The sequence below is a fragment of the Tauraco erythrolophus genome, chromosome 13, assembly GCF_009769465.1.
Source record: "Tauraco erythrolophus isolate bTauEry1 chromosome 13, bTauEry1.pri, whole genome shotgun sequence".
In the NCBI taxonomy this organism is placed as follows: Eukaryota; Metazoa; Chordata; class Aves; order Musophagiformes; family Musophagidae; genus Tauraco; species Tauraco erythrolophus.
The window spans coordinates 17,082,876-17,190,986 of NC_141477.1; the positions used below are offsets into that span (position 1 = coordinate 17,082,876).

Below are 108,111 nucleotides of genomic sequence, written 5' to 3' on the forward strand. Positions count from 1 at the left end.
AAGGGGCTGGCATGGCTCTTAGCTGCAAAACCACCTGGTGACTGTTCAGCCATGCTATGGATGTTTGAAGAGTCATGGATAAGAAAGGCCTTGGGATAAGCAGGACTGGGGGCTTTCAGGGCAGAGGAATTTGTCCTGTTTCCTAACAAAATTAAGGTACAAACTGCTGATGGCTGCAGCCGCCAACATGGGGCCTTGCTGGGAAGTGAAACACAGTGAGAGAGGAAGGCCACAATGTCACTGGGATGAAACATCAGGCGGTGAGGGACCCAAAGCACCACCCTGGGCTGGGTCTCTCTTACAGCACGGAGACCCGCCAGCCACTGGGAAAGCATCTCCTTGGGGCAGTAACCTTGGCTTTCCTGACCACAGCACCAAGGACAAGCATTGCAGTGGTGGGGGCAATTTTGGTGAGGGACCTGTAAGGCGAGTACCTCAGCAAGGCACCCGGAGCTTGGGGTGCTGCTGGGGCCAGAAGAAGTGTCTCTAGGACCAGTGTTACAGATCTATGCACACTGGCCACCATAACAAGGTCTGACCCTAGTATCCCGCTGAGAATGCCAAGTCCGAGTGAAGGTTTCCAACTAGTCTTTTATTAGTTCTTTGGTTACAGCTCGAGCTGGGTGCCTCCAGAGAGGGACCCCTACCCCAATTCACACCTCTCAATTATACCCGTTCCACCCATCACCCGAGTCCAACCCCAAGTCAAACCACTTGATTCTGGTCTCTTGATTTCTTACTGGTTTTCACTGTCGCTGGGCCGACCACCTTCTGAAGTTACTTCATTCTCTTGGAATAGTCTCCTTGGTCCTTCTTTCCTTCACCACGTTCGTATCTGCTCGTTCTTTGCCAGCAGCATCAGTTTCATCAAAAGTTTACGCTTGGTCAGATCAGGCTTCTTCAGCGCCTTCAGCTGCCAACGCTGAGCCACTGATGCTGAACGAGACTGTAATTGATCACATTTCTTCTACACCACCAGCACCGGACTGCCCAGGACCCCCCCGCCCCCGCCCGCCGCAGCGGTGCCGCGCGCCCCGCAGCCCCCGCCCGCGCTCCCGCTGTGACGCCGCAGCCGGAGCCGCGGAGGGACCAAAGGTCGCGCGCACCGCCCTGGCCGCGCGACAGCGCCGCGGAGCCGGGGCCGGAGCCGGCGCGTCCTCCCGCGGTGCGGAATCGGTTCCTCCTTCGCCGAGCGCCGAGGCAGGAAGCGGGAGGTGAGAACTGGGGAGCGGGAGCCGGGTGCTGAGCCCCGCCGGAGCGGGCGGCCCCGTGAGAGGCTCCGCCATGGCCCGGCGGGAGCGGGAGCAGTGTTCGGCGGCGCAGAAGGTAGCTGGCATCGGCCAGGCATTTACCTTCCTGGAAGCTGCCCAGCCCCAAGCGACGAGCCTAGCCCGTAGCTCCCATCTCTGGCCGGCTGCCGGGGGGAGCAGGGAGCGTTTCCACCCGCTGCAGAAAATGGACACCAACAGGAGCATTAGCCGGGGCAGCCAGGGCCGGGGAAGCTGGGGTAGGACTGCGGGCAGACTCTCCGTTGGCCCCAGCAGTACCCGGAGGAAGGAGCTGAAGGAAATCCTCCTGCAGAGCAACAGCCCTGGCAGCACCATGAGGTTTGCCACCGCTCAGAAGACGTCCAACGGTAACAGTCTCCGTGCAGCGCCGCACCAAGAGCAGAAGCCTGAGCAGAGCCCCGAGGTGCTGTCCCTTGCCCTAGATCCCCTGGAGCACGAGTGGCTGCTGACGGTGGCCCAGGGCGATGCGGACAACATCGTCAGGCTGCTGGACCTGGATCCCAGCCTGCTGACGAGGAAAGACTTTGTGACGGGCTTCACCGCTCTCCACTGGCTTGCCAAGCACGGCCACTATGAGAGCTTCATCCAGGTCATCTCTCATGCCCAGAAGAAGGGCTATCCCATTGACGTGAACATCCCCACGGCCAGCGGTGGGCTCACCCCCTTGCATCTGGCTGCCCTGCAGGGACACGAGATGCTCATCAAAGTGCTGGTGGGAGCTTACGGGGCAGACACCAGCCGCAGGGACCACAGCGGGCACAAAGCTTGGCAGTACCTGAGGGAAGACACCTGCAGGGAGCTGAAGGAGCTGGCGGGGGCCTTGGAGGAGGATTTGGTCCAGCTGCACTCTCACAACACCAACAACAACTGTAAGTCATCCAGAGAGGCCAGGGCAGGGTGGGACTGTGTGGACTCCAGGGCTGAGGGGAAAGCCCAGCGCTCCTGGAGCCTGTCGACCCTCCGCAATGTTGTCAGACACGCATTCACTTTCTTCTGGGAGCGCTGAAGCTCCCCTGGCCCGTTCGCCGGCAAACCTGCACTGAGTAGCAGCTGGAAGAACCTGCAGGGAGCTGGGAACTTGGCAAGGGCTGGTGCTCCAGATCCTGGCCAAGCAGAGATGAAACCCCTGCATGGGGGCACCGCAGCTACACTGGGTCTCGTGTGGGCCTTTGGGTCTGTGCCAGCGTGGGTGTGTGTGGGGCAACTGTGACCATCAGGAGCACTGCCTGGGGACAGCCTGTCCAAAAACCACCCGTCCCCAGGGGGAGTTTTGCCCCTTGCCCTTGCTGATGGGGACTCCTTGCCGCAGCCCAGCAGAGCCCCACGGTGGGGGCTCATGCACCGGCCCTGCTGTGGGAAGCTGCTTCTGCAGCATCCTGCGTGCCTGTGGGGTGATGCTGACCCACCGTGGGAGGTGGTGTCCTGTGCTGGGGGCTGGGGGTGGATGTTTGGTGGCAGACTTTGCATGTGACTGTAGGTGGGTCACACAGCAGCTCGGTGACTTGGTTCTCCCACCTGTACAACGAGGCTGTTGACACTGCCCCAGCTCCCAACAATGCAGTGAGGTTGGACTCGGGTGCCTGCAGAGAGACGCTGGCAGAATTTAATAAAATATTTCATAACTGTACTCTGGGCTGACGATGGAGAAGCTACTGTGGCTTCAGAAACACCACACTCCCCCAAACACTTTTTTATGTACGCTTACTCTGCCGGCAGGGAGAGCGGGTACAGACAAGCAGACTGTGCCACCAAGCTGCAAACTCTTTCCAGCTCCCTGTGAGATCCCCAGATCTCCGCCACATGTGCCTCCTCTGGGTTGCTGTTTGTTTATGACGGTTAAAGCTGTTTCTCAGTAAAGTACGAGCTGGAGTGCCCGGTTTGCCAGAGGCAGCTGGGCCCAGAGAAGCCTTTCAAAGTGCAAGACAAGTCCTCCTGGCAGCCCTTTCCTGGGGACCCCCATCCAGGGGAGCCTGAGACGCTCAGCCCCACTGGGCATGGAGGCTGGAGTGGAGGCGGCAGGAGGGACACTGAGTGGGGTGGCATGTGGTAGCTCCTGAGGGGACTGGAGTCTGGGAAAAGCTCTGGAAAGATAATTCATTGCTCAAAGCCATGGAAAAGGTATGAAGGCTGTGAGACTATCTTTGTTACTACTGAGTCATGCTCAAGAATGAAACTCCTGAGAAACATCCCTACAGCAGCATAACCCCACGTGTACGTATTGGTGACTGTATTAAAAGGGCAAAGCCTCTGCTGGCCTTTTGTGTTTCGTTCACCAAATGGAGCTCTGCCCAGCTGATTTCAACTTGCTTTTCACATTTTCGAGGGCCAGGGCTGCTTCAAAATATCTTCAGAAAAACAACTGTCCCTTCCTCTTTTTCATCAGCATGAGACCATTTCCACCTCCTTAAACAGCAGTCCCATTTGAGAAGTGACTCTCAGGCAGCGACCGGGGAGTTTCTGTTCCCCGTCGCGGAGCAGCAGTCCTTGTGCAGACACCTCTCTTCGGAGGGAAGTTGTGGTTTCTTTCCAGCTCCCTTTCTGGGGCCACCTTCTGCAGAGGTGGCCGAGGGACTCCAGATGATCTCTGCCCTGGCTGCCTGGCTGGATTGCACCTTCGTGCAGAAAGATACGCCGGTAACTCCCTCGGGGACACTGGAGCCTGTGGGTTTCACAGACCCTGAGCAAACCCTGTTTATATTCAGACTGTGCTCTGAACTGCTGCTTGGACACCAGAATAACCCAGTCTGCAGTGGATGATGCATGGAAGAACAGCCTCCAGATGAGTGGACAATGATCTAGAGACTGACTAGTACCCAGTCCAGGTGACTGGGTAGACACATAAATGGTCTGGACACCTTTTTAATCACTGAGGTCAGCAGTGGAGACATACAAAATGCATTGGGAATGGATTTAATGCCTGATCTACACTGGTTTTGTAGTGCTTTAACTGCAATAGATTAAAGTCTATGGCAACATAGCTCCTTCCAGAACTTCTCTGGCCACATCCATGCCGCGGGGTAGCAGGCTGGGCTTCTCATGAGTCTGGTCACACCAGCACAAACTCCATGAAAAACACAGATGTCAAAACATCTGTGATCTTTAGTTCTGGTAACCAAAGTGCTGCTGATAAGATATGTGGGTGCATGTCTGATAAAATATTTTTTGACCTGTTAGTCCGCCGTCACCTTTTTGCAGCAGCGTGCTGTCAGGGAGAGGGCACGGGTTCACTCTTATGTCCTCCTCTGAGTAAGGCACAGAGTAAACAGTGGAATTAATGAGAGTGCCCTTGAAGGAGTTATTTCCTTGGCATTTGCACCTGCAGCTTAGTCATGCTCCACCAGGAAACATGGACTTCAAAGTTCCATTCAAAAGTAAAATTTAACTGGCAAATGCTACACTTAAATACAACAAAATGATTTTTAGTACTTGCCTCCCCTTGACAGGTAACCAAAACCCCCTAAAGGCAGCTTTTCCCCCCATCTTTTGGTCGTGGGTTTGAAGCTATGTTCTGCTCTGAGGCAAATCAGGCAGGCACGTCAGAAGGAGCAAGACCAGAGCACTGCTTCTCTGGGTGGTTACCACGCTCATGGTTACACTGTGCTCACCAATGCCACCCCACTGCCTTGCCTGCCCTGCAAGGGTTCCTCTTCACAGAGCAAAAAAAAAGGATCTTCAAATCGCAGTACCATTTCTGCTGCTGTACGTTGTGTTCGCCACTTCCAGTGACCCACCTCTGTGTCTTACGCGGTTTATTTTCACACCTATAGAGGGGCAGCCGGTTTGGAAATACAGACACGTTTAAAAAATATTCCTCAAGAATACAATCAGCTCTAACTTTGCTTCTCTCTCAGAAAACAAAAGCATGTCTAGCAAAATTAATGGACTAAAACATCCAAATTATTTAGATTTTTTCTTTAAAGCTTCTGTTGATGTCTCAGTTATTGTGTGTTAGCCCAGTTCTGCAGAGATCCCTGATCCCCCCGTAGCTGTCACAGGGAAGGAGAGGGCAAAGAGCTGCCACAGGAACAACAGAAATCGTTCAAACCCAGAGCTATTTGTGTTGGTTAAGGTTCTGCAGAAGATTGATTTTAACCCAATTTCAATTTGTACTAAATTTCCTTCGTGCTATCCCTTAATGTCCAATTTGAAAAGCACATTCAGTCAAATGGGGAAAAATAACATGAGGACTTATTTTCCAAAGCAGCTCCTCAGTAGAAGCTGCTTCCATCTAACAAAAATAGCACAGTAACGATAGTAATAGGGAGACTATCTAATAAATAGCAAAAAATAGTTCAACCTATTGCTCAGGAAAGCTTTCCCACAAATGCCATGGAGAAAACTCTTTCCATTCTCAAGTCCATAAATCACTTTTTTCCTCCTCAGCCAGGTTCTCATAGACACAATTAAGAAGAAGCTCAGCGAGCAGCTTTGCTGGCCAGCAGTGGTGATGGGGAGAGGCAGAGGGGCGGCTTGCAGGGTTCCGAGGCTGATCTTCCATCCTTAGCAGTGCTGCTATTTCCTAAACACTTGCTCCAAAGAGGAGCACAGAACAGATTTCAAAAACACTGGGGTAAAAGTGCGCAGCACACGGGCATCTCTTGAAACACCTCGGGCAATGCTGTTTGCTGCTTTCCTGTTGCAGTGACTTACTCCTTCCCCCTGATAATGAAGTAGAAACTAGACAGGAAAAGCAGCTAGAAGACACCTCTGAAGTGTCCTGAAGTTGGCAGAAAATCCCATCCTCGCTCTCCTGTGCTCACAGAAACCTCCAGCACACCTCAGGAGGGACTGTCATGCGCTCTGAGCAAGGCACATACTTGTCGTGCATTTACGCGTGCCTGGCATATGCTGCTGCCCAGCACTACTTGTTATGAATTTTAACGTGGAGGACATAAATCTATTTATCTTCAACACGAAAAGCAGCAGCATAGAAGGTGTGGCAGCCTGAAGCTTCCTCCGGAAGCTGCCACCCAGGAACTGAGCCACTGCAGCAGGCTGAACCCAGTAAACAGCGTCTTCACAGCCCTTAGCATCAGGATGGGCTTTGCCACAGCCACATCCGAGAACAGGCTCGCACCTTCAGTTATTTCCTGCTCATCCGAGCATCCATCCCAGGTTGGCACTGCAGAAGGGAAAGGAGCAGCAGCCAGGCTGGGCTTAGTGCTGAGCCACAGCTGCCACCTCCACTTCCCTGCGGCAAACAGGTGATGTTTCACAGACTCCATGCTGGCATCGGGAAGCTGGAGTGCCAACTGCTCTGAGTGGTTTAATCCCTTTTTTCCCCTCTCCCCTTTTTAAAATAGCTGCTGTTCCTTTGAGCATCTTGAGTTACTACCCATCTGCTGAGAATGTTTTAAATTAAGCTGCAACCGTGGCTGGCATCAAAACCAACTTGATCAAGCCTCCACAGAGCTCCAAACAAAACTCAGCTTATTACACGTTTTAGGGAACGTGCAGACAGTATGTACTACAGTCTGTAGGAGAATTGCATCTTGTAGGAGATAAACCTATCTACTGCTGTGGCTGTATTTTTCCCTTTCCTCCTCCTTTCCTACCTCCTAAATGAAACTTACTCACATCTGATTATTCCACTGCACCCACTCCCCAGGCAGGGTCTCGACCCCAGACTCCAAGGGCTGTCCTGCGCCGTGTCCTACCTGAGAGCAGCTCCTGGTGCTGCAGGCGCGGGGGCCAGACCCACATGGGTTAAGATCCTTGGCTGAACAGCTAACTGCCAGTACGTTGCTCTGGGGCAGGACAGGTAGCCTTGGTATTGAAGTATCACTGATTATTTTCAGCTCTGTGTTCTCACGCCCCGGGCAAGTATTTTTATAGTACTCCTGGGCATGTAACATTTCAGCATTTGCCCAGTACCATAGTGCCATCATTCGCACTGTTCAACATCTGCAGTTCAGACATGCTCTTCCATTAATTAAAAAAAAAAAAGGTTATCTGACTGATAACCTACCAGGCCTAGACAGGCTTTACTACATGGTCTACCCTGGATGTTCAAAAGGGCCACTTGGCAGATAATAGTGGAGTCAGGAATCTACAGCTGTGACAGAAGCCAGCCACAGGGAACAGACGTGCATCCAACGTGTAAGCATAATGTAAGAGAGGGTGGTAACTGGAGGATGAATGGGTTTAGCAGAAGGTTTTGCTAGTTTGGATGCCCCTCGCCGACCACAGCACACCTCGAACAGGAAACCATCTTACTCCAGTGTATTTTCAGTGTGCTTTGCAATCCAGCCCCATAAAACGCATCCAGTGGCTACAGGCACATCTTTAGCACGTTCTGACACTGCTGCTTACTTTTCGTAGTGACATTTCGTAAATCTATCAGAAATGGAATCCAGAGTCTTCCCTGGGATTAAGTACTACAAGGCTGACACTCCAGAGTTACTGCAGCCATGGTGGTCTACGGATCATAAAGTGAAGTCTGCCTTTTTCAAACTTGTCTCTAAAAGACTTTTTTTTAAAACTATTTCAGTTTGTCTAATAAAATATTTTCTTCAAATTAACTCCTCTAAAATCAGTTTTGATTTTTATCCCTTTTCTTTAAAAAATTTTGCTTTGCTCTCAAAGGTTTACAGGAAGTGATAGGGACGACACAGCCTACTCTCTCTGAAAAGACTTGACAAGGTTTCTCACACTAAGTGAGATTATATTCATAGTAATGTTGTTTTTCATTGTTACCATCCCACCATATATATATGAAATAATTCCAAGTCATTCAGGTCCATTTTATTACTAAGCCTGTACACTGTCAATACTCATGATGATGCCTACAAGAAAGAACACTAATAGAACACAGTCTTCATGTTTCAGATGCAAATTACTTCAAGATTGTCCCAATTAACATCAGTATCCCAGACTAGCTTATAAAAAACCCCAACATTGAGGATTGCAGTCCCACACTACAGAAGGAATCACTTGGGGGTCGCTGAGCAGCGCACAGGGTGTATGAATCTGACGCAGAAAGACAAGTGTTATTAGAGCTCCCAGGAGATGGTCTCTCTTACAAGCCCAGTTTGGTCCTTCTCCAGTGCCTCCTTTTGGAGTTGTACCTAAGACAGAAACAGTGTAAATTAGCAGAGGGCACACAGACATTTGAGGGTCCAGGCGGACTGAAACCACCTTGAATTAGCTCAACAGTAAAGGACTGAAATCTTTCTTAACGTGCTATAGCGACAAGCTGCCAACAATAATCAGCTGTGTGCTTACTTTTTAAAATTTCCATCTCTTTTTACCTTCTTCATTCACTAACCAGTGAGCACATCGCTGCCACAGAATCTAAACCTCAAAGAGAGAAAGATGCCTGCAGATAGATGCATCAGCACTGGTGTGTGAATATCCTACCTCCTCTTTTCAAGATGAGACCTGTGGTCTGGTATTCATTGTCCAAGGATAATGAAAACTGCCTCTTGGATGTAGTTCATACTCTAACACAAAAGTATCATTTTTGTTCAAAATATGAAAGCAGAGCAGGGTATGGAAAAGGCCCTCTTCCAGGAAAGTACACTCATTCATGAAAGTGTGCTTGTACATGTTAAGAACAAACGGTTTCACCACCGTGTAGGTGAAGCCGAAGAACAGCGTTAACAAGAGTCACTCTTAGCAGGAAAATGGCAGTACTCCCACAGAAGGAAGCACTGCAATTGCAGCCTGCTTTAGCACAGTTTGGATACAACTGATGACCGAGGTGCCACAAGACAAAAATATCCATTTTGCCCCATGATAGAGTATTCCAAAGTACTGCAATTTAGCTAAACCAGAACCCTGTTGTAAGTTGGAAGACAAGTATACAGTTTGGGGCACACACCACCGATTTTTCCCAGAAGGAACGAGTTAGGACAAGTAATGAGAACAGAACCTGGCAGTTCTGTGCCACTTCACTGCCACCGTTGCTCTCCTCACTTCTTAGGACAAAAAAAAGACCTGGGATAAAGAATCCCGTTTCCTTTAAAAGTCTAGACAGGGGAGCATACGGGATAAAAAGCTACCTGCATAGCCTGAGTGACCAAACTATACTGGTTGAAGCTTTTAAACCAGAGGGCTCGAATACGCACCACCTTCTGCACACCTCACGTTCACCCGATACTCTACAGCGCTGCCTTATGCGCTTTCCTACACACAGTGCTTGAAAACAAACACTACAGGCAAACAAAAAGGGCCTTTTGCAAATGAATTCTGCAGTCACAGGCCAAGGATCTTGCACTATCAATTTTATCTCCTGTACACCCAACAAGCCCTTTGCTGCCTTACACACTATCTTCTGTATCTCAGAACACCCGTGCTCAATTAGGTACTGTTCCTTGAAAACGCAGGAATGCTGAAGGACCGCTATGAGAAAGGGGAAAGGTGTTGGGAAGCGGAATGTCAGAAGCAGAGCGATTACCAGCATACAAATTCTGGAATAAATTATCCACACGTCCAGTTCACACTTTCAGTTTCAATGTGCCACGACTGAATTTTGGAGAGGGACTTTTCACAAGGGCATGTAGTGATAAGACAAGGGGCAATGGATTTAAACTGAAAGAGTAAATTTAGATTGGATATAAGGAAGAAATTTTTCACTCAGAGGGTGGTGAGGCACTGAAACAGGTTGCCCAGAGAAGTTTTGGATGCCCCATCCCTGGAAGTGTTCAAGGCCAGGTTGGATGGGGCTTTGAGCAACCTGATCTAGGGGAAGGCGTCCCTGCCCATGGCAGGAGGGTGGGAACTAGATGATGTTTGAGGTCCCTTCCTACCCAAACCATTCTGAGATTCCATGAATACCTGTGGATACTTGCAGAGCACCAGAGCGAACTGAACCGCATAGAAGCCCCACGCTACCTCAAGAAAACCGGCCAGCAGCAGCCGGTGGAGGGACACACACCCGCACCAGCACCCTTCTTGCGGCATTCACGGGCACCGGATGGCACTTTCGCGTGCATAAACGCTTTTACACAACCGGCTTCTGCGGTCGGCCCGCCCCGCGCAGCCGGCCGGATGCAGAGCCGGCTCCCCAGGAAGCCCCAGCCGCTCTCCTTACCTGATCTTATTGCCCGTTTTCATGCGGATCCACTGCGGGATGGGCCGGTTCTGCTTCTGCTTCTTGGCAAGGAAGCGCTTGATCTTGAACGTCTTGTGAGACGACTGCAAAGAGAGCAGCCGTTAGCCCCCCGGCAGCCCCCGCGGTGAGGCGGCCGGCGGGCCGCAGGGCCCCGGCGGGCCGGGGACCGGGAAATCGCACCCGCTGCCCTCCCGCCCCGTCCCCCCGCGCGGCCGGCCTGCCGGGAACCCCGAGCCGGCGCACGGCGGCAAGAGGGCTCGGGATGGCGCGGCGCGGCGGCGGATGGCAGCCGATGGTCTCACCATGGCGCGGCGCTGCCTCCGGTCCCAGCGATGGCGGCGGCGGCGGGAGAGGCGGAAGGGGCGGGCAGCAGCGGCGCGGGGCCGCGGGCCCGGCCCGGCGCAGGCGCAGCGCAGTGAAGGACGGCGGCAGCGCGAGTTTGGGCGAGTTTATTGGGTTTAGTACAAAACAGCTATGGCTAAAATTCACGAGCTTAGCAGGAGCTGCTACTGCTGAAGTCTCTCTCCGGGCTGTAAAACAACACGCCAGGTTATGAGGGAAGAGGAAGCAACACCAAGAGGGCAGGAGTTCGGAAAGGTTTCAGACTCGAACGAAGGGAAAACGCTGGAAAAGAACAGGATGCTCAAACCAGCTACATTTGATTAAAAATAAGCATTTCAATGTAGACAGACTTTACATTAGAATTTGTCAAGAAGTATTCCAATATTAAGCCAGCTTATTCATACACTCCAACTTAGTTCCTTTATCCAGAGAACCACTGAGGAGGAAGGTCTCTCCCCTCCTGAACATTATTACGGCACTGCCAGATGTTCTCCTTACATGCCAGAGGGCTCCTGTTCACTGGTACCTCAACGACCCCAGCCTGCGTACCTGCCTCAGTGCTCGTTGAGCTGTCATTGCCTCAGGTGGGAGCACCACGCAATACAGCAACACCTGCGTTAACTCTGGGCACCTTCAAGCTCGCTCTGCTTAAGTGCATCAGACACTGGCTCCGATCGCTTTACAGGAAAGCTCTGGCTTTAGATCCAGCTGTCATCTCCTCCTGACCACATGACTCATTTATTATCATACTTAAGGCCATAAAGTCTTTCTACTTTGCAAAGATTCTCTTCTCTGTTGTAGTTAGATGCTGGGAAAATAAATTCAAATAACTGAAAATACAATGAGAACACATTTCAAATTCCGAATCTACAACTGAGGTTCTTTAACCAGAAACATCCAACAGCACAATGCCCCTTTTCTTCCTTTGTTCCTTCTTCGCTTCGAAGGCACTTCTGGATTGCGTAGTACATGCTCTTTGGCTGCACAGACAGTCAGAACACATAAGGCTTGCACGCTAGTCACTCCTCTTCCTTCACATTACTGGTCTCACTCTCTGGTTTCTTATCCGCTCCCTGATCTGTGAGCTTCGCAGCACTGTCTTCATACTGACACAATCTGCTTCGGCTTCGGGCTCCTGGCTGGTACAGCTGCATTGCTGGACGATCCTGAAATAAATCAAAACTATTTAGACTCTCTCACAGCCCCACGGAATCACGGCATCAGCGATACTAGAAATGGCTCAAATTCAAACTTTTCAAGGTGTTCTAAGTTAAATTATTCCACCATGGTAGCAACGTAACTTCAACTGTCTCAAATCAAGGTTGTCTCTGTTGTAAGGCAACATCCCCGTTCAAGCTACAAAGAACACTGCACCCAGTTATTTGTTAAGAGTTTCCTCTTGAGACAAGGTCAGCTCGTCCTCTCTCACAACAGAGGCCAACCTGGAAGCTTTGTCAAAACCCTGAGTTTCATTTGTACCCGATAATGCCTGAAGGGACATGGGAAACTTGCACACCGATGCTGCAAAAACAGACTGGCAGAGTATATACAACTAAACTCAAGACATTATTTCTTGAGTCTAGAGATGATCTGTCATATGCTGCGTGTAGCAGTCTTGTCCCTGTTTTGGATGAACCTGTTCAATCACGCTCCCACTTTAGGACGTATTTTCAGGCACGTACAACATCAGCAGAGATACAGGTAGATTACTGAGGCTCTGCCGACACCTTACAGATACAGCCCATGGCGTAAGCCAGCAAATGAAAAGGGATCAGTGTCTTTACAATTTAGCCCATGGTATCTTGACTTAACTCCTATACAGTGACAAGAAATGTCAGAGTTTAGCAAAGTTTAGTGGACAAATGGGCAAACTTTCTAGCAATGGCAGTTTGTTAGCAGAACAGGGAGAAGCTTCAACAGAGAAACCATGTGGTTCTTTCCTTTAAGTGCTTTTATGCTAAAACCCACAAACTGGTCCCTATGAACCAACACGGGAATTCAAAGAAATCCAGCACCTTGTTTCTGATACGATCCCTCTTAATTGTATCCTCTTTCTTATCGTCTTTGGTTACTTTCTCAGATTTGTCCGTGCTGCTGGTAAAGTCTGTAAGATCACTTTTCTTTCCCTTTTCTCTGAGTAAGTCTCTCTCTTTTTTCACTTCTTCCTCTTTTCTTCTAAAAACCTTCTCTTTCTCAAAGCGCTCTTTCTGCCTCCGACGCTCCTCTTCTTGGCGCCTCAGCTTCTCCCTCTGTGCTCTCTCATATTCTCTGTCTCTTTCAAAATCTCTATCTCGGTCCCTGTAGTCCTTTACACACTCATCTTCTGATCTGTATGAAAACAAAACTGAAAATTAAGCTCAAAAGATTCATCGAACAGAGCCGGGAGATCAACGTAATACTGGTGTAAATTTGCAACACGAAGATGACACACTGGTAGGTTCTAGGGAGCTTTTGGGAAGTGGTAATAATCTGAGTCATGCATGACAACCAGAGATGACGCTGACTGCTCACATTTCCTAGCCTTCTACCCACAGAGCTGGCTGAGTCTCCTCTGGCCTTGGAAAACACCTGCATTTCTGCGTCTCATCGCTATTTGTCACGTGGCAGAACTGAACCTTGAACAGAGCATGGAGCTGCTGAGAATTACACTCCCCACTTTGACCTTTTACAAGACTTAAAGGGACTGGTAACTGGAGTACATCTCTCCTCTTGCCATGGTTGTAATTCTCTCCTTGCAAAGACAGTGCTCACAGCCTGTTGCAGGTCACCTACACCTGGGCTTCTTTTGCAGAGTTCCTACAGTGAATGGCAAAAATATTAAAATTTGTCCACCAGTGAAGAACTATCATGTAACTCACACAGCTTTCTGTAATCACAGGGATGTGCACTGCCACAGAGAATACATCCCATGCCTTGTATCAGAAAAATAATCTGAAAGGAATTTCAAAACATGGACATGGCAGAGCAGCTCAAGCCTCGGTACGATCAGGAAACAAGTTATATATACATATATATATTTATAGCAAGTACTAGAATACTTTTTTGCCTTCTCTTCTTTTGTCTCCCCATCAGATCGTTTGGCAGATGCACTACTCGCATTTTTTTCCTCCCTCAGAGTCTCTTTTTCCAGTTTCTTGGATTTTTCTTTTTTCTCCAAGTCTTTTTCATCTTTTTCAGGCTTCTTAAGTAGCTACAAAGAAAACAGAAGTCTCAACTAAAAAGCTCACTCTAGCACATATTGTCTGGCACAACACCGAAATTGCATCAAAGGAACCATAGTCCAGTAAGAAATAAACATTAAAGTAATATTACTGCAAATCGTTTCTAAAAGCTGGAGTGTATGAGTAAGCATAATCCACACTAGGATTTTTCTCCTAAAACAGGCCATTTTGGAAAGCTTAAAAATGGTCTCCATTCCATAGTGAATTCACAATTCCGTTTACCACAGCATGTACAACAGTCACGTGACAAAAGCTTTAAATATTACTATGAAGCATTACAGCATGTAAACCTTTACAATGCCTAATATTGAATGTTACAAAAGAGTGGCAATTTACTAACACCAAACTCATATGATTCTTCACACAATACTCAAAGCACATTTTGAGAGACTGATATACAAATAATAGGGGAAAGGGAGTGTAACAGTTTATAATAAAGAACTGTTCTAGACCTTAATCTTTGGTTCTTCTTTTGATCTGTCTCTCTCTTTTTCTGGGCATCTGTCTACTTTCTTCAGTTTTTCAGCTTCTTTTCTCTTCCTTCTCTCCTCCTCTTTCCATTTTCTTCTCTCTTCTTCTCTTTGCCTTTTTCTTTCCAGTTCTCTCCTCCTCCTCTCCTCTCTTTTTTCTTCTCTCAGTCTCTGTGTGTGTAAAAGCAAAGAGAAATAGTGTATTTCCACACCAGAAAACATCCCTTTAAGCCTAACAACACACCCTGTCACAAAGTGATAAAGTATTTCATCACCAAATAACTCACCTCAAAACCACCTCCGTTATAAAAGTAAAAAGTCCTGTCGTGAACCTGAACGTGTCACAACAGCGTTTTATTTTTTTTTTCCCCCTAGCTCAAAGCCTTGATTTGTACTGTCTTAAAAAAACCCACAACACTAGCCTCAACCTTTTATCATTCTAGTTTTAACTAAATCTACCCCATCTGTGATTTTCTCCATTGCTAAAAGTTAAAATGAGATTATGTGCTAGGAGAAAGATCACCTACAAGGACCTCAGCCATAACTGCATTAAAAATGAAAGCAATGAAATGGAATTTGGTTGCGCAGTGCCACAGAGATGTTTAGCTGTGGCCAGAACACACACAAAGGACCACCATTCCTACAAAGGCCAGTGTCCTAGTAGTTTAAAATAAGTGAATCAGATGTTAACAAGGAAGCTGGGTCAAAAGCTTCTTCAAAAGAAAGAGCAGAAACATATCAATATAGACATTGCAATACACACACCCATGCTTTTAATGAGCAAATTGTACTTGCAAGCGACAACAAAATTCTGGAGATGTGTCTTACCTGTTTATTTTTCAAGAAGTTCAATAAAGGAGTAGTCTTTTTAGCTAGAAAATGTATAAAACCAAATGTAAACAATTTGTCTTATCCAATAATGCAGTATCTACAACAAAACCCTGTAAGAACTGAAGAAGCCTTATGGATTATCCAGCCTCTCTCCTCTCACGTACAGCAATACAGCAGTGAAACAAGTATTCCAATCCTATCCCGGAACAGTGGCAACTATTAGGATTCTGTAAACTTCTTTAGGACACCAATATGACATCCAGTACACCTATCTGTAAAGAGATATTCAGTCTGCATTAGGCTTTTCCCAGATTCTCTCGCTTCGGAAGGGAGACCTGTAGCATGCTTAAAAAGAGCATTCTGGTCATTTTTCTGGTATTTTACTCAACTACAATATCTTTTAACTTGTGCCCGCATGGAACATCACTGCTCACAGCATTTTGCATTGAGCATCACTGGATCTCAATGAAATACAGCCACTCCACAGCCTAGTCTGGCTAACAAACACCTGACTAGCAGTTTAAAACAGGAAGGAAGGTTGTGTAAAACTTCAACCTAGAGAAGAATTTAGAGCATGGGAGCAAAATAAAACACACTGAATAATACCAGGCTAGAGGTTTAACAAATACCAAGCAAGCACACAAAAGAATTCAGTCTCCTCAAGGCTGGGAAACCACAGCTTCAAACTATACCACGTATGTTTCTTTGTGCTCCAGGAAAATGTAACTAGAGTACACAGATTTCCATACCTATTAGCTCTTTGTTTCTTGCCTCTATTTCCTCCAACAAAGTTTCAGGAGTAGAGGTTAATTTTTCGTCATCTGCACTGTAACTTTCCAAAAACTTCTTGTACTCTGGATCTACGTGGGAGAGAAAAGGAGAAAAGGAAAAAAAAAAAAAAAAAAAGAAGAAAAAAGATATACTGTAGCATGAAAAGAATTTGCATTGCGCTCTGCTGGAAGTCTAGGTCAGATTTGCATAAATTGTATTGTTTATATATCACCTTTCATAAATTGGCAGCTCTCAAATGAGCTGCTGCATTATGTTTGCCTGGGACAATCATATTTAATAGATTTGCAGCTGACAAAGTAGTGCCAATAGGCTTCATACATAATTAAGCAGACATCCTATTGATGAACTACAGTGTCACAGTAAAAACATTACACTCAAATTACTGCTAGGGCCTTCAAGCCCACCCATGCAAAACGAATACAGAAAACAAAAAACAAAAGCTGTCATACCATCTTCGATAGTTCCAGTTTTGGCATCCTTTTTCTTACTCTTCTTTTTTGCAGCTTTTTGGAAAGGTGCAAACTCAACTATGGCAGCATATTCCTGACCTGTTAAGAGGAGAGGGGAAAAATACATTAAAACAGACATGAAGCAGATATAAAATAGATTATATCGTCCATGCCTAAAGCAGGAAGATAAGCCTCACAATAAATATGCAATACTAGAAAAGACTACTTGGACAGCATAAAAAGCCATTTAATAAAAACAAACATTTTAGAAACAGCAGAATTAATGAATTAAACACTCTCACTATGTCAGTAAAACAGCAAATTCACAGACTCATGACAAGAAGGAAATACTCTATTTCAGACTGCCTGTAACTGTCAGTTCAGGCACCTCAGCTACACTGCCCCACAGAATATCCTTATCCCACCGACTATGTATTCACTGGGCAAGCAGAAGAGAATTTTTTAAAGCTAATGCACCTGAGGCAAATCTCAATTTTTGGCAAAATACAATAGAATGCAACACATTACAAGTAGGCTTTAAAGTTTTACCTTCTGACAGGAAGGCTACATTTATGGCTGCATAAACCCAACATTGCTGCTGGGTATGGCAAACACAGCGTGCTGTTGCACTGCAAACTAGCTTATTGAAAATATCCAGGTGTTGTTAGAACCTTGCCATGAAACCTTCTAAATAAGGGAGAATCTTGTGGAGAGAGCTTTGTGCCACGTAAAGCACCTGGCTGGATGATATGTAAAACACACACTCAAAACAAAACTCAAGGTGAAATCCTGAGCCTACTGAAGCCAAAAGGAAGACTCGTTAAAGCTTTTGCTAAATACGTAAATTTAAGGTCTATCAATAAGACACTAATGACTTTTAGTGCTACTCAGTATAAGCAGTTCTGAAACACAACATTTAAAAATATGAGATGCACTGAATTCCTAACATGTATTTAGAAAAAGAGCTAAGTGGCAACTAAATATTTTGATGTTTAACCAATGAATTAAATGAAATGTTTGTTTCTACAGATTAACGTCTTCAGAGAGCAGTCACTTTCACAATCCACGACTGCATGGAATAAGTTGTTCCTTTTACTGAATCAAGATGACTCGCTCAGTTGTAAACTGGAAAAAGTAATAATCTGAACTAAAACCGACCAAAAAATAAGTCACATTGTTAGAAGCATACAGAACAGGTGAGGGGAGTAGCAGAGGGTGACATCATGAACCCCAGCTTCATTTAGTTCAGACAGCAACACCATCCACCCGCTTTCACTTTTCAGACTTTATGCTCGGGTGTGACAATGCAAGTACCAACGCTGCAACTGGTTCTCTGCTGGTACCACTACCGCCCTGACGTACGCTGGGTTTTACACGCAATACACAAAACCAATTTGGGTTAGTTTCCACGAAGCATAAGACATCGTCTTATTTGAAAGACGCGACCGCACAGCCGGGCGCCGCTCACTCGCCTTTATGATCGACAAAGACATAGCCGTCAAAGCGGTCCCTGAAGAGGACTATGTCTTCCTGGTTTCTGAAGTTGATGTAGGCTCTGGAGAACATGTGGGGGTACAAGCTGCGGGAAGACAAGAGCGAGACAGCGGGGCTGACCGGGCGGCAGCGCCTCGCGGGGGCCGGCGGGCAGCAGCGGCGGCTCCCGGGAGCCGCGCGGGCTGGGCCGGCGGCCGTACCTGGAGTCGTTGGCGAAGAACTCGAAGTAGTCGTGCTCGGGCAGCGGCTGGAGATGCTCCTCCAGCTGCTCCTTCGTCAGGCTGGGCGGCAGCCGGCGGATCACCACCTGCGGCACGGCGACGGCGGTCAGGGCGGCCCGCAGCGCCGGGGGACGAGCCGCCGCCGCCGCCCCCCGCGCTCCTTCCCGCGGCGGACCCGGCTCCACCCGCCGCGGCCGCCGCGCGAGGCCCGTTACCGCGGGCGGGACGCCCGCACCGAGCGGCGCGCAGGCCCCACCTTACTGAGCGTCTCCTTCTTGTCCTTGGGCCGCTCCAGGCGGTCGAGCTCGGCGACGCCGGCCCTGCCATCCGCGCCGGCGGCGGGCGCCGTCCCCAGCAGGGCCCCCGGCCCGGCGGCGGCCCCACGCCGCTCCTTGGGCCTGGCGTTCTCCTTGTCCTCCTTCATCCCGGGCCGCGGGACAGCGCCGCGCGCCCATGGGCCGCCGCGCCTCTCGCGCGACTGCGCCTTAAAGGGCCACGAGCCGCGCCCTCGGCCGAGGCCTCTCCGCCACGGCCCCGCCGGACTACGGCTCCCGGCACGCACCGCGCCCCGCCGGACTACGACTCCCGGCACGCACCGCGCCCCGCCGGACTACGGCTCCCGGCATGCCCCCACAGGGCCCGGCGATCCCGCACCCGGCGAGATCAGCCTTCGGGGCCGGGGCTGCCGCCAGGCGGGCTGAGGCGCGGCCGCGGCCTCATTCCCGGCCCCGGCACTAGCCAGGCGCGGCCGCCCCGCAGCGCCGCCGGTACTACCCGCTTCCGAGCCCGCCGCCGTAGTGGCGGCGGCGCGGGGCAGGCCGGGAAGGCGCGCGGGGCAGGCCGGGAGTGCCCGCTGCGAGCCCCGGTCGGCGGTGCGGGTAGCGCGGCACCGGCGGGATGTGGTACGAGATCCTGCCCGGCATGGCCGTCATGGGCATCTGCCTCAGCATCCCCGGGCTCTCCACCCTCTACATGCACCGCTGGTGCAACGGCGGCAAGGTCAGCACGGAGGGGGCGGGGCCACCGGGCCGCCTTTGCCCTCCCCGGCCCGGCGGCCCGGGATCGCGGGGCTCCCCTTCCCCCCAGCCCTCTCCTTCCCCCGGGATCCCTCCCTTCCCAGGGCCTCTCCTTCCCCCGGCCCCCCTCCCTCCGACACCCCCCGGGTCCCCCCTCCGCCGGGGGCCGTAACGGCAGCGCTGCGCGTGCTCGCAGGAGAAGAGGATCGCCCGCTATCCCTACCAGTGGACCCTGATGGAGAGAGACCGGCGGCTCTCGGGTGTCAACAAGTACTACGTGTCCAAGGCAGGTGCTGGGGGCGCCGGGAGGGAAGCGGGAGCCACTTCTGGGGCTGTCGGAGCTCGCTCTGCACGCGCAGCTGGGCCGTCTGGGGGGATGTGCACTTTAATTTTTTAATTAAACGTGGGTACTTAAGCACAGTTTGAAAAACTGCATTTTCAGCTATGCCCTCGTGCAAGTTAGTGACGAGAGTGACGCAGATACAGCTGTTGCTTGTTCTTTTTCAGGGTCTGGAAAACATAGACTGAGGTGGCAGCACTTTGAAGAATGCACGTATCTGTATGAAAGGATTTATTAAACTCTTTATTAAAGATATATTCAACCCTTGCGTCCGTGTTGCTGTGGTGGGTTGACCCTGACTGGACACCAGGTGCCCACCAAAGCTGCTCTATCGCTGTCTTCATCAGCTGGACAGGGGAGAGAAGAAGGTACAACTGTCTCGTGGGTCGAGATAAGGATAGGGAGAGATCACCCACCAATTACCATCATGGGCAAAACAGACTTGACTTGGGGAAATTAATTAAATTTATTGCCAATCAAATCAGTAGAGTAATGAGAAAATAAAACCAAATCTTAAAACGCCTTTCTCCTACCCCTCCCTTCTTCCTGGGCTTAACTTCACTCCCAGTTTCTCTTCCTGCTCTTCTGAGTGGCACAGGCAGGAAATGGGGGTTGTGGTCAGTTCATCACACATTGTCTCTGCCACTCCTTCCTCCTCAGGGGAAGGACTCCACACTCTTCCCCTGCCCAGCGTGGGGTCTCTGCCACGGGAGACAGTCCTCCAGGAACTTCTCCAACGTGAGTCCTTCCCACAGGCTGCAGTTCTTCAAAAATGGCTCCAGCGTGGAGTCTGGTTTCTTCAGGAACAGACTGCTCCAGTGTGGGTCCCCCATGGTGTCACAAGTCCTGCCAGCAAACCAGCTCCAACGTCGGGTCCGCCATGGGCTGCAGGGGCACAGCCTGCGTCACCATGGTCTTCACCACAGGCTGCAGGGGAATCTGTGCTCTGGCACCTGGAGCACTTCTTCCCGCGCCATCTTCACTGACCCTGGTGTCTGCAAAGTTGTTCTTCTCACATATTTTCAATCCTGTCTCCCAGAAGCTGCCACACAGTTGTCTTCCCCCCTCACTTAAGTATGTTATCCTTAGATTTAGATTGGATATAAGAAAGAAATTCTTCCCTCTGAGGGTGGTGAGGTACTGGAACAGGTTGCCGAGAAAAGTTGTAGATGCCCCATCCCTGGAAGTGTTCAAGGCCAGGTTGGATGAGGCTTTGGCCAACCTGGTGTAGTGGAGCGTTTCCCTGCCCATGGCAGGGGGGTTGGAACGAGATGATCTTTGAGGTCCCTTCCAACTCTAACCATTCTGTGATTCTATGATTAGGGCCATGGTTTAGTGGTGGACTTTGCAGTGTTAGGTTAATGGTTGGACTTGATGATCTTAAAGGTCCTTTCCAACCGAGACCATTCTGTGATTCTATTTTCGCACCCACTTCTGCTGACCTGCAGTTCCCTGTAGCAGCCCTGCTGACGGCAGCGGTGTGCCCGAATAGCCAGTGTCACCTCCTGCAGCGTGCGATTCTTCCCTCCCAGCACAGTATCATGAGGTCGCTCACTCACCGCTCTCCCTCAGTGAGGTGGAGAGGAGAAAAATGTAACAGAAGGACTGAGGGTCAAGGTAAGAACAAGGGTGAATCGCCCACCAACCACGGCCCTGGGCAAAGCAGACTCAATGTGGGGACAAATCGATTTAATTCGTATAATGGCTCATGCAGAGAGGATAACAAAAACCAAAGCCAGATCTGAGAAACACCTTCCCCCCACCCCTCCCTTCTTCCCAGCTCTACCTCCTCTCTGAGTGGCACAGAACAGGGAATGGGGGGCTGCAGGTCAGTTTGTCACATGTTTCTGCTGCTCCTTTCTTAAAGGAGGAGGACTCCTTATGCTCTTTTCCCCTGCCCAGTGGATTGCCTCCTCACAGGACAGTCCACAGACTTCTCCAATGTGAGTCCTTCCCACAGGATACAATCCTTACCCATCAAATTGCTCTGGCGTGGGCTTCTTCCCTGTAGAGTCACAGCTTCTTAGGGAGCTGCCACCTGCTCTGGCGTGGGGTTCTCCGCGGGCTTCAGATGCCTCTCTGTCTCATCGTCTCCAGCGGCTCATGGAGACCATTCTCCATGACTTCCTTCAGGCACAGGCATCTCTGCTCCAGCGTGAGGTTCTCCCAAGAGCTGTGGGTGGATCTCTGCTCCGCCATTAATCTCCACGGGTATCAGGGGGGCCGCTGCCATCTCACTGCAGGCTGCAGGGGAATCTTAGCTCCGGCACACCTCCTCCTGCTCCATCTTCACTGTCCCTGGTGTCTGCGTGGCCATTTCTCTCAGATCTCAGTCTTCTCCACGAACTTCAGCAGTCCCAGCAAGATGAGTTCCTCCCAGAGGGCGTCCTGGGAGCGGGGCACTTTGGAGCTCTCCAAACTGTGCTGCTGCAGCCATCTCCTGTTGGGTAGAGGCGGCCCAGTGTGGGCAGATATTCAGTGCAGATCCAGCCTCAGCTTGGGCTCCTTTGTCCCAGTCTTAAATAGGGCATTCACAGAGGTGCCAATTGGTTCAGTGCTGGCCTGAGGGGATGGGGACTGGCCAGAGGCCAGTCTGACTGTTTTTGGAGCAGGGGGGAAACTTTTCACAGCTACTTACAGGGGCCATTTCTGCAGCCCCTCCTGTAAACCCAGCACAAATGCAGCCAAAAGCTGCTTCGGCTACATCCTAAATCCCCTATAAACAATGATTCTTGCTTGTCTGCTTGTTAAAGTATGGCAAATGGGAGAGGGAAATGCAGATCTTGTGTCACTACCATTAACACTGATTCACTATGAGGCACGGGGTGGGGAACAGCTTGGGAATCCATGAAATACCAGCCCAAAGCACTTACCACCAGCTAGTCAGCTACAGAAGAACTAGCAGGAAGAGAAGATGAGGTCAAGAAATGAGAGGGAAAAGATGGGGAGATCACGGCAGAAAGCAGAGGAGGAGACAGGTTTCCAGAGCTCACACTAGTCTTGAGCACCTCTCCCAAACTACACAGACAGCTGAAAAGCAAACCAGGGCTACTTTAGGCCGGGTTTGCTGTAATCCTTCTGGATACCAAGGGGCCTTGAACAGCTCTCGTGAGACTCATCCTGCCTGGGTCAGCGTGTCTCTATAGAGAATTTTTCAGCTCAGAAGAGGCCTTTTCTGTTTGACATCACGCCTCTGGCTGTGCTGACCTTACAGCATGTCCTGAGCAGCAGCTGGAAGAAGCTTCCTTTGTTGCATGAGATGCAATAAATGAACAGGCCTCATCTGTCACACACACAGAGCTCTGCAGGTGTCTGTGTCCCCAGTCTTGCCTCCCCAGCAGTTGCAGTACAAGACCTTCCCATCAGCTGCTAGAGCCATTTTCCAGCCTGTTGACCAGTTTCCCCTCAGATGCTTCCCCATGTCTTGGCACAACTCCCGTGCCAGGGTCCTTGGGGTCCTTTTCTCCCATCTGTCTTTCAAAGCAGACACCTACGCTGCAGTTGTTCTTCCCAATTTTGTTCTTGAGAGGATGAAACCAAACGAGGAAAACTCCCGTAAGAAACACAGAACAAAGTGTGCCAATGAGCAAAGTTTCACAGCTGCCTCTCACTGCGTGGTATTCCCCGTATTCATTCTCTCGTCTCATACAAACCTAACTCAGCTACCCATCACTCTCACTACCTCCTTTCATCTTCAGGCAGTAAGCACCTCTACCAGACCACAAGGACTAGGACCTACACTTTGCTCATTTATTTCTGTAGTAGCTGAATCCTTATAACAGCCCTGTCATGCTGGAAGAGTGGTTGCTGTGCTCTGCTAAAACATCTCTGGCCTCTCTCATGTAGCATCTCATGTGGTCCTTTCCCTCCAAAGGGCTCTGCATCCCAAGCGCTGGTGTTCAGAGACTACGGCACCTCTGTGCGACAGGCTGGACAGAGACTGTGTTTGGCAGCGCACGGAGTGGGAGGCTGGTTTAGTTCCCAAATTGTCAAGACTGGCAGAAACTTGACAAACAGAGAATCTGGCAGGATCCCACATCTGCTTTACTGCTCATACCGTCTTCTCCTTCTGAGACACTATAGTTGCTGGGGAGGAATTTCCCCAGGGTCCCTGGTCCATAGCAGGCGCCCTGAATGCCGATGGGGATGCTGGGAGTCCAGCGCTGCAATTGGCTGGCATCCACCTTGCCATGGCAACACGGAGCAAACACTCCCTGCATTGCTGGGTACCGCAGCAGCCCTGGGAGCCGCTCTGAGGGTCTTGTACCCCCAGGGAGGAAAGGACAGACCCAGCGACACTGCCAGGGCCTGGGCACAGCTCCCCTGGTGGCAGCCACCCCTGTCTGGAACCACACTCCTCTGGGCCCACCTGCCTGGCAAGGGCCGTTGGGAAGCAACAGCAATCGATCTGGGCAATCGTAAGTAGGGGTAAGTGGAGGGGAGTTATGGAAGCAGGGATCAGTAGAGGGAGACTGGCCTGCTGCTCTTCGTGCTGTCTCAGAACCCCTTTCCAGACTCCTGAAGTTTGTCAGATGAGTCCTGCAGCTCTGAAGGAGCTCTCTTTCTCAGTGCGTTTGTGCATTTCTCTTTCTAAAGGTGAAGACAATGGACAAGGGAGAGGAAAACGCTGCCAGTAAGGAAAAAGCTCACGTTCTCATGGAAAATGGGAGAAGTGATACAGAGGAATATCTTCCAGAGCTGGAGAGAAAAGAGAAAGGTAGCGTGCTTGCTCTATTGGCATGTCAGGGTCTTCCCAGAAGGATTTGTGAGCATTTTATCTGTTTTAGAAACCGAAGATGTCATCAAAAATATCCAGTGGACCACAGGCAACAACTTCACAGTGGAGAGAGGATGGCAGCAGATTGAAGAATACATTTCTGTGAGTGACAATGCCACCCACTCAGGAAGGTCACACTTTCTCACTGTTGAGGAGTGTGAAAACTAAAGGAGAGCACCTCAGTTCCTCTTTAGCAGCTCCCTCAAATCACCTCGACTAGACAGAGGGAATCTGAGTGCGATGTGTTTGCTCAGCAGATGTGGGAGGTTCACAAAAGCTGGCTTCACTGGTCAGAATTTCTCCAGGAAGAAGAACTGAAGTACAGCAAGAGGTACCATTACAGGGTTTGCTGGAGCGTCCCAACACGCAGAAAACCCATCCCACGAGCAACAGCAAGTGTTTACTTTGTTATCGAGATCTCCAAAATCAAACCTGCTGTAAGTACTCAGAAATGGCACGTGCCAGTCCTTTAAGAAACAAGAGTACAGGGGGGTTTCTTGAGGCAGGGAAACGCCAGGGCAGCGGAGAGACCCACCAGGGGCTGGCAGCTCTCACGAGAGATGCTGACAAGGCCTGGGCACTGTCAGAGCAGTGGCAGGAGATTTAAACACGGTGTAATGGAAACTAGCAGCCAATTGTCGAGGGGAGCAAAGCACAGAGCAGGAGGCTGGTTGAGTTCCCAAATTGTTGAGGCTGGCAGAAACTTGATAAACAGAGAATCTGGCAGGATCCCACACCTGCTTTCCTGCTCATACCATCTTTCCCTTCCGAGCAACACCAATACCTCTCCACCTGTAAGTAGGGCTGAGCAGAGGCAACTTACAGAATGAGGGCTCAGTAGAGGGAGACCGGCCCGCTGTTCTTCATGCTGTCTCAGAACCCCTTTCCTGAAGGCCTGAAGTTTGTTACCTGTACAATAATATGCTGCAGCTCAAAAGGAAAAAAGAAAGAAACTGCTCTGAGTAGACTTTTAACCTCCAGAATCTAGGCTTAGTCATACTGAACTTTAGCTTTTCTCTTTACTGGCTATGGGTCCCCACGTAGCAGTCCACGGATGCTGTGGTTTAACTCCAGCTGCTAACTGAGCACCACACAGCTGCTCCCTCACTCACCTCCTCGCCTGCCCCCTGACCTATGGTGGGATGGAGGAGAGAATTGGAAGTGTAAAAGTGAGAAAACTTGTAGGTTGAGATAAAAACAGTTTAATATTTAAAAAAAAAATAATAATAACAAATTGTAAAGAAAAAAATAATCAGGAGAGAAAAATAAAACTAAGACAGACAAGTGATACAGATGAAAACAACCTCTGAACACCAACCCATCAATGCCCAGCCAGTCCCCGAGCAGCACTCTGCCCTTGCCAGCCTCCCCCCTAGTTTTAGTGCTGGACATGACGTCATACGGTGTGGAATAACCCTTTGGTCAGTTGGGGTCAGCTGTCCCAGCTGTGTCCCCTCCCAGCCTCCTCACTGGTGGGGTGATGTTAGAAGCAGAATGGACCTTGACACTGTGTAAGCACTGCTCAGCAGTAGCAAAACCATCTGTGTTATCAACACCTTTCCAGTACAAATCCAAACCATAGCTTCATACTAGCTTCTGTGAAGAAACTGAACTCCACCCCAGCCAAAACCTCTTAAGCCAAAAATTTGGCTCCTAATTAGCCAAAACCTCCTAAGCTTAAAATTGTAACATCTGAGTCTTTATCTTCGTGAGAGACTACTCATAGGGGCTTTAAACCAAACTATTCTAATCCATATCAGAAACGTACAAATACACAGGTTATTTTTGAAGAAGTGGGTAGCAGCTCCCACTTTTTGAGGTCCTGTATGTGAACTCCACCCTGTCTCTCCTCTCTTGCAGACCTTGCCCGTGGAGGTATTCTTCACTCTGGAGTCCAGCAGGCTGATTCACAGGTATGTTACTACTCTTCCATCACTGACACAACTCAGGAGGTTCTAGCAAGCTTTTCCACACCAAAAAGAAACAGGGAGCTTGATATAAGTAAGTTTGTAGTAATAGCAGAGAGGTGAAGGAAGCTGTTGGAATTTTGCTACGCAAAACCAAATGAGCTAGCTTATCGCTAGCTTCACTCCACCACAAGCACAGATAGCCACTCCATGAGCATCTGCCTTCTCCATAATGAATTTGTCCTGGGTTTACATAGGTCTAGGTGGTATTCTTTTTTTCAGAAAATGAAAATTTTGTCTGTGAATAAAGGCCAGCTCTCAGCTGGGCAAACTTGGATTCGATATTATTCTGACCATTTACCCTCTTATTATTCCATCCTCCAGGCCAGAACAGTGTCAGTTTAGAGAAGAGTGGCTTAAGGACATCATTGAAAATAAAATGATTCTCATGGAGAGACTTACTTTCTAATGAACAGCTGCAATTCACCATCACCAATGCTCTGTTGGCATTTTGTGGAGAATCGAATAAACACAATGAAGGAAAAACGACTCTTCCTTATCAGCAGTTCTACTTTGTGGATACCTAAAAAGCACTAAATCTGTGCAAAATCAGCTACGGCCTGACCTTGCAGCTGACTTTGCATGATGGTTCCTTGCAGGTATGGGTGGGTACAGCAGGATGGAACCGAGTTGCAGAGTGTAAACAGTAAGAGGCAGCTGGGCTGGACTTGCTGTTTGCGAATGCCAGGTTTGCAGAACTCCAGGGCAAACATTAAAGGACTTTTATTTTCTTTATACAAACATACAAGACATCTCTGCTGCCAAAACTACAACACAGAGATTTAGGGGAACAAAAAAACCCTCCAGAAAACACTTTGTTTTTAAAAGCATGGGAGAAAAAGGTGGCTAAGAGGAGTTACACTTGGAAATATGCAGTTGAATCAAAGATAACCACCACAGAAGCCTGGAGTAGGCCTCTGAGTACAGAATTTAAAGAAAGCCATGCTAATAGTGCTGAAACAGACCAAATTAAAATACCACCGGAGTTAAAATAAGGTTTTAATCTAGAACACTTCCATAGACAAAAAAATTTCAAATAAATTGAAGAATACATCCCTGTTACCACCTGTGTACATCCAGGGTTTCCAATCACTGCATCCCACTGCTCTGATACCTATGTATAACATAGGAGAAAGAGAAGCAAGCAACTTATTTCTTCATGACAGGCTTTGGTGGACTGAAGATCAGACCCTGCCATTACTGTCACTGCTACTTTATATCCCAATTGCGATTTGCTTGCTTTAAAGCACCTGAAGCCCATCTGTATTAAATTACAAACTCATTTCTATTTACAAGTCTAGTTTGAACCACAAACCAAACTCAACTGTTTTGAGAAGAAATAAAACTAAAAGACTTATGAAAAAACACCAAAGTGGACAGACTTAGATTTTAAACAGGAACTTAGGAGTTCCTTCATTTTTGCTGCTGTTACTAGTAGCTTGCTTCTGATGGCTAGTCTACTCTCATTAGCGAAAATAAATGGAAAATCACACTTATCAGCATCAGGGAACAAAGCCCTCCCACAGAATCCTCCTGCTTGTCCAATTCAAAGCAAGCACAGAACATCGCCACCTCTCATCTTCCCTGCCTGCTCCTGCCTTCCCTGCCTTGTAGCCTTTCACTTTACAGGGATTCCTTGCAGATGGTGAACAAATCATCCAAGAAAACCTGACAAAAGTCACTGTTTCCTTGATACAAGTAATCCACTCCTGAGGCTTGGCCCTGTTGGGTGAAAGGCACGGCAGCACTTGCAGCTTTTTCCAAATCGTGACTGGAACGGGTTAGCTGCTGCTTGGTAGAATCTATGGTATACTGTTCAAATATAGAATTATTTCTCCTCTTTGCCCTTAGTCTTTCTGTAGACCATCTCTCGAAAGCTTGCAAGGATCTTATTCTCTCGTTTCCTCCTCTCCTCCTGGTTGAAAGATGCCAGAGCTCTCTTTTCATCTGCACTGTAAATCTGGTTTTCTTTACGCAGACGCACAGCTTCCATTCGGCGATGTCTGTGGAGGAGGAGAACATTGTGCACATCAGCAGAGGAAGAGGGATGTAATGCCCTGTCATGGCTTCCATCCATCAACTGGCCTGAATGTTTTCAGGGACTTCTACATGCAGATACCTACACTACAGAATCCAAACTGCACACAAACCTCCCCAGGAAGGAGCATGGCAGAGCTAGAAACAGGACTCTAGGGCTGTCTGCTCTTGGGCAGTGAGAAGGAAGCCCCAGCTCCCCCCAGGGTGTCAGCTGCTGGCTCACCAAAATTTAAGTGGAATTCCTGTTGGACTCAGAGGAAAAAGTGCAGCCAACCTATCACACTTTGATTTGTCTTCCACTGAAGAGCCAGCACATCACCACTGCTGTCCAAACACACCACCTTTGAGCCACCTGACACAAGCATCTCCTCATTTGAAATACAAGATAATCAGAAGTACATTTACCTGGAAAGAATTTTTGCTCTTGAGGAGAAAGTGTGTTTAAAACACTCACCATCTACCTATAGCAATAGGGAGTTTAGTGTGGATTATTCCAAGCACACAGAGCACTTTCTCTTCTGGGTTTTCATCTAGAGCTTGGAAGCAGTCTTCCAATCAGCCATCAGAGGAAGTGGTTGTTGAAAATTTCACTGAACGATTACCATAACCAAAACCATACCTGCTGCCACTCATGACATAACCAGAGCTCTCAAACGATGCAATCTCTTCACTGGTCAAGCCAATTTCACCTCTCCGGGGTATACGTTTTCCTGCTTTTACGTACTCTGCCATTGCTGCACCTTCACCGGGCAAGAGAGCATGTCCATAGCTTAAAAAAAAAAAAAAAAGTGGTGATTTCAACCAGGCTTTAATAGAGACAGCCTGAGTTCACTATTTCCTACAGCCTCGTTTTTAAGCACTTTCCCACATATTGGCCTGTTTCTTCCCAACAGCTAACACTAGCAACAACATCTTAAATCACCAGTTGAATCCATTTCTGATTAAACAGTAATAAAGACTCTATAAAGCCACAATACTGCAAAGCATTAGAACAAAGGCATCTTACAATTGATTTTCTAAGAATCAAGGCTAAAAAGCATAAACCAGAATTTTCTACCTGAATTCAGGCCAGGGTAAAGGCTAGCACCAGTACCACCTCTGTTTCTGGCACAGGATTTCTCTGGCGCATTGCCATAACAGCCCTTTTGAACAGCAACCCTCAGGCTTAATTCAATTGATCTGATCAAAGTACCCTTAGAGCTGGCTACTCACTTCAAAGGCCTGTCATCCTGAGACGCATGAGTCTTGGGAGCTTCTGGCCCAATCAAGCTATCGGCTTCTGTGTTTTCTGCAACAACCAAATAACGAGGAAGATAAATATTGTGCCCATTGTTTTTTGTTGCCAGAACAGTTACACAAGGCAGTAACACCTAACAAAGAATTCACAAAAAGGACACCAAGAAGTTTCAATCCCAGTTTAAAGTTAGGTGAACCTACTCGATCTTTCGATCCAGAGATCCTCCCCTTGAAAAGTTTCGTCATCAGAATCTTCACTACTTGAATCACTGGATTCCTTCCTGCTCTTCTTACTTTTCTTTTTCTTATACTTCTTCCTATGATAAAGATAGACATGCTATTTACCAAAATTTAAGATGAAAGAAAATGCTTGGAAATCATACTCAAGCCATTAGTTTCCCAAGGCAACTTCCACCTACGGGAAGACTGGCTGTCTGTATACAGACTGTTGTCGTTCCATAGCAAACGCCGTACAGCAAAACAAAGACAATATATACACTGTTATGCTTTTCATATAGTGTGAGAAAGCGGCTCCCAACGTTTTCAGCAAGTCCTCTATGCAGTATGGTTCTGTAGATTTGAAGAAAATCCATCAAATTAAGGTTATTTGACAGAATTTACAGCCTTAATTACAAGAGAGCTCAGCCTTTCTCACCACCTGCTAAGAAAGTGGTGCTGCCCTCTACTCAAAAGCAGGTAGAATTACACACGACAACCTGGAAACTTACTTTCTGTTCTTCTTTTTCCTCTTCTTGCTTTTCTTTTTATCTTCATCTGAAAAAAAGAAAGTATATATATATACTATCAAAAAGAGACAGTAGTTTTCTGCACTGCGACGACTAACTGCCTCCACCAGCACGCCTCAGTACACCACGTCTCAGACGTGGTGTGTTTAGGTACCAATAATAGCGAGAAAGTATGAGCAGAAAGCTACCTGCAGTAGTGTTTGATACAAGAACATAGTAAATACATCTCTGGCATGAGACGCCCAATGGAGCTAAATTCAGAAATCCTATTTCCTGATGCCAGAAGACCACAAGCATTCAAGGAAAACACACTGCAAACCCCAAAAAAAGGGAGAAAGAAAACAGTATCTGATCGATGCTGCAGCTCTGTAATTCCAGAACACTGCAAGTGTGCAAGAAAAGCCAGAAGTGTTGCTTTGCCTTCAGAGGAGCAGAAGGAGAGTTTTCACACATTAGCCGAAACCCTCTTTTCTTACCACTGGAGCTCTCCTCAGACTCCGACTCACTGTCGCTGTCCTCAGAACGTTTCCTGCGTTTTCTTTTGGATGCCTTCCGCTTTTTCTTCTTTCTTTTCTTCTTCTTTTTCTTTTTTTCCTCTAGAATGTTTTTAAAAGAGAACATTAGAGAACAGGCAAAGATCACCTAGCTCCATATGTACTTCCTGATCTTCCCAAAGCAACGCTGCCCTTTGAGCTGGAGACCACCACATCTGCTTCCATCTACCAAAGCCAGCGAAACTCTTGCAAGCAACAACAGCAGATTCTAGACTTCCCGTTTTCAAAACAAGCTGTGTAAGCAAAACAAAATACCTTCTGAACTGGAATCTGAAGAACTACTCTTAGATTTTGCCTCTTCATCTTCTACTGGTGTATGCTCATCGGAACTGAATAAAAATAAAAGTTTGCTATTTAAAATAAGATGAAAGGTACCCGTATGACCAAACGCATGCTTGCAGATTTTGAGACAATACTTGGAATAAACTACTAAACAGCTGATTTGCAGCATGGGAACTGCTTTCAGAACCACAACACGAAGGTCACCCGATCAATAATAAATCACATCTTGCATAACTGGTATGTTGGAATTATTTGGCAGGGCAGGGGGAAGGAGAAAGAAGTGTAATCTCGTTATGTCGCTTTAGAAATGAACTGACACAACACGAACTGCGGCCAAGGGACTAGTGTGGGGATGCAACATTTTCGTAAATTAAACTGACAGAAAATCAACATCATAAAAACTGGAAAGAAAGAAGGAAGAATATGCCTTACTCAGGGTCAGGAACCTTTGGTGACAGCCCCCAGACTTCAGGTGCCCCCAGTTCTCCAATCCTCTCTCTCTCATTGAGCCTCCTACGATGGAAAACACCTTCACTGGAGCACTGTGCGCTGTGCACAGCACGTAAACATTTTTAAGTGTGACATCAGCTACCATTTCGCATCGCCTACAGCAGCTACGCTAAGGAAAAAGAAACGAGCAGCGACCCGGGAGGCCGCAAGCAAACCTCCGCCGCAGCGGAGCGGCGGGTAACGGAGTCAGCGCCCCCCCAGCTGAGCGCCGTCCCGTCCCGCCGCACCGGGCACGGCCGCGGGGATCGCCTCGCGCGATGCCCGCCGCAAGGAAAGGCCGAAGGGCCGGACAGAAGCGTCCGGCCGCCTCCCCCCGGGAGCCGCGGGCCCGGCGCCCTGCCCTGCCCGGGAGCGCCGGTTGCTCCAAGCAGATTCCAACAGGAATTCCCTGCGCGGGGCCGGCGCTCACCGCTGCCGCAGGATCTCCTCCTTCTCCTTCTCGTAGTACTCGGGCCAGGCCTTGCCGTGGTGGTGCCCGTGGTGCGCGGCGGCGCGGGGCCCGCCGGGGGTGCGCTCGCGGGAGCGGGACCAGCTGCGGCTCCGCCGGTGGCTCGGGCGCTTCAGGCCGTTGCGCTCGCGCTCGCGGGAGCGGGACCGGGAGCGCGACCTGCGGCCGCGGCGCTCGGGGCTGGCAGCCGGCGGGCTGCGGGAACGCGACGCCGGCGCCATAGCGGCGGGGCGGCCGCCGCGGATGAGCCGCTTCCGGGCGGCGCGCGGCTTCCGGCGCGCTCCCGCGCTGGCGGGGGCGGGCGGCGGCGGCGGGGCGGAAGCGGGGCGGCCCCGCCCGCGGGGCGCACCGCCCCACCCGCCCGTGCGGCAACACGGCGCCGCGGCGGCGGCGTTCCCGGCAGCGGCCCTCTTTGTGCTGCCGGCGGCGGGCCAGCCCCGCGGCGGCTCCCTGACGCCATGGACGTGCGGGCAGCGGCGGTGCCCGGTAAGGCGGTGCGGGCGGCGGCGGGGTGCCGCGCTTCGGGGGCGGGGGGCGGCGGCGGCGGCGGCGCAGGCCCGTACCCACCCCAGCGGCGGGGAGGCGGGCGCGGGACGGCGGCCGGGAGCTGTCCAGGGCGGCCCGGCAGCAGCACTGCCCGGCGGACAGCTCACGGCCCGGCCCGCCGCCACCGGGGGGGGCGCCGGGGCTTCCCCTTCCCCGGGGCCCAGCGCCGCCCGGCGCCTTCACGGCCGATTTTTGACGATGAAACAATCCGGCACCTCCCGGCCCGGCCCGTCGTGGTTCGGGCCGCCGGTCTCGGGGGCGGCACGTAGGGAGCACCCGGAGCAGCAGCGGTTTGGGGAGAAAATGGTACAAATTCTGTGTTAAGATAAGTCGCTCACTGTCCTTCTGTGCGCGCCCTTCCCCGGCAGGGTGCCCGGTTTGGAGACCTCGCAGCGGTGCTTTCTTACAAAAAAAAAAAAACAAAAAAAAAAAACAACCCGAACACAAAAATCCCGAGTTTCTGCTCTGCCCTGGGAGGCACCGCGTAATGTTGCCGGGCTCCTGCGAGCTCGGCATAAACGGGACATTTTGGACGGCTGCTCCATCCCGGAAAGCCCATGCTGGTTAATGCTGCCTAGAAAAGATGTCTGTCAGTCTTTTTTCACAAGTGAAACATTATTTCAGTTCCCAAACTTATCATAAGCAGCATTAAAAAAAAAAAAAATCTGTAAAGACAGGAAGCTTATTTAAGGTGCTATCTTGCATGCGGGTAACCACAAGCAGAACGGGGATGAAAAGCAAAGATGTTACCAGAGGTTTCCATATGTGTGTGGTGTTACGGTGTCCTGTGTCTGTCCGAGGACAGCCTGGTATCTCCCTGCTGCGGGGTTTTGTGGATGTTTTGAGTATCAGGGACTACTACTTGCCTAATTAAACTAGGTAAGGCTGCTGTTTTGTGTTCAAGCCTGGGAACGGGCTGCCCAGGGAAGTGGTTGAGTCACCGTCCCTGGGGGCATTTAAAAGACGGGTAGATGTGGTGCTTAGGGACGTGGTTGAGTGGGGGCTCGGCAGGGTTAGGTTAACGGTTGGACTCGTCGATCTTCAGTGTCTCTTCCAACCTAAACCATTCTATGATTCTGTGGTCTGATCAGCGGTGGGGTCATTTGAATGAGACGGCTGGAAGTCTGCAGTGGCTGTGTTTTTGCCAGCTGAATCCATTCTGCATGAATTAAGGCTCAGTGACTTTGTCTCTCTGAGCTTCCCGTCTCGGGAAGAACGTGAATCCTAGGGTGATCCTGAGACTTAGCAGCCCGTATCCCCACCCTCCTCACAGGCTGCCCGAGTTTACTCCAGTGGTATGTGGAGTCAGATTGTCCCCGGGAAGAAGTCCAGGCCACTATGGACTCCCAGCACTGGTTACTAAATGTTAATGGTGACTAAAACATTTACCTCTCAGGAGCACTCTGTGCCTCTGTTACTTAATATTGTAAAGTGATTGGAAGTATTTTTATGCAAAGGTTCTGCAACGCACATATATACAGTACGTAACAGCACCTGCAACATCTACTAATGTCAATAAAAAGCATCACTGGGCTTTAAATTCAGTTATGTGAGGCTTTACGTAATGGCATTGACAGGAAAAATGCTCTCTGAAAATTCCTCGAAGCATGAATGGTGGAAATTAGTATTTTAGAGTCTCTTAGAAACAGTGGTGTTTTATTTGAAATTCCACAGTGGAATAATATTTCTGTCCCTAAAAGTAGTCTTAGCTAGGATAACTGTTGAATTTTGATTTTACTGAAGGCCTCAAGGGGAAATTCACTGCCCCGTTTATCATATTTAATCTGTTTTAATGTAAAATACATTTTTTTCATGACAGAGAACGCTTCTTTGTCTCTCAGATTTGCCAAGTCTTTAAAAGAATTTTCTGTTCCCACAGACTGTATTTTTAAAAAAGAAGAGAGCTCTTCAAATTGCTTAACTGAAAACTTGTTACCAAATTGCGTATTTTTTTTTGTCTTCTCACAAAAGCTTACCCGTCACTTCTTTGAATTCGTACTTCGTATTTTCAGAGCCCCCATTCCAGAGCTTTTCTGGATCATTTCTATGCATCAAAATAAAAGTTGCTATTATGTCTCTTATCTGTTTGTTTTTTTTTGTTTTTTTTCAGTTTCAAGGACACCACGTTTAGTTTTATGTTCTAGGTGTTTCTGGTCAATATTTTAGATAAAATGGTTCTTCTAATTTATCACTATAGAAGTTTTTATGTGAGTCAAATCAGCAAACGCTTTCCAGGTTTATCTAAAAATAAAAGAGGAGAAAAAAAACTCAAAACATAAGAGGTGCATGCTAGACAAAAAAAAAATATTCTGCCTTCAGGTGCAGGAGGACTGAGTGGCAGCTTCAGTAACATTTTTTAAGCTGGTCAGAGCACTAGGTCTAGGCCTGCCCTGATGATGGCAAGGTGACAGTGGGGTTCAGATTTTATATCTAAGAACTTGCCATAGAGAGAAGCTGCTGCAAAAAGGTAAAAGTCAAGGAGATGGTGCAACTCTCACAGCTAGACCAGCATCTTTTAAATTGGCCAGCAATTCTATGCCTACGGGTAAGCAGTTGAAACCTGATTTTTGAGAACTGACAATGCTTTAGGAGCAGGGTGCCTTCCAAATCAGTGCTCATCTCTCACCTTGATCTGTAAATTCTCCTGTTAGTTATTTAGCAATGAGATAGGCAATGGGAGAAGAAAATGCCTTAAAGCCCAAGGATTAAAGGCTAATGAACAGTTTAATTTGGACCATCAGACATTTTTGGAGGAGAAAAAAGAACACAAATGGATTATACATTAAGAATTAAAACACCTATAGTGTTGCTTTCATTTAATATAACCTCCTGTGTAAAAATGACTAAGAACCTGTATCAAAGGAGAAAACTTAATTGAAGGGTTATATGAGGAAGAATGAAGGGTTATATGAGGAACAAAAGCCTACCTTTTCCCCTGATTATTTTTTTTCTATTATTTATTCTTCACTTAACTCTCTGGAAAAACTTATAAATAAACAGAAACCAGCTTTGTAGCATTTCAGATCTGGAGGTTTGCTTCGAAAAGGCACTTCTGCTCCTCGCTGTACAAATACAGGGAGCACAGCAGGTGGTTTTCTCACCAGAAGGGCTCGTAAAGCCAGGCAGGACCATTTCATTGCTGATATATGCAGTGAGGGATTGCAGTCGTTTGTGCCAGTGGCTGTGGCCTGTTAATGTTTTTGGTCGAACACAACAGAAGGATGTTTTTTAGTTTCTGAATCTTAAAAAAAAAAACAAGAACACCTGCGGTTCAAGTCCACAAAATCCATAAGGAATAGATCAGTAACCGAACATGAAAGATACCTTTATGATCTTGGTGCTCTCTGAGCATCCGTGAGCAGTGACCGTTTCCAAGAGACCGCATTGTGGCTATGTCACTTCGATGACCACTTGTCGAACGTGTCGAGAGCCGCGTTTTGTCCAAGGCCTTCCGTGGGGCCGGCTCCTGCCGGAGTCCCACACGTGCCGCTGTGGTGCAAAGAATACGAAATAAATACGGAATAAATACGAAATAAATAAATACGAAATAAACGGCCCTGCGGTGCGAGCGCGGGGTTGGGGTTCAGGTTACGGATCCCCTGGCTGCTGGGCGGAGGTGCCCGCTGCGTCAGCGCCCGGCAGCGCTGCGCCAGGTCTCTGCCCCCAGGAAGGAAATGAGCTGCCGCGGGAAATGACCGGCTGCCATCGCGTCTCCGCAGCCGTACCCAACCCGGGCGGGCATAAGGCAGGTGTTGGGGGGCTCACGGCGGGCTTCGCTCGGGGCGAGGAGAGCGGGACAGCTGGGAGCCAGGATGGAATTGCCAAGGCCGACGCGAGGCCCGTGTGCTCGGCGCTCGGCTGCCCAAGGCCTCCGGTGGAGCGGGGCTGGGGACCGAGGGTGCCGAGGTCTCTCCCGCCAGACACGGGGGGCCTGGGGGCTGTAACCGGCCTTCAGCGCTCCCGAAGGCGCCGACACGAAAGGGCGCGGGGTCGGGGGGGGCGGCGACCCGGGCGGTGCAGCCCCAGGCGGCGTCCGGGGGCTCCCGGGAGCTGCCCACCACCTCAGCCCGCTCCCGGCGGCACGGAAGCTCGGCAGGACACCGGGCTGGCGAGACCCCGTCAGGTACGGGCACAGCACTGCCCGGGGGGCCCGGCCTGAGACCCCGCTTGAGGACCGTCCCGCCCCGCCCCGGCCCCGAGCGCGCCCGAAGGTTCCCGAGGCCGTTCGGGTCAGGGAGCCGAAGGGAGCCGAGCGCGCTCGGGCGGAGCGCGCGGCCCGCGGGGGAGGGCAGCGCGGCGCAGCGCCCCCTGGCGGCCCCGCGGCGGGGGCGGCGCCCGGGCCCGAGCAGGCGGCGGGGAAGGGGAAGGGCGGCGGGCGCTGGCGGCCGGAGCGCAGGTAACGCGGGCCCTCGTCCTCCTCCGCGCCGCGGGCTGCCTCCCCCCTCCCGCCGCCGGTAGGCGCCGGCTCCGCTCTCCTCCAGCAGGAAGCGGCGGCTGGCACGGCCTGGCCGCGCGGAGGCGGAGGAGGGGCCGCCCGTCAGCTCCGGCCGCCGCCGGGCCGCTCCCCGGGCCTGCCGCCTGTCAGCGCCGCCGCTCCGTTTCGCTGAGGCGAGGCCGCCCGGGCGCTGTTGCCCCGCCTGGGGAGCCGGCGGCGGCGGGGCCCGGCGGCCTCCCGCGGAACACCTCCTGCCACGGTGCCCTCCCCGCGGCGGCGGCGTGCCTGGCCCGAAACGCTCGTTTTCATGGTAAACTTGCCCGGGGGCTGCGGGGGGAGCCGGGCGAGCGGCCCCGGAGGAGAGCGGGCCGTGCCCCAGCCGCGGCTCGGCGCCCCGCCGCCGTGACCGGCACGGCGCAGCGCGGAGGCCGGTGCTCGGCGGCGGCCGCTCTGGGCCTCTCCGCCTCCTCCGGCCCTTCCAGCCGTACGGAAATAAAGTTTTACGAGTGAAATTAAGGACTTGGAGCCTTTAACTCGCTGTTCCTATATTTTGATGCTGTTTTTGGCAGCTGGTTGGAGGGCATTGGACTGGAAGCGCCAATGGACGGATTGGTTTGACTTTTGCAGGTCTTTTATCTTACCGTGCTGCCTCGGTATCTCGGTTTCAGACGCGAAGCAACTTTGCAAATCTATGAGGAGGGGTTAAAAAAAAAAGTTTATTTTTCTGGGCAAGGAAGTAGCATTTTCGTTAACCTCAGTTGACTGGTAATAGAGGGAGGCACAAGTTTTGTTGTCTGGCTCACAAATGAAGTGGATGTTATCAGGTTTTCTTATAACACTTTACAGAATGTTTTCGTTATTGAAAAGAAATCTCTAACAATGTTTAAAGCCTTTTGAAGGGCCCGAGCCTTGCATTGTTGTGGTTTTCAAACTTACTTGCCTTGCTGTTGAATGGGATAAGCAGTTGTTTCTCTGTTCCTCACCTGGTAAGAACAGAGGATATATTCAGAATTGCACATACTTTGTGTGGAAGGCGAAGGGACAAATAACAATAAGAAACAAATTTGCAGAGTGCTAGTAGCATATAAGCTTATGAATAGTATTTCAGGTTTGTTTTTTTTAACAGAAGGAATAAGCAGTAAACGTGGGAACATTGTCATGCAGTTAAAACTGTAAATCTGTATTTTTACTAAATTGATGCCTTTTACTTTCTCTTTGTAGGAATGGAGGGGAAAAAACTGATCTCTGCAACAGACTCACAGTATTCTAGTGTGCTCCTTCAGTCTTTGAATGAACAACGTGGCCATGGACTGTTTTGTGATGTTACTGTCATCGTGGAAGACCGGAAATTTCGAGCTCACAGAAACATCCTTTCGGCCTCAAGCACTTATTTTCACCAGCTTTTCTCCGTAGCTGGGCAAGTGGTTGAACTGAGCTTTGTAAGAGCAGAAATTTTTGCAGAAATTCTTAACTATATTTATAGTTCCAAAATAATCAGCGTTCAATCTGATTTACTTGATGAACTGATTAAGTCAGGGCAACAGCTGGGTGTTAAATTCATAGCTGATCTGGGCGTTCCTCCGTCCGAAGGAAAAAACATGCCAAGCGAGGTCAAAGATGGTGCTTCAGAAACTTCAGCTGCTAGTCCAGGTCAGAAGGATGCTGAAACACAAGTACCTGCAATAAGGCCAGAGAGTCAAGAGGTAACGGATGGGATGCCGGTTATAACACAGTCGTTCTCCTTACGCGGCATAGAATATGAGACCACAAAAATTACAGTGAGTGATTCAGATGATGACGACGACGATGTAATTTTTTGCTCTGAGATTGTTCCTGCAAAAGAATGTACTAAAGATACAAATGCTGCAACCCAGAACCAGCCTTGCACGAATCCAGCTGGAGTTTCTGACCAAAAATCATGTGGCAGTGGGGGCTCTCCCCATTTGACGAGCACCGCAGCAGCTCAAAAACTCACTTCATCTGCCAGTCAGCTAAGCCCAAACCAAACACAATCAGGTGCTGAATCACTTGTCTCTGCAACGCCGCAGCATTTGACTCCTAATATCATTGTGCTAAATAAGCCTCTCCTTAACTCATCGCTCAATGCCAGCTCCTTGCATCAAACACATGTGACCCCTACGATTAATTTACTTGAGGAGAACCAGCAGCCAGCTAATAACGGCTCCGTAACTGAAGTGGAAGCAACTGCTGTTGATGATGAAGAGGTTGTTGAAGACGATGTCGATATCATTAGCTCCTCTAGTCCTGGCTCAGTCAGCAGTAGTTCTTTGGTTCAGCAACCTTCTATACCCAAGGCAGCAACCACCGAAGGATCAGGTGTACAGAAAAAACAGGTGGTTAAATTTTCGGAAGAGCCGTTTTCTAAACCTGGAGAATTTAAAATAAAAATCTCAGATGTCCTTACTGGAAACAACAAGGAATTCGGTTCGGGTGTAGCATCAACGCATGTGGCAGAAGGGCAGAAAATCATAACCTTGGATACAGCAACGGAAATACAAGGCTTATCCACAGGCTGTAAGGTGTATGCGAATATCGGCGAGGACACGTACGACATCGTCATTCCTGTGAAGGGCGATTCCGAGGAAGGCGAAGCCAAGCTCGACGAAACGCCGAGAACATCTGACGGCGACTCTTCAAACAGGAAGCGCATGAAGCTGAAGCACGATGACCATTACGAGCTCATAGTGGATGGGAGAGTCTACTACATTTGTATCGTGTGTAAGAGGTCGTACGCGTGCCTGACGAGCTTGCGGAGACACTTCAACGTTCATTCCTGGGAGAAGAAGTATCCGTGCCGATACTGCGACAAAGTTTTCCCCCTCGCAGAGTACCGCACGAAGCACGAAATTCACCACACCGGTGAGCGAAGGTACCAGTGCCTGACGTGCGGCAAGTCTTTCATCAACTACCAAATTACGGCCTCCCACATACGCTCGGTTCACAGCCAGGACCCTTCGGGGGACACCAAGCTTTACCGGCTGCATCCCTGCCGGTCTCTGCAGATCAGACAGTACGCCTACATCACCGACCACTCCAGCAGTATACCCGTCATCAACGAGGGGGGGATTGTTTATCGCGTTGGCGCGGGGAAGGATGGCACCGAAGGAGCAACATCCACCACTCCAGCCAAACAGATCACCTGGGATGACATTTTCATTCCACAGGGAAACGAGGCAATTTTTAAACAAAACCCGTCAGAGGGAAGTACTGAATTTGAGTTTGTAATACCGGAATCTTACTGAAAATGCATTAAATGCTGGAAAGAGGATTCGGAGCAGAAATATTGCAGCTGTTTCAAATGAGCTGTTAAAATCGCTGTAAAATCAAATGTTAAAGTGGAAACAAGTTAACTTGTTCTACCAAGTCGTCAAGTGGTAGCACTTAGATGGATCATGAATAGCTGCAAATGGTCGTGGAAGTGATTCATCTGAAAGTTTACTTGCACAGAGAATAAAACATTTCCAAGGAGCTGGCAGTGTTTTCTGGTATGTTAATTTTGATCAAAACCTGAGGATTTGTAGCTTGAACAGGTACAATTTCTTCTGAAGAGCTAGAAATCTTTCTTCTAAGGTAATTGAGGTATTTCCTGTACCCATAATTACTGTGTAAACCCTTTCTTTCATGTTAGCACTTTAATGCTGAATTCTATTTAGATGTTAATCAAAAAACCAGTAAGATCTTTCATCATAGTCTCTTGAACATGGAACCATTTAAAAAAAAAAACACAACCAAATCCCACAACTCGTATTTATTTTTGTGAACGATGCATTACTGCAAGGGTCCAAAATAACTGATCCAGTAGTTTGGGGTAGTGTGTTTTTGAACTAGCATTGTAGTTTGGCTTTTATAAGCACTATGAATTATCTGTCTTCATGCAAATAGTCTTGCCAGCAAGAGATACTCAGTTAGGGCTAACTTGAACAAACTTTATTTATACTTGGCAGTATGGTGAGCAGAGTATTCAGTGTCTGGACCATTACATTTTACTCTTTTTGCAATGGGGAAAAAAAAAACTTCAAACACACAAAGCTTGACAGTGGAGGAGCTTAGAACACTTAGGAAGGGGATAATTTTGCCTTTTCAAAGAGCTTGAGGAATAATGTTAAGTTTTCTTACTACTGGAAAAGATACCAGTAGTTAGTTCGGAATAAAGTGCTGGGTTGTGGGGTTTTTTTTGGCTTTTCAAGAATAAGGGCTTCAGTCTGATATTTTTAAAAAAAAAGTAATACTTAAAAGTAATACTTTTTTTTTAGCCAAAGGCTTTGAAATTTACTTGTCAAAACTATGAAATAATGTAAGTGCTGTATCAGTTTAGGACTGAGACTGCTGAGAATCTCGTATGCCTGTTTGGCTAAATCTTTAAGTGAAACAGGGATTTGGATTCCCCTTGCCCTCCCCCTTTTTTCTCTTTTTGCAATTGGTACATGGTTAGGCACTTAGAAGATAAATTAGATGTCCAACTTGAACAGGAAACAGTAGATCCAAGAAGAAACAAACAGCTGTTTACTGGCATCATAGTTTAGCGTTTCAGATTTAGTGACTTGTCGAATATTTGTGCAAGGTAATATGAAAACTGCTCAAGTTCTAGAGATGACTGAGAAAGATTGTGGTGCATAGTACTAGTTAGTTATCGTAACCTTTCCTCGCTTAAATTACAGTTAAAGGGTTTTTCTTTTTCAGGTTTTAAGTAAGCATCTTGATCCTGTGACCTTCAAGGTTAAGGTTTTAGGCATACAGTACTCTAGACAGAAAGACATTTAAACAGGAAATGGTTCAAACACGACTTGAGCTATAAAAAAGGGTACCAGAAATCTGTATGAGTAATGATGGGAGAAAGAGGAGGGTTTGTTTACCTTCTGCATGTAATGCTCACCACTTCTGTTTTGTAGGCCAAGAAGACGATATAGATGATTATTTCTAGATCATATTGCAGACCTCTTCGAATGTTATGGGCTGTGCTTTCAGATTATTTCTAGATCATATTGCAGACCCCTTTGAACGTTTCGGGGTGTGCTTTCAGATGTTCCAGGTTGGATGCTACCTGAGATGGCGTTTCAGCAGTCAGACATAGTCCTCAGAAGACATAAGTAGCTCTGAGGTAGCTGGCTGCGTGCTATATTGAGACTTCCTGAACTTTTTGACAATAAAAATACAAAGTTATTTTTGTTACTGACGTGGCACATCTGGAATTAAGTCTGCATTGCAAAGTGTACATTCGGTAATAATGAAACGTAACGGCTATCGATATTTGCTGCTGATATATTTAAAACCTTAAATTAAACTGTGCCTACTAAAGGTCTCTCTTTGGAGGAAAACTGGAAAATTAGGGCTTTGTAACTATTTTTGCTAGAAGACTCGTGCTTGCATGTGTCTCAGGGTCTTCAGTTTTCCTTGGAAATGATTTTTGATATCCAAAGTCCAGAGGTCATGTAAAGCATTTTTTTAATTTCACTTCCAGTATTTATTGGTTTGGAAACATGTTAAATCCATACTTTTAAAACTTTTTATGGGGCCATGAGCTTTTATATTTAGATTTCTGGCTATTGCACTTCTATTTGTGTTTTTTTTTGTTTTGTTTTTGTAAACACTTCACTTCCAGTTTAACTTAATGCAAAAACTTATATAAAGAAATTGGCTTTGGGGTAATGGAGGAAAAAGATGAAATCTGAAAAAGCATTTATATAAAAATTAAAAATTTCAACAGAATGTGGTAGCAAACCTCACAGTCATTTATATGCATATAAAAACATTAACGGATCTGCTGCAAAATGTGATAATGGTGGCTGCGTCCTCACTGTATGGTTTCTTGGGGGAGTCATACCATGGCATTCCAGTATGTGAATTAAACAAATATTGAGGTAACAACTGTCTGCTTATTTATTTTGTACTGCTAAGGCATGCTGCTTATAAAAAGATGCAGAAGCTGACGACTGTATACACTGAACATTTAAGTTCTACAGCTATTGCCTAGGAACTGTTCCATGTGAAACACTTATCATTTTTGCCAGATCTGTAATGTACATAGTTGTACAGTCTTTCCTTAACATACTTTTTAAAGTTGTGTTCTACTTTTCATTAATCAATACTTGATATTAGTTCTTAGAGCTTTCTATGGCAAAAATAAAAAAAAGTTTAATTCTAAAGATGGGTGTGGCATGTTTCTTTTTCATGACAACTCAACTACTATAGTCTAACATGTCAGATTACCAACAGTTTGTAGCTTCATTTTCCAGGTCTTTGGGAATAGCAGGGAACCCCCTGGGGACGAGGAGGTGTTTTTATTTGGAGCTTGGGCTTTTTTTTTTTCCCCCAGTTTTTCACTTTCCAAGAAAGAAAATTAAGTGAAAAACTGCACTGTGTGTTGTGAGCTGCACGTTGTGATACACGCTTACTCTCAGAATAGGCAGAGCTGCTGTGGAGCAGTCTGTCCAACTACTACTGTCATTGCAAACGAGCTAGAAAACAAGATAAACATGTCTGGTGACCAGTGCAGTGCATTTCAGCTGTCTCAGTGTTCGGGCTCCTCTTCTTAGCAGGTTGCTCCCTAGTTATGATTTGGAAGAGTTACACTTTCGGTCAACCGTGGCAAAGATGGAGAAAATTAGTTACCTTATGTAGCTTCTTACTACAGGTAAGCAATGCAATTTAATAAGTAACATACCAAATGATGTTTTAGCTGCCTTTATCTCCGTGGCATAGGGCTTTCACCTACTTCTGCTCACCTCAGAGAGCAGCTGACATCATCAGGACAGAATGAGGCCCAAAGTAATACAGTAAACATGGAAGTAAGTAAAGGGGACACTGGCACTGCACTGGCTGGATTATTCACCTCCGTGTTAAGCAAAAAATGAGCCATAATGACTTCACAGTGAAGTCAGGGCGCCCTGTTACGTGGGTAGGACTGCAGAAATATGCAGTGTATAGGCATCTGGGGCTTTTAAAAACAGAACTTGAAAAAAGGTTCTGGCTAATCCTGGTCGAAACACCAGTTTCCAATATAGCAAATATATTTTTTGGGGTTGGCTTTGGTGTTTTTTGTTTTTTTTTTTATTCTAAACGCATGATGCTATTATATTGGAATTCCTCAACTAACATCGAAGATGCTTGTAGAAGTGGAAAGTTGCTAAAATGTGAAATGCAATTTATAAATGTTTACAAAAGTCACACAATTTTATTTAACTTTGGTGAAGTAATAAAAGGGTCCACATGAGTCACAACCTTGACATTCTCATAGAAACAATGAATACAGTGCAGAATGTTGCATTTACATTAAACGCTTAGTTTTACTCAAGCAGAAGGAAACGAGTACTTCAACAGAAAATCCCACCGGTAATTTTTCAAATGTGAAAATGGACTTGTCCTTTTATACTGAATTTAAAGCAGCAATGCAATTTTTGCTTAAATATTCCTTAGAAAAAAAATGAGAATTTGGGTAATTGCCTAGGTTTAGTATTTGTCAACTCAAAACCAATGACTCAATCGTTTCCCAATTGTTTCTCTGCCACTAAGTTATGTTCCCCTCATAAGTTTCCTAGCCCCGTAGTGTCCCCTAGTCCTCCTAGCCCTATTTAGCTGACAGGCACAAACGGTAGAGTATGTTTGTCAGAAGTGGGACAGGACTGTTAGCTTTTATTTCAAAGATGCAGCAGAAAAATGTTTTCCGATATTAACGCGTCCTTCTCATTCTATTTTTGTGGGGAGTTTTATCAGGAGAAGTACTGACTATTTTGAAATTGCCCATGGATCAAGATGTAATTCAGGAAAATATAATATAAAATGGATGACACCCTAGTATATAAACTTATTTCCAAGACGCAAATATATAGGTGCTGCACTTTAACTATCTATAGTAAACCAAAATGTCACCAGGATATGTTCTGCATACACTACTGCTTTAAATCCCATGAGTTGTATTCCTTTCTCCAACCATTCATTTTTCTTTGTTACTGGAGAAAAGTTACACTTGCTTCTGGATAAGCAGTGTCATCCTTTCGCTTGTGAATATACTGATTAGTGTTTGACAGTGGAAATGATGAGGTTAACGTATAGCCTAGCCTAAAGGCTCTGCAAATGCACAGGATTAAAAACAGCATTTATAAAGTGTGGATGTACTTTCGAAAGTGAGATCAGACACTTCAGTGTTTGGTTTTCATTTTGACAGTATTTATTTTTTTAGATTAAAAGTAGAGAGATGCCACACTTTAAAATCCAACTGGATTTTTGTTTTTCCTCCCCAAGCATGTATTCCACTTTCAGATTCTGAAAGCCAGATTTATTTAGCTTTTAGGTACCTCTTTGTCTGCATCAGTTGAAAGAAGAGGTAGACAATTGAGGATTAGGGTCAACAATCTGATGCCAAGGAAATTAAATCTTTAGGAAATAAGGAGTAAAATGTCAATACCTTATTTTTATCCTTGAAGTAAGCAGTTGAGAACGCTCAGGGTGAGGAGCTCAGAGCTGAACGCTGTCATCTGAAATCACTTCCTGGAGTAGAACCACACTTCACAGGACAGTGTGTCACATAACAAAGCTGACCTTCTTTTGTTATGCAGGGTGCATGCAAAATCTCTTGGAATCTAGATCAATCAGCACAGTCATCAGCTGAAGATTAAATGAAAGTCACAACAGTAATTGCAAATTCCTATCAGTTTCATCCTATATTACAGGGTGTTGAATTCTATCCATGTGAGACTTACATCTTGGAGAACTAGTAGTGGATATTCCTTATGTGCAGCCCATAATACAGCTACTAAAACAGTGCTTATTCAGGGTGCTGATTCAGTCCATTAAAAAAGTAAAAAGTACAAGCTTAAAAAAAAAATTCCCAACCAAACAGAAGGGGAAAAAAAAAAAATAAGGTTTTCACTACACTGTTTCAGTGACTTATGGACAGTTCCTGATGCTCTTTATAGGAATACAAGGAAGATTTAGGCAGTGCAACCACCCAAACTGTTTGACTTCAGCATTACTCACACAGAATTCTGAGAGAGACAACTGCATTTCACCTTCGACCTCAAGCAGCATCCTGAAATAAAACCAGCTTGCCTATGAAGGCTTTTCCCCTCAAAAAAGCCATATTCCAATTGCTTTGCTAGACAGACATGAAAATATCCTATGACATTCTCTCTTTTCGTTAGCGCTGGAGTTTGAGACACTGTCGCGGTTCCCCCCAAGACTTTTCCAGTGCGTAGGCTGTAGCCAACAAGTGATGTGAGCAAGGTTCTGCAGCCCCAAAGAATCCCAGCCCCTGGAGCCCCAAGGCCAAAAAAACAGGCGTCTGCAAGCTGACCCCCACCTTAACCAGACCGATACTCTCCAGCAACTCTCAGTCTTGGCTACCCTTACTTCAGCTTGGCACAAGATGGAGTAAGGCAGACCAGAATCTATCGTCTGTGTCGTATCGCTTTATTAAAAACCAAGGACTACATGAACCTCGTGGTAAAACAAGGAGGCTGGAACTCAGGTCACCTGCTACTCATCGACACTGCAAAACACCAGCAGTATGTCCCCCTTCCTCAAACTCCGTGGTCAAACCTCTGAAATAAGTCTCGCAAGAAAGAACAGTCCGATCCGATATTTGTATTTGCAATTATCTCCTGTAGCTATTCTCCCACTCCCTCCCACAGTAAAATATAAATACAAAATGTTCACAATTATTTCAATGGCAAGTATTTTTTTCTTCTTTCCCACATTCTTTATGGTGTATAAGGTGGTGGCTTTTCAAAAGGTGGAAAATATGGTGGCGAGTAACGAGGCGGCGCATTAGAGGACCACATGTAGCTGGGAGATGGCGACACTGACTGGGGGTCGTCGGAGAGGCCAGAAGGAGTGGAGGCTGGAAACACGCTGGAATGCTGCAGGGAGACAGCAAGAAGGCTGTAATGTAACCACTTCTTAACATAAAGGACCCTGGCAAAGTGATATTTCGTTACCAAGCAGTGCAAAATTAGCATTTCAAGGCTGACTTCTGCAAAACGTATGTGCACAGAAATAAGTATTCAAATAACTTGTTGCAGTCAAGGTAAGCACATCCTGTGAGTAACAGCTTGAATAGCGAGACGCCTTAGACCTAAAACGGAAGAAGGCATTTAAAAAAAATTAATAAATAAAATTTCTTTCTCATCACTTCAGTGCACCCGCTGCATTTCACAGAGGCTGGACAACTGAAGACTGATGAGTCTCTCTCAAGTCTTGGGTTTCACGCATCAGCCAGCAGCGACAATGAACAGGCTGCAGATAATTTCTTTTTACACTACTTTCTCTCTTCATCACAAATAAAAAAAACCCAGAAATTAATAACAAAATAATTTATTTCTTCAGTAAGTAAAAAGCTTGAAAATGTGCAGGACTTGTGCTCCTCCAAAAACCAGAGAGCTGGGTCTGCCGTTTGAGAGTTGAGTGTGAAAGCCAGGCTCTTGCAAAGGCACAGGCTTCCTTAGCAATTCTGGAGTGTTTTATTTTCCTGTGAAAGATGTGTGGGATGAGAGGGAAGCACTGACTCGGCCAATTCTTGCACCAGAGGGAGCGCAGCCTTCGAAAGGGATTTGAGAAAGGAGGCTGGGCTTGCTCTGTGTGCCGCAGGATGGCAGGGGAGGAGGTGTCAGGGTGGCCCAGACGCTGCTCGGGTCAGAGTAGGGCTCAAGGCAAAGATTCTCCTCAAGTTCCCTGGAAGATAAGCAAGGCTCAGGCTTGGAATTGCGTTAGAAAGAGAGACTTGGCTATTTTAAATTTAGATTACCTCAATTTATGTGCAGTTTTTGTGCCGGCTGCTAAGCCAACACCTGTGCTCACAGCAGTGAGAGACGGAGGGACGTTCATCCGTCTGGCTGAGCGGTGAGCGTTCGCAGAGCCCCAGCGGAACTCGTGGTTGGGAAGCAGGGCAAATCCACCCGTGCTGAGCTCTCTGCTGGTACTGTGGCTGCCCTACAGACAAACGCCGAGTTCAACGGCGCTTAGCACCAGCCTGGCAGCTGAGACTTCAATTTCGCAGCACAGTCTGCTTTGGTATGCGCCGAGGTTGGCATTTTTCTAACTGTAAAAAAGTTATTCAACACTGGTGACTGTCCCAGGTTGCGTTACTCTCAAAAACAAGTCACAAATCTATACAAATGAGTCGCAGAAATTCTGATGTAAGTGTCCAAATATTTCCAGGAAGCCCTGACAACGGCATTGCCTAGTGGCACTAGCAGTAAAACCAGAAAGTTTTAGGTCCATGTTACCTCTAAAGAATAGCTCTGACAAGGGAGACGGTGGCTAGCAGAGCACACCTCTTAGTTGATGTCCAAGACCTTAAGCTCTTGTTAATAAAAAAAGTCTCCAGCCCTGATAGTTGCAAAGGAAATCTATGATGTGTTAAGTTAACATCACCACTGTGGGATCGTCCACCCGAGAGAAGAGCTGAGGAGGAAACATCCTGATCTGCTTCAACAAGTGAAAGCTGGTGTTGACAGCAAGATTAACACAAAACCACCGTTTCCAACAGCACAGCTCCGTAACTCAGAAAAGGAAGGGGTGCATTGCAGCAGGGGTGATATTCACAGGGACTGTTCTTAGACCAGCTGAAGCATGTGGAAAAAACCCACAAAAATAGCTTTTCAGTTAGTATTTGTCTTCAGGACCCCAAACAGCTTGTTTCCAAAAGCTCATCTGTTTCTCTCTGACACAGCAGTCGCCCTAACAAAAACCAGCACCTGAACACCTCGCTTTGGAAACACCTCACCTGGTAGGAAAGATTTGGTATCCTCTGCAGGAACAGGAAAATTAAACTGTGTGAATGACGGGAAGACAGGCCTCTGGAGTCCTGCGGAGCGGCTGGGTTTAACCTTGCCCCTAACCAAGAAAACATCCTGTAACGTTTCCTACCTGAAAGTCGTACGCGGAGTAGGGCGGCAGGTGAGGAGTGCTGTGGTAGTAGGTGTTGTAAGATGTCACTTGTGGCCTCGAGTAGTAGGACACGGAAGGGTGTGTGTTTTCAACCGCACAGTTCAGCGTGGGGAGGGAAGGAGTCTGAGAAAAGACAAAGAGGAGGATCTCAGGCTGCTCCCCAAGTCACGGCAAGCTGGCAGCTGAATGAAAGCAGAAATGATTTAAAGGAGCACTGCGTGTCTTCAGAGCTCAACTCTGCCGAATCAGCAACCGGCAACATGGTTCCCTCTCGGGCAGCAGATGCATCCCGAGGTCATTTCATTCCTCAGCCACTTATTGTTTCCTCTCAGATTCCACAAAGCGAGCTGGCCACGGCCCAGCGCACACCAGTACTCAAACCAAACAACTTGTTCAGGTTGCATCTTTGCAAGCAGGAGAAAGAATCCACTAATTTTGATTACTCTGTTATAAAGTGCATTTTGAGATCAGCATATTTCGAATCCCTTCGTGCTGCTGTTCACAGACATTTCTATAGATCTTTTTTTTTTTTGCAGAGGTTTACAGGCTGGCTGGTGGGGATCAAATCGCAAAAGGCCATGACGCACAGCTGGGAAAGTGTCTCCTGTTTCATTTGGGAATATCTTGGTGGGTCTGAAAAGAGCGTAGGAAAGTTCAGAATGCTGAAATAAGGCACCCTTAGTGCAGGGCCCAAGATTTGTTTGTGAGAAAAATGTATTGCCAGGACAACAAATGCTCTTTTCTGGATGTCTCATTTTGTATTATTCCAATTAGTCACAAGAGACTGAAAAAACCCAAAATTTATCTGTTGAATGTTTAGTTCTCCCCATTGATTTGTCCTCTGCAGAACAAAAGTGTATGGAAGGTAACAGGCAGCCTGGTTAAGTGAAGGTATTCCAAAGCTCACGTTGTCAGAAAAGCATTTTTTTCATTATCTGAAGTTTGCAATCTTTCACTTGGTTTTGGTCCCCAGTTCACACACTCAGATTCTGCACCATGAAGAAACTAGATGGAGAGTTTCAGCCTAACATGGCTGCTTAAACAGCCTGTAAAGCTCGGAACCCTACTACTGCTATAAAACCAACAATTCAGGAGCAACCACCACACATTTCCTTGTAGAAGGAATGACGTATGAAAAGGAAGATCAGTTTTTAAGAAAGAGATTGTTTTTATGCATCCAAGTATTGCCAACACCTCTGAGAAGGTTCCTCTTGAAAACACAATCTCCCAATTCTGTTTGTCTTTCCTAATTGTGTTCAGGTGGTGACACCAGATCAGAAAGCTGAATCATTTCCACTTTCTCCTTACAGTTATTTCATGCCCTTCTTCCCAGCCTAATTGCAGTGATACATAGATCATTTGCATTGAAACACCAATAGCTGTTTTCATTATTATTTTTAAAAGGCAGTTTGCCTGATTTGTTCCACTTAATGCACAGAGAAATTGGTATCATCTTACCATGTCTTTAAAGCCTCCAAGTATTGCTGCTGTAATGATCCCTAGGAACAGCCCCACTATGTTCAGAATCGTTGCCGACCAAAGCAAGTGGTAAAGGTGGATGATGTCTTGGCAGCTGCTGACATCAATGTATTCATAGTAGCCTCCAGAAATCTCTACTCTGCTAGATTAGAAAAAAACCAATAACGATTAAAAAAATGCAACGCACATCATAAAACGTAAGCACTTCTGCTGGACAGTAAAATGCATTCTGCAATTTAATGATAGCCTGGACCTAACTGCTGAGGGAGTGGGGATAAAGCCTGCTAGATCCCATGCTTGCGGCACCCGAGATCTCCCCGCACGACAGTGGCAGGAGACGGCTCGACCTGTTGTGAAACAAACAAGACCTGCAAGGCCTGCAAATACCCAAACGACCTTGAGTCTGAACCTGCCTCTCACTTCTATCATCTGAAATCTCCACAGAGATCCTGGAGGTTTCCCAAGGACAAACCGGTCTTGGAATTAGCCAGGGAAATCAGTCCGTGCCCCGAGGAGTGGGTGCTGCCCCGCAGGGCAGTGCTGGCTGCTCCTCATGCCCACAAGAGTGGCTGGGTGGGACGGGCAGAGGACAGCAGAGCTGGCCTGGCACCGCAGAGCTTGGCCACAAAGCATCTCCAACTCAGCCGCTCTGCTCCACCTCCCATGTCTATGATGGCATGGGCTGGCAGGACCCCGGAACCCTGGCAAGGAGAGATCTTCTGTTCACATTTTTAAGCTTTTCCACATGCAGAAGAAGAGACAGAAAATGAGAAAAGTCAGTGGAATCCACTTGGGTCGTTATTTTGGAAAGGGAAGAGCGGCTCCTGCAACATGTGGGCTGGAGTCTCGCAGGCAGGATTCTTCAGTAATGCAGGATTCTCTGACTCCTGCCTGGGGGACCAGGCTGGCCCTTGGCATGGCATACCAGCTGTAGTAGGCTACAGCAAATTCCCCTTAAGAAAACAGATTTACTGGGGACAAACAATACTGAGGGCTTACGAGTGACTAATCTCCCAGCTCACATATGGGGTCAGGCTGAAACTGCACAAGGGCTTTGAGGAAACAGAGAAGAACAGGCTCATATTTAAGGCCAAGAAGCAGGAGATCCAGGCTCAGCTCCCCAGCGGACTCTGCAAGGCCTGCAGGAACCTGCCCCCTTTCACAAGAACCACCCTCCTTCCCTCATCACTCAATTTCAGTTGCTTCTCTTCCTTTTTTCCGTGTCTTGTTGCAGCGGGCCGCTGCAGAAGACACTGCAACGAGGGGATGGGGGTTTCAAGCAGAACCGAGGCAGCCCGTGACCACGGGTTGTAAAAACCTGTACGTTGGCCGGCGTGACCCCTGTGTAACGTGAGCACATACCGTGACTGCCTCTAACAATACGACCTGTATGCACTGTTTGCAAGAGCTCGTTCCTATGGAGATGTGTGAGCGTGTAAAGCTCTCGTGGAGCTTTTGTGTACCACGAGCACATTCAGCATTGTACAGAGAAGTACCGCGTGTACTTATCAACGGGAAGGAGCTTGTCCGACGCTGCCACAGCTGGGGTTCCCAGCATCAGGGGCATACAAGATTGCTGGCACTTCTATATTTTCCATCCTTCACATCATATGTGAGCTAACCAGCCTCAGGTGGCCGTGCCTTTCTTACCGAGACCCCAAAAGAACCAGTACGTCATCAGTGCAGAACACTTTGTGGCACTAGGTAATATTGAGATGGTAACAACTGATAACTTGTATCAGAGAGGGAAAATGGGTCAGGGGCAAGACCCTGAACCAGCTAGACTGAGGGGAAAAAAAAGAAAAAAAATACAGAAAAGATACAAGTTTTTCAAGAGATGGTGTTCTGTAAACTGTCAAAGCCAAGTGTGAGCTTCACCCCTCTGCAGCGGCTTCCCCTGAAACAAAGCCCTACAGAGACCAGGGATTCCCCTTCCCAACATGCAGAACCACCCTCTCCCAGCAGCAGCTTATGATCTTCCTCCACCACAGTCAATGCCCTAAACGGGGGCCAGCCCAGCTCAGTACTGTGAGAAACCCTAAGCCTGAAACAGCCCTAGGCAAGAGCCAGCATGAAAAAAATCAATTTATTAATTGCTTGCTGACACACATTAGACACTCCAAATGATCTAAGCAGCGCATGCTGTAAATTAAGTTGGCCTAGGCACACTAGCCAGATCTAATGACGGTGCGATCAGTGGTGCTCCATTGGTAACCACCCTTCTGACTCATCTTCACACAGCGCTGGTACATCTTCCAACCTCTTGCAACCATGAAAGACATTCACAGGGCAGAGAGGACACTGATTTATGAACACGCAGGTGGCACCAGCCCGCCAGCTCTCTTGTTAGTAAGGCGGGGAATGAAATGGTGACAAGGTGAGGAAGAACAGCGTCCCAGTTTTTACATCTTCAATCTTCTAAAACAAAATAAACCCCAGCGAATGAGCGGGGCCAACAGAGAAGGAACATGTTAGGACAAGGGACACTCAATAGGGGAAAAACTGGGGAAGGCACCAAGCATGGAAGTAATGGAAGCTCTCACTCGCTTCATTTTTGCAGCCGAGCTGGCCCGGAGCGTGCTCACCTGTACCTGGGATGGCTTTAGTGTATTTCATACACCCCTTTATTTGGTTATCTTTCACCTGGGAGTCCTTGTGGCTAGCAACCACAGTTTAAGATCCCTCCCCACAACGGCTGTCATTAACCGATACTTTGCTCCACCTTATCCTGGCCCTTCAGACACCTGCAAACCAGCATGACCATTGCTCGCCCTTCCCACGGCCAGGAATGGTATTTTCAGCTTACTCACTTTCCACAGTTGTACAGGTCACAGCAGAAGCAAGTGTTGGTTTTTATTTTCGGCGTGCAGGGTGCACGGCGCTGTGGGTGACAGATTGCCTGTGCGAATACAGAAAAAATACATAAAGCACATAAGGACATAATCACAAAACACGGTTTCTGCTGCTATTTGGCCTGCTCTACACGTAGCTTTGCACTGATCTCCAGATTAGCCCCAGGAAGATTTTTTCTTTCCTTATCCTGCAGCGCAGCTCCTACAAAGTACACAGTTATACTGGAATAAAGACGTACTAGACCAGAACAGGGCGGCGTTTCCTTCCACCATGGGGAAGTCATAGATAAGCACATGCCTGCATAGGAAGGGGGTTGTGCAACTCTTACAAGCAGCCATGATCTTGCTGAGCAAACACTCCTCACCATGCGGCAACTCAGAGCAAAGAGTTGACAACAGGATGATATAAACTGAGAGCAAGATTCCCGTATTGGTGAATAACTGACTAAAGCGGTTAATTATCTGCCTGTGGGTAGTCACACCCAAGCTCACATGGGTGGTCTTTGGGCTGAAAAGAGAATGGACCCCACCTATGCACTGGGTAGTACTTACTTTGCACCTCAAGTAGGCATTTTAATTTGGAATATAGTGGTTATTCAAAACCACTTGGGAACTTGTGAAGAAATCTGAGAGACTCAGTGCACAGCAAAGGCAGCCAAAGATGTCCACGCTCACTATCAGTATGTGGCAGGAACATCCGTCCCCAACAGGCTTCTCTTTGGAGAAGACAAGAGACAGCAGAAGTGCAGAAGCTGGTATATGTTGCTCCTATCCACAGAAATTACTGCTCTCTGAACTCTTAACCCACCACCCTGCTCCTGTAATGAATGCGCAGCTGAAGATCTAGAGAAACTGGTGTATTTTCCAGTCCCCCATCCCCTCCTCTCCACCTGCTCCTTCACTAACGTGGCAGTACCAAATGTGGAGGCATTCATTCCCTGAGTTCTCCTGGCACCCCACTCCCATCCCTTCCTCGCTTCGCAGACCTCTGGGACACCGGAGCAGCAGCCTGGCAGCAGGTTCCTCCACCTGCACCACGAAGCCAGCCCCTTCATGGAGACAGCACAGCCGAACCTGCTCTCACCTCCGGTGGAGTCGTACTCTTGGAGTAGTACTGACATCGCCCCGCGTACAGCGGCCTCAGATCCTGCGGATGAAAAAGCAGCAGGCTTAGCATTGCAGTGGAATCAAAATCAGCTGGCTGGTCCGGGGAAAAGGGCCAGGCTTTAGAGAGACCCTGCTCTTGCATTGGCACCTCAATGCAGTGGCTGTTGTGCAAGGTCCCCACCCACGGCAGCCCCCCACCCCAGCCCCGCTGAGCCCCCGGGGATGTCTAACCCCAGTCCTTGGTGGCATGTATCCATTGCAGCTAGCGTGGGAGGAGCGGGCTCTTAAGCCAGGCTCATTTGGGTGAGGGCAGCCACCCTGAACTGAATGATTCATTCCTCATTCCCCCAGACACATCCCAAGGCTGCCTGACGTGTTTCTGAGGGTTCTTCATGCTGAATCATAACAATTTCCCATTAAATTATTATCAAATTTGTCTTTCTGGCCTTTTGAGTGACTTGTGGGAAGGCTCTGGAGGATTACCAATGGCTCAGCCTGCAAACATGCATTAATGTCTCACTTTGGGGGAGCCCAGTCCCCAGGGCAAAACCTCAGGAAAAGCAATGCTGGATATGTATCCACATGAACGAGCCCTTCCCAGGAACAGCCAGACTTGCTCTCTGGGTGTCTGATCCAAAGCTCAGGGTGGCAGGGCCACGGCAGGCAATACTGGGAACGCTATGTTCTAGGGTGGCAGGAGCACATCTCCATCAAGACAGTGACATTTTTGGACTGTTAGGGGTGAAGGGAGGCCAAAAGCACGTCCGTTCATCAAGAGGCAGAAACCAGAGCCCCCGTCATTCCAGCTGCTCAGCTCCGGCTGCCTCAGACACCCAGACATCCCTGGGGCCAGCCGGGAGGAGGTGCCAGCTCATGCCATTACCCGACCCATGAGGTCAGCACCTAAAAACCCCAGAGCATGTCTGCTGAGCTCAGACCCACATGGTCAAGATCAGAAGTCAAAGGAGCTTCACCTTTTATCAAAGCTAACGCCTCACATGCCCTCGCAACTGGGATCAGAGATGGCCAAGACTTGCCAGTTGCATCCAGACAGTCAGAGATCTATCACACAGCTGAGTGGAGCTGCCCTTTGCTCTGTCAGCAACTCCTGCCCTCCAGCTATATTTCCACCACTGGAATACTCAGGGGCAGGAATGGGGAGTCAGCTTTACAAGGATAGTAACGAGCCAGCTGACATGAGGAGCTTCCACTTCACGGGTAATTCTGACCTTCTGAAATTCCTTTCCATTCTGATGGCAAAAAAAGCTAAATCTGTCTTTTTAATCCCATTTTGCCAAAAATTTCAGAAAAAGTCATCAAACTGAAGACTTGCAGGACAAAAATGTCTTTGCAGTTATAAATTTCAATTAGAAAGTTGAAATGGAATTGTGTTTTTTCATTTCTATACTAATAACTGAAGCTTTTGCACATCCCACTGTACTAGTGATTGGCCATGACAGCAGTAGCTTGTATTTTTTTAAGTCATCGAGTGGAAACTGAGAACCTAATGCAAATGCTTTCTGTTTATACTGTAACACTTTAATGAGCTTTGTATCAAATGTCTTCATTCTACTACAACACCCAGTAGTTCAGTCAGCATTAAGAACTACCTCTGCTAACATTTAAAACACAATGGATGTTACTGCTCATATACTGTCCCCCAGTGATAGCGGCAGTTCACGTCATATCTTATCATTTTGAGACTCAGTAAACACAAAGCACACACAAAAATACTAAAGCAAAGTTTTAAGATCTTAAAATCTTGTATTTTTGAAAAACTGATACATATTTCTAAAGTTTAGGATTTAAAATGGCATTCAGCACATGACATATATTTACAGAGTCTGATGTGGCCTGATACAGGATTACAGACACCATCACCTGTTTTCCTAAAATAAAAGCATTGCGGGACCTGTGTTTTCTTGGAAGTACTTACTATGTGTCTGGCAGCAAAGACACCGTCTACTATGGCACAGCAGAACGCAGCAATGACGCCAAAGCTGATGAAGACGATCGATGCAACCAGCTGAGAAAGGAAAACAAAGTATCATCTGCCTCTCCACAAGGATACACGTAAACCACAGTCAATAAGCCCTCAAGCAATCAATGACCCAAATGTTTGCCCAGGCTGCACAGACTGGTCTCATTGAAGGCAGTGGGATGTGCATCTCAAAGGAGAGGGTCTGGAGCAGTAGGTTGTGCCAGACTGGTTCTCTGGGGGCTTGATATTGTAATGTGTGTTTTTCCATGACTCTAAAGCCTAAACTTAGGCTGAGAATACACCTCCCCTTCTGGCTGCTGCAGTCCTTAACTCTTCCCTGGAGGGAAAGGAGGGGATTTCTTCTCTCCCCATCCTGTGAACGCTTCCCAGGCTGTAAGGCCACAGGAGGCTGCTGTATGCGAACCTCTCCGGTGGGACTGCATTTTCGGGAAACGACGTCACACAAGCTTATATAAGCGCAAAGCCACGAGACCAGAAGACAGGTGGCCAGCCTACGCCATCAGTGCTGAACATCCTCACAGCAGCCTGGCTGGGCTCCTCAGGGCTGGATTGTGGTGAGCACAGCCCAACGGGGCCTGCCCCTGGCTTGGGGAGCTGCCAGGAGAGGGATCTCCACCTTCAGCTCAAGGAGGGAAGCCAGACAGGTCTGATCCTCTTCTGCTGGCCCCATCCTGCCCATTCTTAAAATCAGGGTGAAAGCATTCAGAGGGTAAAGCAGAAATACTCAAACCCCAACCCAGGTATGAGAAACAAAGTCTCTACTCCCACTATGCCACTTTAAACACCGCCTCTGCCAAAGCACCAGTGCTCTGCAGGGGGTACCACGCACGAGTGCCAACACGACCCCTCTCCTCACTCCCAAGCAGTGGCTCAGCCGCTGGCAGTGGGCTCCAGAGCAGCCCATCACACACAGAGCTCCCAATTCCAATCCCCATCCCCCTTGCCAAAGCACATCGGGGATATCGACACAGCTGCGGAGGGAGGGCAAGCGCGGGATCCAGACAGGTTCACAAAGATGTAACTTAGGGAACAGCAGTATTTCCATTTAAAGAACTGAAAGCTTTAGTGGGTTTTTTCCCTGGTGGTTTTCCACTCCAGTGATGACAGCCTTCAAATGCCAGTCGCCAGCAGCTGTTAAAAACTGCTTTTTTGCAAGTACAAAAGTGACTCTGGTCATCGGGAGCTTTAAGCAATAGTAAAAATCACTAATAGCACAAATACGAAAATAACAGCCTGGCCAGCACTGACAGGTATCTCTAATCTCCCGGCATGGGGATGTTAGTTTTAAAGCTCCAGGTGCTAAGTTTGCTTGAAAACTTTGGTCCCTGCCATTGCATGAGGATTCGGTTCTCAGAACAACAAGCCAAAACCCTCAACAAACTCAAGCCAGAAGAATCCTGTCTGTATTTTTGAAGTATCTCATGATTTTTAGGTGTTTACCTAAACCTCCCTCAGTGAAGACAGACCTTCCTCCAGCAACATCCACGTGCAGACCAGGTCAGCTTGAGCAATAGGGGGAGATGCAGAAGGGCCCACTTGGGACAGTGGAAATGGCCCCTATACAATCACTTACTTCAGTTAGCTTCAAAATGGGAGAAAATAAAATGTTTTTCTAGATGAGGCAAGTATTCAAGACGTACACTGTCCCACTGCAAATAAAAACTGCAGCAGCAGATAGAGCAGACGGCGAAATTAATCCAGTGATTGTACAAACAAGTCACGGTCACCAGTAACAAGCTGTTACTGGAAAATTAGATGCTGTGCCACAAAGTACTTGCAGATGGCAGCAGGTAACAAGTTTTCCAGGATCAGGTCCTACGCTGGGACGCTGTTTCTGTCAGCTGTGAGCACCAGCATTTTCCCCCAACTCAGACCCACACCACTTTCACATCTGGATCACAACTCGCACTATCCACTCCAGCAGTCGCATTTTCACTATCACAACCAGTGAAACCACACAGGGGGAGAAGTACAGTTCCTTACAGTCTCAGTGGAAAAAACGAGTATTATGGCTTAGGTTATTTTGCAGCAAGTTTAGTTTTTCACTGTTCTATCCTTTGTTTCATACATGAAAGAGGATACTCTCCCTAAATAGCATGACCCTTGGAGAGGGGAAGTGAGCCAAATACTAAATATACACAATTAGGGTATTTGTCGGTCGCCCCTGCTTGCAGATAGGAGCTGCTAATATGGTTATTTAAAATAATACAAGGTTAATGATGACACTTTCATAACTGTCCTCCTAGGATATAAAGATCTGGTGTTAGAAATGGGTTTGCTCACTTCATTTACCCACAGTTTCCTCTCTCAGCCGGAGAAAGCAAAGCCTGAAAACCAAACGCTAAGAATTTATTACAAAGAAAAATCAAACACCAAATAAAACCATACAAATTCATTTTAAAAATTAAAAAATTCAACTAATCTCATGATTCATCAGCAAGATTTTTGGTTTGAGGTTGACAATACTGTTACTGCAGCAAGCAGAAGTCCCTCTCAAGAGCCACGCAATATCAGTGATTGGTCTTTGCTCATCTACCTCCTGCCGAAGTCAGCCACACCGAGTAGCATTCGGTCAGGAAAAGACAACCTGGGTGCGGACAGCACAGGAACCACGAAGCAGGAATGTCCTGGCCCGACGTTCCCTTTAGGCCATGGTCCAGCGACACATGGGCTGTGAAGCTGTTGGTTATTGCTTTTCCACGGCACAGACGACTGTCACAAAGGCACGTAAAGCACTGACTCCTCACTTGGAAACTGCTGAGTGGGCAGCTCGGGTGCAAGTCAGAGCAGCAGGCAGCGCGGGCAGCTGGCCCTCCCTGGGGGAACGAAAGCTCTGCCGTCCTTTGGCAAGCGGGAAGCACAGACACACAGCATGAAAGCCAACACGCTCGGGTGGGAAGAACAGCGAGCGGTCTCTACCCGTCGGCAGGCTGGGGAGCAGGGAGCAGTGCTGCTGCACGTCGGCTCGCCCCGTCAGCCACAGCTCGACTCCTCGCGCTCCCCAGCCAGCTTACGGGCAGAAACACACACGAGAACATGGCAGCAGAAGTTGCTTTTTGCTCTTCCTGCCATCACTGAGGAGCAACTGCGTAACGAGGAACACCAAGACTGCCTTTTAGTGAACTAGGACAGGGAGGAAGTTCACCGAAGGTATAAAAAAAAACCCAAATCCTGCACTGCCAGTGGTATTATGGAAACATGTAATGGACAAAGCTGCCACTGTAAAGTGCTCCTGGGCAAGGAGGAGATGTGACTAAAGCACGGGGACAATAAGTGACAGCTACTGCATGTCGTCTCTGCGGTCAGAGCAGAGACACGTTATCTGCCAACCGAGCCACAGCAGTGACGCAATCCCTGCAAAGCTGGGTCATGCGTGCTTTTTAGGACACAAAATGATAGAGTCGAAAAGAATGAACACGGGCTACCCAGGGCTCTTCAGAATTAACAAACAAGTCAAGTCAGAGCCACGCTGTCACTCATGGGCACTCCTGTGAAGAACGCAGGGCTGGCATAACATGGTCATTGCTCAGCCAGACTGACCCGCTGCTGGTACACGATGAGCAGGAGGCTTGGAAACCCTGCTAGGTCACAAAGGACAGGGCATGCTGCTCTCGCAGAGCCTGACTGAAAACTACAAAAAATATCCATCCACCTCCCCTGCACCCTGTCTGACCGGGGGAAAAGCAGTTTTTCCTCTCCCATAGGATCTGCCTCACCCTCTCCCTCCAGCTCTGCAGGGAGCATGCTGTTCGCAAAGTGAAGGGCAACGCAGCCTAGCCCAGTGTCCGGATTAGGACAAGCAGGATTTTCTCCTGACTACCTCTGCAGCTTGGCCAACGTGCCTTAGCCTTGGTCAGCAGCACGCCCCGCTAATCTGATCCCCGAGCCCCTCCGCAGAGGCAGCTCCATCCCTGCAAAAGCAGGCAGCGGCTCTGGGCTGGCAGGACAGGCTGCAGGGACAGCACGATCCCGCCTTGGCCCTGTGCAACCTCATACGAGAAAGGCTGGAGGGATCTTGCTGCCAGAACATGGGGCAACCACTGAGGAGGGGGATTGCAGCCTCTCTCCTGGGAGAGCCAAGCAGAGGCAGGAACGTCCACAGGATGCTCCAGGAGCTGGACCATACCACCCCACATGCCACCTCTAGCCAGCTACACGCAGCAAGCAGAGAAAACAGGCTAGGAAAGATTGAGCTCAACAGCCTGCTGGGACCGCATCAGGTATCAACTTCTTTTGATGTTTCTCTATTCACACCTTTTGCTAAATTCTCCCCAAAGTCCTGTTACTGACACCTCCAAGCACTACAGCCCCTACCTTTGGGCACAGGCAGGAAGGTGAGAGGTTTGTGAAACAGCATCTGCAAGACATGTTTAGGGGCCATCAGAGACTCAGCCAAGCCCACACAAGTCTCCAGTGCTTGCCAAAGGGGGTAATCTGGGCCAGCTCTGTCCCCACTGCACAGAGACCCCCTCCCACCCCAGCACAAGCTCAGTTGTGATCGCATCATATCAGCAGCGCTGGTCTCATCTGGTTTGTGCTATTTGCATGTTCCCTGCCCACCTGTTCTCTTCCAAACGTTGCTCCCACAGGATGGGACACCAGAGGCCTGCCTAGACAGGCCCAGCACACAAAAGCCTCCTTGCAGTGCAAGGAGGGAAGCAGGGAGCACTGTGGTCTACACATCTGGTCTGGCCAGCATCTTCTGTGCTTCTCAGGTCTCCAACTGCTGCTTTACAGCATGCAAAGATTTTTGGTTTTCCTTCCTACTTGAAGATGTGTTTGGAAACAAGGACCAGCAACACGCATGTTCATCAGCAACACTGCAGAAGTGGGATACTTTTCAATTACACCAGCCTTCATGCTTTTCGTCATGTTGGTATCTCAAGTGACTTATTCTCTCAACATATCCAGAGCAGAGAGCTCTGAGCACTCCTGTCTTCAGCAAGGACTTTCTGCTGGGCCCTCTAAGGGCTTTCACCTCCAGTCTCTGGGCTGGCTGTTACACCACCTGCTTGATCTTCTTTTCTATCCTTTGCTTAGAACAGAAAGTGTCCAAAAGCAATTTTTGCAGATCCCCAAGCCTCTTAAGAATTTATTTTAAAAGATTTAAAATAAATGTATTATGTTTTTATTATTTACCATATTATGTACCACACACTGTGACAGCTCAACAGAAAAAGCGCCGAGCATGAGTCTGTGAAGCACTGACTATCCTGAAAACTCCAAACATTCAATTTCAAGCCCTTTAAAAAAAATCCCACTGAGTTCAATGAGACTGTGTATAGTCACTTTGTGCTTCTTTGAGCTTTTTTTTTTTACATTTAAAAAGATCAGGATTAACAGTCTTATTTTCCTGGGCTGCCAGAAACCACCTCTAGTTCTTAAGAGGTATGCAACACTACACCAGAAGAGTTAGGAAACCCAGTAGTACTCTTTACATATAAAATTTTGAGTTACTAACATTTAAAAAAAAAAAGTTTTTATAATGAACTTACCATTTGCCTTTTGTTTTCTATCAAGTTTGATCCAATTATTCCAAGAAACGACCCAAAACCAAGCTGAAAAACAACATATTGTTAGCATTTAGATCAGGACAATATCCAACACGTTTTACATACAGACAGAACACAATTAAATCCAGAAGCAGCAAAAGAACATACTGCGGATGTGTGAGCACTCTTCCTTCAGCAAGGAACCAGTGGAATCTCTCACTAGCAGGAACTATCAAGTGTATCCCTTATATGACACTAAAAGCGTGTGGAGAAACCAAAAGGATGAGTTCTGAATTCCATCCCCTCCCCAGTGATGCTGAGAAATGGCTGGTGGATAAGGATATGCACTGCTGCCTTGGAAGAACCCTACAAACACTCAGGAGCCTCCGGATGCGAACTTAACAGGACCAGATCACTCGCATCTGCAGGGCCAGGCTTTTGTAACCCCACCAAGCGTGCGAGCAATGACCCAAGTTTTCAACTCGGAGGGTTTCTTGATATGAAGTATGAGATAAGGGAGAATTATACTCGGGAAGATTTAGCAGTTTTCTGTCGTCTTCTACTCCTCCCTCACTTTCAGGGGTGAGGATGCATCAATCAGGGTCTTCTACCAGAAGAGCTCACGCCAGCCCAGCCAACAGAATAAGCTACTCCAATGAAAGCATCTTTTCTTGCTGCCATACTGGACAACACTGCTCTTATTTCAGCTCAGTGAAGTCAGCCAGGAGTGTGATTTCCCACCTCCTTTCTCCATAGCCTTAAGCTATTTAGCTACACTAACCAGAAGTTTCTAGGACAGAGCACATCTCAGCCAGGCCAGAAATAAGGACTTCAACCAGGAACCACAGACCACGGGGGGAGATGCAGAAGCACTTCTGTGTCACACCGAGAAAAGTCTTTGATCAGTGCAGAGCATATCCAAACTCGACTGCTATGGGCTGTCAAAACGAGAAATGCCGGAAAAGTCCTACAGTTGGACTGGTCATATTAATCAGAGTCAAATCCAGTCAATAGACACAGGGGGCCGTGAAGATCCAAGTGAGAATGGCAAATAAGTGGCCAGCTCTTCAGGAAGCAGAATAAGGCACAAGACAAGCTGCAGTGATTCAAGAATGAGTCAACTAACCTGGAATCGATATTTTAAGATCCAGGAACAGAAAACAAAGGTTTAATACATCCGATACTAACAAGCAGAGGCACGTGCAGAGATCAGCAGACACAAACATGGTGAAAAGCTGGGCTTAAACCTTCCCCGGCTCTACTTAAGCCCAGAAACGTTTGGTGCAGCGTGCGGGCAGCGGGCTCCAACACAGGGATTAAAGCGGAGCGGTCGATCAGGCTGCTGCTTCCCGGCTGCCTGCCTTGCACTCCGAGCTCTCGGAAATCGTTGTCCCCACGTCAGGGACAAACCGCCATGGTGGGAAGCTCTGCAATGAAGCCAGGTGCTGCTGAACACCAGGCAGAGAGCCAGGGGCACTGCTGATCTGCCCCAAACTCATCTGCCACTGCTTCTGGGCTTATTATTTTGCTCAGGTTGGGCAAGCAACAACCTCGACCTTCCCCAAGTAATAGGAGTTTTACAGCTCAATTCCAAGCCCAAAACCTGGGAGAACCAGGCGTTATTTGCAGCCTGGTGATGTTTAGCAGCAAGGAAGTTGTGTGGCAACACACACCTAAGGCAGATGCTCAAGAGAAAGGTTTTGTGCCCTTTGAGCTTGATCTAACACGTTTAAGAGAAACGTCCATGTGGTGTTTCAGAGCAGCCTCAAACCAAAACGTGAAATACTTCAGATAATTCAAGATAATTCAAAAAGAAGTAACTAGAGCAAGTCTGTTCATCCAACAGGTGAAGACCAAATAAATCAGTAGATTCTCATTAATTAATGAGAATCCTCGTTGCATTAATGGGAAAACCACTTGTTCTTCTACGGATGGGATAAAGAGATCTTAGTAATCTGCACCAAATGCATCACTTCTTTGCCGGTTGATATGATCCCCTGAGATGTCTGTCTGAAAGGAGGAAAGGACACACAAAACGAATGAGCTTTTCCAGAATAAAGTCCCAGGCCAACATGCTTGACAAGGAACCATTACAGAAGAGGTTTGTCAGTCAAAGCCTAAGAAAGGTCAGTCATTTACACAGATGCTGGAAGCTGGTATGAGTTGGAGACCACATGTATCTCACGGAGCCTCACTTCCATATGGGCGCTTGCCCTCTGCACCTCATCATTACACTTGTCTGCTGAGCATCACTGTTACACTCTGGGCTCCCCAGGCTCAGGTCAGTCATCCAGCCACAGCTGAGGGTATTTCCCACAGAGACACAGCCAGGGTGTTCACAGATGTAGTTGTGAAGGTGTCGGTGGTCATGGAGCAGAGTGAAGGCAGCTCGGCTACAGGACACGTCATCGCACCCTCTGCTTCAGCTCCTCCAGTTGTGTCAGTGAGGAACTTCACTGCTTGGAGAAAATAAAAAACAAACACAGATGCTGCAAAAAACCCAACTAAACAAAATCCCACTGATATGTGGAACGTCTCCAGTGCCTGGATCTGTCCTTCCTTGGGAGCAGAGGCCTCGGAAGATAATCTCCTGCATCAGACAAGTCGCTTCTTCACGTTTCCTCCTTGCACAAGAGGTGTTTGTCCAAGGCACACGAGTTAAAGCAGGAAAGAACAGTGCATCAGGCATGGCAGCGACGAGACATCTGATGTCCCATGAGATGACTCCATCCATGGATCTGGTCCATACAGAAGTCACCTAGCACATGAAGAGACTCCTGGTTTTATCTTTTTCTTACCAATGCAGGATACTCAGGGAATGAGTTAGGGAATGCCTAACGGTGGTGCACCCCTGACAGTGCACAGAAACCCCTGATGCAGATGCACACAGGCCTAACGTTCATGTGAAGTTCTGGATGACAAGACCTGCAAGGAGCTGCTTCTTTGGGGCTGTAGAAGCCACCTGGTCGAGGACGACTCACCAAGTACTCATGCACCACAGCCAGCCCTTCTTCCACAGTAAAGGGAGAAATCCCATCTTGTTACGAAACATCAGCTATTTTAAGCACCTGCTGAAGAATCCAGCAGCACACTGAAATGTTTTCCCGCACAGGGAGACAAGCGAGGTCGTCACACGCTTCCGTACAGCGGATTAACGAACTGAGAGGGGGAATTTGGTGACAAACACAAACTGTCAGGGTGCCTCTGAATAAAGTAACTCAACACCCTTCCCAAGTCCAGGAATTCATTATTTCCTTGAGTAGACTGAGTCTCACAAGAGCGTGAGCGACGCTGACGTCCCCAGAGCATAAATAGCGCGGGAGATGTCAAAGGGACGCGAACAACAGGCTCTGCCCACCTGCACCACTCTGCAGGGCCTGCTCTGGAGCACGAGGTTCCACTCAGGCTGACAGCGCGTAGGCTAAGTGCGGAGAGCTTGAAGTCAGTGTGTCACCTTTCTCAGCACCTTCCTTCTATGCTTCTCTTTAAAAAAAGATCAGGCCTAAATGCAGGAGTTACTGAGACAAGTCAGAAAAACAATCCTCAACCAAAGAGGCCCAACACAGTGTGCATCCACACTAATGGCTGCAAAGGGGCTTTCTTCGGTCCTAGGAGAGCTTGTCCACAGAGAAGCATAAACCTCCCTGAGATGAGCAACGCATGGCAAATAAATCAAACTGCAACAAGGCAAGAACAAATCTCCACCTAGTTATCTGGACTGGCTCTAAGCCTCCAACTTTGAGGCTCCAAACCTAAACGCAGCTGTTACACCAGGAACCTCTAGCTTGGCGGCTGCAGTGACGCTCAACCTGCTAAGACACCCAATTTGGCTGCAGCTCAGTGGTCTTCATGCTTCTTTTTAAGCACGTCTCAGACATGCAGAGGAACAGACCAGGACTTGCTTTCCAGCTAGTGTTAGACCTCTGCTCACACCAGGAGGGGCATGACGTACTTGCCCCCGATGCTTCTGCAGGAGGTTATGCATCTACCAGGAAGAAGGCTGGGCACCAGTCCTTTCCCATTTTCATCTGTCGATAACAGAGAAAGAAGACATGGCTGTGCTAGCTGCTTTGATGTGCACGCTCCCCTGGCAAGCTGCCACAGCTATCGCTAACGTGCTTCTCCTCATTCCGGGACTCCGAATTGTTGAACACTTCTGCAAGTGAACTTTATGACCACGAGTTCACGCGAACAGTATTTCAAGACCTGGTCTCAAGTGTTCTTGGCACCTTCTTTGCCTTACTTCTGCCTGGGGTTAATGTGATGTATGCAAACAAAGAAGTTCTAAGGTTGCTTTGACTGACATAAGACCTATTTATCTGTCTCACCGTTAGCTCAAAAGCATGTTATTACCTAAGCTCAGAGGAAGCTGCCACTTGCATGGGATTTTTTGCATGGGGATGAGCAGCAGGTGCAAAATAATAATAAAACAAATAAATCAAATGGCAATGAAGTAGCTAAGCATAATAGTCAGGATAAGATCACCCTTTATAACATTCGCAGCATTACAAGGGACTTTGTAGGCAATAAGTTTTCTAGACCTACCTAGGAGTTCTATACTTACAATAACCCCTGGGTAATAACCTCCAACAGTCACATTTTGGGTTCTTGTTGTAGCAGCTAGGCCCACCGTTAGAATTAATACTGACACAATGAGGAGAGTCACAGTTACGTAGAGGGAATTTCTTTTTCTTCTATTGAACGACCCTAAAAACACACATACACAACAGAATTTGCTGATTCCATCTGGGGACAGTCACTGTACCGCAAATTTCTCCTCCCACCGCCAACCACATCATGGTGAATTTTCTTTCTTCTGCCTTGAGAATATTTTTCAGTTTAGCTGTCACTTTTCACCTTCACTAGCATGCTTTATCAAGCATTACTAGGGCATCTGAATTCACATTTACTTATCATCGCTCTGATGTAGATGAAGAGAGCCTCAACAGCTGTCACTTTGCAAAGCTGATTTGGAGACCTTGGAGCCTCCTGGCCCCTCTGGCCTGGGGCAATTGAGCTAACGAGAAGTACTACTATTAGGTATTTATATATTTTCTGATCTGTCTACTTACATCAAGCTAAATAACAACACTGTATGCCACTTGTTTTGAGGGGGGAAATCTTGCCTGTAATCATATCATAAGGCATCCACAATTTTTCATGTAAATGAGACACCACCAGTAACAGCCACTTCTCCTCCTCCTGTAGTATCATCCTCTACTTTCAGCAAGGATCAGGTATTTTTAGATGCTTGAATAATGAATTTGTGGATTAGTAAAACTCATCTACAGCTGCCTGATTATGTTTTTTTTTTCTATTACATATTTATAGATCTCCCAAATGAGCACAAATATAAAACAGTGATTCCATCAGCCAAGAGGAAAGCTGGCCACGACGTTATGCTCAGCAACGTCTTCAGGTGTGTGTGTTCAGTGCGTGCTCTGCCACCTTTACATCACTTTGTGGAACAATCCTTTTGATTATATTTCATACATTATGTAGACATAACCCAGCACCCGTGAGAGCCGCTGGTAGGATAACGGACTGTAACAGTCCCTCACCACACTCCCCATGAGCTGCTGGGGCCACCCTGAATCCCATCCCCGCAGCCTGGGTCTCTCCAACACACCCTGGGAGCAGACAAAGGTATTTCCCACCCTGGAGACTCCCAAGTGATGTCGCTGCTACCAGCACTTCTCAGAGTGTTTCAGAGAAGAGCAGAGATGTGTCCCAAGAGCAAGGAGCTGCTTCCACCACTGCTGAGCGTATTGCCTAAAGCAAATCATGTTGGGAATCCTCACCTGAGGTATTCAGGGGCTCCCTGACAGCCTGTATGTGGTGAGATAAAACATCTGCAGAAAGGCCAGGAGGAAAGACTCAGCCAAGCCAAGCATAACCTCCTTGTCCAAATTCTCCAGAGAGGAGCACACCAGGCCTTGCTGGGCAGCTTTCTGTCTTGAAGGTGCATGCCCCAGGTGCCCACAGACTCTTCTTTAGGATCTGCGCATATTTGCGGCACAGCTGGAGCGATCCCTTCACCCTAACAGCGACACCGATGCAGCCATACAAACACACACTGGCACAAATCATCTCACTTTCTCCGCAGGGACAGAGCTCTCTCCAGGTCCTCGCTGCTCCTCCACACCCACTCCAACCTGACCCACCAGCTGTGCTGCTGGCAGGAGCGTTCCCTCTCTGTGCTGGTCCATACTCTGGGCTGGCACAGCTGCACGGGCATGGGGCTGGATCATCTCACCCACATAAGCTTGAAAGCACAGGTAAGTCCTAAACTTGGGGCTTAAACGCCCAAGACAAGGAGATGAAAGGCAAGAGAGGTTTATTAAGAAAAGCAACATCCTTTCTGACTGACCGATGTCTCTGGAAGGAAAGCTCTCCACCCACAAACCTTCTGCTCGTGTCCCGGAGCACAGCTGTGACCGCACCACTGGGATATCACTAGGGCTAAGAGCAACGAGCCTGACAACTAGTTAGTCCTTAGTGACTGTCTAGCTATTCACTCTAGCTAATTTCAAACAAAATAAAATTAAATAACTACTAGAGAACCCTAAGATCCAGGATTGATCTTTTATCAGTGATCCTTAGTTTTTTGTGCCATTTTTCACAGGATGGAGATAAACTGTTTGCTGCAGGTTGCATTTGGAGTTAATATATTTATTCTTCTAGATCTGCCAAATGAGTCAGTAATATAAAATATAGACTTCCAAAGCATTTGAAATTCATCAAGATATTTAGGCCATTCTGTATGTATTGCCCCCAAATACTACAGCTTGTGCCACGCTCCAGTTCCAATGGAATCATTTAAGTGCAAGTCTCACGTAAACATCTTAAAATTCCAAAGCACTGGGACCAAAGGTTTAGCTGAACAAAACTTCAGAAACTGAAGGAAAAAATTGCTACTTCTTACATAGATTAGTTCTGAAAGGAGAGAAAGAACAAAACTGTTGTGATAGTTTGATGGGGGGGGGGTGTTCTGGTGGCAGGGGAGGGGATTTGCTCCCTGTGCCACCAGATCTGAGTCCCATCCCCCCCGGGGGAGGTTGAGCCAAATTGGCGCCTCTGCGAATTGCCCTATTTAAGTTGGGACAAAGGGGGCGGGAAAGGGCTTTTTGCTCAGGAGCGAGGAGAGAGCAGGAGGGCGCTGCCCTCGCTCCCGGCTCCCGGCCGGGCGGCTGCCCGGGCCCGGGGCCGGCGCCATGTGCTCAAGATGGCGCCGGGGGAGCCGCATGGGGGACTCGGTAAGCGCCCCGCTCCCGGGGTGCCTGCCGGGCCGAGCTTCCCCCAGAGAGGATTAATATCTAAGAGAAAACAACCACAACGACCGGGTCAGCCAAGATGGAGCAGGAGGAGGTGTACTGGAGCTGAGGCTTCCCTTGCAAATCGGTGTGAGATGGCAGGCGGCCCCCCTGCAGCCAGGGTGTACTCGACGGAGCAGAAACCCACGTCGGAAAGGAGATGCCTGAGCCCGGGAGAGGTCGTGGAGCAGGGGATGCGCGACCAGGTACTGTTAACAATGGGGCATGGAATGCACGACGAGGTCGTGGAGGCATCTGGAATCCGTGGGACAGCCGACGCGAGTGGCAGCAGCTCCCTAAGCGGCCGAGACTGGTAAAGCCCGAACTGGTGCGATCCATGGGGAAGGATTGCAATCCTGCGGGCAGGACTCATACTGGAAAAGTTTGGGGACTTTTTCCTCGTGAGTAGGGGATCCACCGAAGCAAGGGAAAAATGGTGTAAAGACTCCTCCTCCTTTAAGAAAGGCGCGGCAGTTAACAGCATGGATGAACTGACCTGCACTCCCCCATTCCCTGTCCCCCTATGCCGCCGGGGGGGAGGTAGAGCCAGGAAGGAAAGAAAATAGGGGGTGGGGAGGTTGTTGTTTTAAGATCTGGCCTTGTTTTCTCTTTCTCCTCTCAAGTAACCGGTTTCGTTCCCTTATGTTTCTTGTTAAGTAACTGTTAATAAATTGTTTTGTTTTATGAAGAAAGCCTGAGTCATGTTTTGCCCGGGACCATGCTTGGTGGGTGCTCCCTCTCGGTTCTTGTCTCGACCCTCAGTCCAAAAACCACGACACCTGTCTTGCTTACGCACACGGTAGGTCACCAAACTTCTGATTACTGCTACTGTTCGGCTGGAAAATGAGCAGAAGATGAGCAAACGCAGCCATATGCTCCTTACACAGCTTAAACTCTTTCTGGTTAGGCTGAGTGGGTGTGCAGATGTTTGTGTGCCATGCAAAACCACCCCGCAGAGCTCGTCTGAGTGAGGGCCGTGGGCTCCACACAGCCTTTACACACACAATCCAGTATTCCTGCATTTCCATCAGAGATGTTTCAAAAAGCTACAATGAAAAAAAATCTGCCAAATGTGCTATTTTCCTCAAAACCAGTGTATTTTGTAATAGCATTTGTGCAGGAAAATGCTCCAAAAGAAGCAGCTCGAAACACTGTTTATGGATTCTGAACTTGTTTCAGAACCACCATGTTTTTCGCTCTTATATTTCTACATTGTTTCCCTGCTCACAACTGGCACACACCAACATGCAATACAGAAGTGAAACAAAAGGTTTCCTACTGGAAAATTTGTGAAAGCTTTTCAAAATTCCTTATCAGATTAAAAAAACAAAAACCAACAAACAAAACCCAAATGCTTTTATTCCAGGTCCTAACAAAACCAATCATGATCCTTTAACTTGATATTGGAGAGAGATGTGAAATTGAAGAGATAATGTGATTACCTCCACTTCAGCCCTGTACTGGGACAGTAATTCCACTTTTTCTTTCTCCGAAAACACGTTTTGTTACGTGTATATCGAGAAAGTGGTTTTGAACTTCTGTAAAGATGCCTGCAGCTGCTTCAGCATAGATGCACTCACGCTCAGTATCTCTGATAACTGATAACTGCTGAAGGGCTGCCCTGGCAAAATCATCTCTCTCAACACTAATTTTTGCTGAAAGTATTCCCCATTAGGGCGTCTTCTTCTTTGCTACGGAGCTTGGTACAGTTTTACACACAGAAGTGGAACTCTGACAGCTTTGCTATCTCTGCTTTTAAGAGGCAGTAACAGCCTTTTCTATATGATTTATCCAAATTAGATACCTCAAAACTGGCAGTGCTTACCTCAACGTGAGTATACAAGGTGGTTTGAAACACTGTGCTTAACTCTGTGGGGAAGATGTAAAGAAATTAATGCTACTGATAGTCTGGCTATTTCTTGTGCTAAAATGGCACTCGGAATGTGGACAGGCTTCCGAAAGATCATTTTTATTTTAAGCCTCAGAAACATCCTCTTATTATAGTTGCCATATACAAGTCTACTCTAAAAACAAGGTCGTAGCAGGTTTTTCCAAGTTATTTTAAAAGTTTGCAATAACATATATCTTTGTACTGCCCTTGATTTACTTAATATTTTTTTCCTGACTATCAGAAGAAAATAGACAAGATGGCACAGAAACAGCACCGACTTCTCCATCTTGTTCTTTGAGGGGGAAAAAGCCACAAGCAAAGAATAAGCGCAAAGTAACCCAAGGAAGCCAGCTTTAACTTCTGCCCTAGGAGAACCGGGGGCAGACGGCAGCGAGCCGCTCTCCTTCCCAGCCCTTCTCCGTTTGTTCCACTTCTCCACCAAAACGGCCCCAGTTAGAACCGCGTTCTAATTAGGGGCCGTGCTGGCAGGCCCAGGGGAGGGGGTCTGCAGGCGCCAGGGCGGCTCAGCTCCTGCTGGGATGGGTGGAAGGGGAGGGAAATCGCAATTAGCGGCCGGTGCGGAGCGGTACGAGGGATCCTCTGACCTAATTAGGGAGGTGCAGGAGCGCTGCGAGGGGAGGGGTGCGGTGCGGGCGCGCACTCCGTCCCCGGTCCAAAGGATGCTGCGCGACCCGGGAGCTGCGCGGGGCCGGCGGCTGCCTCCGCACGGGCAGCGAGCCGTCCCACGGGGGTCTCCGCCGCAGCCCCGCACCGGGACGGCGCGGCCCCGGGGGGATGGGGGCGCGGACTGGCCCCCTGCGGCTGAAATCGCGCCTCAACGGCGGCGGAGCGGGGCCGGGGGAGGCGACCGGCGCCTCGGCTGCTGCAGCCCCTGCCCGCGGCGGGGGTCCGGTCCGGCCGGGGAGGCAGCGGCACCCCCTGGGGAGCCACTGCCCAAAATGGCCGCGCGCCCCCGACCCCCGCGCACCGCCCCGCAGCGCGGCGCATCCTCCCGGGCCGGCGGGGCCGCCCCCCCGCCGCGGCACTTACCCACGGAGTCGGGCAGGGCCACGCCGCCCGGGCGCTGCTGAGTCAGGGACTGCCGCATGCTGCCGCCGCCGGACCCCGCTCCCCGCCGCAGCCCGCCGGGCCACGGCGGCGGACAGAGCCCCGGGAGTGGCTCCGCCGCGCCTGCGCGCTGGGGCGGGAGCGGCGGGAGCTGCGGGGCCGGACCGCACCGCACCGCACCGCCCGCTGCCCCCGCCCGGCGGCGGGACCGGGGCTGGGGGCGGTCCCGCGGCGGCGCCTCGGGACCGCGGGAAGGGCCGTGTGTGTGTGCCGTTGCTTCCAAAATTCCTGCGCACCCCCCAGGGGGGCGCAGGGCTGCGTCCGCAGGCGGAGCTGGGACCGTTCTGCTGGAAACCGGCGGAGTGATTGTGCCCCAGGGGTGTTTTTTGGGGGAGGAGGGGGATAGAGGTCCTTCCCCGTCCCCGGGAGGTTCCCGGCGTTGGACCCCGCCAAATTCACCAGCAGCGCGGCCGGAGCGGCTCAGCGCCTGGCTGGTGTTGGGGGTGCGCTACCCTGTCCCCGTCTTTCCCCATCCCCTTTGTACCCCGATAGCTCCCATCCCACCTCCAGCCCCGCTGCTCCAGCCTGTTCCATCCTTCGCCAAACGTCTCCCTGGCACCTCTCTGACCCCCTGCACTGAGCCCCGGAGCGATTCTGGTGGCACTCCTGGTGGCCATCCCACCGTGGTCACTGGCTCAGTTTTTTACTTCTTGGTGCTCTGGGATCTCTGCTCCGGTGGCGATGCCTGTTGCTGCCTGTGCCCCGTCCCATGGAGGGAGCACTCCCAGGGGACCCAGCAAGCTTCCCGCATCTCCAGCCAAAGAGCTGGGGCAGGTCCTCGACCCCTGTTTTCCATATCATATCTGTAAAATGGGGATAAAAGCATCTTCCCAGCAGGCTTCACAATTGCTTATAAATCACTTTAATGCCCTGGGCTGAGAGGTGCTAAGTGCAAATCATGTAATTATTTCAAGCCAAAGCATATTTCATCAAGTTAAAAGAAACTAATCCTATCTCTGCTTCAAAAAAACCCACACTTTTATTGGATAAGAGCCTAATTACCAGCTTCTCCCAGGAGAAAAGGGAAAGCGTATGCTGACAGCAGTGCAAGAGGCAAGTTACAAATGCCCAGATCAATTAATGGCAAAGAACACATCACCTTTTCCAGAGAAAACAGCGGTTATTTACCTCGCATGAACTAGTGGAGCCCCGTGCTTGCTGCCCGTGACCTGCTGGACATTGAGGCCAGCACTGGCCCCCTCCTGGTCAGTCACCCCCAGTCTGTGCCAGTGATGGAGTGGACAGGTCTCGGCTCCCTCCTCTGCTCTGTGCCAGGGCCAGGCTGTGCGGCAGCACAACTGCTGTGATGGGGTGCCATGTCCTCGGTGAGCTGCTGGTGCCCCACAATTGCCCAGGCCATGTTAAATCCCTGCATCTCATCCCAGCTCCTGAGCTCCGGGCAGGCAAATCTCCGGCCTTGATGCCCCAGCCTGGCTGGGGACAGCCAGCCATGTGCACAGCTGCCTGCGTGGCCCGCGGGCCTGGCTGCGGGCAGGCACCGGTGCTGAGCCAGCCCTGCCTGCGTACCTGGCAGCAGGCGTGCGGCAGCCCTGGCCAACTCGGCGCAGACCGGGGCAGCTGCCAGACCTCTTTCTTTCCCACTGCGCCCATTTATTAGCACAGCCGGTGAGCGGCTTTGAGCCACGCTCAGGAGAGGAAAGGGAGAAACGGTGCTTTGCCTGCTTGGATGGTGCAGTACAGCCCTGTGGAAGCCTGGGATGAACGTTCCCATTCCTCCGGGCAAAGCCCCAGTCTGGGGCAAGGCAGCCTTTCCCCACCGTTGAATGGAGCCAGGATCGCCAGCCCCATTGGAAATGTGCCGAGGAAATGAGCTGGTGGATGGTGCCCGGCTCCTGCTGGGACTGATGGCGTGAAACAAGCCCCAGTGTTCCTCGAGAGCTGCATGGGGTGCAGCTGGGAACGGGCAGCCCTTGCACGCTGCCATCACACCACCGGAGCCGTTCCAGGCACCACTGCACATGCCATGGCAGACAGGGTTTTGCCGGGTTTTGGCGAGGCTGGCCTGACACCAGTGCCCCGTTGCCCCTGCTGCCCCCAGCGCTCCCACCACACCTACTCCCTGCAGCAGTGGGACTCCAGCACAACCCCCCAGCGCCCCTAATGCACCATTTTATGCCCTTAATTCACTGATGGGGGAAAATCTGGTACTCCCCGGCCCTGGTCTGCAGGGTGTCACAGCAAGGTGCCCTCTGCGTCTTGTCTCGGTGGCTGTGGCCAGCTCTTCCAGCCGGGTGGGCGAAGCCAACGCTGCGTGCTCCAAGCTCCTGTCTCAATTCAAAGGGATAAATATAGACCTGCCCCTTGCACTACCCCTTCGCTGCAGAAGAGGTTTTGCAATCATTAACCGCAGCCTCGCCGTGGCTGACAAGCGCATATTGACGGACACATGTGGCCATGGGAAGCCCTAGCGACTCGCTAATGTTTATTAACAGCTGCGCGGTCTCGCCAGGGCAGAGCGCCCGGTTTCCCCATGTAGGGCGCTGGCTGGCATTAATGGGGACTCGGGAGCGGGGCAGGATGCTGCGAGGGTGCTGCAAAGGGCACCAGGTGCCAGGGGGCTTGGGACGGGATCCTGTTGCGTTGAGCTCACTCCGCTTAGGAAAGCAAGTTATTTTTTGATCCGCTCCCGAACACTGAAGTCCTGCGGGGTAGGGAGGGAAAGCAGAGCGGTTCTCCGCAGACAGGCAGAGGTCTTGGTGCGCCTGCGCTCACTTAGCCTTTTTTGGGGTTCCGCAGGGCTGGGGAGGGGGCTGTGCCTGTGGGTCCCCGAGAGCCGGGGCGACATGACACCCACGATGGGGCCGGTGCTGCTGGGCTCAGCCCCGGGCTCCTGCAGTGCTAACGCTCACGTTTCTCTGCATTTCCCACCCAGGGATGGATGAGAACACCAGCGCCGCGGGCACAGAGGGCCAGCACAGAAGCACCCACCAGCAGGCGGTGAGTCTTTTGGGGGCTGCTGGCCACCCTCCGAGAGGCGAGATAGGGGCTGCTGCCGAGGACCTGCTCCGTGGCTGATAAATATAGCTACTTCACTTTAGGAAATGCTGCTTTGCCCCTTAGGGAAAGCATAAGCACTTTGTACTGAGAGGGGAAGGAGCAGCAGGGGGTCTGGCTGGTGGTCCTGGGCAGTGAGGGGGGCTAGGAGGGACAGGGACACCTGGGCATGGGCCACCCTCTGCACAGCTGGCTCTCAGGAGGAGGAACCTGCTGTTGAGAGCTGACATGGTCGAGGCGAGGATGGTGGAAGCCCCTGGACTCCCTTAGAGCACCCATGACCGTCAGCACAGTGTGATCCCACCAGGGATGAACCCCAGCCTTGCTTTGCTGTCCACAGCCACCCCAGCTGCCATGGTGGGCAGCAGCCTGGGGCTGTCCAGTGTCCCAACAGGTCCCACTGTGGCTGTGCCCTCTCCTTGCCCCAGCACACTCCTACCCTGACTCCTGCCGCTCCTCCTGCCCCTTTTCCAGGTGCAAGGGGCTGCTCTGAGACCATCTCTGGTCCTGGGCTGCAAAGATAAAACATCTGGGAGGTGTTGCAATCCAGACCTGATCTAGGTCCCTACCTCAGGGACCTCCGCCAGGGACCTGGCAGTGGGATCATCCTGTCCTGTCTGGCTGCCCCACACAGACCTCCCCGCCCGTGGAGAGAGCCCAGGGTCCCCTCAGCCTTCCCCCGCTGCTACGGAGCCCCTGTGGCCTTTCCCAGCTGTCAGGACGGGACCTTGCACCGAGTGTTGGATACACAGCGTGAGCCAGGAGAGCTGGAAACTTTTCACTCTTTGCAAAAGCCTTTTGCAGGGCAGAGCCATGGCATTCTCTGGGTGACAGCCCATGGGGGGCCGTCCCCATGTCCTGTCCAGCTCCAAGTGCTGGCAGCAGCTCCTGGGTAAGGGCTCTTCATGCAGCCCGTGCGCAGCTGCAGCTGCCGTCAAATCCGAAGGGCTTTTCCCAAAGTGTCGGTGCAGAGTCCCTTCAAGCAGTTGCCGCTACTCTGGCAGTCCGAGAAAATGTTTCCAGAACAGCTGTTTATTTAATGGGGAGAAGAGCAAGAGGAAGGAGAACTCTTTCTTCTTCTCTTCTTCCACCACTTGCTCCTCCACGGGTGTCCTGGCAGCCCCCACACCTCCTCTCCCCTGTCCCTGCCGTCTGCTCATGCTGGGGCTGCCGCTTCCCTGCTCTGAAATCTCTGGGTTCACCAGCCCTGCATGGCACGGGGCCATGGCCATGCAGGAGCTGGCTCAGGAAGGGCTCCAGCCCCGGGTGCAGGACCTGGGCCAAGCATTGCCTGTGCTGTACAGGTGGTCGCGGGCATTTTGCTGGCAGCAGCACTCTGATGCAGGTCTGGTTTCAGAAGAGCCCATTTAACCAGGTCCAATCGGGACCATTGGTGGGATGGTGATGGTTTACAGCCCCCCTGGGTCTGACCCAGGCTCTCCAAGGCATTAATTTGGACTTTGGAGTCAGTACTCTCCCCCTGTTCTCACTCTGAGTAGAGTTTAATCCCCCCCGATTTGAAGCTGTTTCCAAGCCAGACCTTCTGCCAAGCCGTCGGCCGCTTCCCGACTGCCCCGAGGTGACCCACAGGGTGTAAATACCTCACTGTCGGCCCTGGCTCCGACAGGTACTCGTGCCCGGCAGGATTCCATGGCCCTCAGCGCAGACACGGTGCGATCATGCCAATGCAGCTGCTGTGGGACTGCCCTTGCAGTGGGCACGGTGGCCTTGGGGAGACGTGGCCAGGGACGGGTGAGCTTGGCCCTGACCCAGCCAGGAGCGGCTGCATTAAAGCGCGGAGAGGCGACGAACCCATCCAGACCTCAGCGTCACCCCTTTTTCCTGGCGGAATGTGGCCCAGCCCTGCCCTGAGCTCAAAGCGAGGTCTGCACCCTCTCCCACCTTGCTGCCTGCTTTTGGAGACGTAGAACCTGCCCAGGTCCGAGACAGGTTGCGGATGTCTCCTCTCAAGCAAGTCTTGGCCAGGCGCAAGTACAGAGAGATTTGTGTTCCCGTGCTCCAGACAAATGAGTTTTCACCACTGAGGCAAAAAGCAAACTCTCACTGCCTGGGGAGATGCTTTTCCCTGGACTTTAGTGTAATTAGAAAAATAACAACACAGGTATTTCTCCAAAGACTAAACACTTGCTCACACACCAAGAAAAACAAACTGGATGACCTCTTAAATAATGCTGCCTGCCGTCGTCGGTGGTAGCACAGAGAACGTGCACTTGAGCTCAGAGACGTCGCAGAAGCGTGGGAACAACCTCGGCTCTCCCAGCCCACAGGTTTTCTTTGGTCATGTTCATGCAGGTGGTAAAAGATGAGTTTCTGTAAATGCCAGGATGAGGAGACAGCACCGGGTGTGACGGCAGCGACGTACGTGTCATGGAAAAATGGATGCTGGGATCTAAGCGATCTTAAGTCAGAGCAGCCAAAACTGCCTCTCTTTAACTCAAGAGTGATGATGGGAAAATGGAAATTTGAAACATTTCCAGCTATTAAGTGCTTTTGTATTTATTTTTGGCCAATGAGATGTTCAGCTTGCGTGCGGGGGTTGTGTTCTGTGACTCTTCCAGGAAAATAAGCATGAGGAGGAGGTCCAGGATCCCGACAGAGAGGAGGACGAGACCAAGGCAGACATGGGGAGCAAAACCTGGGCAGACCTGGCTGGGGAGTTGAAGACGTTCGTGTGGAACCCGGAGGAGAGAACGTGCCTGGGGAGAACGGCCAAGAGCTGGGGTAGGTCCTTGCTTGAGTCCTGCTTTTGGGGATCGTTGTCTTTTCTGCTTCATGATGAATGCATTTTCTTGTGAATGTCCTTGATAGCTCGACTGACCACCCCTGCCCCACATTTTCAAGGCAGATATTTCTGGACTAATGAGGAGGACAAGCAAAAAACCTTGGGAAGGTTACCCTTGGTCTGAATGTTAATGTTTACTGAGAATACGAAAGCAAAGATTTTGGGCTGCCCAGACCATGTACCGGGAAGAAATTAAGAGCCCGAGTAAGTGTGGGGGCTGCAGGTTGGTCTGCTGCAGCCACACATCCCTGCAGCCACCAGCAACCCGGTATAAGTCAGGAGCCCACGGGGAAGTGGCTTTGGGGACATCAGTGCTGCTGGGGGAAGAGCACCCGAGTCGCGGGGCAGGTGTTTTGGGGAGGGTGCACACTGCGGGGCCGAGCAGCCCTCCTTGCCCACATGCGCCCTGGCTCTGGGGCGGGAAGGGCTGGTCATCGCTGCCACCCTGCAGGTTCCTGGGGCATGACATGGTGCCCGCAGCAGAGCCCACATGTTTTACCGGGGCCGGTGGGCTGGGATGTGCCGGGGAGGGTTTAAGCGCTCTGTCTGTTTTATCTGTATCCATATGGCCTTCAAAAACTACCACTGAGCCTGGAGATGCCCTGGGTTGTCAAGGGCAGCCCATGGCAGTGGGGTGAACACTGCTGCAGGCTCAATCTGAGACCATGGTGCCACGGCACGCGCGACGCTGATCACCTTTTCAGCCCTCGTCGGCTGGCACTGGCAATGTGCTCGCAAGGCCCGCAGCGTGCCCGTGCCCCTGCTCAGCACTTGGTCTCCTGCACAGCCTGCGGTGACAGCTGGGAGAAACAGAGGAAACTGCCCAGGAGCACCAGAGGAGTCTGAAAATCACAAGCAGGAGTTTGGGGCAGGCCTTGAAGTCCACGTTTGGTCCCCCGTGCCCTTTGCTGGCCACGGATGCAGCCAGTTTTGCTGCTCGTATGCTGGATGGGAAGGCGCAGACTGGACTGCAGGAGCAGTAGGGGGGTGACAGTCCTTTGGGACGTGGGTTTGGGTTTCTGGAGGCTGAGAAAAGCCCTGTGGGATTGTCACCACAAATCCAGACAGAAACTCTCTAACACCATTTGTAGCATCAGAAAGCAGGCGTTACTTTATCACGGCGCAGGGTGCGTGGGGGATATCTCCTGCTGGCATGCACCCCTGGTCCCCGGACAGAAACTCAGTTATACACTACAATCATGCACATTCACAACGTATTCATTGTTATTCTCTTAAACAATTGGTTAATTTTCTCTCGCTTTATGTGTAAATTACTTCGCATGCTCGGTCCTCTTCCTCCAAGATGACTTGCCCAGGCTGGTGTGGATGTGGCCCCAGCTGGCTGCTACTGGAAGTTATTTATTTACAGCCTCGGGGAGGGTGCCATGTCCTCCGGCACCCCGAGAGCACCACCATGGTGTTGCTATACGGCCCCACTGCCCTATCAACATACATACCCCCGGCTGCACAGGGAGGTAGGAGAGAGCCATTGAAGCTACTGTAAAAATCAAATTTTCTTTTAAAATGGGAGCATTTGGAGGTGGATGGAGCTGAACTTTCCCACTCTTATCTCATGGGTGAGGAGGAGGGAGTTTGCCTAGCCTGGGGTTGCTCCCCTGTGCTGGCCCTGAAGGTGTTCCCCAGGGATGGGGGCTCAGGGGACTTGTGCTGCCAAAATTCAGGGAGCCAGTTGGCCACAGGGTCAGCACTGGAGACCCCAGCCCCTGGGAAAGGCTGTACCACTGGCTCTGCCAGCGACAATGCTTCTAGCTGCATTGCACAGAATGTAAGAACAGGAACGGTAGCAGCACCATGTCCCAAGCAACGTCGGCTCAGCACCCCAGCAGCAGCTCCAGCCCTGCCAGGCTGGTGCAGAGGCACCATCCCAGCATCATTGTGGCAGGGGTGGGCCTTGTCCCTGCTGTGCCACCAGCTCCGGTGATGGTCCCAACCACTCCGGCTCAGCCCACAGCAGGACATGGCCCCGCAGTGGTTCCCAGCGCCACAGAAGCACGGCAGGAGCGCACATCTGCGTTCCCAGGGCTCCCTCCAAGCTGCCGGCACGTTTCTCCTGGGAAATGTTTGGGTTAGGGCTTCACTTTGCTTGCTGAGCCACGGGGTTTTATTCATAGGCTGTGGCCTCTTGAGACATCCTCAGCCATCAGCCTGGTCCAGAGGAAAAAACAAACCCATTCCCTGGACATCAGGGCTACGGAACAGCCAGCGGTGCCGCAGCCCCCGAGCAATGCCACTCGCTTCAGTCCCAGTGCTGGGGTCTCTGCCACCAGGTAGACACATGGACACGGTCCTGATCCAGCTCTGGGAAGGGCCGTGCAGCAGAAGGTGCACGGAGCCAAACTGCAGCTGCCCTGGCTGGGCAGAGAGCGTGTCTGCACCCAAACCCAGCGGGGTCTATGTGCGGGGAACAGCTGTCAGCTCCCACCTCCACAATGGACTCGGAGCTGCGGAGGCCGCTGTGCTGAGCCCAGCTGTGGGACGCAGCCCTGGGACGTGCTCTGGTTGCCTCCACAGCAACATGCCCTCTCTCTTTTGCAGGCCTGATCTTACTGTTTTACTTCATTTTCTACACGTGCCTGGCAGGAATGTTTGCCTTTTGCATGTACGTGATGCTGCTCACGCTGAGCCCCTACACGCCCACGTACCGGGACCGCGTGTCTCCACCAGGTACGTACCCAGCCAGCCCAGCCTCGGGCACCTCTGCCAGCACTCACCCAGCAAAGCGCTCCCGAAATGGCGTGGCAGGGACCTTGGGTGAAGCCCAGGAGGAGCTGTACGCTCCTGTGGTCAACCATCAAGCAGCCCTCCATAACATGGGGTGTTATCACTTACCTCTGGGTGCTGACGATGCTGCAGGTTCTCCGCAGAGGATCAGGCATCTTAAATAGCCCCATGTGAAGCATTTGTTCTAATTGTACTAATTGTCATTCTAATTATGGTAGTTATTAGGCTAATTATTATCAAGGTAAATGAGCAAGCTTAGGTATTTCATAGGTGATGCCCATTCATTTCAGTTGCTGCCCCTGTATACCTCGTATCTTCAAATGAGAATGCAAATCAAGAGTAGCTTTTATGTATTATTACCTGGGGGAGTCCTGGCAAGATAATGTTCAAGAACTCCTTTCCCTATGACAGAAGCAATATTTTCCCGGTGTTTTTGTGTCGGTGGGGAACACACCCTTGCCCTGCTCCCTGCCCAGAGCTGGCTGCGCAGCAGGAAGTGTTGGGGACCTTCGGCCTCTGTGTGCACCCCTAAGGCCATCTCTTCCCTGCCGCGCTCCTGAGACCCTCCAGGTCTCTCATGTTTCCTGGGATATTTTAATGTGCATGGTGTTCTCTGGGTGCGAAATGGAGGTGATGGATCAGCGGGTAGAGGAGAGAGTTTATTTGTGAGCGGGTGCTGCTGCTCTCGTGCCTGTGCCCAGCCCCAAGCCCGGACACAGTGCAATCAGCCCCAGGAACATGCGCTCCAAGCCTGTGGCCAGTCCACCCATGTCTGCTCTAACAGGGTCCGTTTCCTTCTCCAGGAGTAATGATCCGACCATACTTGAATGGGTTCACCATTGCCTTCAACGTCTCTCAGCCCAGCACGTGGAAACCCTACGTGGACAGCATGCACCACTTCCTGGCCGGTGAGCTCTTAGGCACCCCGGGAGTCATGTCGGCATGCTGTTTGCATCCATGCACACATGCACATGGTGCAGGGGTCTCCTCCTGGGGTGCAAATCAGCTCCCAGCATCTCACGAGTCCCTCTAGAAAGGGAGGCTCATGAGGTGGTCACGGGAGCTTCTGCGGGAGGGAGGCTTGACTTCCCAGGTGGGAGTTTCTAACTCCCTTGAGATGCAGATGTACTCTGAGAGTTCGGGACTGTGCAGGTCTCGAGAAACACTAACAAGTCTCTCGGTCCCCACCAGCTTATGATGACAAAGTTCAAGAGGAGAAGAACATCGAGTGCGTCTCAGGACAGTACTTCATCCAAGGGGGCAACGAAAGCGAGGAGAAGAAGGCCTGCCAGTTCAAGCGCTCACTGCTGCAGAACTGCTCTGGCATCAAGGACCGAACGTTTGGCTACTCTAAAGGCCAGCCCTGCATCCTGCTGAAGATGAACCGGGTACAGAGAAAGCTGGTTGTCCTAATTCCTTCCTTCGGTGCATCTCAGTGTGACAGAGCAAAGACCATGCAGGCACTGAAACTCTTCCACTCCTCAGGCCCAGGGAAAAAGGGAACTAGAATCCTCAAAGCTGCTGGCTCATACCCGCTAGAAAACATAGAAAAGAAACACCACAAAACTTTCTTGATTTGATTTGCTGAGGTCTGAGTGCTTGGAGGGTCTCGTGCCAGGCCCTTGTTTGGGAAGAACTGAGCTACACCTCAGATCCCAGTCTCTTTATAAGGGAAATTTTCATAGAATTGGTTTATTTGAAATCTCCTAATAGCATGGTGGTTCAGTGCACGCTGCTGGGAAAATAAAAGGTAGGGAGTGTTTGAGCTGCGTGGGGAAATGGCTGTATTGCTCCAGGGAGCCTGGGCTCTCTGGATGATCTGCTCTGCCTCTGCTCTCAGGCATGGGCATGAGATGGCAGACCCTGCTTCTCGGGCCATGTATCTCCTGTCCTGAGCAACATGACCAACACGTAGAGGAGCTTAAGCCCTGGAGAAGGGAGGCAGCATCCGCTTGGCACTGCATTTCATACAAGCATGGATGTCCTTTGTTTTTGCAGATCATAGGCTACCGCCCTGGCGCTGGGGTCCCCGTGACCGTGGACTGCAAGGTGCAGGTACTGGGTTTCGTTCGTGCTTGGCAGCGTGGTGCGTAGAAGGCCAAATGTCTCCTGATGGACCCACCGATACCTATCCTCATTTTAGCCCCAAACACTCACAGGACCCAGTGCTGCTGATGCCTCTCGGTGTAAGCGGGGCTGGTCTGCTGAGAAGGACAGAGGCCACCAGTCTCCTGCTTCCCACCCTGGCCCTTGCCCTCTGGCAGAACTCTACTCAGCCCCTGAGGGCAGACCCGCAGGGCTGGGCGCCGCGGTGCCAGCTAGACCCTGGAGCTGGGCAGAAAGAGGCAGGAGCTGCTCCCATCCATCCCCACCCGCTCCACAAGACCCTCGGTCCTGGGGAGCACCCTGCAAGCCAACAGCAATAGGGTGAAGGAAAGGCTCCCACTGCCTGGGCGGCAGCTGGATCATACCCTTAGTGAGCAATAAAGCAGCTGGCGAGCACAAGGAGGGATGGACAGGCAGCCATTTCTGTAACCCTCGCCCGTGCCTCCGTCGCGCCGTTGGCTTCGGCTCGCTGCAGCTGCAGCTGGATCCCACAGCCAACACGCTGCGTGCAGGCAGGCGCAGCGGAGCCCTGACGTGGATTTTGCAAGCCATGTCTGGATTATTGAACGCGGCTCTGAGGGGAGCTGTATTTCATGTCCCACGTGAGATGTGTGTACCTTTATTTTTTTTCCAATCGCAGAAAGGCAACGAGAGCGATCTCAGATCGGTGGCCTTCTACCCTGGCAACGGGACGTTTGATCTCAAGTATTATCCCTACTACGGCAAGCTCACTCACGTAAGTCAGGACTCTGGCATCTTGGTTATGTCTCCTTGGGAAGGAGAGGGCAGGAGCTGCTGCACAGAGTACAGATGTGCTTTCTGGCTATTTTGGGCAGGAGGGAGGCCACGGGCACTGGGATTACTGCGCTCTATTTCTGTCTCTGACAAACTCTGGGAAATCCTTGGGGACTCCAGTCCCTCCTTGCCAGCAATAGGAATGGTTACTTTTCTCATCTGGAGACTAAGACTGGCTTTGCTACCTCCCAGAAAAGGTCTCAACACCAGCGTTTTCCCACGGTGTTAGGGAAGTCAGGGGTTAGGTGACACAAGAGGAAAAGGATGGGGCTTCTGTCAAAGCTATGACAAAACCACTTCAGGCTGGGTGGCTCAAAACAGCAGTCCAACATCGGTGGCTATTTCTGAACATGCATTATTAACCATTTTTACTGAACATGAAAGCACTGCCTGCTCTTCTGCTCCCTCAAAAATTACATCTAAATCTCCCTTCTTTTCAGGTCAACTATACGTCCCCACTGGTGGCGATGCACTTTACAGACGTGAAGAGGAATTATTTGGTCCCTATCCAGTGCAGTCTGAATGGGAAAGGGATTATCAACAACATCAACAGCGACCGCTTCCTGGGTCGAATCATCTTCACGCTCAGCATCGGAAAGTAGCCACCGCGAACACTGGGCACTTAGGTTAAGTCAATCAGAGGCTTTTTCCTTTTTAAAGCATAAAGCCAGCACTTTTTCTGCTAGGAAAAAACAGGTACACGGAGATTTTTGTTAATTTATTTTTTGTTCATAGTTAGGAAACAAATGAGATGTAACGGAGTGTGGAACTACATTTTTTGTGATCCAATGTAAATCATTATTAGTAAAAATTAAAAGTTATATCCTGGGCAGAGAACCTGCAATAGCATTTCAGTCTCAGTTCAAAAAGCTCTGACATCTGAACGCTATTTTCATAAGGTCTTTTATGAGTGACCTCTGTGGAATGCATTTTTCCCAGCTTTAAAATTTAATCTTTACCATAGTTTTACATGCACTTCTCAGGCAAAAGCTAACAAGAGGGTAGTTTATCAGTACTATTCTTGCTAAAACAATAAACACCAGAAATTCTGAACTACACCTTCAGCAACATGTAAAAAGTGAAAATGGCAGATCTCAAAATGCCTCCTAGGATCTTTAGCACTAGGAGCATCTTGAATGCAGCATTTTCCACAGCTTGTTCAGCACACCCAAGGTGCTGGAGCAAGGGCCATGTAGAACTTCACTTGCCCTTGAACCTTTCCAACTGTTTCTTTCTGAAGTGGGAAGATGAATGCATTTCTCCCTCCTCCTCACTCCAGAACTACTCTGCCCCAGGAATCCTCCTCAAGTCTATTAGGCAGGGAGGAGTGAAAGGAGCTCTTCTCTCCCTGTCATGGTTCACAGGTTGACGGCTCCTCCTTCCCCTGTCAGGCACAGTGAAAGTGTATTAGACCCCACCAAATATTTCAGGTCTGTTCTTCCCTGTTCCAGAGAGGTCACAGCTGTAACGCTGCAGAAAAACACAGGGAAATGCTTAGTCGTTTCATCGTGAAGGGCTCAATGCTGGTATTAGTGAAGTCATCAATTCCTCATCCTCAAAGACCTAGGAAGCACGCTTGCCCTGGTCCCAGTGTTGCTAACCTGAGCAATGGGCAGCCTGACCCTCCCGGGCCCGTGAGCATGCAGCCTTCGTGTTTGGCAGAGGTGAACTACACTCTGCACGTTACGAGCTACGGGAACACAGCAGGACAGGACACCTCAGGATAATGTACTAGCTGGAAAGCACACTTACTAAAATTACTGGCTGAACAAGAGCATTATGGTATGTTTGTCCTACATCCCAGTCCAGGTACTTAATCTGCCATCGTTTCCTGATCTATATAAGACTCTACGAAGTAATTTTTTGTATTAAAAATAAAGCTACTACAGTAAAATTAACTCTGTGGTGTCATTCTTAAAACACTGGTGTAAGAGCTGCAGTTTGTGACTTCAGCTCCCTGTGCTGGCAAGTTAAGGACTGAATTTCAAAGCAACATGTAATGTGATCCTTGAATTTTGAACACTTGATCAACTTTCTAGGGCCAAACTGTTCAGAAGCCCAATCACAGCCTCCACAGCTTCTCTGAAAGATCATGTTCTGATCAACAGGAAGATGGTGCCGTGGTAGAAGCTCTTTCTTTGACATCAGAAATCAGTTAAACTCACAAATGTTTCCCCACCTGCCAATTGCTTTGGCTCTTTTAAAACATTTATGTTTCTGTAGGATCCTGAAAGGAAACCAAACCCTTCATGCTTCAGGCCATGAAATGAACAGCTCTCCAGCTAGCCACAGGACAAAACTTTATTTAATCTATCCCCTACCTGTTCACTGGAAGGATTCATGAAGCAGCTGGTCCTTTATCAGCTGCTGGACTCATGCTTTGATCCAGTCAACCAAGAAAGATCAACTAATCGGGATGCAAATGCGTGAACAGCTTAGAAGCAAAAGTTTCTGTTTCCCCACCAACATCCAGATCCAGGCACGTTGACAATCCCACTGGAAAAGCTCTCAGAAATGGCATGCGTGTCTACTTACACTAAAACAAAGTTTTATAAACACTGTAGTTAACTTTATTTTCCATACACATATTCTGCTTTCAGCGTATTTGTACAGTCATTTCAAGATTTGGAGAATTGTACACACCACTCTTCATGCTACAACAACCTTAAAGTGCTGGCTCAATTTTTGACTTCCATTGAAGCCCAAAATAATACTTTATACGTATATATAAAATATATATATATGTGCATCTAGGAAATGGCCACATTTTACTAAAATAACCTGGCAAAAGTGATGCAAAATGCTCTGATCTACAATCTAAGCACGAAATCATAGATGGAATCCATCTGTTGGCAGCAGAGAAGCAACACACTGACAAGCAGGTGTTGCTCACAAATTGCCGGTCTCAGAATAATTCCCCATTTGTCACTCTAGCAGGGAAATAACGTGTCGAGAGAGCAAACGTGTGACACCAAAGACCAAGACAACCGAAACCGAAGCACACAGTCCAACTCGGCAGCGTTAAATTACACTCCTAAAAAAAGACAGCTGGGTTCCAGAGCCCGCTTGTGGTACAAAAGTCAGTTTTGTCAGATTCGGGTAAAGATTATCTTTGGTTACAGTGAGGACAGGAATAATTGAACATATAGGTATTTTTCAAACATCAAAACTAACTCTTTAGAAATCCCTCTTCCCTGAATATATAGCTATTGTGAGTTAAATACCAGCGTTGACTGTTGCCTTCGTGCACGTGAATTACTGAAAGCATTTTCCCTACAACATAGATACAGGCTCAACGCACAAAGAGATTAAAAATTAAAGTAGCTTTAGTAAAACACTTGCTGCAGAGGACAGAAACTTTGTGTGCCATCAGTAGCTCTCTGCAGACCTGACAGCTGCTGAGCTGTCCCACAGCTGGAAATCAGGGTTCGCTAGCTGCAAAAGGCTTTTACCAGGATGGAACAAAGAGGCTGAAAGAGCAGGAGGCTTCTTTCATCCTACCAACAGGAACCTGATGGGAACGAAGCAGAACACAGCCACAAACAGCTAGCTTCTAGTTTGGTACGGTTTAGATATGGAACACAGAATTGCAAAAGGTATGGCATTAATAACAAAGAAAGCATCTTCAAAGAAGTCATTTCCTTTGGAAGTCACTTTCTTCACTACACATATTAGTTTCTGTTTTATGATCAGCATTGCTCATATGAGATATTTTCTTACACTATTCAACTGTTGTTTGAGAGACCAATAATTAGGAGGTTAAAAGCAGATTAATCCTATCAAAACAGACTGGTTTTATATCTTCACTCGCATTCCTAGATCACAGCTTTTCAGTGATCCCCTGTTAACCCATGAAAACCATCCAAAGGAACTGCAGGAATCTCTGAACAATCTGTGTTCTTAGTTTTTGAGAGCTCTCAAAACACTCTTGAGCCTCACGCGGACCAGCACTGAAACGCTGTGTGGTTTCTTTCACATGCAATGCACAGAATCAAAGCTGAGACAAACTGCAGCCAGTGAAATTCCAGCCTCCTGCCCTCACTTCACAATTGAGCTCAGAACAAAAGGGAAAACACAAGTCAAACAAAACAGCACCGGACACGTTTTCTTTAGCAGACTTGTTTTTTCTGAGTAGTGAAAGTTCTCCAGGACAGAGCCTTATCTCAGTGAATAAAGACATTAAAGACATCATGCTAGTGCAAATATTTAACACACACGAGCACTCAACCTCTCCATACTGATGTTAAACAAATTAACTTACTAGAAGAATCAGATGTTCTTCTTACATGATGTTAGTTTATTAGTGACATCAGGTACTACCTTTACATTCAGAAGGAACAGGAAATTCAGACCGATTCACAAGAACAAGCTGCTCATGAAAAAAGACATCAGCCATGTGACAATTCTGTCAAGAGCTTGGTATCCATTTTCCCATAGTATGTACAGTCCCTCTCCACACAGCATTCACACCTTTAATTACAGCTTTAGCATTATCTGAGATAAGCTGTATGCAATTAGAAATTGTCTTGTATAAAAAGAGCAAACAACAGAAATAAAGTTTCATAGATGTCTTCTTTACTCATTTCTCACGTGGACACACATCGACCCTACCCAATTCTATGGTCCTCACAACTCTTACTTTCTCCAAAATTCATACAGTAGCTTCAAGTGATTCTGGAACTCATCTTCAGACTCATGGCGTGTGATTCTATTGTGAAGTGGGTTTTTGGTTTTTTTAAATAAAGGAACTATGAATTCACTTTTTCTTCTTTTTAAAGGGGCAGATCAGGGCGTCTGGGAAAAGGAGAAGAGCAGGAAAGGTGGCAACAGAGACAGAACTAAGAGATTATACAGACTGATAGCCAGTGCGACTTTTCCTTCTTCCAATGATATAAGATATAAAGACAAGAATGATAAGGAAGCCAAGTGCCATGCCCACTGCGATGGGAATAAGAAAGTTCAGGTCAGAATCAGCAAAGCATTCTTCAGCTGCAGAAAGAAGAAAAACAAAAAAAGCAAGGGAGAATAAATTAGTAAAGGAAATCAAGCATTAGAAACCAAAGCAAGCAAGAAGCAAACAGACATTTTTGAGAACTCACACTGTTAGACACAGTAATACATCTAAAGTAAAATCTGCATTGAGTAAGGAACTGATAGAAAGATTTATTTCTTTAAACGTATATATGACACATCATTTGTATTGGTAATATATTTTTTCCAATTTGTACGTTTAATTTCATCTTCCTCTAGCGAGCAGGCCACTCAGATGAGAAAGGTGAGGATGAAACAGCAGCCTGAGCACGCATTAGCCGACCCCACCTCGGTGTTAACAGCAACATCGCAACAAAAAAAGGCAGACTGGTATAGCACTGCCCGTCCAAGCAACTTCCCAAACCCTCAAGTCACCAGCACTTCTCTAGGTTCCAGACATGAAGAGAAATAAGACAGCAAACCAAGTAACAAAGTAGAAACTTCCTGAAAACTACAAGAGACAGCCAAGATACACGTGCTGAAAGCACTGAATGGAAAACACGACTCTCTTTTTGGGTGGGCAAATTTATTTATTGTCAATTCAAATACAAGAAAGGGTTATCAGATTCAGCTGAGAACTATGTAGATCTTAATGAAATCAATATAGAAGGAAAAAACATAGACAGCTGTAATGCCACAGTGGTTTTTAATACACAGGTTGCAAAACACAATAAAGAGCTCCTTGCTGATACAGAGACGCATGCAAGGATCAGCAAACAGCACTGGGAACTGATTCCAAGCTCAGTGCTACACCTCAGACGTGGAGGCAGCGCTTGGCACTCTTCCCATTTGTAAGAGCAGAGCTCCACCTGCGTGGTGCCAAGACAAGACATTTAGTAAGATACAACAGTGTCTGCGAACGGCTTCAGCACGGGGAGGGCGACTCACAGGCTTTTAATAACGCCGAGCTCCATATAAAGCTTTTCCTGCACACATCCAATGCTTCACCACAAGTTAGCTATTTTTTTAAGTGAATATTTAAACCACTTGAGCCTCTAACTCAATCAGCCTTAGTTGTGGGAAGTTTCCAGTCTTGATGTAGCCCACTACAGTCCAGCATGCACTTGCCACTACCCCTTCACGAAAGGCTATACAAAGCCTTTGCCCAAGAGGAAAGAAAACACCACGGCGAGGTTCAGCACCTGAAAACACTCAGCTTGGACAATCTGAAGGCACCTACTGCCAAGCAGAGCAACACTTGGAAGGGGAAAAAAAGAGGAAAGGAAATATGTACCTTATACAGTGAGCTATTGCAAAATATTCTGACTAGTGAGACAGTATCTAAGTGTCCTAAACCAGAACTGCATTTGATGTTTACTCATGTTTGTTCACTGAAGATCAACGCACACAATTGAACTACTACATGCTGGATAACGGGTCATTAATACTGAACATGAAGGAATTTGCTAGAGGTGAAAGGTGCTCAGCAGGCAGCGACAAAAATTCCCTCTCTCTCCTCTTTAAAGGAAGGAGATTGCTGCAATACACATCACACCACAGCACTGCTACAAGGAATTCCCAAAATAAGAAGGGTTTACAGTTTCATACCAGGAACATTCCATCCTTTACCTCTCTCCAGTTTACCTCTGCTGTTAGAAGCTTCAGAGAACTGTCTTCAAATGCAGAACCTGGTAACTGTACTCCACACTCAGGCCAGAAGGAACAGCCTTTTTGACACGCTTGGTTGAATGTGCCTCCGTTCAAAGTAACCCGAAATTTTGGCCCCTGGCATTTTTAGCCACAGTGTAAGAGCTAGCTTCCCTTTTAATTCCAATTATGAGATGCAACTTTGTGGTATTATACAATAGAGAACATTGTGGTAATTTTTTTTTTTTTTTTTTTAAAAAGCAGCATTCATTGGCTAGAAAATCTTCTTTCAAGGACTACTAGCATGCCATCTTTAAGCTAAAAGATCAGAAAACTTGGTATGTTAGAGTAAAATTTTAATCCTTCAAGATTTGCTGCTAAGTACAGTTTGGCTCACCTTCTTTTCCACAACCCTACAAGTCTGGATTACTACAGACTGCTGGCAAGTAAGCACTGACGCATTCACTTTCTTGCCACCTGGGAACTGGAGGGAGAAGAGGTCAGTTTTGTGGATGACTGTCTGATGTCCTGTTGGGAAAATGGTGTAACTCTTAAATAATGCTTTTCTTTTTCAGACTTGCCCTTCTCCTACTTAGCTGAGGACTAAAGCCCAGAGGCAGACAAACAGCTCTGCCACAGACCCTTTCAAGACTGACTTGTACTTACAAGTTGACAGACATTTGATACCCACAGTCCCATTGCAGTTTAAATTCACTTTGACTGATCCACACCCTTAGGAACCCCACTGCTGCAGTTTTTAACAACAGCCCATTAAAATATGTGTGTTTTTCTACACATTCAAAAAGCTTCAAGAAAGGGTACAGGATTAAGACCATACTTTTTCCTCTTGTCATATGACCACGGAGTTCACAAGATAGCCCAGAAAGAGGTATGGTTATAGTAGTGCCTGTCCATGCGGAAAAATTTCCACTACTGTGGAAAAACAGTAGTACTGTTACTAGGAGAACTGGCAGCACAGACAGGATCAACACAGCTTCTACCTTAGAGGATGAAGCTACTAACCCCTTCCCAGAAGGCTCCCTAATGCCTTCCCACTTTTGCTGAATGTAGAGACTGATTTCATTTTCCAGGATGATAACAAGAAGAAATGGAACCCTTCAGAGCTGTACACCAATTTAAGACAGGTAGTAAAATCAATCCTAAAAATACCTTGTCTGGATGGAGCTACAATTCACAATGGAGTTTACAAGCAAATTTCTAACAATGAACCAGATGCAGAGTGTCTCAGCTAGTTCCCAAGCTGTCTTCTGCTAGTGGTACCCAAGCACACTTCGTAACGTGCTGCAAAACAAAGCACTGGACACAGGCAGGGGACTCTTCAAGGAGCACCTTCACCAGCTACACAACAGAATCTCAGATATAGACTGATTGAGGTTTGCCTTACTCGTTTAGTTTATTTTCTTTAAAAAAAGACAGTACAAGATATCTGTTTTCAAATCAGTTAAAAAATGTGAACAAGTTTCCTTAAGAAATAGAACAATCTTTATTATTTAGAGCACATGTTGAACATGAGCAATACATACAGGAAAACTAGTGGTTTTATAACAACAGGAAGTCAGGTGAAACTTAGATTTGAACCAGTTACCGGCACGTCAGTCTAGGAGTACTTTAATTTCTGAGCCAATATACTTGCAAATGAAGATGAAGTTGCAGGTTTTTTGCAAAGATACTTCTAGAACTGCTGAATTTTGGGAGCAGTTGGCACTAATCTTCTGTATTGTCACTTGGAAACCACGCACAGTTCAAAAATTTGCATGAATACAAACCAGATGAATACAGGGTGGTAACTACTCCTCAACGGAAATGCACGTGTAACTGGTGCCACTGAGAATCAGTCACAAAACTGCTAAAAATCTACATGAACTTCTGCATTTGAGGATATATTAATATGAAAGTCATTAGATCCACTTTTTTTTTTAAATTAAAATGGAAAGTCTTGAAGCTTATTTCAGGATTAAACTTATAGTAGTTCCCCCACTTTCATTAAAATGAATTTCAGTAACTGATGCAAAATTGAAGCTGTAGACTACAAGGTATAGTAAGCGTTATCTACCCATACTTGCTTCCTTGGCTATTGTCAAGAGTAAACTGTTTTTATAAAAAAAAAATTACTGAAAGAAGTGTATTTTATGATTCGTATACAAACATGCCACAGACATCTCTACGATCCTAGAAAACACTAGTAAAACACTAAACCAGCTTTACTGCGGGCTAAACTCATTCTAGAGGAGGAGACAATGTTATGTTCATTAAATAACTAGTTTAGCGGCTCATGTTACGACAGATGCAAAAAAGCCACACTCATCTAAAAGTCTAAGTGACTTTTTTTTTTTTTTCCATGCAGGAAAAACTATTACAGCACACGGAGGCCAGAGAAAAGTTGTGCAGCGAGGGATAGTCTCTACAGAGCTGCAGTTTAAGAACAGTCCAGTTGCACTGCATTTTTTAAGCTCATTATCCTCTCCGTACAGCAAGGAAAAACAGGCGTTGTGGGTCCATCTCAGACTTGTTTGGCTTTTGCATTCTTAACATTAATAAATGCCACACAGCAAACAATCAAACACAAAGTACATTAAACATTCAGAATGCCAATGGCGGGCAGTTATAATGTGGATTTTAATTGGCAGAACACCATTCAAGATGAAGATTTAAAGACAGCTCAAGCTGCAACAACAGATACTGGCTCATTAAATGAAAGCATCTTTAAACAATGGTTATTCAAAGCAACAAGACAGACCAGTTCTGTGCAGAGTATGATATAAAGTTAAGTGCACTTTAAAGTTCTGGAATATTTAGGAAGGTTATTCCCTTTAGACTGAGGCCAGCAAAAACCTTGCAGTAATTCAGCACAACTCTGCCTCAGTTGAGTATTTTAGATGATTGCCAAGGTATAAGAAGTCATGAAGAATTCAGTGCCTAACGTTAATTTTTTTTTTTAAATCATTTGGAAATGACACTGAAGTCTTCCTATAGATCCACCAATTGGCAAGTACAGGTTACCCATTTAGTGTGTACAGCCAGGTTATAGCAATGATTCCTGAAACTACACCAAGGCAGGAGTAAACTACTCAAATTCTGTCAAAGCTCAGTAAGTTACTGCTGCCACTTCAAACGATCACTTAATCACCAGCCTAAAGTTCAATTCTATGAAAAACAAAGTAGTTACTGGGCATCGTGCAATCCTTGTTAAATACTACACGAGTCAACACAGTGACTAACGCTGCCAGCTTAACCCACAATTATGACAACAACTAAGGAACGCAGAGGACAGAAGCAAGTACAAATTCTATGCTGTTCTGGGAGTTGCCCAACGCACATCTGTTTAGAGTGTGTTCTTGTTTCAGGCTACAATTTGTAAAACGCAGAAATAAATCCTAAACACTTCAGGGTTTTTGCAGGATAAAAATCCTTCGCCTAGCAATTCATCCAATAACATTTGACATCTTCAAAACAGCTATGAAACCCACGTTGTCTTCTTAGAGCAGGAAAAACAAAACCACAGTTCTGCTTCATGTGAGATAAACATTTTCTTTGTTTATCAACTCCAATTAGCTGCGGCTAGTAATTACTCCTAAGTTTTGGGTCTCTCTTGGACTTCAGAACTTGCACTTGCTTTGTTTAGAGTGAAATCAGAGCAGGAATGACATTTAGATTCACAAAGTTTGATATCCAGCATAGCTTTTTCTTCTGCCAATTATGTAAGCAACCACTATAATGGCAATCAAGCCAGCAAGTGCAGCACCAACTACAATTGGGATGAGAATGCTGTCATCATCCAGTGAACACTCCTGGGCTGTAGGTGAGAAAAAGGTTGCAACAAGGAATAAATAAAGACAGAATGCTTGCCAAGTATGGTAGAAAAATCTGTTTTTCTTAATATGAAGGTGTTCAAAAAATCAAGTACTCTTACATCTTTAAACTAGGAGAGAAAGACCTGCAGAGGTCTCATGGGTGTATCTAGCATGTATTAAGCATTGGAATCACTTGGAACGTTTGACAAACTACAGTCAGCTAACACAAGTGTCCCTGGTGCTGGAGTTTTCACGCGCACAAGATCTGTACTAGACAAGGGAGAAGCCATTCTTCTACTTTTAAGTCAGAATCAGGCTTATCTACTTCATGCTTAAGGCAAGGCTGGTGCTTTTACTCATGAAGTGACCTAGATTTAGTAGCAAGAACCTATCCAGAAAGGAGACACGTTACAGAGAGATGAAATACCTGTAATTAGGAAAGGAAGGCAGCTAGCTGCAACTTGAACTACAGAGTGAAATGGGACCCTAATTCTTTAGAACGTAGTGATAAGTACTGCTTACCCTGCATACATTTAGGGAGTTAACTGGTTTACCCTGCATACATTTAGGGAGTTAACTGGTTTACCCTGCATACATTTAGGGAGTTAACTGGTTTACCCTGCATACATTTAGGGAGTTAACTGTTTACCCTGCATACATTTAGGGAGTTAACTTACCTCTGACTAAAATAAAGTTCAAAAAACTGCACAATTGTCTAGAGATTAGTCTAGTAAGACTGTGCTGCAAGTATTATTATTAAGTACAAAGACCAGGGTACACTAAAGATTAAGAAAAGGTCATTTAAGCCATTTCAGTTTTCCCCAGACAAGACCAGGATAATGCAGCAAACAAACATTTTGGAATCTTTCCTTAGTTCTGGGTATTCATAACTGCTTCTGAAAGAAGCTCTGTCAGATCATTTCTCCCCTCCCCCCCCCCCCCAACACTCCCTATTCCTTAGGCTGAACAGGTAAAAAGAAACAAAACACCTAACAGCTTACCAAAATCCACTTCTGCTAAAGTTTCGTCCGTTTTCCTATATATCCGAGCTAAATGTTTCCTATATATCTCAAAGTTGTATGTCAAGATGTCAGATAACTTCTAACCTATTCTGCAAGGCAATGCTTAAGTCTCTCTTCAGCGTCTCTAGCTCCTTCAACTTTTATGAAGGAGAACTAACATACCTAGCAGACGTCTTAAATGAGAACAAAGCTTTCCTTGAACTTGATTGTCAGTCTCAGAACTTCATTTCATGAGTTGAAAAAAAAACAACAACCACCAAACAAAAAACAAGCTTCAAAAATAAAGCGCTTGTGCCCAACACTGGTGCTTTTCAGTAAGTAAGAATTTTGCAAGTAGTGTAAGAATTAACAAATAAAGAATTCTTACCTGTAGAGAACTTATCTGCCTTCACAAGGAATGGCTGAATCCATAGATTAAAAGTACGTAGCTGAAGATCTTCATTAATCTCAAGAGTTTGCTCTTTTCGGCACATGTAAGAACTACCAAGGAAAGCATCCCACTTGCTGAAATTGTTGTTGTCTGCAGTTGAAATTACTAAACAAAGAGGAGAAAAAAAAAAAGGGAAATTTGCATGCCTTCTTTAAATGCAAGAGAGTTGTTAGCACAATCCTAAGACTAAGAAGCTGAATCCAGAGGGACTGACTTTTCAACACTTACTACTCTGAAAAACAAAAACCAGCCTGGAGCTGATTGATCTGTTTAACGAAAATAACGCAGGCACTGAAGTTACTACAGTACTTAGCAGTAACCTATCCCCCACACGGACATGGCATTAGCTTTACCCTCGTTCCTCCACTTATTCCAATATTGCAGATTGATGAGTATTTTAGCTTTAGTACCCTTTTAACTGCAGTAGCCATAACAAGCAACTTTAAAGTATACTTTTTACTAATCAAAAGTATGCTTGGTTTTTTTTTTGTTTGGGTGTTTGGTTGGTTTTTTTTTTTTTAGTTTTTGAAGGATTGGTCTCTTCTCCCAGTGAGAGTTAAGTAGAAGTGGTTCGAGGATATAACAGCAGCTTCAATCAAAGAAGACAACAGCTGGTTTAGGTAAAACAACAAGCTTCAGAGTTAGTACAACTGCATTTCACACCTCAAAAAATTATGTTACTGGAAACAGTTATAAAGAAGCCCTCTTAATTTATATATGCTTATCACAAAGTAAAAGAACCCATTAGCAGAAGCTCCAGGAAAAGAGAATGATCCCACACCGCTGTTTGAAGTAACTCTTACAGCCATTTCTGCTTATTGCTTTTGTTCCTACCAACTTAGACTTAAAGCAGGAAGCAACAGTAGCATGAACAGCATTGGGGGGGGGGGGGGGGGGGAAGTCCGAAGTATTTGATAAAAGACAGATGTTGAATAAAAGCTTACACTTGCTTACCAGAACCATTCAGGCGGTTGAGCAGTGTAACATTCACCTCTTTCAGATAAAACTTTTGTACACTTGCACTTGTGTTTTTCTGTTTAAGAAGCATGAACCAAATGTCAGTGTGCAATTCCGCATTTTTAACTTCAAGAACACATGCTTTGCAAAGGCTCACACATTTACCACACTCTTACATTTTCTACAATTCTATCCTGATCCTCCACTTGTCTTGAGGCAGTCAGCTAGACAGTTCCACTTCCCACATGGGAACAGCCTACCACCAGCAAGTGACAGAAGGATTTTACTGAGTGATCAGCATGCAATGCTGCTGAAGTGGAAACTTAAGTTTAAAATAAAGAAGTTACTTACAACAACAAACGTGAAACCAATCAGTGTGCTATTTCCATCATTCAGTTTCAGAGTAGCTGTTGTGTTACCACAAGTACCATCTGCGGTAGTTGTCTTTGGATTGACATTGATCAGAAGAGGCTGAAACACAGACACGCCACGTCAAAGACATTCAACTGCCTTAGGAACACATTGTACCAGTCAGCAGCAGTCTTCGGCTAGAAGAGCTTGTCATGAAGATGACAGCAGGAAGATTGAGCCTGGCTGCTATCAAACCAAGGCCACTTGAGTTAATTTTACATGCTGGTAGTAACGAAGCAAATTGCCCAGTGAAGTCTTATTTTGTTGACCTAAGACAACAGGTTAGCTTTGGCTCCCTCTGTGGGGAAAGACAGTATCTGCAGGGACCTTAAGAGCTAAGAAAGTTCCAGGCTTTCAGTATTAGACACACTCCCAGTAACGAGTTACATTGAACCCACGAAAGGTTCTGAGGCTAGATTTTATGCCACAAAACTGTTCTGATGTCAGAGAGGTGCTACGCACAATATGCAGAAGCAGTTCTGGACAGCCAGCAGTGTACAAAGCAAATACCCTGTTGCTCACATTTCACACCGAGTAACTACAGCAGCCTTTCTACTCTTTTAAAATAGAAGAGAAGCACCTTGACTTGGGAAACATTCAGCTGCAGCCCCACAGTAGCCAGAAGACAAGTTTTATTTCCACTTTTAAGAGAATAGTTTCCTGTGGCTGGATTCTCCACGGGTTTGGGAGCACTGGTTGGAGCAGGTGATAAAGTGGTGGTAGATGCAGTAGTCACATTGGCAACAGTAGGCGGAACCGTAGGTGCAGAAGTAGGTGTATCAGCACGACATCTAGACTCTGAAAAGAAATTTCAACCACCATTTCAGTGCTGATGACTCACAGGTCAGTTTAATGCAGATACCAATTTCTTTGTTGAAATCCAGGCTCATTGGGAGTTTGCTTATCACCAAGTCAAAAGTCCCAAACTCAGTGCTATGGCACAGCATTCCAGACAATTTACAGCTACCATCTAGTCTCAGGAATTTTGTAACGTCCACAGTTTAAAATTCATGTAGCACATGCAGCACTATTTATCTCCGACATACAGAAGTGAAACACAGCGACAAAGACAGCTAAGTGGTTGTAGAAGTGCGGTATGTATTTGCAGTAGACAAAGTAAGCAACTCTATTAAGCTACACGTAGCAGAATCTCTTGAGTAGTGGGGCTACGAGATGAGACAACAAGCTCTGGACTATTTAAATGAAAAAGTAAAGGCTACCACTGAAAACGGAAGGCAGTCAGCTACAAACCTTGACACCTAAATGATCTAGTCAGCAGTGGTAGTTCTGAAGTGCTTATTTTTAATACCCCAATTATGGAATACACAATTTATTGGACTACCACCTTGGCATGGGAACAATCTACATTAGTAGACCAGATTTAGTAGCATACACTAATCTATTTTTCCAGGAACAAGGAAGGATGTACTAAAGGATATTTACAGGAATATTATTCAACACAGCTTATCTTACAACTGGTGGATTTTTTTATTATGAGACTTTGCTCCCTGCACTACGATGCAGTACAAAAAAAGCTCATTCACAAACTGAAACGCTCACCTTTTTTCCCGATTGTGCCATTCTGAACAAAAGCCTGCACGGTGACATTCCAGAAAATCTGTGTTACGTTTTCTGCTTCAAAAGAGTCAGTATTATGACACACGAAGACATTATTCAGTTGAACTGGACGCATAGTATCCTTTACAACAATAGTAACCGGTCCTACAAATAAGCACAAATATTTTATGCCTTATGAACTACAAGAACATTTATAGGTAGTGTTACGTTTTATGTAATTCCATAGGACAAAGAGTAAGAGATAATTAATGGAGTTTAACAATCCCAACCTCTCTTGAATGTTTCACCTATGTGTCCCAACCTGGAGTGCTAAGTAATGCAGAGAAGTAACCAAGCTTCCAGAACTAGACAAGCCATTAGAAAGGTGAACCTCTTTACTGAAGCTTTTAAGGTAAAAACCCACTTCCTGTTATTAGCAGGTATTATTACATGCAAAGCCTAACACTGTAGTGCTTTGCTAGGTGGAAGGTGAAGTAGTGCATGCTAAAAATCAGCCTTCCATATGCCTGTTGTCTACTAGCAGCACCTCACTGATGGAGGCAGTTCAAACAGTTAACCTTCCCCTTCTGTTCCACTGAAAGGAATTACACGTTACACACACAAGCAGCATATGGCACAGAAGCCATCAGGTACATTATCAGTTCTTCTAACTTTGAAAAAGCCAACCAAGGTCAGGCATGTGAGATCTGACACTTGTGGCTGAGACTGTTTAAGTAGGATTCTGCACTGAACATTACCTTTTCTTTTAGCATCAGGAAACACAGAAGTATCGTTGGTGTTGTAGGTAAACGTGATAAAGTCACCCTGGTAAGTTTCGTTGGTTTTCGTAAAGTTAACGCTCCAAGAGTGACCTTCTCCAAACTGTACTGCCAGAAGAGCAGCTTCTGTGTCATTGCCACAGACACTTCCATTGTGTGTCACACTAGACGACAAATCCAAGGCCGCGCTTTTCTTTTAAAAAAAAAAAAAAATAATTTAAAATGTTTTCACAGACAGCAGTTCTTCCCTGTGACATTATAAACTGGAGTTTAAACTGCTGGAGTTAGATGGAACCTTGAACAAGACTAGTGAGATTATTTTAGGCTATTTCTCAAAAAAAAGTGCTCCCTGACACCTGACTTAGAAAGGAGCCGTATCAGATTCAAGTACAAAAGCACAATTCTAACTTGGCTGTAAATCTTACTGTGCTGAGCTGCAATTTACATTCACTGTTTGGTCTAAGAACATTACTACACTAACACACAAAACCCACCAAGTTCGACTAGTATGCCACTTAAATGAGTGCAATAGAGCACTTCCAGTTATTTGCATTATTTATTGCACACTTATGCTTTAAGATGAAAACTTAGAAATACTCTTTTAACAACTGACTTACTAAAAAACAAAACAAACATAAAACCCTAAACACCCTAGATAAACGAACATACTTTTACCCAGGACAAAATACAGTTCTCAACAAAAGTTACCTCCAAATACTTACATAATCACTACTGTTTGTTTCATATGTTATCAAGAATCTCATCATCCATTTTGCATACAGGCACGTAGCATTAGAGGCATCCTTTACCTCTACTTCCACTGCATAGGACTGGAAAAAACCTGCAAGATAGGATTACTAGCTTTTAAGACACTGGTTCTAGAAAATGCAGTAAAAGCCCTTAAGAGGACAGCTCATTACAAAGCAGTAAATTATTTCAGGACTGGATAGAATCTGCCAGACACTGAAAGAGTACCTAGATTTCTGCAAAGTCTCAGAACTAGGAAGCACACCATGAACTTATCAAAGCCAGATAAAAATTTGAGAGAATGCTTTACAGTCTATTTACCCGATAAAGACTAATATCTAAACGAGCTTCCTGGTGACAAACCGAGTGAACCCAAGTGCATAAACACAGCGCTTAAACCACGCGCTGCTTGTAGACCAGGGTGTTCCTATTATGTGTTTCATCAACGGTGTGACTCACGTCGACCTCTAAGAAGAGAGATTCAGGTGCCTTCACCGTGTTTCCACAATTTCTGGCTCCAAGGACACGGATGTTAAGTTCCCTTTAGGTTTTTATAAGACTTTTTACCGTCGTTGGATTTTTAACCCAGGGAATCTCCACAGAGGCACTCCCCGCAGCCAGCTTTGATTCGCACTGCCGTGACCACAGACCCCCGCAGCTCCCAGCCGGCCGCCGGTGAGGTGAGGAGCGCTGACACGACCCGCGCACGCCGGTAAAGCGCCGCTCGGGCAGGCCGGCAGCCCGCAGGCTGCCCGGGCCCACAGGCCCTCGGGTGCCGCCCGGCCCGGGAAGGGCGCCGGCCCGGCACGCGCTCCTCCCTCAGCGCCCTCCGCCACCCCGGCGGGGCAACAGCGACACGGCCCCCCCGGGCCAGCGCGACGCGCCTCGGCCGCCGCTCCCCCCCCGAGGTGGCGGCACGGCGAGCAGGCAGCCCGGCCCCGGCGCCGCCCCCGCTCCGGGCCCGCCGCGGGGAAGCCGCCGCCGGGCTGAGGCGGCCCCGGGCTCGCGGCGACCACCGCGCGCCCGGCCATCGCGCGGCGCCGCGTCACGTGCGCGAGGGGGCGGGAGCGGCGCGAGCCCACGGCGACACCTGCCCCCTCCCCCCCCCCCCCGCCCCGCCCGCAGGCCCGGCGCCCACTCGCCGCCCGCGGGCCCGGGGACGGCCGCCGGCCCCGCTCACCGGAGGCGCCGAGCAGCAGCAGGAAGGGGAGGCAGGAGGGCGAGCGGCGCGGCTTCATGCTGGCGGCGGCCGGCGCGCGAACGCCGCGAGACAGCGGGCAACGAGCGGCAGAGGCGACCGGGCGCGATAGAGCCCTCGCCATCGGTCATGTGAGGGGAGGGGCGGCGCCGCCCGCGCGCCGCCAATCGCCGCGCCGGGGCTCGATTCGATGGCTCGCGGACAGCGCGCTCGCGGCGCGGCGGCTCGGGCGGGCGGCGGCTCGGGGCAAGTCCGGTCCCGCCCGCGCAGGAGGCGCGGAGGGGTCTGGGGGGGAGGGGGGGCGGCCCCGTGCCCGTGCCCGTGCCCGTGCCCGTGCCCGTGCCCGTGCCCCTACCCCTACCCCAGGTCCTGCCCCTGCCCGTGCCCCTGCCCCAGCCCCTTCCCGTGCCCAGCCCCTACCCCAGCCCCAGCCCCTGCCCCGTGCAGGCGCTCGGGACTTCTGCAGAAGCCGCTTACAGGCGCCTGGGTTCTGCCCTCGGCGGCCTTTGCTGTCTCCACTGGGGCAGCTGTAGATTGAGAAGAGAAAGCTTGAGAGGAAATACTTATTCAAAGAAGTTTAATATAGAGGGTTTCACTGCGAAAAATAAACAATTAAGATATTTTCCATGTTTACGATAAATAGTAAGGGGGAGAAATGGGCTGTAGTGACCTAAATGTTTAAATGAGAGGCACAGGAGCCGCAGAGCACTGTGGCGGGTCACCCTGCGGCGGGTCACCCTGCGGGGCGGTGGGGCCGAGGCAGGGCTGCCCTGGGGAAACGGCTCTGCTCGAGGGCCGGGGCGGCCGTCGGTGCTCTGCCCGCGTCCCTCCTGCCTGACACGGCTGTCGTGGTTGTCCGTCCTCCCACGTCACCCAGGGCCGACCAGCGAGGGTCTCAAGCTCTCTGGGAAACAGTGCTTCCAGCATGACTGGGCAGAAACCTTTCCAGTAATGGCCTCTGTAAATCAGGGACGGGGTTGGCACCAGCACTGAGAACGGGGATGCTTTGCTGCACTTCTGCTGATGCTGAAATGCAAAACATGGGGCGGAAAGGAGGTGGGAGAAAGCCTGGTGTAAATGAGGAAGAAAAGAGCCAGCGGGGTGGAGGGAGAGAGAAGAGTGGACAAGAAACCTGGTGCATTTGAGACTGGAAGGAGGTGTAAAATGCGATGGATGTTGGATCACAGCCTGGAGAGTATTGATTAGGGGAAAAAAAAAAAAAAGGCTGGCTTGGCAAAGAAAGGGGAGATGGGAAGAAGAGATTGGGGCTGCGAGACAGCAAGGAAAATGGCAGGCAGGAGCTTTAGACTCAGCGAGAAAGGGCCCTCCTGGAATAACATATTCCTGTTTCTGATGCTGTGGGAGAACCGCAAATAGTATTCTAAATTATCAAACATGCCCAGTCATGGGGGAAGAAAATGAAAGCTCTTAAAGAAAGAAAATAAAACACATTGACCTGATATAGTGAGACAGTGGGAGCGCAGACAATGTTGATAGAATAGCAGTTATGTAGTTTTGAGGAAGCTGAAATAACACAATTTGGGATTAAATGTCAGTTAAACGCTCTCAGTTATATACTTGCAACACCGTACTTTTCCAAAGAGTACCACAAAACCAAACCTGGCAAGTCAGGACCACCACTGAAACCAGTGCACCGCAGAAATGGGGGTTCCATGCACAAATGCTTGTGTGGTCAGACACATTCACTGCTTCTTTGCATTTATTTGTGTGCTTAATAACTGCACCTAGAACCCACTTACAATGCGTATTACATACTTGCACATGCATCTGCCTAAGCATTGTTGCATGTGAATATCAAAACTCATGTACTTTCAAAATACTTAAATTTTTATTTAGCCTTTAGGTGTAATTTAATGAAAACTTACCTGAAGAAATAAACTTTATATTTAATAACTGAGTCAGCACTTGCTGTAGGCTGTGGGAGAAGTGCCCAGTAACAGCAGCACAGATGAAACCACTAGTTCTGGAAGCAGCAAGTCTTTCGTCTTTCCCAGCTCCACTGCAAAGAGTGGGGCATTTCAGAGCAGGGAGAGTCGTGCTGCTGGGGCTTTTACACTTCCTCAGACTTCACTGTTTTAGTGCAAAGTCCTGCTTTTAAAAAGTGACCTCTCAGGGAGTTAGGAGAAATTATATTAAGAGGATTTGACTATTAGGAAAGAGACATTGAATTAGGCTTTAATTAATCGGAGGAGGAGAAAATGATTGGTATGTTCCAGGCAGTTGGTGTGGTGGAATGTCACCTTTTGTATCAGCTGGAATATTTACTTCAGGACTTGTAGCTTTATGTTGTCGTGGTTTAGGCCCAGATGGCAACTAAGCACCGCGCTGCTGCTGGCTCACTCCTCCGCTCGCAGTGGGATGGGGAGGAGAAAATAACGATGAAAGGCTCGTGGGTCGAGACAAGGACAGGGAGGGATCATTCAGCAATCACCGTCAGGGGCAAAACAGACTTGACTTGGGGAAAAAAAAAATCAATTTGTTACCAATCAAATCAGAGTAGGGTAGTGAGAAATAAAACCAAATCTTAAAAACACCTTCCCCCTACCCCTCCCTTCTTCCTGGGCTCAGCTTCACTCCCGATTTCTCTTCCTCCCCTCCGCAGCGGCGCAGGGGGATGGGAATGGGGGTTGTAGTCAGTTCATCTCATGTTGTGTCTGCTGCTCCTTCCTCCTCAGTGGGAAGACTTCTCACACTCTTCCTCAGCTCCAGTGTGGGGTCTCTGCCTCAGGAGACAGTCCTCCATGAACTTCTCCAACGTGAGTCCTTCCCACAGGCAGCAGTTCTTCAGAAAATGCTCCAGCGTGGGTCCCCCATGGGGTCACAAGTCCTGACAGCAAACCTGCTCCAGCATGGGTTCCTCTCTCCAGGGGTCCACAGGTCCTGCCAGGAGCCTGCTCCAGCGCAGACTTCCCATGGAGTCACAGCCTCCTTAAGGCACATCCACTTGCTCCGGCGTGGGGTCCTCCACAGGCTGCAGGTGGATCTCTGCTCCCTTGTGGACCTCACCACACAAACACAGTACAATGTATAAACATAATATCTTCAAGCACCCTCTTGTTCTGAGTGAAGAATCCTCAATGTTTTGGTCTTTTGCTTGCACGTAGGAAATAGACTGTAAGACGACTAGATGCTCTGCAGACATAAAAGGAAGATGATTACCTTGTTTCCTTTATGCCAATTTAGTGAAGCTTGAAAATGAAATCACCTGGTAGTGATCATAACAAGCAAATCGGTTTCTGTTTAGTAACACAATAAAAGTAGCAGCTGGTGTGGGATGAAAAGAACGGTACAGTTTATATGACTTAGCATAATGAAAAATATTGTTTTGCACCAGAAATATCATCATTAATGTCAGAACACAGATTATTCTCTTCATTTGCACCTGGTTGCTTTGCCCTGCCTGTATCTCCATCCCTGCCATATAACTGCCTACCACTTTGTGGTATTACACCATTTTACCGTGATCTTAGCAGGAGCACTTTTTATTCAGAGGCTTACTTCTTGCTTGCTGTATCAGCCAAGATAAACGAGAGGACAGTTTCTCGCTTGGAGCTATGGAAAAACATAGGAGTGTATGGGCTAATCTTGCTTTCAGGTAAATCAATGCCAAACTGGCTGTAGGAGTAGCTTAACAGAAAGATGAAGTTGTATGAATTCAGACACTGTGAACTAGTGGTTTATTTTCATTGTCACAGAATTTCACAGGAAAGAATGATGTGCCTGTGGTGTGTGTGCGTCAAGGCTGACCCTAGTGACAATGTGGGAAGCGATGATGCAGCCACAAAGGCTGCCCAAGGTGTTTCTGCCCTTGTGTGGAGACCTTGGGGAAGCCAAGGATCAAATTCCACCTGCAGAGAGTTGGTACCGGCACCTCGCGTTCACATACGGGATGAAGTTTGCCCAGCAAAGCTTACCTGCCCCAGCCACCTGAATGTGTTAGAAGGTGGTTGAAAACAACGTGCTCTTGCATTAGCACAGTGATAGTCTCCTCTTGCCCAGCCAACTGAGCAAAGCTTGGTTTTGGCACTGTTCTCCCTAAGCAGGGAATTTTTTCGCATTTCCCAAAGCCTGTCTCCTGTTTGTAGCTCTGGAGGGAGCAAAATGAAACTTCGTTCCTCTCTCCTTTAACAAATCCTCCAGCTTGCCTTAGAAAAAAAAGTAGTGGTTGGGGTCAGATGTTGTCCGATTCCTCTTAAATTCCATGGAAAGCTGTTATATGCAGTATTTGTAGGATTCAACCTCTGACAAATATCCGCTGCATCTTATTTATCATGAGTAATTTTTTTGTTGATTATGGCAGTCATAAAGAATGGTAAAATTTATGTGGTAGTGGGACATCAGTAACCTAAGATCAAATTCATATGATCAGCTGTTTTCATTTCATGGTAGAAGTGTAAATTATGGGTACCATGATGCAGAGAAAATGCCTTACCCTTTTGCTTACCAGAGAGAAATGATTTTGCATTTGGCCTGGTTTTGGGAGCCACTGATGGATGGCAGGCTGATCCTGGTTTTCTAAGACATTCCTGTGTTCATTGGTGGATGTGAAAATGAGGACTGTAATGTTTCTGTATAGCATTTTTATATATATACATATATACTTAGTCTGATGTCAGTAGTTTTAAGAAGGTATTGACATGTACTGAGAATAAATAGGCAAAACCTTGTGATTTCTTTTTAAAGCTTTTGTTTATGAAGGAACATAAATCCATGCCTAATTTCAAATGTATAGGCGGTTCTGTGACTTTCATTTACATCATATTCTTCATGTCCAGCATATGCTTAATCCTTTGCGAATCCTTTAGGAGTTTCAGCTGGTTAGACATTATATCAGTAATGAAACTTTTTTAGCCCTGGGACTTGGAAAAATTGATGCATGTGTGTGGTCAGAAGCAAAGTGTCCAGTGTTTAATAAAGCACTTAATAATAACTTAAAAGTTTCTGATCTCTGGTGCAGAAGAGTACAGCTTGTGATAAAAAGAAGAAAGAGATACTACTTCACTACTTCGTTCTAATGTATTTTTATTCATTCTTTTAGATTCCTCTTTAAACAACAGGACATTTTCTGTATTTTTTCCAGGGACAAGATTACAGCAGAATCAATTATTCCTTTCCAGGAGGCAGAGGGAGGATTTGGTACCATTTGGCACCGTTTGGTACCATCTTTCCAACGGATGGAAAGAGGAAGAGATCAGAGCTGGTGGGACAGGTCACGGATTCACTTGGCAGAGGGGGATGAACCGCAGGGACCTTCTTGGGACTGTGCTGACACCTGTGAGAGTTACAGCTATTCACCAAAGTTTTCCTTCTCACACAGCCCCAGCTTGTAGCCTGGGGAATAAGGATTTGTTGTGATCCGGCCATATAATAGTGAAGACCATACTGTGTCCAGCACAGTGTCGCATCTGCAGTGGTTCAGCTGCATATTCCAGCCTGCTCAGCGGTAGAAAAGGGATGATTCCCGATAGCTCTGCTGTGCTAGCTCTGAAAATATCGCTTGCTGTGTAAAATGTGCGCAAGCTGTGGTTCACGATTGCTCGGAGCAGATGGCAGTGTTTCTGAGCCGTCGGGTTTCTGGAGGAGGTGGTGGTAGGAAACCAAACCATTAAACGCTGCTGCAGGAAACTGCTGAGTCAAGACTGGGGCAATCACGTGAAATGCCAAAAAAAGAAACCTTGTGGGGAGGCGAAGGGCTCAGAGAGCAGGTTGCAGCAGGCAGCTGCGAAACTTCCTGCAGAAGCGCTCTGACATGGGGTGTTGTGACACAGCTGGGGAAGCAAAACACAGTCCCGGCAAAACACAGTCCCAGCAAAAGCCATTCCCGGCTCGGCAGGAAGGAGGCGGGCACAGGCGGCGGTGTTTTGTCACAGCCTCTTGTACAAACATAACTCATAGCCGTGCACCTTGGTTTGCTCGCTGGTCCCCCACACGCTGCTGGTGCAGCGGCTGCTCCTTTGCGGTCCCACCGCGAGCATCCTCCGCGCTGCGGGATGCGGGGCGAGGTGGTGCCGTCGGTGTCGGGGTACCCCGTTGTGCTCGGAAGCGTTTTCAGCTGCTGCTGGATGTGACGTGTACTGGAGCACTCAGCAGCCGGGTTAACGTGGCAGCAGATGGGATTTATGCGTTTTGTGAGTCACGCCAAACTACTTCTAGACGGAGACCTGTTTAATGTGAAAAAACTTGTTTGACTGTCAACTCAGCATATTCTTTGGGCTTGTAACAGCAAAGCAGAAAAACGTCAATACTCTCAGTTTTGTGTTTTTATGGACATACGTTGCTGAAGCTGTCAGCTTCAGAGCAGAAATTATTTTGTGAAAATAACTGGTTCTGCACAGGAGGCACCTCCTACTTCCAACTCTTATGAAAGATGTGTTGGCTGTAACTTTTTCAGAGAAATTTCAGCAGAAAAGGAAGTTGTATCTAAAATACAGGGTTGAAAGGGAGATTATGTACTATACAATCATTTTTGTATTTGGATATTTTAGCTGCAGGACTTCAGTGCTATGTGATCCCTCCCTAGAATAATATTACATCCCTTTTACAGAGAGCATATCAGGGCAGATAATATATGTAATAACGATATCTGTAATTAGGCTACAGTTTCCAGCTCTGACAGAGGTAGGAAACCGGGTCTGGCAAACCCTGAGCTAATGCCTCTTCACTGCATTGTCCTGAGCAATGAAACTCTTCCAGGAAACGATCTCTCTCCAGTTTGAGGATGTATGTCTGCTTCATGCTTTGAAAGCCAGGATTTGAAGCAGCAGCTGCTGCTGTAGGAATAAAAAAGAAGAAACTGAAGGAATACACACATGGTGCCAGTTCTGCAAGTGGCAGAATTGCAGTCCTTTGGTTGCAGAACCAGTTCTCCGGAG

General features: G+C 48.2%; 10 protein-coding genes and 1 non-coding gene across 15 annotated transcripts; 5 read left to right on the forward strand and 6 right to left on the reverse strand.

Annotated features, from left to right (window-relative positions):
- Nucleotides 1-1,284: 1,284 nt before the first annotated feature.
- SOWAHD (sosondowah ankyrin repeat domain family member D) lies at nt 1,285-2,295 on the forward strand. The gene has a single exon (XM_086619938.1). It carries the CDS (start codon nt 1,285-1,287, stop codon nt 2,293-2,295), a length of 1,011 nt encoding a protein of 336 aa, XP_086476064.1.
- A 5,656-nt stretch (nt 2,296-7,951) lies between these two features.
- Nucleotides 7,952-10,694, reverse strand: RPL39 (ribosomal protein L39). The gene is made up of 3 exons (XM_086619692.1): nt 10,647-10,694; nt 10,324-10,427; nt 7,952-8,356 (listed from the first exon to the last, which is right to left on the reverse strand). The coding sequence occupies exons 1-3, from the start codon at nt 10,647-10,649 to the stop codon at nt 8,308-8,310; spliced, it is 156 nt and encodes a 51-aa protein (XP_086475818.1). The 5' UTR covers nt 10,650-10,694; the 3' UTR covers nt 7,952-8,307.
- Nucleotides 8,828-8,961, reverse strand: LOC147527928 (small nucleolar RNA SNORA69). Its single transcript, XR_015222520.1, has one exon. It is a non-coding gene; the product is annotated as a small nucleolar RNA SNORA69 (small nucleolar RNA).
- An 83-nt stretch (nt 10,695-10,777) lies between the features above and the next one.
- UPF3B (UPF3B regulator of nonsense mediated mRNA decay) lies at nt 10,778-18,588 on the reverse strand. The gene is made up of 10 exons (XM_086619699.1): nt 18,421-18,588; nt 18,144-18,250; nt 17,922-18,028; nt 16,450-16,548; nt 15,958-16,068; nt 15,206-15,249; nt 14,360-14,548; nt 13,725-13,876; nt 12,702-13,014; nt 10,778-11,852 (listed from the first exon to the last, which is right to left on the reverse strand). The coding sequence occupies exons 1-10, from the start codon at nt 18,586-18,588 to the stop codon at nt 11,706-11,708; spliced, it is 1,437 nt and encodes a 478-aa protein (XP_086475825.1). The 3' UTR covers nt 10,778-11,705.
- A 433-nt stretch (nt 18,589-19,021) lies between these two features.
- Nucleotides 19,022-19,775, forward strand: NDUFA1 (NADH:ubiquinone oxidoreductase subunit A1). Its single transcript, XM_086619772.1, has 3 exons — nt 19,022-19,163; nt 19,377-19,466; nt 19,688-19,775. The coding sequence occupies exons 1-3, from the start codon at nt 19,062-19,064 to the stop codon at nt 19,706-19,708; spliced, it is 213 nt and encodes a 70-aa protein (XP_086475898.1). The 5' UTR covers nt 19,022-19,061; the 3' UTR covers nt 19,709-19,775.
- Nucleotides 19,776-24,101: 4,326 nt separating this feature from the next.
- On the forward strand, nt 24,102-26,932 carry AKAP14 (A-kinase anchoring protein 14). The gene is made up of 5 exons (XM_086619759.1): nt 24,102-24,237; nt 24,308-24,399; nt 24,555-24,734; nt 26,158-26,210; nt 26,589-26,932. The coding sequence occupies exons 1-5, from the start codon at nt 24,126-24,128 to the stop codon at nt 26,671-26,673; spliced, it is 522 nt and encodes a 173-aa protein (XP_086475885.1). The 5' UTR covers nt 24,102-24,125; the 3' UTR covers nt 26,674-26,932.
- Nucleotides 26,933-27,250: 318 nt separating this feature from the next.
- NKAP (NFKB activating protein) lies at nt 27,251-32,298 on the reverse strand. Its single transcript, XM_086619758.1, has 9 exons — nt 32,039-32,298; nt 31,552-31,632; nt 31,093-31,166; nt 30,760-30,879; nt 30,266-30,311; nt 29,739-29,854; nt 29,514-29,589; nt 28,921-29,070; nt 27,251-28,267 (listed from the first exon to the last, which is right to left on the reverse strand). The coding sequence occupies exons 1-9, from the start codon at nt 32,296-32,298 to the stop codon at nt 28,093-28,095; spliced, it is 1,098 nt and encodes a 365-aa protein (XP_086475884.1). The 3' UTR covers nt 27,251-28,092.
- A 234-nt stretch (nt 32,299-32,532) lies between these two features.
- Nucleotides 32,533-43,188, forward strand: ZBTB33 (zinc finger and BTB domain containing 33). Of its 3 annotated transcripts, none has more exons than XM_086619556.1 (2): nt 32,533-32,563; nt 38,280-43,188. In XM_086619556.1, the coding sequence occupies exons 1-2, from the start codon at nt 32,536-32,538 to the stop codon at nt 40,319-40,321; spliced, it is 2,070 nt and encodes a 689-aa protein (XP_086475682.1). In that variant the 5' UTR covers nt 32,533-32,535; the 3' UTR covers nt 40,322-43,188. The 3 variants fall into 3 exon arrangements, with proteins under 3 accessions (XP_086475682.1, XP_086475684.1, XP_086475683.1); XM_086619558.1 differs by lacking the exon at nt 32,533-32,563 and adding an exon at nt 36,996-37,019; XM_086619557.1 differs by lacking the exon at nt 32,533-32,563 and adding an exon at nt 37,350-37,368.
- A 3,586-nt stretch (nt 43,189-46,774) lies between these two features.
- On the reverse strand, nt 46,775-72,206 carry TMEM255A (transmembrane protein 255A). The gene is made up of 9 exons (XM_086619720.1): nt 72,149-72,206; nt 66,459-66,601; nt 61,898-61,960; nt 56,337-56,426; nt 54,378-54,440; nt 53,252-53,340; nt 50,421-50,583; nt 48,942-49,085; nt 46,775-46,933 (listed from the first exon to the last, which is right to left on the reverse strand). Exons 1-9 carry the CDS (start codon nt 72,204-72,206, stop codon nt 46,775-46,777), a joined length of 972 nt encoding a protein of 323 aa, XP_086475846.1.
- Nucleotides 72,207-75,103: 2,897 nt separating this feature from the next.
- On the forward strand, nt 75,104-84,289 carry ATP1B4 (ATPase Na+/K+ transporting family member beta 4). Its single transcript, XM_086619771.1, has 8 exons — nt 75,104-75,184; nt 77,821-77,983; nt 80,601-80,729; nt 81,590-81,694; nt 81,978-82,174; nt 82,785-82,841; nt 83,533-83,628; nt 84,128-84,289. Exons 1-8 carry the CDS (start codon nt 75,122-75,124, stop codon nt 84,287-84,289), a joined length of 972 nt encoding a protein of 323 aa, XP_086475897.1. The 5' UTR covers nt 75,104-75,121.
- Nucleotides 84,290-88,533: 4,244 nt separating this feature from the next.
- Nucleotides 88,534-101,260, reverse strand: LAMP2 (lysosome associated membrane protein 2). 3 transcript variants are annotated; one of them, XM_086619679.1, is made up of 9 exons: nt 101,201-101,260; nt 99,996-100,114; nt 99,253-99,466; nt 98,498-98,659; nt 97,518-97,735; nt 96,878-96,997; nt 96,524-96,602; nt 95,507-95,674; nt 88,534-88,676 (listed from the first exon to the last, which is right to left on the reverse strand). In XM_086619679.1, exons 1-9 carry the CDS (start codon nt 101,256-101,258, stop codon nt 88,534-88,536), a joined length of 1,281 nt encoding a protein of 426 aa, XP_086475805.1. In that variant the 5' UTR covers nt 101,259-101,260. The 3 variants fall into 3 exon arrangements, with proteins under 3 accessions (XP_086475805.1, XP_086475804.1, XP_086475806.1); XM_086619678.1 differs by lacking the exon at nt 88,534-88,676 and adding an exon at nt 90,589-94,119; XM_086619680.1 differs by lacking the exons at nt 88,534-88,676; nt 101,201-101,260 and adding exons at nt 90,589-94,119; nt 100,480-100,497.
- Between the last annotated feature and the right edge of the window lie 6,851 nt (nt 101,261-108,111).

What these genes read in the sequence shown, in the direction of transcription:
- SOWAHD (XM_086619938.1), top strand. Translation starts at nt 1,285, where the DNA reads ATGGCCCGGCGGGAGCGGGAGCAGTGTTCGGCGGCGCAGAAGGTAGCT.
- RPL39 (XM_086619692.1), bottom strand. An exon ending in AAAACGGGCAATAAGATCAG is followed by an intron (nt 8,357 to 10,323) that starts GTAAGGAGAGCG and finishes TTTCTGTCTTAG; the next exon opens with GTACAACTCCAAAAGGAGGC.
- UPF3B (XM_086619699.1), bottom strand. Translation starts at nt 18,588, where the DNA reads ATGAAGGAGGACAAGGAGAACGCCAGGCCCAAGGAGCGGCGTGGGGCC. An exon ending in TTCTTCGCCAACGACTCCAG is followed by an intron (nt 18,029 to 18,143) that starts GTACGGCCGCCG and finishes GTCTTCCCGCAG; the next exon opens with CTTGTACCCCCACATGTTCT. An exon ending in ACTTCTTGAAAAATAAACAG is followed by an intron (nt 14,549 to 15,205) that starts GTAAGACACATC and finishes TTACACACACAG; the next exon opens with AGACTGAGAGAAGAAAAAAG.
- NDUFA1 (XM_086619772.1), top strand. Translation starts at nt 19,062, where the DNA reads ATGTGGTACGAGATCCTGCCCGGCATGGCCGTCATGGGCATCTGCCTC. An exon ending in GCTGGTGCAACGGCGGCAAG is followed by an intron (nt 19,164 to 19,376) that starts GTCAGCACGGAG and finishes GCGTGCTCGCAG; the next exon opens with GAGAAGAGGATCGCCCGCTA. An exon ending in ACAAGTACTACGTGTCCAAG is followed by an intron (nt 19,467 to 19,687) that starts GCAGGTGCTGGG and finishes GTTCTTTTTCAG; the next exon opens with GGTCTGGAAAACATAGACTG.
- AKAP14 (XM_086619759.1), top strand. Translation starts at nt 24,126, where the DNA reads ATGGACAAGGGAGAGGAAAACGCTGCCAGTAAGGAAAAAGCTCACGTT. An exon ending in AGATTGAAGAATACATTTCT is followed by an intron (nt 24,400 to 24,554) that starts GTGAGTGACAAT and finishes TTTGCTCAGCAG; the next exon opens with ATGTGGGAGGTTCACAAAAG. An exon ending in TCTCCAAAATCAAACCTGCT is followed by an intron (nt 24,735 to 26,157) that starts GTAAGTACTCAG and finishes CCTCTCTTGCAG; the next exon opens with ACCTTGCCCGTGGAGGTATT.
- NKAP (XM_086619758.1), bottom strand. Translation starts at nt 32,298, where the DNA reads ATGGCGCCGGCGTCGCGTTCCCGCAGCCCGCCGGCTGCCAGCCCCGAG. An exon ending in CCAAAGGTTCCTGACCCTGA is followed by an intron (nt 31,167 to 31,551) that starts GTAAGGCATATT and finishes ATTTTTATTCAG; the next exon opens with TTCCGATGAGCATACACCAG. An exon ending in GTCTGAGGAGAGCTCCAGTG is followed by an intron (nt 30,312 to 30,759) that starts GTAAGAAAAGAG and finishes TCTTTTTTTCAG; the next exon opens with ATGAAGATAAAAAGAAAAGC.
- ZBTB33 (XM_086619556.1), top strand. Translation starts at nt 32,536, where the DNA reads ATGGACGTGCGGGCAGCGGCGGTGCCCG. An exon ending in GCGGGCAGCGGCGGTGCCCG is followed by an intron (nt 32,564 to 38,279) that starts GTAAGGCGGTGC and finishes TTCTCTTTGTAG; the next exon opens with GAATGGAGGGGAAAAAACTG.
- TMEM255A (XM_086619720.1), bottom strand. Translation starts at nt 72,206, where the DNA reads ATGCGGCAGTCCCTGACTCAGCAGCGCCCGGGCGGCGTGGCCCTGCCC. An exon ending in TAGAAAACAAAAGGCAAATG is followed by an intron (nt 56,427 to 61,897) that starts GTAAGTTCATTA and finishes TTCCTTTCTCAG; the next exon opens with CTGGTTGCATCGATCGTCTT. An exon ending in AGAGTACGACTCCACCGGAG is followed by an intron (nt 53,341 to 54,377) that starts GTGAGAGCAGGT and finishes GTATTCGCACAG; the next exon opens with GCAATCTGTCACCCACAGCG.
- ATP1B4 (XM_086619771.1), top strand. Translation starts at nt 75,122, where the DNA reads ATGGATGAGAACACCAGCGCCGCGGGCACAGAGGGCCAGCACAGAAGC. An exon ending in GAGAACGGCCAAGAGCTGGG is followed by an intron (nt 77,984 to 80,600) that starts GTAGGTCCTTGC and finishes TCTCTTTTGCAG; the next exon opens with GCCTGATCTTACTGTTTTAC. An exon ending in ACTACGGCAAGCTCACTCAC is followed by an intron (nt 83,629 to 84,127) that starts GTAAGTCAGGAC and finishes CCTTCTTTTCAG; the next exon opens with GTCAACTATACGTCCCCACT.
- LAMP2 (XM_086619679.1), bottom strand. Translation starts at nt 101,258, where the DNA reads ATGAAGCCGCGCCGCTCGCCCTCCTGCCTCCCCTTCCTGCTGCTGCTC. An exon ending in TTGGTTTCACGTTTGTTGTT is followed by an intron (nt 96,603 to 96,877) that starts GTAAGTAACTTC and finishes CTTCTTAAACAG; the next exon opens with AAAAACACAAGTGCAAGTGT. An exon ending in CAACCGCCTGAATGGTTCTG is followed by an intron (nt 95,675 to 96,523) that starts GTAAGCAAGTGT and finishes CTCTTTGTTTAG; the next exon opens with TAATTTCAACTGCAGACAAC.